The 128,182-nt window shown below is 31.0% G+C and overlaps 11 protein-coding genes and 2 pseudogenes across 20 annotated transcripts; 7 read left to right on the top strand and 6 right to left on the bottom strand.

Annotated features, from left to right (window-relative positions):
* Positions 1-3,139: 3,139 nt before the first annotated feature.
* On the bottom strand, positions 3,140-7,533 carry LOC124838181 (VAN3-binding protein-like). 3 transcript variants are annotated; one of them, XM_047313711.2, is made up of 7 exons: positions 7,136-7,533; positions 6,429-6,548; positions 5,033-5,483; positions 4,330-4,581; positions 4,064-4,113; positions 3,809-3,866; positions 3,140-3,627 (listed from the first exon to the last, which is right to left on the bottom strand). In XM_047313711.2, exons 1-7 carry the CDS (start codon positions 7,460-7,462, stop codon positions 3,404-3,406), a joined length of 1,482 nt encoding a protein of 493 aa, XP_047169667.1. In that variant the 5' UTR covers positions 7,463-7,533; the 3' UTR covers positions 3,140-3,403. The 3 variants fall into 3 exon arrangements, with proteins under 3 accessions (XP_047169667.1, XP_047169668.1, XP_047169669.1); XM_047313712.2 differs by having other exon boundaries at positions 6,429-6,539; XM_047313713.2 differs by having other exon boundaries at positions 6,429-6,536.
* Positions 7,534-37,814: 30,281 nt separating this feature from the next.
* Positions 37,815-41,065, top strand: LOC124838186 (DEAD-box ATP-dependent RNA helicase 57-like; annotated as a pseudogene). Its single transcript, XR_015781686.1, has 8 exons — positions 37,815-37,819; positions 38,165-38,492; positions 38,577-38,627; positions 39,062-39,115; positions 39,232-39,464; positions 39,834-40,028; positions 40,139-40,229; positions 40,870-41,065. The product of XR_015781686.1 is annotated as a DEAD-box ATP-dependent RNA helicase 57-like (transcript).
* Positions 41,066-43,057: 1,992 nt separating this feature from the next.
* Positions 43,058-51,665, top strand: LOC124838178 (CCR4-NOT transcription complex subunit). Its single transcript, XM_047313707.2, has 12 exons — positions 43,058-43,370; positions 43,680-43,790; positions 45,007-45,093; positions 45,856-45,909; positions 46,070-46,215; positions 46,377-46,527; positions 46,606-46,743; positions 47,678-47,749; positions 47,831-47,904; positions 48,005-48,146; positions 50,196-50,274; positions 51,291-51,665. The coding sequence occupies exons 1-12, from the start codon at positions 43,212-43,214 to the stop codon at positions 51,386-51,388; spliced, it is 1,311 nt and encodes a 436-aa protein (XP_047169663.1). The 5' UTR covers positions 43,058-43,211; the 3' UTR covers positions 51,389-51,665.
* A 1,686-nt stretch (positions 51,666-53,351) lies between these two features.
* On the bottom strand, positions 53,352-55,769 carry LOC124838184 (uncharacterized). Its single transcript, XM_047313716.2, has 6 exons — positions 55,577-55,769; positions 55,163-55,321; positions 54,467-54,547; positions 54,266-54,391; positions 54,018-54,116; positions 53,352-53,615 (listed from the first exon to the last, which is right to left on the bottom strand). The coding sequence occupies exons 1-6, from the start codon at positions 55,662-55,664 to the stop codon at positions 53,539-53,541; spliced, it is 630 nt and encodes a 209-aa protein (XP_047169672.1). The 5' UTR covers positions 55,665-55,769; the 3' UTR covers positions 53,352-53,538.
* A 6,311-nt stretch (positions 55,770-62,080) lies between these two features.
* On the top strand, positions 62,081-64,747 carry LOC124838188 (protein IQ-DOMAIN 19-like). Of its 3 annotated transcripts, none has more exons than XM_088095972.1 (4): positions 62,081-62,832; positions 63,057-63,290; positions 63,660-64,305; positions 64,502-64,747. In XM_088095972.1, exons 1-3 carry the CDS (start codon positions 62,419-62,421, stop codon positions 64,296-64,298), a joined length of 1,287 nt encoding a protein of 428 aa, XP_087952098.1. In that variant the 5' UTR covers positions 62,081-62,418; the 3' UTR covers positions 64,299-64,305; positions 64,502-64,747. The 3 variants fall into 3 exon arrangements, with proteins under 3 accessions (XP_087952098.1, XP_047169676.1, XP_047169675.1); XM_047313720.2 differs by having other exon boundaries at positions 62,082-62,832; positions 64,496-64,747; XM_047313719.2 differs by having other exon boundaries at positions 62,082-62,832; positions 63,660-64,747.
* A 4,770-nt stretch (positions 64,748-69,517) lies between these two features.
* On the bottom strand, positions 69,518-77,171 carry TPR3 (Tetratricopeptide repeat (TPR)-like superfamily protein). Of its 2 annotated transcripts, XM_088097643.1 has the most exons (10): positions 76,903-77,171; positions 75,975-76,068; positions 75,838-75,888; positions 75,556-75,729; positions 72,335-72,511; positions 72,104-72,223; positions 71,172-71,218; positions 70,992-71,003; positions 70,762-70,895; positions 69,518-70,019 (listed from the first exon to the last, which is right to left on the bottom strand). In XM_088097643.1, the coding sequence occupies exons 1-10, from the start codon at positions 77,046-77,048 to the stop codon at positions 69,931-69,933; spliced, it is 1,044 nt and encodes a 347-aa protein (XP_087953769.1). In that variant the 5' UTR covers positions 77,049-77,171; the 3' UTR covers positions 69,518-69,930. The 2 variants fall into 2 exon arrangements, with proteins under 2 accessions (XP_087953769.1, XP_047169665.1); XM_047313709.2 differs by lacking the exons at positions 70,992-71,003; positions 71,172-71,218 and having other exon boundaries at positions 76,903-77,170.
* A 6,264-nt stretch (positions 77,172-83,435) lies between these two features.
* Positions 83,436-92,654, top strand: LOC124838179 (uncharacterized). Of its 4 annotated transcripts, none has more exons than XM_047313708.2 (13): positions 83,436-83,817; positions 84,775-84,954; positions 85,335-85,455; positions 85,532-85,589; positions 85,783-85,835; positions 85,909-85,964; positions 87,028-87,180; positions 87,333-87,529; positions 87,776-89,196; positions 89,581-90,504; positions 91,079-91,469; positions 92,123-92,185; positions 92,265-92,654. In XM_047313708.2, exons 1-13 carry the CDS (start codon positions 83,759-83,761, stop codon positions 92,330-92,332), a joined length of 3,744 nt encoding a protein of 1,247 aa, XP_047169664.2. In that variant the 5' UTR covers positions 83,436-83,758; the 3' UTR covers positions 92,333-92,654. The 4 variants fall into 4 exon arrangements, with proteins under 4 accessions (XP_047169664.2, XP_087952952.1, XP_087952953.1 ...); XM_088096826.1 differs by lacking the exon at positions 83,436-83,817 and adding an exon at positions 85,048-85,116 and having other exon boundaries at positions 84,839-84,954; XM_088096827.1 differs by lacking the exon at positions 83,436-83,817 and adding an exon at positions 85,065-85,116 and having other exon boundaries at positions 84,895-84,954.
* A 3,693-nt stretch (positions 92,655-96,347) lies between these two features.
* LOC148194202 (uncharacterized) lies at positions 96,348-97,631 on the bottom strand (annotated as a pseudogene).
* A 992-nt stretch (positions 97,632-98,623) lies between these two features.
* LOC124837945 (putative protein phosphatase 2C-like protein 44) lies at positions 98,624-101,152 on the bottom strand. The gene is made up of 4 exons (XM_047313437.2): positions 100,891-101,152; positions 99,935-100,196; positions 99,254-99,387; positions 98,624-99,007 (listed from the first exon to the last, which is right to left on the bottom strand). Exons 1-4 carry the CDS (start codon positions 101,095-101,097, stop codon positions 98,870-98,872), a joined length of 741 nt encoding a protein of 246 aa, XP_047169393.2. The 5' UTR covers positions 101,098-101,152; the 3' UTR covers positions 98,624-98,869.
* A 3,893-nt stretch (positions 101,153-105,045) lies between these two features.
* LOC124837947 (large ribosomal subunit protein eL14-like) lies at positions 105,046-106,954 on the bottom strand. Its single transcript, XM_047313440.2, has 5 exons — positions 106,797-106,954; positions 106,573-106,674; positions 105,611-105,740; positions 105,416-105,528; positions 105,046-105,228 (listed from the first exon to the last, which is right to left on the bottom strand). Exons 1-5 carry the CDS (start codon positions 106,797-106,799, stop codon positions 105,175-105,177), a joined length of 402 nt encoding a protein of 133 aa, XP_047169396.1. The 5' UTR covers positions 106,800-106,954; the 3' UTR covers positions 105,046-105,174.
* A 3,114-nt stretch (positions 106,955-110,068) lies between these two features.
* Positions 110,069-111,101, top strand: LOC148194201 (albumin-2-like). Its single transcript, XM_047313431.2, has one exon. The coding sequence runs from the start codon at positions 110,152-110,154 to the stop codon at positions 110,839-110,841; it is 690 nt and encodes a 229-aa protein (XP_047169387.1). The 5' UTR covers positions 110,069-110,151; the 3' UTR covers positions 110,842-111,101.
* Positions 111,102-113,756: 2,655 nt separating this feature from the next.
* LOC124837939 (uncharacterized) lies at positions 113,757-115,429 on the top strand. Its single transcript, XM_047313430.2, has 2 exons — positions 113,757-114,355; positions 114,445-115,429. Exons 1-2 carry the CDS (start codon positions 113,757-113,759, stop codon positions 115,427-115,429), a joined length of 1,584 nt encoding a protein of 527 aa, XP_047169386.2.
* Positions 115,430-118,628: 3,199 nt separating this feature from the next.
* On the top strand, positions 118,629-119,657 carry LOC124837940 (albumin-2-like). The gene has a single exon (XM_047313432.2). The coding sequence runs from the start codon at positions 118,708-118,710 to the stop codon at positions 119,395-119,397; it is 690 nt and encodes a 229-aa protein (XP_047169388.2). The 5' UTR covers positions 118,629-118,707; the 3' UTR covers positions 119,398-119,657.
* Positions 119,658-128,182: the final 8,525 nt, after the last annotated feature.

The raw sequence follows: 128,182 nt of genomic DNA, 5'->3' as shown, positions 1-128,182 counted from the left end.
TATTTTTTTCAAAATTAAAATCTCAACAGTATCTTTCTTAAAAAAATAAGATTTCAAATGATTTATAATTTATAATTATTAATTTATAATTTCTTATCATCAGGATTGATATCAAAATGTTATCTTTTAGGATGCATATTTACTTACTTTATTAGAATCAAATTGAATTATTTCTCTCTACTCAAGGAAGTCTGAAACTTCAAACGGTGGACCAGTAAAATGGAGAAAAGCCCAGCCCAACCACAAATTAATTGTCTCAGCCCATGAATGGTCTTGTCCTGTTTAGACACCAAACAAACATGGTGTTCGCAACACAATACACAACTGAATAAAGTCTCATTGTCTAGTTCAGTGAAAAAAAAAACTAATATTTATTTGGGTGTTGCTCCCTCCACCACCACCCTATACTTCCTCCACCTCCCCACATTATTTTAAATATAATTATATCCTTAAGTTAACATTTTTTTTTTACTTTTACCCTATTTTAAATAATTTGAAACCCTAATTTTACTTTCCGAGCACCCACGAAACTCTCTTCCCCTTTCCCCATTTCCGTTTCACCTCCCCACCCCCCGCACTTCTATTCCTTTTTCTTCTCAGTTTTTTTTTGTTTGAAAGCTTCCATTGTCGCCATGGTGTGAAGGAGCGTTGCCGCTGTGGTGTGGAGGAACATCGAGGAGCGTCCAGAGCATCAACCAGTGTGAGGAAGTATACATCAACGGGATGTCCCCTATCCGTTTTACCTTAAACGGATGTTGACATCCGTTGAAGGATGTACCTTCGTTTAAAAGTTACGTGTTTAAACGTTTTTTATTTTAGGGTTTTATTTCAAGGTTTATTCGAATACGCGCATCGAGGAAGCACGACACGCACTGCACCACGAGAGCGACACTGCACCACGAGAGGGAGACTGCTTGATAATTCTTTTCATCACCATCAACATTTGCAACTTGTAGTATCTCACAACGACGAAAGAAAGAAAGGAAGAAATATAATGTTAAAATGAAAGAAAAGTATTTTACTCATGTACGGGACTAGAATAGGTTATTAGTGAAATAGGTTGTGAATGGATAAAATTAAAAAATAATAACTCTAAAAATAAAATTTTACTGAGGGGCAAAATAGTAAAGAGGAGGGGAGAGGGCAAAATAGTAAAGAGGAGGTGAAGGGAGAAAGGTGTGGTGGTGGAGGTAGCAACAACCTATTTGTTTTTACTACTAATATCCAAAGTACTAAAATTATATTGAACAGTATTAATGTAAATGTTTTAATCATTTATTAAACAATAATTTTGGTTATTAAAATTAACTAGATATGAATGATTATTATAAAGTTTATACTTCGATAACAACTGTGTTTTTCAATTCCTCCTATATTACTTATTCATTAGACAGAATATTATGAATTATTTTCAATTTAAATAAGTATTTATAAAGCTATCATTTTTAACAAGTAAAAACATGCAAATTGTTGCACATTTGTATTCAGTAATAAAAACACTAATTAACTATTTGTGCTAAAAAAATAAATGATATTTCCAATACAAATAGTAGTTATGTAATATTATAAATACTATTAATCTACCTTGCTACACGAGTATGAAAGACAAGGATAATAATTAAAAACTTTGAAATTGTGTAAATAAACAGAAAAAAAAATTACGGGACAAATATTAAATTCATGCATTATATAAAAAAATTAAAATCATCAAAAATTAAAATTTTATAAAAATGAAAAACAAAGAAATTATTTTGAAAAGATTAAATTTAAACTTGTAAAGACATAGAAAATGGTAGTTTATAAGTGATGATGGTTTAAAAATAACGATATTCGATTATCTTAATATTAGAGAATGTATTAATTCAAGGATTCAACTTTAAAAGTTATCATGACACTCCAATAACCATTCCATCTTAGGTAGAGAAGGTATGTGGTGAGGAGTAGTAGAAGATCTTAGTCTATGCTCTGGTTTTCTTTTTGTATAGATCATGTTCATGGATTAATCTTGTGTGGTAGCCTGGAGGGTTGGAAAAGAAAAGTTGTACAACTTGCTATAGTCTGACATCAATACATATATGTGGATTTGTCAAATCTAGAATTTATATGTATGTTTAGGTTTGATTTGGTTTGGAAATTAATTGTGTTATATGATGTTTTATAATTGTATGATTTGATTCTTTTGATATTATTTTACTCTTGCTGTTTTTGTTGTTTGATTTTTCTTTTGCAATGATCACTTAAATGATGTAAGTATAGGAAATTGTCTTTCCAACTAATCCAGCATAGGATTCAGATTAAGCGATGGTATAGTTAGATTTTTGTTAATCTAAGTGTAAACTTTCTTCTTAAGAAATCTCTAAGTTTTTTTTGTTGATTATTTTCTTTAGTAGGTTTACACTACTAAAATGGGATAGTACAGAATTCCCAAATATATTTTAAGTATAACTAAATTAAAAAGCACAATGTACTACACATTATATATTTTTAACTTAAATATATTTGTAAAATCATTAATTTGTATTACAATTGTTCATGAAAAACATTTTAATGTAACTAGTTTAAAAAATTGACCACAAAAGTTGTATCGTAATATTTAATTTTATTATTCAATGTTAAGAATGTGTGAATCTCACTCACTTGAAGTCATGATTGACAATGAATCAAAAGAGTATTTTTATTCCCTAGCTAGGTTTGCACACCAAGTCACTAAAACTTTATGAAAACCATTTAGAGAAGGGGAAAATAAAAGAGGCTTTAAATTTGAACTTACCACATGTTGAAGTAAAGTTAGCAATTATTTACATGTTAAGTCATTCTCAGGTATATTTGGCAAGGCATATTGTATATCTTTTAAACACTTTACTTTAAAAAAAGAAAACACAATGTGAAGAGGAATATAATCCAAAACAATGATGACTATCTCACAATCCTTAAACTATTTCTCGGGATCCAATGAGGGAAAGCTCAGATCAACATGTATAAACAAAAGACATAGATCATCAACCTTTGTCTTTATCTTCAATGCTACACTTCACTCAAATCTCACTCTTTCTTTTCTTCTTTTCTTTTGACTACCTTTGGTCTAAGATACTCACTCGCTTTAACTTCTTTCCAAATCAGCAAAAGAACAACACCAATGTTCACATGATTTTCTCCAACTTTTCCCATTCAAAAAATACATAAAAATATCCAAAAGAAAGAAAGAAAACCCTCATATAACATAATTGGAACTTCATTTCAATTTTTTACATTTGGATCAAACCCCCAACCCCGTCAAGTATCAAAAGATGTACTACCATGTTCATTTGATCATTATCATCATCAATCATACAAGCAAGGATCATCCCTTTTCCCTTTCCCTTTACCCTTTTCCCTTTTCCCAAATCCCAAAATTTCTTCACAATCAAACGTTACATATTCTGTTTCTGTTGTTCCTCTCAGCAGCAATAGATAGAAGCCTTGACACACCCTGAGTCCACACATCGTACTCTCTCTGATTTCTGCACTCAAATTCAACAACACCACGCATCACTGTTTTCAAACCAAAGTAGCGACGGTTCTCTCCACCATCAAGCAAGTGGCGACCGGGCCATGCAGGCATGTCTTTGATCACTCCAAGCACCACATCTGTGCAATATTTTCAAAAAAGGGGTTTGGAATTAAACTTAAAGAACAAACCTTTTGATTCTTTTCCTACTTTAAAGACCACAACTTTCACAAATCCCCAAACCGGACCAAGACCCACCTCCATTTCAGTTAAATTATTTCAAGAGTCGGACAAAAAAGTAAACCAAAATCAAAGACTCACTCTTCTTCTTTTTTGTGATGGTCCCAGCAACGTGCCTGCTCTTCATCTTCACCATAACCTGAGAGCACAAAAAGAGCCTCCAAAGGGTTACCACCACTTGCAGATTTCTCGGAAAACTAAAACTTCATCTCATCCCTTCACATCACATCATTCTAAGCGCCCTCACTTTTCAACTTTTTTTCATACTCTTAATTGATCACCAAATAATTGTTTATCTAATACATGATTTCGAACAAAGTAAACAAAAAGTCGCACCTGGTTCATCCTGTTTATGTAAACGGATACAATTTTCCAATGCAGTTCACCTGCAAGAGCAACAACCGATTCTCAAATCAAATCATTTCCTAATCATCATACAAGGAAGAAACACAAGACATTTAAAAATAACACCACAGAATCTGCTTTACTAATGTCTTTTTACTCCACAGACACAAAACACAAAACATGCCAAATTGTAACAAACGTTCCGAATCAAACAAAGTAAAATAACACAACAGAAATGTAAATTTCAGAAAATATACCGGTGCGTGTGCGTTTGAGAAGTTCACAACCTCTGGCCAGCAATTCTCTGCTGCAGATACCCAAGAAGTTTTCTTCTGGCACAATTTCACCACTGAAGCTACTATTAGAGCTGCCATTACTACCGCTACCGTTACCTCCGCCGCCACCGCCGCCACCACCGCCACCCAAATTCTTCTCCACAGGAATCACGGCTGCTATGTTCCAAACCTCCTTAAGGACCCTCGCTTTCAACGTGGCAGCACCGCGTAAAGCTGCAAAATCAGGCCACAGACACCATGCTCAACACAAAAGCATCAGAACCCCACAAAAAAATTCCTATGTAGGGACAGAAACAGATCCATTTTGAAAACAAGAACTAATGTTAACTGCAAATATTGTATGAACATCAGAATAAGATAATATAAAGCTGTCCTATGTCAGGATATATTTCCAAAAATGCTAGTACAAAACAAGGAATAAAAACAATAATTGAGAGAAAATTCATTCACTTAAGTTTTTTTGATTTGGTTCTTCTAAATTTGATAAAGTGTGAAGTAAGTAAAAGTGAAAAATAATTACCACAAAATCAATAATCTCCGACCCTTTGAAGTTAAGTACATTACAGTTAAATAAATTCAAAATAATTATCCAATTATAACGTTAAAATTTTCACGATAAAGCAGTTAAAGTGAATGTCATTTGTTTCTATTGTCATGCGGATACCTGTGGCTGCAGCTGCCGTCAACGTCGTGATGTCGCCGGCGGACCTCACGTTCACGGCGGAGCTGACCACCGAGGCCAGGTGGTCGCGCTCGGCACCCATGGCCTCGGCCGCCTCCACACACTGGGCTGCCACCAGAGTGGCCGCCGATGCCACCGCCATGTGAGTCTTTGCCATCTGCTCGTCCTTTCCGGAACCGGAAGAGGCGGCAGTGCCGGCGGCGATGGCAGCAACTGCGGCAGCGACGCCAGCAACCGAAACAGCAGCGTGGAGCTGAGCATTATGCGCCCTGGTCTCCTCCTTCTTCTTCTCCTTCCTGTCCTTCAGCCACCTCCCCACTGTCTTACCACCGCCTGCGGCGGCGGCGGCGGCAGCGCCGCCGGCACCCCAGTATTGACCATTGAGACCGGTGATGATGCTGGTGGCGTTGTGGTTGTTGTTCGAACGGTTATACTGCAGAGAAAAAATTTCATGTGGTGGGCCATTCTTAGCAACAACATAGACAAGCAACCAACAAATTGTTTTGCAACATCAACTTTGTGTGTTTCACAATGGATCTTGTCGTGTCAGTGAAAATATTCTGTGTCTATTTCCAAATCACTAATTCCTTATCAATATTTGTAAATATTTTAGTACCAAGTTAATAAAAATTGTTAACATTAGTCTCTGCTGTTCTGAACAAAAGAACAAGGTAAACAACCTTGGCGTGGCAGAGTCCAAAATTGTACTTATCTCCATTTATATTTTCGTCTGTGCCTATGGTTAACTTATGTTCAATCCTTTTTTCCAATTTTTCCTCATAGGGTGGTCCATCAGCTATTAATGCAACCCAATAGGAAATTTTTTTTTCAGGCATGATCAGGAATCAGAAGAATGGTTATTGTTGGTGGCTTTCACCAATTTCACAAAGAAGGGGGACCACTGAGTAACCTTGTAACTGAAATTGCAATGGAAACAAAAAAAAACACAGCTTTTGGAATTGTAAACCTAACGAAATAATTGAAACACTAAGAAGCACGAGGATTCCGAAGCAAAAATTGTTCATTTTTTGCCGGGCTAAAAACACTATTTTCCGTTAACTAGTTTGTAATTTATTGAATTTTTTTAGCGGGCAGTGGAAAAATAAGCAAAAACAAAACAAGTACTAACTAGTTTGTTTGTTTTGTTTGCAGTGAAGAGATAAAAGCAGAGGACTCTCTCCATGTTTGTTCTGTTTTGTTGGTAAGAGAGAAAGCTGAAACTACATGGTGGGTTTGGTTGGTTGGTTGGTTGGTTTGGTCCAAGTGTGCAGTGATATCAGTGTTCGTGCTTTGCACCAAACAAAAAAGTGTAACTCCATTAAAAAAAAAAACATGTTTGTCGGTTCAGAGAGAGAAAGAGAGGGAGAGACATAGTTACCTTGAAATCGTCAATCTCAGAAGGGGAAACCGGGGGGCTGTCTGTCAGGGAGCCATTAAGAGGGCCACTGCTGTGAGAGAGCCTTCCTGAGGTCCTTGGCGATACCTCCTGCTGACCAAACTCAAAACCACCCATTCTGCTTCAGTCTTTTGTCACCATTAACACACAAAAATTGAAGACTACTGATACAAACATATTCAAATTAAGGATATCTGTTCAAATGACATTTCCTAAATTTAAGTTTATAAGTTATTTAATCTAGGCTTAATCATTCATATATCTATAACCAAACAAATTTAATTTTTACACATCCTATTATTTTTAGCTTCCACAAATTTTGACAATAAAAGCTAAAAAGTTCAAAAACTATATATCCATGAACTGAAAAAGTTAAAATGTCTAAAATATATTAAGTTTAAATGTAAAAACTAAGAAAAAATTTGTATATCAACAGATACCAAAAGAAGAAAAATCAAACTAATTACAGTGATCTTGAAATTTTTACAGTACCAACACTGGTACAGAAAAAAACGATTTCCTTCATTGAATTCGACCACTAGTATGCCCCTACTTAGCAACTAACACATTGAAATCTCTACGAAAAAAACTGAGATAATTTAACTTTGTTATTCTCCTTTCTACATAGGAGTAGTTGCAGAGAGAAGAAAGAGAAGATGAAGCAAGAATGGAAGAGTGAGTGAGCATACGGAGTGAGACATGATACGATCCATAATCATCTGCGAGGTCTCAGAGGAAGCAAAGGAGAACGGGTTGCCAGAAACAGTGGCGGATTCTTCAACTTCTCCCGCTATGTCTTCCAGTATCACAGACGCATTAGAATTGTTGGAACAGAGGTTAAGGTGGTTGTTGTTGTTGTTGGTTTTGGAACAAGGTGGAAGCTGTTGAGACGAAGAGAGAGCCTTGGAGACTTCCATCGCGGAGGCGCTCCACGACCGCGAGAGGAACTCCATGGGGTCACGGGGAGCCGTGCTGTGAAACGGGTCGGGTCTCCACGCGGGTCGCTCCTTTTCCATTATCGGGTTCGGGTTTTGAAGAAACGAAGATGAAGAGGTTTTGTTTTGTTCAGAGAATCAGAGAGGTTTTAAAGAAGGAGAAGGGAGCGGAAATAAGAAGTTCTATTAAAAGAGCACGGAGACATGTGACAACCGTTGATCTTTGTCAGGACTTGATCAACGGGTCTCGTTTCTCGATGCCATCATGCAAATTATACCCTACCACACTTCATAAAAGATATAAAGAAGGGGAATTTTTGACAAAGGAAAAAAGTGAGGGGAAAAACATGTTAAATAGGAAGATTAATTAGAAGTTTTAATTGATTTAGTAATTTATTTATATAATCAAATAAAAATCAATAAAAAAATAACCTTTGGTGTTTCACTCACAATTGTGGTAAAAAAAAATGGATCTTTTTTCAAGTTCTGAAAAGAAAAAAAAAACACCATAGATGAGTTCTACTTTATACCTAAGTTAATAAAATCAAAGAATTCAGGATAAGATTAAAGGGTCTTTGATTTGAACCCCTTTTTTTGGTTAAAGTGAGAAAGTGTTTCTATTTGATTTTCTCAAATCCCATGTTGATACCTTTTTTATATCAAGACTAGATTATTTGTATGCAAAACTAAGCTGTCAATTTAAATGCTGTAAAAAAAGGTTAATAAATTTATTTTATTTTATGAAATATAGTTGATAAATTTAGTATATCTGTTAGTTTAAATTTTATTTTTTTTGCAACCTTTTTTTTTTCTGAAAATAAAAAAGAAAATAATAAATAAGATGGATGAGATATTTGTCTTTTGCATGTGGGTCCTTTAATGTACAGAAAAAATGGTACCGTATTATTCGTTGACAGAGGCAATGCAATGCAACTCTGTTTCTGCTAACGATCGTGCAGATGCCACTCACACAAAAACAAAACAATCACAGTGATTTTCATAATTGCCAAAATCAATTTCACCTATCTTTTGTAATGGACACTGTATTTTATTTTATCATTTCATTCAATCATAAATCATTTCTTACTTTTTCATACTATATATATAATTTTTATTTACTTTTGTTTCAATTATAAATCATTTAACTTTTAATTAATTTTTTAATACATTAAAAATTTGAGATGTTTGACGAGCAAAATACATGCAAGTTTAATTCTCTGACAGCGTCTTCATCACTGATCTGAGATCTCAGTTTGGAGCATTGCTCTCACAGTTTACCAAAACATGAATTCACTGCAGGAGGAACATGACACTGTGATTGTATAAAGCTACGTAGGACACATTGATGTTTTAGCATTTACTACAACATTGATGAATCCTTCACTATACTGCACCATTCTTGGATGGTCACGAGTTCCCAGCAAAGAAAGAGGGGACAAGGATGTTACAGTTGCATGAAGCAGAAGTGTCTCATGAAATAGTTTTAGGTTTTGAGCATGCATGAGATGAGAGCTTCTGATTAGAAACATCCATCAGTCTAACTGTTCATCCAGCCAGCTTGTCCATTAATGAGATTCCTTTCTCTGGGTTTAAACCTAGATCCATATATATTAATCTATGTCCTCACCACCCTGTTCATGTTCCTGCTCACCCTTTCTTTTTCATTCTTAATTATTTCATTATAATCAATTTTTAACACCTTTTTTTTTGCCTGGTCAATTTGGATCTTTCAATCATTATTTAAAATTATTTATTTTATTAAAGTATCATTTTTAAACTATTTCAAATAAAAAAATTATAAAATAGTTAGGTATTAATTTGAAATCTTTCTGTGTGAGGTCAAGAATAACAGTGAAACACTTTTTAACACTTTTTTTTTTTACCTAAGTCGTTTTGAATGTATTTTAGCTACATTTTTAAAGAATATATGTCAAATACACTCTAAATTATAGATTTTGAGATAAACTTATGATTAGTAAAATTATAATCATAGCTCAACGCTAATAACTAAAACTTATCAGTTATTTTTATTAGAGATTGTAATTAAGGTTATTTGATTTTGTTGTCCATCTATCCAAACAACCAAAATATAAATCATACAGGTATACGATTATAATGAATAAAGTCAATTTAAATATATAAATAAATATAAATTTTATTTTATAAATTAATTTGATAAGGTTAAATTAATTTTAAAAGTTTGTGGTTTTAATATATTATAAAATCATAAATTAGCGAGTTTATTTCGACAAAGTTTCATGTTTAATAAGTTTATTATTTCGTCTAATAATATCAAATTTAGTCTCCCGTTTTAATATAAATAATACATCAACATATACATAAAATCAATTTATAATATTTATTGTTAACATCATCTTTAAATTCAGGTTTAAAAGTTAAACAAATTATTACTTGTGGACATATTTTAGATGTTTTTAATCAACTTTGACTTAAAGAAAATCGTCACTAATTCAAATTTTGTGCAATACCTATATTTATTAACCAATGACACTAAATAAAATAGTTGTATTTAAATTTACATTGGAATTATGTTAATTTTTAATATATTTTTATTAAAGCATATTTGATATGGATATATAATGTTGAATCTATTTCTGGTTACATTGTCCACCTGCCACACGAATGGAAAAGGAAAATGGTGGAACAGTATTGATAATGATTCATCTCTGGTTGAATATATATTTTTTGCATTATCATCAAAACGTACGTACGTGTGAGTACATCCCAATTGATGAACTTGTTTGCATTGATAATTCAATAGATAATATAATATATACATTATTAAATGCATGTTTTCACCTTCAAATAGAACTATATACGGATAGATTTGAATAGTCATGTCAAACATTAAGTGAAGTTATTTTGAAGTGATGGTAAAAGATGTTGTTTTCAAAAAGTTTTAAATATTGTAATTTTATTATATAATTGAGAGTTTTTATGCAAGGATTTGAATTCAACAGTGTGAGACCCTGAAAATTAACTTTGTAAATTACTTGTCATATCACCATTAATGTACATCATAATCTATGCTTATCTCTTTTAGAAACCCACTCCCAACTCTGATTTTCATCTCTGCTGTGCAAGGAAAGCTGAGCCAAATCATTTATCTGAAAACATTAAAAGCGCACCTAGCCTTGCATGCACACACGCCACGTGTCACGGGAGAAACTTCCAAAAGGAGAGTTTGGTGTGCAGGTGTCAGCCTGGGACACGCTCGTTCAAACGAAACGAGTTTAACAAAACCAGATTTTTCTGAAAAACTCTCTCACCTGCATCACTCATCTTCTTCCTCGCGAAACACACCCATTCATCTTCTCCAACTTCTCTCTTGAACTTCCAACCTTCTCTCTACTGTAAAACTCACATCTATTCTCCGATCACGTTTGCAGCACCGTAGGAGTGTTCGTTCTGCTGTGATCTTCCTTTTGGACCGAACAAAATTGGAATCGAAGCTGGTGAGTCCCCTTTCCGTAGTTCGTCCTTAGGTTCTGGAAAAATAGGGTTTTTAGTTTCATGCAAGATTGTATTCTAAGTGTTCTGTATTCCGTGGTTAGATTTTGTTTTGGAAGAGTCAAGAATATAAGAAAAGCTTGTTGAACGAAGCCACTTTTACATCTAGGACAAGTTTGGTTGCCAATTCGGGTAAGGGAAGCTTATATGTTTAATTTATACTTGCATGTTGTGTAATCTGGATTGCATGTATTAAAAGCATGATGTTGAAGCTGTATGGATGACCACTGTTATGGAATATGATTTCTGATTTTGATTTATCTGTCATGAACGAGCACTGCTTGTATGTATTATATATGTTGTGGTGGTTTGAAATGTATGTTGATTTGATTATGTATGAACGGAGTATGGTTATTGTATAGTTGGAATGATTAAAATGTTGAGATCTGTATGATGATGATGTTTAAGGTGAATTAAATCTGGAATGAAAGTTATAAAGTTTATAAATTTGAAATCTGGAAAATTCTGCTAAGGTTGAGAAATCTGAAATTTAAAACACTTCCCTATGATAAAAGACGCTCGTCATCGTACGGTCTTATACCGTTCGGTTTTCCTGGAAAATAACTTAGAATGGAATTCTTTCATTTGGAAAGAACTCTGCTCGAGAACGAGCGTCCCCATTTGAATGTTTGAGCGTTCGGTTCAGCTCAACTATATATAAATATTTGAAACTTTATAAATACGTAAAGTTCGGCCTTATGTCGAGCGTTCGTCTTTGATAGCGTTCGGCCTTATGTCGAGCGTTCGTCTTTGATAGTGTTCGGCCTTGTGTCGAACGTTCGTCTTAAACGGCGCACGGTATTCTACCAAGCGTTCGTCCGAAATAGCGCTCGGTCCTATAACGAGCGTCCGTTCTAAATCGCGCAAGGTCTCATATCAAGCGCTCGTATTAATTGAATAATTATTTGATAAAATAGCGTTCGTTCTAAAGTATTAGACATTCATTCTCTGTAAGTCCATTAAATCTCTGGCCTTAGTTTTCATCATGCAACCATCTTCAAATATGATTCTAAGTATTCTTGACACTCCATTGTGTATTAAATCTGGTTCATGTTTTATTCACAAATATTTTCTAAGTACCAGTACACTTCAAGTCGAGTCAGTTCATCTAACTGGCCAAATAGAAAATTACGGTAATTGTATATTTCCCTGAGTATCCAGTAACTTTATTTGGACGTTCGTCCTACTTCTTCAATGGATTGAGCGTTCGTCATTTTGACTCCTGAACCTAATGATGTAAAAGATGATGGAATATGATAAGTTAAAGTGTGAACACTATGAGAACTGAATTTATGATGTTGGATTTTGGACGAGCGTTCCAGGGAGGAACGTCTCATATATATATATATATTGAAAGATTGAATTGGTAAAGTATGACTATGGATAGCTAATGCTGGCTTGGTCCATCCTGATATTCCGTGATGCTCATCTTCACGTAGAAGGGAGTAGTCATGTGTGGGAATAGCAGGAGGTTCTATTCCTTAAGGGTACTTTGGATAGAGCTAACCTCGAGTGGCAGCTGTTGAGGGTATCCCAGTTACTACATCACTCGGGTGCAAGGACGCCTGTAGCTACACGGTTCATACAGTCCGGACGGTCGTCTATTATACTTATAAATTACTATAATGAATTATGTTAAATTGTATGTTGTGCGTATGCATTGAAATGTTGAATGAGTATGTTGGATGTATGAATTAAATATTATAAGCTTACCCTTTCGTTTTCCTTGTGTTGTCAATTGTCCATGTACGTTCGTCCTGTCTTGCAATGATCATCCGTTGTGGATGTGAGCAGATGGTGGTGCGTCCCTTGAAGAAATGCTAGAAGAAGAAAATTTGGATGAAGCTAATCTGGTGGAAGTAGAAGTAAAGGCCGAGCCTTAGAGTGCTCATTATATTAGGCTGTAAATGTTTAGTTTATTTTTAGACGTTCGGTTATATGTTTTGGTAAAACCGTTCGTTATTAGCGCTCGTTGTTTTGAGCTGTATATTGAAACTCTGCAACCTTAAGCCGTTCGGCTTTTGAGCTTGGTTAATTGTAAAGACTGCTTAATTACTGTTAATTGTAATTAATTCTAAATTATGGTAATTACTATATTTTGGGATGTTACAAATAGTCTACACAAAAAATATTCAAAGACACAGTATTTAAAAAATGTTAAAATTAAGAAAAAAATATATGTTTATGGTTATTTTGATCTATTCAATTTTAAAAATAAGGTTTAATAGCCAATTTAGTCCTCACTTTGGTTGAAAAATCTCAATTTAGTCCCTCGTTATAAAAGTGTTTTGAATTAGTCCTAACTTTTAAAATAGTGGGTCAGATTGGTCCTTTCTGTTAAATATAAGTTAACAAAATTAATGGATGATGATGTGACACAACTTAAAGCTAACGAGGGACAAATCTAACACATCAGCTTTAAGCTGTGTCACATCATCATCCATTAATTTCGTTAACTTATATTTAACGAAAGTGACCAATCTGACCCACTATTTTAAAAGTTAGGACTAATGTAAAACACTTTTATAACGAGGGACTAAATTGAGATTTTTCAACCAAAGTGGGGACTAAATTGGCTATTAAACCTAAAAATAATCAATTGAATCATTATTGATTAATTTCATAACATAATAATTGGTTATCAACTTAGTTAATTGATGAAAATTGAAAATAAATGTTCTTATAACTTAATTGAATAAAATCTTAATTAATCAGTTAATTTTATTTTTAATTAAATATAAAGTTGAAATAATCAATTAACATGTGATATAATTAATTAAAAGAGAAAGCATTGTAATTATTTTTTAAATTTTAGGAAAAATAATTGATTACAAACTTGAAATAATTGAATGAACTTTTTTAAATCAACATTTTAGACACATGATACTTGGGAAAAAAGTGAATTTTTTCAGATTATCTGAGTTATTTTTAATTGTTAAAAGTGCTTTCAAGTTTAAGGATACAAAAGGTTGCATTATTCTTATTGAATAATTTTTGTGTTGTACTTATATTATTATGATACATTTTTTTTTTCCTTTTTTAGTTGCTGGAAGTGTTTAAGTGTATATTAATATAAAACGAAAAAAATAATAAAAACTAATTTAGAATGTTTTTTAATTTCAAACTTTCATCTGCATAAACTTTGATGATATAATATAGTGTAGAAGAGAACATATTTCTGATCTAAAACATATAGAATATGTGAAATTTGTAGATTTATGTTCATCATAGAATAATTATCATAATAAATTATTGCAAATATTTAGGAATTATAATATCAAAATTTATGAAACAATTTTAAAAATTGATTGACTAAAAACATCATATATTAAGTAGAACAAGAGAATTGGCAAACAATAAATAGAAATTGATCAACAAAAGGGATATATTATAAGTGAAGTACTCAATATATTCCAACGCACTTATATTGTACAATAAAATGTAAGTAATAAAACATTACTAATTCATTAAAATATACACTCAAACATATGGTATTGGAGAACTCAAACATGATATTTTTTTTAAGAAAAAAAAATACAGTCTAAAAACACATTGCTAATTCATTAAAAATATAATTTACACTTAAAATTATAGCAACATTATGAAATGAAATTTGGACAGGGAAAAAACTGGTGAGTTTTACTGTGGGAAAGTATGAGTATTTTTTGTCATTTCTCAGCTAAAAATACACTACAGGAATGGTTCTTGCATGGACAAAGACATCATGAATAGACATGAGACAGGTAGCCATAATGCAGAAAATTAGATTGTGACCAAACCAAAGGGACACAATACACAGTAAGAAACAGCACTAGTGATCGAAAAATAATAACATGTCATTGTTACTATCATATATGCTGGAAACAATTTCATCATCATATCTGCAAGCTGTTTTAGGTTAAACACGTATATGTAGGAGAGATTCATACAATTTAACAACCTATTGCCAGCACATCATAATATCATATATTCAAATAATTAATCTTCTTTTCATTATGACTATCAAGTTTATAATTTGTTAATCATTACTTCTATATATATGCACATGCACGAAGATGGTTAGATGAATAGTCCAAGAAATAATAGAGAAGGAAGAAAGGTGGTAAACGATGATTCTAAATTTTGTTTGATAACATGAGAATATTGTATTAATCGTTTAATTTTTTAAGTGGGTTTAATTTTGTTACAAAAACTCTTTCTCATATCATTTTTTTTTTTGTTAATTTTATTCATTCTGTAGAAAGTTAATTTGGAGGTGAGAAAGAGAAGTAAAACTTGAAATTAAGAAAGGAATGAAAAATTATTTAATTTATTTTTTAGAAAGGGTGAAAACTAAAGAAAATAAATTATTACAAATTTTAGAAAAATATGATAAAATTTATTTAAAACCTTTAAAATAAAATTCTCATGATTAATAAAAATCGACGCGTATTTAATTGTTTATTTACTTACCAAGACTTGTATCTTTGCCAATACTTGTAAGTAGAGTATCCATCGAATGATTCAATTAAATACAAAGTGTAAAAGTTGAATAAAAACTAAAAGTAAAAGGAAAGGAACGTACAAAGAAAACTTTAATTTAAGAAAAATTAACAATAAAAAGAAACGAGCATGCAAAAATGAATTTTTTTTATTCAATTGCATTGCTTTAAATTGTTATTTAGAAAAATTACCAAAACTAAATGAGTTAAATATATACATGAATTATTTGAATGTGATATAGAGAAAGTATTATGCCAAAAATCAATCTTTTGAACTAACACAATTTTAATTCGCAATTTTCATGTATGTTACGATTTATATACACTTACATTGAATTGGTTTTTGTCATATTTATCATATTCCTCTATATTTTATCTATAACCAAGCAATTTAATCCAAATTACCTCAAATAGAATATTATATTTTTATTATAATTGCAGTAGACTCTAAAAAGGACGTAATATTACGCTTTTAGAAACTGAGTAATAAAATATCAATTAAAAATATTGCATGCAGATTAACAAAATTAAAGGGTGATTAAAAAAGTTAATAAATATGTTTGTACCTTTTTTTATATGTTTATGCTCAACTTCTTCTTATCATCAAAAACATTATTAAATAACAACTAATTTAAAGATAAAAAATAATAATTAATAATTATATTGATTAAGTTGGACACTATTTTATAAATTAAAAATTATTGATATTTAAAATGATACTTTTAATTAAAAATATATATAATTATTTATAAAAACAACATCTAATTCACAAATTAATTTAAATTGACAAACTAATTATAATTTTTTATTAACTATAGACTTGATTTTAGATATCAATTATGTTTTATTTACAAATAGTGTCTAATTGAATTAATATTATTTTTTGCCTCTAAATTAGTTGTTAATTAATAATTTTTGTGTAATATATATATGATAAAGGTTAAAATACCCATACTTAGTATAATAAATTTGGACTAAAATTGACAAAAAGAACATGCAAATAAAGGATATATAAGTAATATGTTTGAATGAGATTCATTTAAAAACTAGAAAAATGGGTTAAGAAAAGGGATGACCTAAGTCATAAAGGTATGAAAATTATACAAATTAAAGAATCTGTTCTTCATCTTTGTAATATATATATATCCTAAGATGGAAATATGTAGAGAAACTATTCATATAGAAGGCCTAGTAGAAACGTCGCCGTATGTTACCCATGCTGCGCATGCAACCTTTTGGACCATTTAATGCAATAAACTATTTTCCATTTTTACCTACTGTAAAACTATTATTTCACTCCTCCTTCAACTTTTTACAACAAAATAACTACAGTTAATAAAGAAAAATAAAACACTACATACATATTAATTTGGTTTAAAAGGGGAAAAGGAAAAGATATTTAAATTATATTTAATATTGATTATTAAGTGATGTAAGATTATTGGGTATGATAAAATTATCAAATAATATATTAAAGTTTAATTAATTATAAAAAATTATTTTTGAGGATGAAAAAAATGATTGAATATTTGAGGGTGACCCTGAAATTAACATGAAAAATAAGAATGAAAAGGTGGGTCCAAAGTGTTCCGGAGTGTCTGACCGAATTAATAATTATAAGAAAGTCTGAGATAGATACGTTTTACCATAGAAAAATCTTGACCCTTCATTCAATCACTGAATCACTGACGCTTCTTCATTTATTTTGCCCTAACTTTCATTCCCCTTTCACTTTCTTTTCTGTCACTTTTTCTCTTTTCTCAAACCCTTTTTTGTTTCTTCTACCAATATTCAAAATTACTTCATTTTATAATTAAGTACCGAAATTTCAGTTATACGACAATCAAACCCTAACCCTAGATCTTAAAAAACATCAAGAATTTTGGATTGAGGAGCAAGATATGGATTTTTTTTTTCTAAAAAACAAAGCTGTTAGAACATATATGTCGGTATGAATTTTGTTTTCATTTTATATGTTGTTTAAGAATGTTAGTAATGTGGAAGAGACAATGGAAGTAAAGAAAGGGCAAAGGAATATTTGTGTGGTCAAATATGTGGGGCTGTAAATGGTTAATTGGCTGGTCACAGTGGTGAATAATTGGATAATGTTTGTACTTTTGTTTCTTTTAATGCCAACATCTTTGGCACTTGCACCCACGTGACAAAAACATTCATCAACCTTGCTGGATCTTCCTGCTCAACTTTTCATTCATTTTTTAGAATAATTAATTACCAGAACAAAATTTATGTTTTTCATTCAACCTTTATGCTATGCTGAATCTCATGAAAAACCATAGTTTTGTTGCAATGGTTATTTAGTTTTTAAAAAAGTCGAATCTTTTTTTTGGATTACTAGGAAAATTTAGGGCAAAATAGAGCTTTGAAACATTACTATCGACAAATTCGAAGCAAAACAATAAAATAGACTTCCAGTAACAATTTTATAAATTATTGAAACTTATTTTATCCCATATTCTTAGAAGTCTGATCAAGAATTTAACATTTATGTTGGACTAACATATAGGAATAACAAATAAATTCATTTATGTGAATGTTATTCAAATTTGTTTGATTTTTTTAATATTGATTTTCTGCATTGACGGGGTAAAAGTATTGATAATATTTGACTTTTTCAATTGGAGATAATGAATATGTACTCCGGTATCCGTTTTCATACTCATTCTAATATTTATCACTGTTTTTCTTTTTTCTTTTAATTTAAATTACTAAAATACTTCTAATTTATTAGATAATCTTTTATATATATATATATATATATATATATATATATATATATATATATATATATATATATATATATATATATTATTCTTAGTCTTTAGTTTTAGAATATTTTTTCTTTTTAGTTACACACTTTTTTCTCTTTTCTAATTATTTGGCTTACTATGAAATCAATTCACTCCTTCAAGATACTTTATCTTTTATTAGAATATTTATACAATTATATTTAAATAATGTATATAAATTAAATATTTTTTATGGCTTATATTTGAATATTTCTACTTTTTAATATTTTTATTTATTGTTTATTTTTCACACAAGAGAGTGTTTAACTCTCAATTTAAGTATTCAATATAAACCCTTTATTTACTAAGTAATATAAAAAAAATATCTTTTTTATTCTCTTATTCTTATAATTTTTATTGTTTTTACTTTTTTAAATATTTTTATTTGTTGTTTATTTTTATAATGTGGAATAATGTTTTGATATCTTTTATATAGTTATTTTTTTTAACTCATTATCATAAATGTAATTATATCGTTACAGTCTTATGAAAAAAATCATTTAATATCACTATAACAATTCAATGTCATCGTTATGAATCTTGTTTATCACTACCCAACTTATATTGAAGTTCAAAAAGATGAAAGATCTATGCTAATTTGAATTCTTATTGGTTTAGTCTTTGTTCTTTATGTAATTTCATTCAAGTGTCGTATCATAATTTGTATTAGTATATAGAGATATTTCATTAGAATTTAAAGAATAGGAGTAAATATTCATTTAAAATATTTTTAAATTTGAATATCGATTTTCTTTTTATAAATTTTTTGAGAGTATTTTTCAATTTTATCAACTTTGTTTTTATTAATATTTACAAATTTAATACATGTTTTGGTTCTCATGAAATTTTATTTGGTATTCTGATTTGAAATGTATATATATATTTTTTCTAAATATTTGATATTGAAGAAACAAAAATACACTTTTTTTCATATTGAATATTTAGTAATATTAGGTTTCTTTGCAATAATTTTTTATTATTTTATAAAAAATAATTAATTGATATTGAAACACTGAAAAAGCATGCACGAAAGTACAATATAACCATTATCCGATGGGATGAGAATGAGACAAAAAATTTATACCTATTAAGTTTGGATATATGGGTACGAGGATAAATTTTTTTCTTTAGAAATGTGTATTGGATAGTAAAGTTCATCCTTATCTCATTTTGTTTTCAAATATATATATCGATTTGACTTAACCTGTTTAAATTAAAACTCTCAATTTCTTCTTTCTTGTCTTTCACGTTTTTTTTAGGGTGGTGACATCAATAATAATAGTATTACTACGTCAGTGTTTATAGATGTTTTGAAAGTCATTTTTGTGGTTTAAATCAATGGTCACGAGTGTTTTGTAGTTGTAAATTTTTTTTTTAATTGCATTCAAGTTGTTTTTTTATCTTATCCTTTTTAGATAAATTTTATTTTTTATTACACTATTCAAATTAAATTGTCATTGCAATCTTAATCATGTCAAAGCATTAATATGTTCATTAGTTTTGTACTTTTAATATGTTGTTGATTATTGTTTTATATTTCATATCCTAAAATTTTGTTGTATCATATCATTGTATGTAAATTAACATTGTTACTTTTTTGTGAGTTTCCGGTTTTTGATTTTAGTCAAACTCAACTAAATTTAGAAAAGCCTACAAAAACATATATTGGTCCTCCCTAAATCTAACGTAAAGTAGAAAATTTTATTTCATGATAGTGAATAACCCCAACACCATTATAATTTTTTTAACTTTAACACCAAATATCTAGATTAAATTCATTGTATATTTTTTATACGAATTTATATATAAATTAATTTGTAGAAAAAAAAAACTAGAATCTAGGTATAAAAATTAGTAATTGAGGGATTGAATCAAAATTTTAAATTAAAAAACTATAAAAAAAATTATTTTAAAGTTAATGAATAAAAAAAAAATAAACTAAAGTGATTACAAATATATAAATGATTGAAATATCATGTGGTTATTATGAGATTAAAGTGGTGGGGTGCATTGCATAAATAGGATGGTCCATGTCATGAAGGCATAGTTTTCAGCATTAACACAAAGATAATAAAGCTAAAGAAAATAGTGGTTGAACTCTATTAGACTATTAGAACCTTTTCATAATCCCTATGCTAATTATTCTTAAAACCAAAATTCTGGAATTAAAGCCTTGATGGGACCTTCAACTGCATATTAATTAATGCTTCTTATCTATGATACAATTTGATAAACTTGATGGATCCACTTATATAAATTTGATGGTACTTCAATCACTCGAACCAATTTGTATATTTAATTTGTAATTGTGATCTGATTTCATCAGAAAAATATAAATTTAATAAACTTTTTTTTATTGTTGATAAAGTATGTGCAATATTAAATATATAACATTAAGTAAAGTGCACAAACATAAATCATAAAATTATAATTATTCTTCTAAACTTTAAAATAACGACTAAATAGAAATAAAATCTTAAAATAATGCAACACCTAAAAATAATCAATCCAGAAAATTACTTGATGCACCGTATATTTATAATTTGCAACCTTGTTTTATTCTAACCTTGTTCACAAGTTTTATTCTAATACGATGAAGAAGATATTAAAACGATAAGGTTGTTGCTGAAGTTGTGATTACGTCCATATTTTAAACCTTAATATTAAGACTTTTATTATTATTATTATTATTATTATTATAATAATAATAATAAGTCATTTCTCGAATGTTTGTGGAGAGATATTCGACATGGGGAATATTTTTTTGTTGTTTATTTATTATTTAAATACGTTTTAAATTTTCTAAACTTGGTTTTCCTACTTTAAACTTTACATTAAAAATTATCACTTTTAAACTTGTCATAAAAGTAATATGTTGATATTTTTTGTAACAAACATCAAAGTTACGTACTATGTTTATTTAATATAAAACGATAATAGTAAATTATTTATTATTTACTAGGTTAGTTTTAGTTTCAGTTCATATAAGTTTATTTTAAATTTTAGAAACTTTAAACCCGTTATTTTTTTTATTTGACAATAAAAATATATGAACTCAATTCTTTTTTTTCAGTAATAAAAATAATAATTTTTAATTTTTAATGTCTATTCTGGTTCATATTTCATATTTTTTTCTTCACCAATTCATTTATTGTGAGTGTGGCCGGATTTTGTATTTTCATGTATATTATTTTTTATTTTACTTATTAGAACAATTCAATACAATGTTTATATTATTAGGATTATTTGAAGGTAAAAATAATCTCAAAATCTAATAAATTGAGGATAATAGAGAATCCCTAATGAGGTCATAAAAATATTCAAGAGAAGTGTATTAAGAACTAATAAAATGGTATTAAGAGCAATTTATTAAGAAATAAAGTTTTATTTGTGTATGTATGAAATTGTGTGAGATTTAAAAAGTAAACTTATTTTTCTTTGTTAATAATGAGTTGTGATTGGTGGGTAGTGCTGGAACTTAATCATACATTGCAATGATTCAAAAGTTGAAGAGTGTATATATTATGAGATGGGTCAGAGCTCCATCAACTCATCAAAAATCAAAAGCCTATTCAGTATTTGGACTGGTTTCTGTCTCAAATTTTCAATTATAGAACGTTGTACGTGCCAAATTATGCAAAGTTATGATTCTATTTGACTTATTATTCTATAATATAATTTTTTAATGTGTGTTAGAAAATGTGTTGTTGGCCATTCTTTTATCAAGATAATTTGAAAAAAAAATAGTAAATTTAATTTTTCTTATATGTAAGATTCTTCACTAAAGATTGTAACAAATTTATGAATTTATAATAAGTATAAGAACTAAAAAGATAGAAATAAAATCATAATAAAATATTAAAAAGAATCGAAATCATTTTTTCTTAACGTTATTGAAATTCATATCTAAATTTATTATACGAGTTTATACAAGCTGAGCTGATTTTACAAGGTTGAATTAAGTTTGAAGTTAATTTTTTATTATGGTATCAAAACTATAAATTAAAATTTATTTTAATTAGATTTATCGTGTCAACCGCTAACTATTCATCTTAATATTGATAATTGACATTTTTACTGTTTTTATTTTGTTTATTTTTATCTTTTATTGACATTTATATTATTATATTTTAGATAATTAAGATTTTATTTAATAAACTGGAAAATATAAACATTGATTCTTATTTATGAAAATATTGTGCAAATAAATAAAAATTGTTGAAAATTGAATAATATCTCAATAAAATCAAATATTAACCTATTGAATTGCTTCAATTACAAAAATCAAATATAAGTTTGAGATCCCGTCCAATTTGAACAAACTCACCAGATCTTATCAATGGAGCTTTGACAGAGTTAAAAGCCAGTCATTAGAACATTATATATATAGAGAGTTCATTGTTAATCATTCATAACATATGAATTTAATGCTTAATGCGAATTTTTAATAAGAAAATGTCTAAGACACTAAAATTCTTATTAATAAATTTAGATTTGTCTGTAAGACATTAAGACTTATTAAATAGTGAGGTGAATATTAAAGTAAGAATTGAGAATATATTATTTAATGTTTTCATATTAATTTTATGTATAAAATGCAACTCCAATGAATTATTTATCTATAATAATTTATTTATCATTTATTTATACACATCAAAAAAATTTTGTTAAAGTTTTTAACTTGAATTAGAAAATAAATATATTTTTTTTAGCAAGACAAGTAAGTCTCCATAAAAAAAATGTCTAAACTTATCTTGTTTATTATTTGTACCATTTGGTACAGTTATAAATTTTATAATACTCATTTATTAATATCTAATTTCATATTAATAAAATAAGAAAGTGTATTAAAAATTATACATGAATTAAAAATAAAACAAGTTTATAATATATAAATAAATACAAATCTGTCTTGCATATCAATTTACTTATATTAATTAGATTTAAAACGTAGTTTTGATTTTTTTTTCTTATGATTAAGAAAGTGTAAGGAATTGAAAAAGTAATTATGATGTGACAGAAGTAGATATAGATGTGTGTGAGGAAGCAAAGGGACAAGATGAATTGGAGAATGATTATGGCATATCTTATAGGAAACAAAATGACTCATTTCATGGCTGAGATGGTGAAAGAAGCACCCAATTGAGAAAATATGAAGGTTTTGCATCCATTTTCAAGTTTCAAATTTGGTTTCAGTGGAATATTTGATTATGAGCACTAACACAGCAAATGTGTTGATACCAAGGGAGACTTAATTTGACTTTAACATGACATGTCAATCACAATGCATTGACACTCATAAAGTTGGTTTTCAGCAATTTCCTATTCTTGGATCAAATTAATTTCATGCCAAAGTTTAAGATATATACAAGAAAAGTACTACAGCTAGTTAAAATATTATATTTTTGTAATATTTTTTTTTGTTGTATATTACCTTTTTATTATTTTTATTTAATTCTGAGCTTATAATTTATACATTTATAACTTTTCGTTGAAAAACTTCCAATACACATAATCTATATTATATTTATCTTTTTCAGTTACTTGATATCAATGATGAGAAAGATTTATAAAAAGATTCAATAAAATTAAAATTCCAATCAAACTATAAAAATATATAATATTATCTTCAACTCCGGTTTCTTAAATCTTTAATACAAGAACCCTTAATCCGAACAAAAAATATTATCTTTTATTAATGCAAAAAATTTCAATTCAAATTTAAATCATTTTCATATCGGAAAAGGAAAATAGAAGTGTAGCTTAATTCATTGGAACTATAAAACATTGTAAAACGGGGGCAGTGAGAAGAGAAGTTAATTTTCTTTTATGATTTTCATAATGATGTTTGATTAAAAATAGCTTTTGAGAATATAATAACATTGTAATTGATTACACTTATTAAAAAATTGTGTTATCGTCATCACCTTGAAATATTGCTCATGGAAGAGAATACTAGATTTTGAGGGTGCTAATATTTTCTAAAATATTCAACAAAAACAATGTAAACGATAATGAATAGTTATAATAATTAACCCTAAATCTTTGGGATATGTTACTCACGGGGCATGCTTTTGCTAACAAAATATTCCATAGAAGCTAACACCAAGCTCAAACTAATATAATAATCAACCCACACACTTACCTAAATTAGGAATAGTATTAATCTCTAATTATGTTCATAAATAATTGACATAGTTGTTTTCGTCCATAGTGGGGTGGACCTATACCATAGCCACATAAATAAAAAGTTGAGAAATGAAGATTTTAATAGGAAGACTTTATAGTATACTATGTACCTAATTCTAAAACTAAAACAATATAATAAAATTTAAACTTGAGATGTGCTGCTTTTTTTTTTGTTTAAATTTTATTCAATTAATAGATGTTAATAAATATATTTTAAGTCTAAATCAATTCAAAAAAATCAGTTTATATGAAAAACTACACATTAACTAGTGGTTTGACCATGCTCCGATATGAAACAATATACTTAACAAAATAGATTTTAAATATAATATAATACCACAAAACTAATTTGTAAATTGAAATTTTCACAATTTATATATTTTAAATTAATATTATTTTTAGTCTGATATATGAAACTTTCAATAAATGTGATTAAATATTTTAACAAATATGGATTAACTTTTACTGTCGTTTCTTATTTATTGAAAAAGACAAAGTGCATGGGATTCGAGAAAAAATTGGAACATAACGAAGCACAAAAGATAGGCACACGTAGTTTCAAGTTCCAAAGTTGTTTGTTAAATGTTACTGTTTTGAAAAGGAATAAACATACACAAAGTTTAACAAGTTTAGAAATTGATTAATGGTTAATATAAAATACTTGTATAACTTCTCATTGGCCAGTTTGTCTTAGAAAATGTTACATTTTTAGTAAAAAGATGGGAATGTTAATCCTAAATTAAAATTTTATTAATGATGAATGATTTAATTTATGCATCAAATGAGACAACGAAAAGGGACCATTTTAAAACTTTGCCGCGAACAATCAAGTTGATGGATTGAACAATAAAGCAATCATATAAAGGGTCAAAAGAGAGGAGTTCCCTTATGTTTAAAAAAAGTTAGAATAGGTTCGAATTTTGAAAAGAAACACCACGTTGCCATTGAGATCAAAATTGACACAAAAAGAATGGAAAAAAGGGTATGTAGGTATTGAAGTTCAAGAATGAAAAAGAAAATCAATAATAACTCTAATATGCTAGAGTTTATTTAGACCAATAAATTACTTTTTCTATCTAAAACTAACACATTGATTTCTATTCGAGAAAGTAATATTTTTTTAATAAATATTTTTATTTCATGTTTTATATTTTTAAAGACAGAATCCCACTTTACCCAGTAGACTTATTACCTTCAAAATTTATATAATATACTCCTTATTTCTTGAAAAATTATAGTAAAAGTCGTATACGAAATAAAAAACTTACCATAAGGTTTATTTAATATATATATATATATATATATATATATATATATATATATATATATATATATATATAGTTTTACAGATTGTAATTCGTAGGTAAATAGAATATTATATAAATATTCTCTTATCAATTTTGATTTATAGATAAATTCAATATTATATACAAATATTTACCTATTGATAGGTAATTCAATTTTACATACAGACCCAATAAATATCTTATTTTCCTGTTTTTTCTCTTGCATTATTTTCTCATTCTCTCAATTTTAATAAAAAAAGAATAAATTTAAATTTTTCATTAGCAAAACACTTCCTATCTTTTTTTCAAAACTCTTAGTGTTTTAACTTAGGACTTCATCTCAATCCTCAAAAACCTCATTTTTAACCCTTCCTCAAATCCTCATTGTGAACTCCAGTCACAAAGCTCATCATTAATACCAACTCTCCATCTTACCATCATAGTTCACTACAAAACTTCACTATAAACCTTCATTTTAAAAACTCTTAGTTTCTTTTTTCATTGTGAACAACATTGTGAAGATGAACGACGTTTTCAGAAAATAAAAAACGAGTGAGATGTTCCACGTTAAAAGATATAAATTCGTAAAATTACAAAAATGTCACCACATCTTTTTATGCTTCGTTTTCGTCGAAACTGCAACTTATTAGGTTTGTTAAAAGTTATTTTTTTACTAGTGACACTAGTGGATAGCTTATTTTTGTCTCCGTCTTCTTCACAATCAGTTCAAAAGGCACTGACATTCGTGTGTCTTGTTCACAAGGCTTAATTTGTAACTTGACCTCTATTAAATTATTCTACCTGTCTTTTAAGTATCACGAGGATTGAATTCTTGCGAAAGAACAATTTATTTTGAGTGATAAAACCTTCAAATTGCAAGCTCCTGCAATGAGACGAGGAGGATGTTGGAAAGATAACACTAGTTGTTCTTGTTTTATTTTGTAAGTTGTTATGGTTTACTGTGTTGTTAACTTCAAAGTGCTACTAGGATCTCAATCAATAATTTTTAAAGAAGGTATAATAATATGTTTGAACTAAATATAATTTTAATGTTTAATCTTTATGTAATGGTTCACTTCTCATATATCCAAGATAATATGACCAAGTTTTTCTTCATCTCACATGCCTACTGCATCATTCCCACCTTGCATGTAAAAAAGAACACTAATCAATTGTATTTTTCTTAATCATCAACAACATTGACCTTCATCCCAACTCCCATAGAAAGAGAAAGAAACGTTAAAAATAATAAATCTAAATTAAAAACTTCTCCTAATAATTATACTTATTGTTTAATGTTTACTAATAAGTGATTTTTAAGTCTAACTTAACTCTACAAAACCAGCTCGTAAGGTAAGGTTTACATTCGCTTATATATTTTTATCACTAATCAATATGAGACTTCCAACACACGTTCTCATATTGAGGCATATCTTGAGTGTGATTATAAACATTAATGGGGTGGTCTAATATTGGGTAAAACAAAAAGTTCAACAAACAACAAATCTTCCAATAATGGATAATCATGACTCGAATACTATATTAAGTATCGAACTTTAATTATAACTCAATTTCATAAAATGTAAGATGAAATTTTCATTCATTTATATATTTTAAACTAACATTCTCATATTTTGTGGTTACATAACAAAGAAGAAGAGAAAGGTGTTTGACCACAAATTTTGTTTTTGATGCAAACATATAAAAAGTATGTTGTAAGTGAAATGGAGGAAGGGAAATGATAAAGGTGTGGTTGTAGTTGAATGGTGTTGAATATATGAAAGATGGTTTTGGAGAAATGAGTGTGGGTAGTTTGGATGTGATATAATAATGGTGGTGGGACTTAAGCCGCGAAATAAGGAAGCGCCAATGGTGGTAGTTGCACTTAGCAGATAATTAGAGTCATGTGTCTTGTTTATCAAATGCCTCAACTTTCGTACTTGCAGATTTCCATCAATAACAATTTATTTCTTTTGGGATAAAATTAAAATACAAAATCATCATAAAAAACATATTGTCATTCTGCATTATAAATTTTGAAAAAAAAAATTAGAAACCATTATTTCAATATTAAATTATATGTTATTAAATTTATTATTATATTTGTATTTGATTTTATAAATATAAATAAAATAAGGAGTGTGATTGTTGTTTTATTAAGAGTGGAAAAGTTCTTCTGGGGCGAGTTGACATTTTCGGTCTATGATGATGACCGTAGGACCATTTATCTAATTTATCAAAAATGTTTTATTAAAAACAAATAATATTTAATAGATATGTAATTTTCATATTATTTTGTCTTTTTATGAAAATTTAAATCCTGAAGTTAAGTTTCTATTATTAATTCTACTAAGTAGAGTAATTTAAAACTAATAATGTGTAATTAGAAATATTAACTAATCAGTTAAATATTAAGGTATTTAAAAATTAAATGTAATATATATATATATATATATATATATATATATATATATATATTACTAATACATGCGTGTTATTTTTTTATGATAGTAAAAATTAATAAAATTATTATTATTATTATAAAATTAAATATAAATATTTTTTTATATTTTACTTTAAGAAGTTTTTATTTATTTTATAGCTAATTTTTTGTTTAAAAAATATTCTGTTTAAAAAAGGTCAAATTAAAAAAAAAATTAAATTTAAATGAATGATCATTTACAAAATAACATTGACAAAACAATTATTTTAATTTTAAAAAAATCATTTAAAGGATAAAACTAAAAAATAAATGTAAAAAAAAATCCTATATAGATATAGATATAAAATAAATAAAAAACAAATAAAAGATATATAAGTTCTTTTTAAAATGGCAGCTGGATCAAGACTTTGATCTCATCCTAATTATAGTAGGTCCGCTCACACCCAACACATTGTCACTCTTATTTCCATTAATAACAAAACGGAAATAAATATCCAATTTAAAATCAGAACGTGATATAATTATTTTTGTTTTACAACCACACATTTTTTTCTATAACTAAACCATTCAATTTTTGTTCATAATTTAGTTTTAATTTTTAATTTTTCATATTTTTTATTCTAACTTCAAAATATGTTATTTTTTCAATAAAAAACCAGATATAGGAGTCATTTTATTAAAACTTAAGAACGATCAGTATTTTATTTTTAGCACGAATGAATTTTGAGCATGTCTTTAAAAATTATAAATGAATGAGTGTCATTTTTTTAATATTTGAGTAAGTACGAGGTACAAGTGTGATTTATTTTTCTTATAAAAGAGAAGAGAGGTATCAAGTAATATTTAAATCTCATTTTAATATCTAATTATATTTTATTTATTTATGTTTTTGTCTTTGTTGATGTAAAAAAGAGAATCATATTTGTGAATATTTTTAGCTTTATTTAAGATCGATTTAAATTTATTTTTTATACGTTATTCTTATAATATAATAATCAAACACTTATTTTATTACGATTAAAATGACATTGATTATCTTATTTTAACGATAAATGTCAAGCTTCAATGTTCTAGGTTATCATAAAAAAATAAAGTACAATACGAATTTATCATCAATACAATATACCTATGCTTAACGTACTATTCGTTTTCAATATGATTTCGCAAAAAAGTATTGATTATTTTCAAAGAGTATTTAATACATAATTATATTCTCAATTAATAATCAGATAAAACTTAAAGTTAAATTTGAGTTACTATTCAAGAAATTATTCTCCTCCTTAGTTATACATTATATTTTTATTTTTAAACTTTTCTCTTTTAAATACTTACTTATTTAAATAATATTTTTTGATTTTGCACATTGTTATTTTACTTTAGTGTAAATTATATAAAAAACTAATTACAAAAAAAATATCTCATAAAAGCAATAAATTAAATTATTGTTATGCTCGGTTAATATTTAGAACCATCAAACAACAACCAATATAAGTATAAACATTAAACATAAAAGGAACAAAACCAAAAGGGAGACAATAGAGTGATAATTTATACTTGATTAGGTGATTGCAGACAATAATTTCTTCACGTATTTGTGATATCATAAAAGGAGTAAGGTGTGAGTTTATTTTTTTTATTTATCTTTTAAATATATATTTTTAAATTAAAATAATTATTTTATCAAATTTATCTTTTAAGTAATATTTGTTTTAATTACGACAACACATGAAAATGAACTATTAAAGAAATAACAATGATGATCGTTTATGTGTGAATGGGAAGCATTGAGAATCGATTCTCTATCGTATTATAGAATGACGATAGTTGATTCTCCTTTTCAATATGAATACATTTGAGTGAAAGAGACTAGTATCCTAGGATTGGAGATAGAAGATGATGAATTTATGTTAGAATTTTGTGATATAGTTTGAGGACAAGATCATAATGTTGACATAGTGTTGATGATAGCTCTAATAATTAAAAACTAGGGTGCCATATACTATTCAAGTTGAATTTCTAATGGGATTCATTTTTGTATCCACTCTTCAACATACACATTCTTATCAAACCAGTCGCGCAAATAAAGGCTTTCTGCTCTTTCTCTTTTCACCATTTTTTTTGTCTCACAAATATATATATCTAAGTGAAATAAAATTTTATATAATTTAAATAACTTACATACACATTAAAAATATAGAACTTAGATAAAATAACTTCGGTAGAGTTAATTTAATTTATGCTTTTTTCCAAAAGTGTCTTGGAAAAATCTGATGGAAAAAAAAATAAAACTTTAAGAATTGACACACACAACCCATTCAGTTTTTGTGTGAAAGTTGGATAGGCTTTATGGGCTTTAACTCGTTAGGATTTGGAGCTTTGCTATTCGCACTCCCCATATTTCCTAACTATAAGCCCTTGCTGTTCTCTTTTTCTTTTAAGAGAAAGTAGTCCTTTTTGAAATATTTTCTGATTTGTGATGATTCATGTTTATGCGTTGCAGCTAAGTAGAGCTATTTCTACAAGATTTGTGTGATAGAGTTGAATCTGCAATTTTGTAGCGAATAAACCGGCAAAGGGTCGAGGTAACAACAACATTTTTAATAATCACAAACATAGCCATTCTTGAAAAAACATCCTAACTTACTATCAAATATTAATTAATAAAATTTTACCTTATACAAAACAATATTTTATTTACAACATATAGATACAAATGTTTACTATATAATTTATCTAACCTGTAGACTTATGTGATAAAATTTATAAACTCAACTCACCAAAACAGTTTTATCCTTTCAGAAGAATGTTAGTCCATAAGAAATTAGCAAAAAAGAAAAGTTTAGTTAAAAAATCATAAAATCAATTATTACTAATAAGATTCACTTCATTTTATTTAATCAATTAATTTTATAACTCCACGAGACCTAAAAAACAAAAAAATAATCAATGTAATTCAGTTTTTGGTATTTTATATCGCATGAACTATGAACTATAAGCAAAAGCACAAAAGCTATGACAATAGTAGTATTAACTTGTAATTTTTGGTTTTGATAGCTATGCTTATTGGTTTTGGTTGAACTTTTTTTACCACTCCTTTACGACCCCTAGTTCAAGAAAAAAACACCGGGAGCTCTTACTTTGGGTCTTTGTGAAGTATATAAATTATTTGAAAAGTAAACAATAATATCTTTAAATATAACATTTGCTATGGTTGTCTAAGTCACTATTATTATATATGAATTTCGGGTAGAAATTTTTTTTCTGATAATGTGGTAGCTCGCGTAGTCAACTAATCCTTCTAGATTTTTTCAGAAAATGCTATTTTCTATTTTTCGAAAATTTATTTTGCTTTTTTTTCAAACTTTGCAAAAATATTTAAAATAGTTAGACTTTGAATTTTGATCTAAAACTTTTTGTGGGGGCTTTTCATGATATTTTGTTGTTTTGAACAAATTTTCAGATCATTTGAAGTTGTTTTCAATATATTCTCAGTTCTACCTTAAAGCTTAGATGTATAATGTAGTGTAATATAAACAACAAACAAGTTCAATAAATAAGTTCAACAAACAAGTTTTTGAAAACGAAAACTAATTTTTAAAAAGGTGGGTTCGTTGGAATAAAGTTTTGTCAGATAAAACATAACGCGCCTATGAAGAAGAAAAACACGAAAATAGTTAATCAATATAGATTTGTATCAAATGAAAAAAAGGCTACATGTGTTGGTCTGTACTAAGATAAAGTGGAAATTTTCAAACCTCCGGCCAAACATTTTTGCGATTACCGAATAGGACGTCAAACTTTCAATATCTGACGACCTCTTATAATCAATTGATGGCTAGTGAGTGATTAAACTTTAAACGCGTGACGTTAATGTATATTCAATTATCATACATATCACAATTTGTGTAAGTTTTTTTTGTTTATATATATATATAGAGAAAAAGAAGAAACCACATATATAACTTTCGTATACATGAATTAACAGCTCCTACAAATTAACTTGTATATACATGAATTTAGTTTGTAAAAAATCATTTTTTTCCTATTTGTTTTCTGTAAGTACTTGTTTAGTGACCAAGCTTTGTTGAGATAAGAGACTAGTCTTTCATTCGCAAGTAGCATTAATATCAATTGTAAATTTCCTATTTGGAAACAATATAAACATGATGTAGAAAAAAGGAATATATATTTATGTACAAAATAAAATATAAAACAAATATATTTTCATACACTTTTATCTTTATTTGAGATATTATTTCTCGCTTCCTTGTTATAAAAATAATGTCAAAAGTATATACGTGTGAAACTATTGTTCTAAAATAAAATCTTTAAAACTTATTACAGGACTGATTCTCTATACTATATGAATTATGTAAAAGAAGTATAATTATAAAAAATAAAATAAAATTAGAAAAGGTTTAAGGTTTCAAAAAAGGATGGACATAGCCGCATGAAGAATCCTTATAAGGACCATGTTGATTCTCTATCCAAATCACGTCACCCAAATCATCTTCATCTTCATCTTCAGGTTTTTTCTGGTCGGAAATTTCTCCGGAATTTCCCACATTCAACTCCCCTTGCATGGGAAAATCATCTGGTTCTTGCGAAACCTTTGGTGGATAAAACATAGTTTCCAAATACCCATTGCTACGTGGAGAACGTGGTTCATAATACCGGTTAGTCTCAGCCTCAGAATTCTCTCTCAAGCTCATTGACTCAGCAAATGGTAAGTCATCACATGATAGTGGCAATGGAGGCAGCTTTGCATAGTCATCACATGATGGTAGGAATGGAGGCAGCTCTGCGTAATCGTCATACGCCCAATCTCTCGATAACCAATCACTGCATCTATCAGTTACTAAAACTTGTTATTTTGAGATGAATAAGTGACTCTAATGCAAGAAGGCAACAATCATAAAAATATTGCAATTCAACTAAAGAAATGTTACTACTTACAAATCATGATGTTCCTCAAAAATTGGTTGTGCATAGAGTGGTTGATTTTGAGTGTTATTAGAATTGTCGAACACCACATGTGGAACACAAGATGATGTGCATGCTTGAGGTACATCATACATTTGCTTTTCTTCAGGTTTCACAGGTAAATTCATGTTTCCACGTACCATAGAAGTTGGTTGTGCATAGAGTGGTCGATTTTGAGTGTTACTGGGATTGTTGAACACCACATGTGGAACACAAGATGATGTACATGCTTGAGGTACATCATACATTTGCTTTTCTTCAGCTTTCAAGGGTAAATTCATGTTTCCACGTACCATAGAAGTTGGTTGTGCATAGAGTGGTCGATTTTGAGTGTTACTGGAATTGTTGAACACATATGGAACACAAGATGATGTACATGCTTGAGGTACATCATACATTTGCTTTTCTTCAGGTTTCACAGGTAAATTCATGTTTCCACGTACCATAGAAGTTGGTTGTGCATAGGGTGGTCGATTTTGAGTGTTACTGGGATTGTTGAACACCACATGTGGAACACAAGATGATGTACATGCTTGAGGTACATCATACATTTGCTTTTCTTCAGCTTTCACAGGCAAATTCATGTTTCCACGTACCATAGAAGTTGGTTGTGCATAGAGTGGTCGATTTTGAGTGTTACTGGGATTGTTGAACACCACATGTGGAACACAAGATGATGTACATGCTTGAGGTACATCATACATTTGCTTTTCTTCAGGTTTCACAGGTAAATTCATGTTTCCACGTACCATAGAAGTTGGTTGTGCATAGAGTGGTCGATTTTGAGTGTTACTGGAATTGTTGAACACCACATGTGGTACACAAGATGATGTAGATGCTTGAGTGACAACATGCATTTGGTTTTCTTCAGGTTTCACAGACAAATTCATGTTTCCACGTACCATAGAAGTTGGTTGTGCATAGAGTGGTTGATTTTGAGTGTTACTGGAATTGTTGAACACCACATGTGGTACACAAGATGATGTAGATGCTTGAATGACATCATGTTGAATGACATCATGTTGAATGACATCATGCATTTGGTTTTCTTCAGGTTCCACAGACAAATTCATGTTTTCACGAACCATAGAAATTGGTTGTACACGGGGTGGTTGATTTTGAGTGTTACCGGAATGATTGAGCATCGCATGTTGAGATGATGTACCTACTACTTCTGAGTCACGATGAGTGTTGGTAGCTAGACTGGTTTCTGTGTTGTGAGCATCAAACACAGGTTCTATGCCATCTGAGTAGATTTCTAAGCCAACTCGTTTCCTTTTCTTTAATCTAGTATTCCAAAAGTTCTTGATTTCATTGTCTGTTCGTCCTGGCAACTAAACCAAAACATGGAAGAGCATATATAACATAACATTTGAGTAACTCTTGATGAATATATGAGTGCTTTTGAAAGAAAATACGTGAAGTAAAAGAGCATTATTCAAACCTCCAGTGCCATTTTGGCCCATTTATTTCCCATCAACGCATGTAACCCAATGACTTTGTTTTGTTCTTCTATGCTGAATGCACCTCTCCTCAGATCTGGTCTTAGATGATTTGTCCACCTTAAACGACAACTTTTCCCACAACGAAGTAGTCCAGTGTTTTGCTGCACTGTGTTCCAATTTCCTGATCCATGTTCTCTCACATATGCTGCCAGTATTGCATCTTCTTCTTCTGTCCATTGCCCTTTCCTTAGATTGTTTTCCTCATTACCATTACTTTTATGCTCTTGTGAGGACGAGGACATGGTTGCTATAAAATAAAGAAATCAAAGTTAGTGAATAATATAATACACGGTAAAATAGAAATCACCATTTTTAATAATGTTATAAGAAGTGTATCAACACATACAACATTACAACCATAGTTCAACCTATATGATCACTGACACTAGTTTCTGATACTGTTTGAAATCTTGCAGCTTTGAACTGTAAAAAACAATTTGTTCACTCTCAACTTTGTAAATCACGTACGGCACAGCAACCTGCGAGAACTACATTTGCATGGTTTTGCATGATGTAAGTTGGAATCCAACACATAAATCTTATGAAAAGTTTCAAAACAAATATGCATAGAATGTACTTGGTTACTATAAAGCAAAAACAAATGAAAGAAAAAACCTCTAAACAAGTAGGAGAAAGGTTGCTACTATGATTGCAGTAATCATAATGAAAATCTCGTCATATAGATAACTGTTTACGCTTCAGATTTATTGTGTACAGTAGGTTATTAATTATGAAGGAGGTGTTGTATTTAAAGGAGTAACACTATCTGAATTTGCTATATCTTCCCTTATCAATTAATATTATCACAATAATAACTGATATCAATTAATATTCTCATAATAATAACTGCTATCAGTATTTCAATCAGTTTCAATATCAATATTGTTATTATATTAATATAACAAGATAATGAAATTTAAGTATAATAATATAAAAAAAATTAAATTTTAAATTGTAAACTAGTTATATTTTAAATGATCTAATAAACTTTTATCTCTTCTTAAAAAAAATTACACAAAATTATAAGAACGAAATTTTTATCTAGTAGATGGTTAAGATTTAATAATAAAATCTTCCCAAAATATTCAAATCCTTATGTGGTTAAGATTTTTTAAAATCAAATTTCAAAAAAAAGATAAATGTCAAGATAAATTATATAATATATATAGAGAGAGATAAATAGATATATACTAAATATTAATGATTACATACTAAAATCAATGAGTGGAAGAATAAAATTATAAAATACTTATAGTGTACAAAAGGTGTTACAAGTATGTTTGCAATCTTTTTAAAATTCTAAAAAATAATATGAATCAATATGGCAATTAAAAAATTAACAGAAATATTTTTATTTTTTATTTTTTATTTAGTCACTATAAGTTAAATACAACGAAAAAAATTAAGGACACATAATTTTATATTTTAGAAAAAATAGTTATATTTAAAGATAATTTTGGAAAAAAAAAGTTATATATACTAGGAGTTTTAATCATTTAAAAATATTGATATTCTCAATTTTTATTAAATATTATTATTTTTTCTATGTAGTCCCAGATAAATTTTACTAATATTTTTCTGTGCAACAAATGGGATTAATGTATTTATTGATATAATAAAATTATTCCAATGTCATATTTATAAGTATTCCTAATAATTATACAAAATTAAAATTATATAAACATTTATATTTATTCTTATACATTTTAAATATTAATTATTGATAGTAATTTACGGAATCGTTAATGAAAAATATATTTCAAAAGAAAGCATGAATCATATATAATTTTTTAAAAATTACATTATTAGTTATTAATTCCATATGACGGTAACGTGCTGGTAAAAAAAAATGTTACACTAATGTATTTGATGAATTTTGAAATATTTAGCATAAAAATAAAGGATACAAATATGTAATAGCATGCCTTTAACCCAAATAATTAATCTCTTTCATAATTAAAAAGTTCATTTGACTGAAGGTAGAACGTCAAAACGGGTAACCCGACCCGACCCGACCCAACCTGACCCACCACGAATTAGTTACTTAGTGAGTCAATCCAACCTGACTCATTTATTAACAAGTTGAAAAAATTTGAATCCGACCCGACCCATCACAAGTTGATGGATTAAACGGGTTGGCTCATTGACTCACTTAACTTTTTTTTCACCCTCTTCTTCTGAGATTGTTATAACATGTTACTTTGATCGATCAAATTGAAACAGTAATAATTGGAACAAATCAAACATAAAATTTTGCCGATTTAGTTTAATGAGACATACACAACCGTTTGACCAAGAAACTACATATAGCTGTTAACAAAAATATATAGCAGAGACGAACTTTTGGATAGACAACAACACAATGCAGCACGAAAAATTCTATTGCGAAGTAAAGGTTGTGCGTTTTGAATAATTAGTTTGATTTCAATAAAAAAATAGAATTTGAATAATTACTTTAATTAATTTGATTTCAATAAAAAAAATAGGTGGGTTGGTGAGCCAACCCGGCTCACCATAGGTTTAGTCCGGGTGAGCCGGGTTCTTAGTGAGGTCAAAATTGGCTCGCATCAAAATTTTCACATTTGTTTCTAATCCAACCCGGCTCAAACCCGTGGTAAGCCGGGTTGACTCACGAGTTTCAACTCATTTTGACGACACTAGCTGAAGGTAAATAATATATATTTAATTTCAAATTTATAATTAAACTAATATAAAAGTTCAATAAAATATTTATAACTTTCAAACAACCATGACTATGAAAAATAATAAAACATAAATAGTAGTAAGTATTTTATTTTAAAAAGAATATAATTATTCACAATAGAATTTATCCAAAATGTGAAAACTAAAAGAGGATATATTAAAGAACGAAAAAATAAATAATTCTTAAAGTTATTATTTTTTTAAAAACTCACAAAATAAAGTGTCTTGGTATGATATTAAAGTATTATAAATTATATATTGATTTAAACTTTAATTATTTACCCTGAAGAGTTATAATTTGTGATTTGGAGATATTATTAGTGGAAAAATACCTTTCTATCATGACCTATTATGATAGACAAAAATTATTCATTATAATAGGTTGACCGGTGAGAGAATTATAATAAAAATAAGATATATTATAAAGTAGTTTTTGTAAATAAGTTATAATATGAAACTTGGTATCTGTAAATAAATTTAAGAAGTTTTGTATATATAATATGAAATGCGGTAAATTCAAAACCTATTATTATGTAGATATGAACATCTGGCATCTCTAATTTCATTTCACGTTCCTTTTCACTCTAGTTCCTCTCTTTCGCTCTTCGTCTCTGAACCCTTGCATTTCTCGGCTCTCCTCTAAGGAGAGTTAGGTTAGGGGAAGGCGAAGGCCAGCAAACTGAAAGCACTAAAGGTCAGCGAACCATCGGAGACTGCTTCTGCCTCCGCTGCCTCTTCGTCGAAATCTCCAAAGTCTGACCAAGTAGGTTTTATGATTCATAGTTCACATTCTACTATTTGTTTTTTCCTAATTTATTATGTTTTTCTTTTATTAATTTCACTAATTTCTCCTAGATTGGTGCGGATTGTGTTTGGATTAGTGGGGAAATTAGCGACAAACGACGGAAACAGCAACGTCCACGAAGAAGAGGAAGCGCAATGGAAACTCTTCTGGTATTCACATCATCTTGCTTTGTTTACACTATTTCGTCTCTTGTATTCAAAGTTTCGTACCTCACTGTTGCTTCGTTTTCGTAAACCCATAAAAGAAAATGTTGAAGGATTCAATGTGTTTAGAAATTATGCATTTGTGGCGCAGTCCAGTGGTGAAGTTCAAGCTGATCAACAGTCTATTGAGTTGAGTAAGAAGAAGAATAAGAAGGAACAAAATCGACAACTCGAGGTTCCTTTTCTGTTTTGTGCAATTTCGTAGTTACAAATTTTAGTAAGTTTGTGCAATGGTTTCATATATTGAACATGTTTTCAGCGGGACGCGATACTCAGAAAGCAACACAACATTCATGTCTCTGGTTATAATGTACTGTCACCTCTTCAAAGCTTTGGCGAATTGAAATCAAGGTATCTTTCGTGAGAATATTATGTTGTCCATATCTGAGTAATATCCTACATTCCGTCTGCTTCTCATTCTGGTATTTGGTTTGCTAGAAAGGGATGATTCAGAATATTAATAAATTGTATGCAGCTATAAGTGTCCATCGTATTTATTGCGCAATCTGAAGAAGCTTGGATTTAGATAACCAACGCCTATTCAAAGACAAACTATTCCAATACTTTTAGATGTACAAATTATGTCTAGTTACTTGTAGTATAAGTATTTTTCATTTGGTTTTCTCTTCAAAAAACTGTTACTGAAGTTCGATCACGATTCATAAGTAGTTTCTGTTGTCCTTCGGATAGGTATTAACTGAATATTCTTTTACATTGTTGTATTTTTTCTATTATTTGTGATAGGATCGTGAGTGCTTTGCGTGTGCACCAACTGGTTCTAGGAAAACCCTTGCGTTTGTATGTCCAATGCTTATGAAGCTTAAGTTATTTTGCTTATTTTCTCCAACCCAGTTTGCAATTCCTGATGTCCTATGTACTCGATTACTATAATATATGTATTTTATGTTTTACAGGACCCAGAAAAGGGTGGCATTCGAGTTGTTATCCTTTGCCATACCCGTGAATTATCTGCTCAAATATTTCGAGAGTGCAAAAAACTTGCCAAAGGAAAAAAATTTGGTATTAAGTTAATGACTAAAAATCTCTTAAGAAATGTTGATTTTTCAAAGTTTCCATGGGATATACTAATATCCACACCACTCCGATTACGATTGGCTATCAAGAAGAAGAAGATTGATCTCAACAGGTATGATGATTGATTTTTTTTTGTTGATTTAAACTTGAAATCCTTGCAGTATAAGTGTCCTATATCAACAACTATTTATCTTGAATGCTTATAATAGTTGGTTTATTGTTGCTCTCTTACTCATATTATATTGTAGTTTTTTTATCCATTTTTTTTATTTGCTTGTATGAAAGTGGCATGGTCCGAGTGCTATAGGTGTAGCTCTACTTTATAGATTATAATGCTTCAAGCATTATAAAATTTTCCAGATTCTTTTAGATGCATCTTGCGATTGTGTCTACAAAGTTAATAGCAGATATCTGATGTGATTTATTAAATAGCTCGTTGTATTGATTTTTTCATTTCTTCCAACTACTTTGGGTGCTTCAGAGTGGAGTTTCTTCTGCTGGATGAATCAGATAAGCTTTTTGAGCCCGAATTATTCAAGCAGATTGATTCTGTTCTCAAGGCATGCTCCAACCCCTCAATCATTCACTCTCTTTTTAGTACTACCTTACCTGATTTTGTTGAAGTTCGAGCTCGATAACTTATGCATGATGTTGTTCGTGTAATTGTTGGCAGGAAGTAAGTTTAATGTAAAATATTTGCAAACATGATGCTCCTGAGCATATCCTTAATGCAGTTTTCGTTTACATTATTTTGTAGATAATGTCTAGTGTTTTTATTTGAATCAGGAATATGGCTTCTGAAACGATAAAGCATAAAGTGATTTTTACTCGAAGTGAAGAAGGAAAACTTCTTGCAATTCGTCAAAGTTTTGCAGAGGTAAATGGCTAAACTAATTCTTCGGATAATAATTCTAGTCAGTCCCACTTTCATATGCGTCGAGGGGTTGTGTGTCTCCCAATTAAACACTAATTAGTTTTGGTGTGTTTTAAAAGAAAGTCCTTACAATTTACTATTAATATATATTTTTCTATTATTATTTTTTTTGTAGTCTCGTTTGTTTTACTCAGTGTCTCACATGGATATACTTAAGTTGTTTGTTTATTTTGGGTTTGGTGTTAGATAATGTGTCATGAAGATAATATATACTTGGAATTTTTAATTACATATCACTTACCTTGGCTTGGCTTTGGAACTTGCAAAATGCATATAATATTGTAGTCCACCTCTTATTAGCTATATTGGTATTTTTATGAGAAATTGGTTGTGTTGTTGGTTTTGTGAAATTTGGTTTAGCAAAATATACAAAGCTACATGGTGCAAAGGCTAGCTAGAGTATAATATGATATTTTGTGTCCTTGGTTTGAATGAGTCTTGATTATTTGCATTTAATTTGTAGTGTCGACGTGAATTAGGCATCTATGAGTGTGGGTATTATGTAATGAAACACACGCATACCATTATTTGTACAAACATTACTGAATCATGGAATGTTTTAACGGTATTATTTTATTTGTAGATCTTTAATGATTCATATGAAAGACATTAGAAGGAATTGAGCTTCTTTTATTTTAAGTGTTAGTAGAAACTTGACTACAATTCAATAGTGTATGTCCATTAATGTAATATTTGGATTTAATATATAGTTTCTTGTATAAATGATGTATTAAATATTATTAGACTATTTAATGTTTGAAATGAATTCTATTTTGTTAGTTTCATTAAATTTGTTTATTTGAAGTTATATTGATTATAAATTGATTGGATGAGATGATAATTGGATGTCAAATTTAATAATCATTTTTTTTTTTAAGTTGATCACATATTATAACGAACGTCATAATACCTTCCACCCTGGACAAATGAAAAATTTTCATAATAAACTGCACATATTATGTCTGGACTTCAAAAACTAACTATGTCTCGAATAACTACGTCATAATATATCATTTTTGTACGTCATAAAATGTCATTTTTCCACTAGTATTATTTCACAATTTTGTAATTTGCCAAGGATTTTGGCTCAAATGAATTAATTTTAATAATAGTTTTGGCCAAAACAAATATATATCTTATAAATATGAAATTTATTAAACTTATGTGAATTGTAAATACTCAATACTAAAATTAGTCCTTAAATTTATAAAAAAATATTTATTTTTCTCTGCAAAGTGAAAACAACATAAATTCTTTATAAATTAACAAAACAATTTGCTTTATCAATTAAAGATGACTTAAAAAATCATCTGTGTCCATAGATATGATATACTTAATGTTAAGATAATAAAGGCATATCTTTTTTTTCAATTACAAACAAAGGTAAAGAAAAACCATAAATAATATAACGAGGGAATCGCAACCATTGTAGAAAAATCTTTTAAAAAATAAATAGTTTGAGAAATAAAAATATGTTGGGGGTGTCGATTACTTCGACAAACATTCATCAATATTTGGATACGGTTTCTCAAAATGAATATAAGGTATATTATCATATACAATAATAAATAAATATTATATAATTCTTTAAAAAATTATATCAAAATAATTTTGGAAAATTTTGGATAAAGAAATTATTACTATGTGTTTTTCATTATCAAATATTACATAGTTCTTGATAAAGAAAAATTATTTATTAGTTGATATTTTTAATTTTGAAATTTAAAAGTTTTTAAATTTTTTTATTTGAACAAAAATTTCAACTATTAAACAAAACTAATATTTGACATAATAATTAATAATCTTTAATATTTTAAATGAAATTTTAATTATCAAGTAAATCGAGACTTATTATGATAATAAATAATTTTTAAGTTTATTATAGACATGAAATATGTTTAAGCCTTAATATCATAATTAACTTTGTTTTAAGGCAGAGGTGCGGGAAATGAGACCGCGGTCCAGCCCAATAATAATGTAAACAAACAGGGGTGCGGGGAAAGAAATAATAGGGGTGTGCGAATTTACAATCAAAGTGGCCCAGCAAGAAAATATGGGCTGCACAATATGAATGGACCCAGCCCAACAACTAACATAAAAGGTGGAGGATGAAAAAAATGGGAGTACACAAAGCAAGACTCCATCTCCTTCTTCTTCACTCAGGAAGGAAGCCATTCCTCCTTCATTAAGACCTCCATCTCCTATTTTTTCGGTAAAACTATTTTCAACTACAATTTACTATTTTTTTAATCTTTTTAAAATTTAATTATTCAATGTTTTAAAGTAGAACATTTATTTATTAGCTTGAGTCACTAACCATTATTATGCACAACAACAATTAAACAAGCAACTCACACAAATAATGCACTAAGTCTAAAATGAATTAAAGATGTGCACTATAATTTATTTAATTTTAAATATTAAATAAACCTATAATTATCTTATAAATAATATATTGAAATACACCCTACTAACTTTAACTTAAACATTAACATGTGTTTTGTAAACACACTATTCATTCTACGTATTTTTGTCATATTATTTTAAATAAATGTCTAAATTTTTGCCAGATTTTAATTAAATTCAAAAAATTTAAATAATAATAATAATAAGCAGATTGATAAGCATCATACGAAGTAAATTATTGAGGTAAAAACATACGAAGTAAATAATTTATTCACTGTAAATAAAATAACTTCAGCAATGTCGGTAAATAAATAAATAATTTATTTATTTGTTTATTGTTTAAAAAATAATTTAATTTCCTTTCGTTGTTCTTGTTCATGGAGGTGAGTATTAACAGCAGAGCGGCGTAGAAGAGAGTGAGACAGACAGAGAGAGAGGAAGAAAACCTAGAAATCGCGTTTTTGACTTAAGAGCGTGACCCAAATTGTGAAACCCTAACACAGGAACGCAATCTGGAAGATGAGCATTCGAAGGTTGAGTAGCGAAGAATCGCAAGCGCTTTACTCTCTACTCAGAGCGGAACAGCGTCCATTCCATGAGATCCTCTCGCAATTCAACTCCTCAATTCCTTCCTCTCGTCATTTCACTATCTCTTCTTATCTCCTCATCCTGTTGCAGGTAACAATCCCTTTTCTTTTTGCCCTTTTTCAATCCTCACTCGCAATTCAAATTTCTAGGGTTTATCTATCAGAAATCTTGTACATAATCTGGTACTGATTAGAAACTCATTGTTGCATGTCAGCGTTTTGGGCGATTTTTTGTTTACTCCTTTTAAATTGTTGGGATGATTAGCTGGATAATGTGTTGTATTAAATTAATGGGTTGGGTTTTCGTTTTGTAAGGGGGATTTGTGTTTTAATTTTTGTTCGACACAGCTTTACGGGAGTGGTTTTGAAGGTTGTCTAATTGGAATCTTTTTATGAGCAGGACATCAAGGTTCTCACCACCGCTGAGAGGTTAATAGCTTTTTCTCTGCTTGTTGAGGCTTATTCATCCCAGAAACCTGCTTCAAATCCCTTCATAAGCTTTGTTGTCAACGTAAGCAGTTATTGATGTTGCTGTTGTTGTCTTGTGAACTTTTTTGTATGGGTACTGCATATGGTTTGTCTAATTCTCTGAAGATTGGGCCAGATTTTGAATGCAAGAGAAGGATGATATGGTTGTTTAACACATGAAATGGTGACCATAAGAAGGATGAGCTGGCACCTTAAATAAGGTTTTATCATTGAATTAGTTGATATATCGTCAACGATATGTGAGGGGATACATTGCTCAGAGGAATGGAAGGACTGATTTTATACCCGCATCTTTACTGCATTGCACTTAAGAGGCTGTGACCGAAATCTGACACATATGGAAAGCTAACACTTTTATTTCGGAGTGATATTCCACTGTTCACTGATTCTCAAATCTGGAGTTGTGACAGAGTATAACTAACTGTATTTCCTCTAAATTAGAATTATGTTATTAACGAACATGCTACCCAGAAAAAGAGTTAAACAACGTTTATCCATAAACTTGAGGTTGTAGAAATTGAATTTGAACTAAGTGTACCGTAAGTGATGGTGATTTTATGTGAATTAACACAATTTTGTCACTATGTGCCGAAAAATGTTTGAGTTCGTGCCAAACTGAGATGGCTTTAAGAGAATAAAGAGAAACCTGAAAAAATATATTATTGATATGGTTTGAAAAATACAACTGATTGCTTTTTTAGGATACTATAGTTACTTAGATCTAACCAACTGTTAGTTATTTACAACAGAATAATAACAGGAAATGACTGTCTAACAAGTACAGCTCTTACTGACATATGCAGTATGCAGTAGAAAATAACAGTTTTTGATTTAAAGTTAAACTAGCTAGTGGACAACCATGTGAGTAAGATAAGTGGATGAATGGAAGATACTCCAGATGTCCAATTGGAGGTGAGAGGAAGAGCTAAGAGAGCAATAAGATAAACCATTAAAAGGAAAACCTTAAAAAATGGTGTTATTTGAATCTGGATATTATGTAGCCAAGCTTGCCTGCTGAAATACATTGAATGTTAAGATTTCTCTTTAGACAATTCCAATTTGGAACCTGTTGTGAAAATCCTATCTGAAACAAGTATGCAAGGCTAATGATAAGCAATTGGAATCGTATCATATTTCATCTCTATACAAGTAATAAGTTAGATTTTGCTTTTTTTTCTCTACATTTTTTGTTATCGTGTTATATTACTGTTGAGGTTAGGATAATTTCTTGGTTACAGGCTTCCTGTGATGAAGGGTCAGAAAAAGTTGAGAGGGCATTTATTCTGCAGCTACTCGGTTTTGATAGCTCCAATAGTGGGAAAGAGGTTATAATCTGTTTGTTTTTGCCTTAACAATTATCACATATATAGTTCAGTCTTTTATTTATTCTCCATAATGGTGTTTTGTGTTCAACGTCATTCCTATTTTATACACTTAAACTTCATTCTTGTTACCTATTTGCAATTATTCCGAGTTTGTAGTCTGGGAAAGAGCATATTTCTAGATATTGTTGTTAGTCTTGTGCAAGTTTTGATGTTATAGGTACTATACAAAAGTCACCCTTGGTCAAGTGTGGAATAAGCAGATCAATAATTTAAAGGTGTTCTTTTTATCTGTAATTTTGTTGAAATTTAGCTGGAAAAGGGAAATTTTAGTAAGTAGTATGATATAGGAAATAATTTTTTAAGGGAGTTTATTTGACTAGTTTCTGGTTCATATTATTATTAATAGATACTGCTGATATGATTATTTTAATCTTTTTTCCTTTCAGCCGACATATTTGTCTGTTGGAGTTCTAACCCTCCTATGTTGCATTTACCTTTTCTCCTCAAAATTTCCTTGAAAAAATATATCTTCCTTTTGGTCATTAAATTTGTTTTATATTGGAAAAATTGTGAAAGGAATGTTGTATGTTGATTAAACATGTTGCTAACGCATTTCTTTTGTTTTAGATTCTGTCACCTGTTTCCCATGCAACATGCATCTAAGTGTTTGCTTTTGATCTTCCTTACTCTCTCTTGCATTAGATATATATCTTTAGTGGTTTGTTATTTCTGAGGTGTTTTTCTTTTCCTGGAGGATTGCAGTTTCTTAAACAGTCTGCATCAGATTATGTTAAAGGATTTGATGAGTCATTACATGTAAGTCACGATATGCAAAGTACTTACCCGTTCCATATCCAATATTGTCCTTCCTTAATATCTAATGTCTTTGAGATACATCCCTGCTTTTTAAAATTTCTCAGGATAGTCCTTCCCTTGGATTAGGATTTCTATACTTATTTATGCTCTCTGATTCCAGGAGTTCCCGCCTCTAGATCAGATGAAGCAGCAGTTTTCTGATAAAGTTCATCTAGAACCGTATCATTGCTTATTAAAAGATGGTACTGTAAAAAGTGTAGTCCCAGACCCTGATGTTCCCCCAAGTTGTGATGCAGATTCATTAGAGTATGGCCCATGCGGTGGATTGACTAATTTATATATATAGTTTTTTTTTATTATTAAATTTTACTTTGTTTTCAGTCTCTTCAATGGTTTCCCATAGCTATTTTAGAGTGGCAATTCAAAGTTCATATATGCTCTAAATTGTTATAATTACCAATTTGAAGGTTTGACGTGCGACCTGGAACAAAAACTAAATATGGTGCTGGAGATAAAGAAGAGGCAGTAGTTGGGTTGTTGTCAAATCTTTCATTGGAAGGATTAAATCCTCATTGGATCAGACCACTTCCACCAAGGCTGCCTATACTTGACGGGGAGGTGCTGCATATTTGTATCTTCTATATTTGATTATTGAGTATTAATGATTAATACTATTTATACTTGGAACCTTTTCAGCTAGTTTGGCTCAACCCTGATGACAATCATGAACTTATGTGGGACTATGGTATGTGTGTTGATACCAGCAGGGGGGCTGCGGTAAGGGACTTAATTGCAAAAGCTCTGAAGGGAGCCCTCGCACCTGCACAGCAAGAGGTAGTTATTATTATTATTGTTTGATAGAAGAGGAAAACATTGTAGGAGCAAAGATACCTAGTCAGTCTCTTTACATGTCTGTTAAGGATAAATGGATAAGCCACTTGAAAAGATCATGTACTTTACACTGAATAAAGCCAAACTCTTAATCTTATCTCAAATCATTTGTTCAACTCTCAAAACAATTAAAATGACTGTTACAATAACCAAGTGGCATGTGGATTGTAGATGACCATAAAAATTAGCTTCTTTAATATGGCCAAAATCTTCTAAGCTAGTTAAAAATTGGTCTACTGACACTAGACATCATTAAGAGACAGCAGCAGAACATTTAAGTAAAGGTGAACTCATTTAGAACAAGCAGTACACTATTTCTTACTTATCAAGGGAAACAACCTTGTGGTTTGTATCCTATGCTGAAACTTGTAAGATTATGATTGATTTTTATGCAATGGGTTTCCTGATTAATTTTTATGCGGTGTTGATTTTTAGGGAAAAAGCATTTTCTTCTTTTCGGTTGGGATATTTAGGAAAATTAAGTTAACCATTGTAATACTTCTCTTTGTACTTTAGCATCAATGATTGTTGAGTTCAGGTGAGAGACTGAGTTTCTGAAATTCTTATTGAAATGAGTCCAACCCTCCTGTACAAGAGATTTCAACAGATTTATATAGCTGTAACTGATTGTAGCAAGCTCTAAGTATCAGTTAGTTTGAGGTGACAGTAGTTTATCAAAATATAACAATCTAACTGAACTACTGTGCTGAGAAATAAAAAATACAGAGTAAAACTATACTCCAATGATAATCTGCTGTATATATATATATATTCCTTGCTAGTTGCTACATATTCAGTATGGAAAGTGATATCTGTACCTTTGTTTTAGTTTGTCTACTGTTTAATGAAATATGACTTGTAACTTTCTTTAATCCAGCAAGTTCTGGTGGAGCTAGCCAATGATCCAAAGCTTGTATATCACTGTGGACTGACACCAAGAAAATTGCCAGTATGTGTTTTTGTAATCTTTTTGGTGAATCAATGACAAAGTCAGGTCTTGGTGTTTCATTCTCGTTTTTCTTAAAATCAGGAACTGGTGGAAAACAATCCCCTTATTGCAGTTGATGTTCTCACTAAGTTGATTAAGTCTCCAGAAATATCAGAGTATGCATTTTTTATCTATTATATTTTTCTGTCCTCTAGTATATAGATTACCCTGTTCCTATTATTTTCTTTATTTCTGTTTGCTTATTTATGGATGCAGATACTTTACAGTACTTGTCAATATGGATATGAGTCTACATTCAATGGAAGTTGTGAACAGGCTTACGACAGCAGTTGAACTACCGTCACAATTCATTCATATGTACATAACGAATTGTATAGCATCCTGTGTGAGCATAAAGGTACTTCACTTTACCTTATTACCATAAGCTTTTACTTTCCACAAAACAATTATGTTCTTCACAAAAGATTAGGCTTTTGTATAGTAGTTACTGGTATTTAGTTCTTGACTTGTAGATTACGTGGGGATATTGGATTGAGTTTCTTTCTGATATTTTATTCACACATGGAAGTAGCATGGTAATCATAAAAACAATATGGATGTGTGAGAATTTGGAAAGAAATGATAGGAAATATTGACCTTAAGGAATAATGTTGTGGTATGATAAAAGTGCTGATTTCGAGATAGTAAAGGTTGTCAAATTGTAGAGTCTATGTAAGCTTGTGTAGTTTTAGTAAACTTGATTTATAAACTCCTAAGAGTTTATCTAATATATAAATCAAATGATATTAAAACCCCATTAATGCATTATATGCATTTATAGTAATCTTGATCATTGCTCAACATTTTGACTGCCTAATAAAGCACCGGCAGACAGAAGTGCGGTAGTACTTTAGTACTATATATGATCAAAGTATAAATGACCAACCATTTATCAATTAAAAAAAGCAGAAGATTCTAAAGTGAAAACTTGTCAAAACGGACTTTCTCAAATCACGAGTCCTGGTGAAACACATCGTTATGGTTTCTAGGGGGGAATTACATTTGATTTTAAACTACTTGACTTGAGAGTTGACGCAAGCTTACGCAAGTTTACTTATGTAGATAGCACGTTGATTTGTCTACCTATGATGATGATGATAATAATAATAATATTGTAAGTATTCAAGAGTTAACTCAGGATTTTGACAACCACTTGAGTTCACCATAATATTGTTTGAACCGGACAGAAATGTCATATGAATGCATGAGGCATGCATGCGTGCATAGTTGTTCTTGCAGGGATAATTGTGCCTTGTCCAATTATCTGCATCTGCAGCTTAATTTCCCACTAATCCAAATATTATTCCAAATGTTGCACAGTTTTCTGTTTTGTCTGACCTTTATGTGGTCTCTTTTTTATTCCTTACCATGATTTGCTTGTTGATTTTTTTCTACTGCAAAATTCTATACGCACATAGGACGAGGGGCAACTTCAATAGTAACTCTTGGTTGAGTTATTCTGTTCTATAACTGCTTGTATTATATATTAAATGATTGAATGTTTTGATATTATTTCAATGATCATGAAATTATGCTAAATCGGACATTGGTAACTAATAATCTTATAGTTGGCATTTATTTATTCTCCTTTTATAGAAGTTAAACTTATGCTAGATTTATATGTTGTAGTATTAAATATTATCTAATTTATAAAATTTTGTAGACTTGACATACTGAACAAGAACTTTAGTTTAATGGTTTGATCATTTTATTTTCAGACATACAAAGAGTTATGAAATTTGATCTTTGTATATGTATGTATTAATGAAGCATCTATGCAAAAATATATCTATTCTGACTGCAATCTGAGCTAGGTTGGCTCCCCTACCAGTATACCTCATTCATATTAAACAAAATAAAGAAATAAAAGGTAAAGTGGGAGCGGTCACACACAAACCCACTAAAAACCAAAAATGAGGGAAACAAAAGCTGTCTCTACAAAAGTCAAGAAATAACAGGAGGAATCCCATCACACCCAAAGCTACCCTTATTTCTATGTCAAAAAGCAAGTTGATCAGGGCATCAGTTGCTTTCTTCTCTATACATATGAGAAACTTGAAATTGCATTTTCAAATGATCAACTTATGTCGTGTAACATTTTTAAATACAGAAGTCCATTCATGATAAGATCACTTGTTTTAATCTTGACCATTCATGATAACATCGAATGGTTGATGGGCCTCTCTCTAGATACACTCCATACACACACATACACATAGATAAGTAGAGAGATAGATGGACAGTGAGAGAAAGAGAAAGATATGCTGTGTCCATAAAATAATATTGCCATAGAAAATTGCAAACTTGACATTGTTCTAGTAGCCATATATGTCTATGCACTTCACAAGATTACCATGCTATTTTTTTTATTTCATAATTAACACCTATTCTTTCTACTTTTTCTCAGGATAAATACATGCAAAACAGGCTTGTGAGACTTGTCTGTGTGTTTTTGCAAAGCCTCATTCGGAATGACATTATTAATGGTGAGTTTACTCTGTTGGTACATTGTTGAATAGTTGTCTCTTGCAACATTTTGTCTTAAAATGTGAGTAAAGGAAAGAAGATGAATTGTTGGTTATTGATTTTTTTCTGGATAAATTATGATCGGTGGGGGAAGGTGTGGAAATAACACACTTGAACATGTTTGGAATTCATTTAAACAGTTTTTTGATAATATTGTGAGTGAAATGAATAATACTTTGTTAAAGGCACACATACTAACCAACAATTTTTCTTTCCTGAACAATTCTAGAAATTTTTGTTACATAAACCTTAAATAAGCTTTGCAAGCTAGCTTAAAAAATTAGTTGGAAAATAAATTCAGTTACATTGTACATACGGCTAATCAGTAAGTCCTCCATTGGATAATCATTTTTCGGATCATCATTTTAACCGCTTCGTATGTTCCTGCCACCTTGCAATTTGGATTTAACTATGCTTTAGGCCTGTACCTTATATGAATTAGAAGAAAGCATGGGTTTTCGTCAAGGATCTCCATAAGTTCCTATATCAGATATAGTGGTTTTGACACGAATAGAGGCTTAAGGACACTTTGTGGTTGTCCGGTTTGAAAAAAACAATGCTATTTTCTCTACTGACCTTTTATCATTGGAGTTTATTTGGGATTTTGTGGCAAAAGAACAATATTGGAGGCCGCCTTTGTATTCTTACGTTAGTTTGTCATTTTGTGGATTTTGTGGCAAAAGAACAATATTTGGGATTTTGTGGCAAAAGAAATTGACATGCAGTGCTGCATGTTCCACGTTAGTTTGTCATTTTTTCCTGGACTAGTGTTTTTGATGATATCTTACCCTTTATTAAAAAAACAGTATTGAGAGTTGATATTGTCGAGTTTCTTGTTTCTTGTTCGCTATTAATTCACAATTATGGATCTACTTAGTGTATTTTCCTGTAAATGGACGTCATTTTATACATTGAACAAAAAACTAAAGAAAATTGCAGCATGTCACTGATTTTAGTAAATGATACTAACTTGCAGTTAAAGATCTCTTCATTGAAGTTCAAGCGTTTTGCATCGAGTTTTCAAGGATTAGGGAGGCAGCTGCGTTGTTTAGACTTCTCAAGTCTTTGGAATGATTGTCCTTTTAGCTTGTCAATTTCCCCCTCTTGCTGGTCTAATTTCAAGACATTCTGTAGATATGTATCTACCTAGAGCTAGGTAGCGTTATGTACTCATTTCAAATTGTGGACAATAAATCAAGATTATAGTTTTAATGTCATTTGCATTTAATTGTAAGGGTTTATTTGTGAAATGTTCAAACAAGTTAGAATAGGGAATTTAGAGTGTAATTGAATTCTATTCTATAACTATATAACTATACTCCTCATCTTCCCTGTGGTTGTCCTTTTGTAACCCTTTTCTTCTATGCTAGTCGAGTAAAATATCAAATCTACAAATACAAGTTTATGCACTTTATTCTTGTATTTTCCTAATGGAAGGGCTAAGAAATTGCAGTAGACCGTGTAGGTTGTTAAATATTAGTTTTGCGCACCTTAATATCTCTTCTAAGTAGGGTATCTCTATACTGATTACGTATTTTTGTTATTTAATCGTTTTCTTTGGTTTTATACTAATTATGTATGTATTTGTAAATGTGATGAATTTGATTTTTTTTATTGTCAAAATTCTGATTTTTTGTTCAATTTTTTTTCTTGTCTTTTAAAGCAAAAATCTACTCTCAATACTCATTTTTTTAACAATATTTTAGTACCTTTAATTATGTAATTTTATGATTAAGAAATGTTTATAAATCTAAAAATATTTATATAAGAATAAGAACTTTAATGTGTATAAGAAAAATTATTTATAAGTAGAACTTTTTTTTCTTTGAAGAATATGTACTTGTCTTTCTCTATTTTATTATTCTGTCCAATAAAATCTTTATAACTAGATGGAAGAACCAATATAAATATTAATTTTGTTTTCTCATCTTGCCTACCTCAACATCTCTGCTAAGTAAAGTATATCTTTCTTTTTAGTTCTGATTACAGTTATGGATTTTGTTATTCAATCGTTTTTTTTTGTTTGTATACTAAATTTTTATGCACTTGCAATGTGATGAATTTTGTTTCCTTTTTTAAGTTAGTGAAATTCCGATTTCTTGTTCAAGTGTTTTTTTCTCGTGATAAAATTTTGTCATCGTGACATGTCGATCGTCATATTGGTTCTCTTTACAGATTTTGCAAGTCACTGAAACGTGGTCTTTATAGGGTCAAAAAGTTTTTATGTGGAATGAGGGTGTTGATCTAACAAAAACAACACAACTTCAAATGAATATTCAATTCGTGTATAAAATATTTTTGTTTTTCTCTACATATTTTACTTTGTCTTACATGTTTCCAACTGAGATAATTAAAATCATGGAATTAAAAAAGAAAGAAAAAAAAAAAGGAAACTTAGCATTTAATGAATTCATTCGTGACTATGTTGAATTTGGAATAAAATCTACTTTAATTGAGATATAAATCTGGTATTCTTTTCCATTGGAAATCTTGTATTTTAAAACACCACAAAGGAGTATTCTGGTTTAAAAAATAATGTAAAATATTTCACATCATTAAAATTTCAAATAGAAATATTCTAAAAAGGAATTGATTTTCCTTTGATATCTAAAATAATCAGTGGAAATTTTCCTTAAAGAATAATGAAAAGTATTTATTATATCCACTTCTACAATATGTTCCACTTTTTATAGAAAAAATATTGGTAAAAGAGTGTGAAAATGTTGGGTTTTAAAGTTTACTCTAACTCAATAACACTAATAGTAAAATGACAAATAATTTAATAAGCAATTATCAACAATTAGTGTAATAAGCTATGTTTTATATTCTAGTTCTCAGTGCTTCAAAAGAATTTAGTCTCCTAAACTGATTGGTTAGATATAAGAATAGGAAATTGGTATAAACATATATAAACATAATTTTATATTTATATGTTTATAAATAGTTTTAATCATAAATACCCTCCTTATATTTATTAAAATTATTTTTAGGTGTCAAATATTTTTAGTATAATTAGTATTTGTCTCAAACATTTAAATACAGCCTCAATCATTGCATTAATATGCTGTGGAATATTGTATTATATACCGAGAGTAAACAAACAAGACAAATGAAGATATATAATAACTAAAAGCGTTGTGCATTAAACTCTAATTAATGCGATGGTATGGTAATCAAATAAATAGCAGAAGATGAAATAGTTCTAAAATAATCCTGTGATTATCCTATTGCAGTTGGAGCATTGCCATGAACAAAACTACCATGGCCACCCTAAGGTAACTTCCTTGTAGAATTGAGCAACCTGATAAAATATTAAATATTAAATAAAAAATAATCAGAAAGAGTATTATAAAATAGGGTTATACAATGTTATAATAACATTCCTACAACAGTATAGAGATACCAAGATTAAGAAATTAAAAGAAATGAATTTTGTTGACCAAATAATTTTTCTAAATTTCATTTTTCCTGTTTAGAGTTTGTAATTTGAAAAAGTGCAAGAAAAAACTAATCTTTAATAAATATTATATAATCATTTCTTTATAAAAAAATTGAAATATAATTTTGAATTTATCTTTGTAACGATTTTTAACACTTATTAAAATGTGTTTATTTTTATAAATACGTAAGAATTATATATATCTGCAATAAAATATAATTTTTTTTAAATCTCTCAACCATGAATCCAGAGTTGTGACTTCACCTTCGTTCTTACTGTTGTCATTCAAAGCCGGTGGTGCAGCAGAGCTTGAAGAATTTGTCAGTGATATTCCAAGTTCAGAGCATCCCATGCCAAGAGAACCTTAAACACACAAAAAATTCAAAATCGCCAGAAAATTATCTTAAACTACTTACGGGTAGAACGTAAACATAGATCAAACTTTGTGTTTTTTTGTGTTTTTTTTACATGAACATCAATCATAGAACTATGAGTGAGGTTTGTAATCTTACATTCTTTGAAGCAAGGAAAGGAAGTGACATTTAGGAGATTGTAATAGCCAGCATCACATTCACAATTGTAGGTGAACATTGATGTCTTGTTGCATGAGCCACCTCCACAGTCAACCCAACGACAAGCTAAACACTGACACAATGTTAATGATGTTTCACAAAACCTTCTCAAACTCAAAATGTTACTCATCTTTTAATTACCATCAAAACTTGACTCATTGGATTTTGTCGCCTTTTCTTGAACAGGGGCAGGGGCTTTGGAACAAGAATAATCCAATGTACCTGCACACAATATCATTCAAATCTCTCACTATTTCAGATAGTAAGATACTTCTTAACACACTTTTTAGTCACACTTTCTTATTCAGTGAAGCGAAATTCATGCCAAAATATACATAACTGTAGTAATCTTCAACTGCATGGTTGTCTCACTGTCGTAACCTCTATAGAATATAAACCATAAATTGAATTATTCTAATTCCTCAACATCTTACTTCTTTATTTACTTCTAAAAACAGCTAAAACTTTGTTTGTGTTGCATTACAATAACATAAACCTATGACAGAATCTGAAGTTTATGAAGATAATTTCTACCCTTTAAAGCAAGAAATATGTTTTTTGGAAAAATTTCCACCATGTTATCTCTCTATTCCTTTACTTCAACATATGGTAGACAGTTTCACCAAACAGTCATATAGCAGTGACCATTTCAACCACAAGAACCAAACCAAGAAGAAAAGGAACTGCACAGCAAAACCTTGTGCTATGTTATATTGTAAGAAGTTTATATAAGCAAATACTTTTCTTGATAGCGACAGTGTCACAAATTAATTCAACAAAGAACAAGACAATGATATACAGTGTGAAGTTAGAAGGGAAAGTTGTTAATTTTCTTACAATTAGGAACTATGCAGGGAAGAAACTTGAAGGCTGAATCTGTATCGTTGGAAAGAGGCTGCTTCCAACCAGGTTGACAGTCACATTCAAAGAAGAAAGTGCTGTTCTGAGAAGCTTTGCATGTTCCTTTTCCACATTCCACTCCTTTGCAGACCTCGTCTGAATCCAAAAAAACAAAACAAAACATCATGTCAAAACAATCCACAGCTCTCATCGAAAACGAAAAGAAAACTGTTTGAAAAGATCCCTTATTCAAAGATTTGAATCAGCAACATATGATCTCAAAAAGACAACTTTTTTGCATGCAAGAACCGTATCTTGTGTCTTGTCATATAAAGATCCATGAAAAAGTTTGACACCAAGACTGAAGAAATGAAAATGAAGAAGCATATGCATAGAAGAGATTTTACAGACCAACGATGGGAGAAAGGAGGTTAGATGTAGAAGGAAGAGGGTGCAGAAGAAGAAATGCAAGAAGGGGTATGAGACTTGCAAATGCCATTTTCGTCAAAGTCAAAGAGAATGAGAAGGAAGGGCTTTACACAACACAAAAGGTTAACTGGAGATAATAAACAAAACTGAGATATTTGAGTTTGGATACTTGCACATCAATCATTTATGTTCAATATATAGTGTATGGGGTGATAATACTGTTCAATGCACTCTTTTTAAACCAAAATCTCAACCTTTTTCTCTCTTCTCTAATTACTATTACACCAATCAATTAATGACTAAATCTTGTAAGATTCCATGATTTTATATTTTCTACTATGTTAAAATATTATTTGAATATTTTAAAGCTTCAAAATCAATAATCATCATATAAATTTTTAGAAATATTACGATAGGTGAATTAAAGTGAATTTATAACATATAAATAAGTATAAATATTATTTAGGAACTAATTTTATGAAATTAAATTAAATTTAAAATTTACATCTTAACTTGATTTATTATTTATAGAACATATTATTATACTTCAATCAAATTGTTATCAAATAATTTAATAAAATTTAAAATTTACTTTTAATTAAAAAAATAAAAAAATTGGATTCGATATCGTTATATAAGTAGTTTTTATTTGAATGGAGGAATTAATAAGGTTGGAATAATGCAGAAAAAAACAGTGTATGGACAGAGTAAGTCATTGGAAGTTGAGTGTTTGACTCGTATTTTTGTGTATTGGTGTCACCAGTACTGTGCTACACGTACTCATTACTTCATAAATGATTTTTAGGTCATACAACCGCCCAATGTGAAATATGACTACATTATATCAATTCATTTTTAAGAATATTTTAATTATTAAAAAAGTTAATTTTATATTTGTAAAAAGGATATATTAAAAGAATATATAATAGGTGTAAAGTGTGTTTAAAATTTTCTTAATTATAAAAATAATACTATCCAATTTTATATCAGCCCTTTTGAAAAAGTCAACCCTTTTCCATTTTCCTATTGGATTCATGTGTCTTCCTCATTTTCTTTCTTTTATTAAATCTTTCACTTTTATTTATCATGATGACAAATAAACATTTATCAATAGATAGAGATATTATCCAAATTCGTTTTCTTTATCAGATGATGAAAGTATAAATATGTCTATTATCATACAAAAATCAATATAAAACACAAATTTCATACTTATCCAAACGTAGAAAACAAAAATAAATATAAATTTTGATTTAAAAAACGAGAACTATTATAATCAAACATGCATCCATACCTCTCGTTATTATCTTGTCATCTTTTTTATTTTAATTATAATTTTAGTTTTTTAAAAAAATACAAATTTTTAATCCAAAAAAATGATATATTTTGTAGACATAGACATGTTTCTAATTCCATAATTATTGTTGATAGCATGTTGTGGATGTTTAGATAGGCAATTCAATTTGTATGTTTTGACTTTATGCCATTATCTTTGATTTTGTTGCCCTCTTATTAATGAAGAGTGGAAATTTCCCAAAAACGTTTTCGGAAATTGAAATTCTGATATCAAACCATACCAAACTAAACCTACCATCCTTCATTCCGTCTCATTAATATCATTTTCTCGAAAAACAAATTGTAATGAGTGACTATCATCATTATTGTTCTTTTTTTCTTTTCACAAATTTATTAGGAATTGTTGAAATAAAATGGTCGATTAACTTCAATACTGAACATTAATCATAGAATGGTCAATTCTTAATTAATAAAGGCTAATAGATAATTTCATCTAATCAACTCATTAATCATGTCATATTTGGGATGATAAGAAAAAACCAAAACTTGTATGTCAATCCAACCAAAAAAGATGCACTTTCAATATATATAACATTACAAATCACAAACATTTATCAATTTTACATGCTACTTGTTTCTTTACTTCCACAATCTTCCAAATTTCTAAATCCAAGATGAAAAATTTGTACAATTTCATATTCATTTGGAAAAGTTTTCAACTCTATAAATATGAGCTCTTAATCAAGCTGAAATAAAAAACCGAAGAAGCAAAAAAGACCAAATTGTCAAGCTCAAACTGACTTAGACATTAACATATCCTTAGACTGATATCATGTATGTGGGAATTAATTTTGACCATTCATTCCTAAAGAAATAATAAAATAATATGTTAAATAAAAAATCAATTAGATATGACATTCCTTTAGTTTTAAGTTTCAAATATAACAATTTATTATCCAAAATATTTTCTCTAAATTTAATTTAACTTTCTAAATAAAATAACTTGTAAATTATGTTTAATGTCTTAAAGCAAAATTATAATAATACTCATGCCATAGAGTGAGTTATGAGATGTCACGTCTTTTTAATTCTAAAACTTAAAAGATATATATTGTTAGACAATTTCTCTAAAATTTTTTAAATAAAGCGTATCCTTTCTATATTTGCCATAAGTTTCTCCATTTTAACAAGAGTTGTGTTATGATAAAAGATATCAATATGTGATATAATTACTTTAATGATCTTAAAGTAAAACGTAGAAATTATTTGAATATTAAACTCTAATTAATATTTTAGAGTTCAAAAGTTAGAAACTATATATTCGTAAATTTGATTAGGGCAGAACTCCAGAAATTATCCAAAGTCTTAGAAATTCTATTAACCACGCTCAGACATTCTCTCTTCTCATCTCTTTCACCTCACTGTTTCTCTCTCCCAAGTTTTCATTATCTCTTTTAAATCAAAAGAAATACAAATTATTTATTAATACCATCATGGAAAAAATATTGATCTTTTTATAACATATTCTATAATTCTATAATCTTTAGACTTGTTTTTCTTTTCTTTTCTTTTTTACCTTCATTAAAGAATGTTTGCGTTTTGTATTATTGAACAATGATAAAAAAATATTAATAATAGATCAATTTAATACATTAAAAATATTTTTTCTAAAAATGATTTTAGTCACTATAATTATATTATAAGTTTATAGCATTAAGGATCAACGGTAGTATAAAATTTTCAAAGTTTTTCTTTTCAATTTTATATTTCTAAGATAAATTTTAAGTAAAAAAAAAAAACTTAGTTAATCATAAACTTACATATTATTATAAAAAATAGTGGTTTAATATTTTTTAGTCTAAATATTTATTTGAATTATTCAATATATTCTTTTAATTTTTTGTCTCATTGTGATTTTTACTTTTATTAAAAATTTTAATTAGATTCACATTCACGAAATGATAATTTGATATATTCATATGTTATATGTGACAAATATAATAAGAAAAATCAGAGAGAATAAATCTATGACAACCTCAAAACAAAAACATAGGTAGAGATACCAAAACAAACATCTCCCAAAACCGATTTCCTCAACCATAACAACTATATCATTAATTAGATTCACCTCACTCAATGATTACACTGACCATACAATATTTACCTAAGTTGTACTATTTATCTCTTTGTCATTAGTCATTAAAAGAAGACTACATTAAGACAAAAAAAAAATGATAAACTACATTAAATAATTTTAACAAATATTAGAAAAAAAACGTATAAGATAATCCACTTGGCATTATACACACTTATATAGATGTTCTGGGGCCCATTTAAGGAACCCATGATGACTTAGGAACAGTGTTAATTGGATGATGGACCACAAGGCCCAAATTAATTTTGGATGTACCAACTTCTCTTCCTTCCAAATCAAATCCTCCAATACCAACATTTCTTTTGTCACCTTCAAAAGGAGACAAATGAGCATGTTCACAGGAGTTTATGCAACACACATGTTCAAAGAATCAATTCCATATATTATTATCATTATTATATATAAATAAAAACTCTCATAATTATGCCAGAGACCATTTTATCACTACTTCAATTTTTATACCAAATTATATTTTAGAATAATCAATTTAACTTGACAAATTTAATACTTAATTTTGTTTCCTTTATACATTTAAACTCAAAATGAAATTTTAATATATTAAAAACTGAAATTTAAGACTTACCTTTACAAAACTGAAATTTCAACAAACTCTTATGTCGAGGTTACGTATCTCAATGTCTTCTATGTCATATTTGTATATCATTAACAATTTAATATTACTTAAATATAAAAATAGATATTTTCATTTAATATTTATGAATGATAAATTAATTATATTTATAATTTATGTACACTGATTTAAAAAGTGTTAAATATATTAAATTGTTAAATCTTTTAAATAGATATCTTATCTATATATTTTGTTGGTATCTTTTGTTAGTTTATTATTTTTTATTTGTATTTTATGTTTAATTTATATTATTTTATTATAAACACAATTTTTTATATTAAAGGAAAGAGATTAATCATGATCAACCTGATATCAAAATCATATTCTTTTAATAATTGTTTTTAACTAAAAGTTAATAGATTATTCAATAATAACTCAGATAAAGTTATAAACTCAAAACCTAAGTGAATTTATTCAATACGACTTATAAGATTTTGCTTATAGAATAAGCACATGAGGATGGGTGCGTTGGTTTGAAAGGCATGTGAAGCTTTTCAGCGCATTGAGGAATTTGGGTGTTGATAATAGCAAGTAAAAAAAGCATTTAAAAATAGAGAATAAGGGAAGTGAATGGAGCAAATCCCTATGTTTTTGTTTCCTGAATGAAATTGAAGAGCTTAATCATCATAAAACATAGCATGTGATTGCCAACAAATTATTTGTTTAAGCAAAGATGTATATAAAATTTATGTAACAACACAAATCACAACTCTAATGGGACCCTTTTTCCTATTTAAATTCATACCCATGTGCTTCAACAAACTTGTCCTTTTCTCTCCCATTTTATTCTCCACCGACTCCATTTTCAACTTCTTTTCTTCATTCCACCATAATACAAAATATCACTCTATTTCTTTCTTACCCTTTTATGTATATCTAATTAATAACATCCTATGCTAAACTTTCTTTCTCACAATATGCTTTCAAGAAAATTATTTCCTAAAACTTCAAAAATGCATTCATTATTACAACCTAAATCTTATCTTTTTTCTTTGTCTTAATGCACTTTGATACAAAAAGAGTTAAAGTGCATGGAGCATTCAATATGATACGAGTGACTTTTGGTTACCCAAACTAATTAATCTAGCCATTTAAAAGCTTAGGTACTCATGGGTGGTCCTCACTTGTAGCATAAAATTTGATTTTAACATAAATTGATTGAACTCTATGTTGACAAAATCACTTGCACTTTGGTAGTTGTTGTGGCAATTTGGGAGCCAACAAGATGAAGTCAAGAGTTTCCTCTTATGGGGACATGAGAGAATAAATTTAAAACTCTTTTTTTTCTTCTTCACATATTTTAAATGTGAAATATTAAGCACATTTTTTGGGAATCAAATTTTATAGTATTAGCTACATTATACAATATTAAAGAATTAAAAAAAAGGAAAAAGAAAAGGGATAATTTTATCTAGAAAGATGTTGAAATGCATAATCCTCCATGATCATTAAGCAATGACCCAGGAAACCCGTAACACATTCTGCCAAAAGAAAGCATGAAAGCTCTTGAATCCATGCAATCTTATTGGATTTAGGAATATAATGAAAAGAAAAAAGTTGGTTTACTTTTCACAATGCATTGCCATGTCATGGAAAGGAAACTAGCCTAGGGTAAATTGGAATTTTATTTCCCTTTAATTCTTGGTTTAAGATTTTGTAGAAAAAGATCGACATACACCTAAATTTCCGTATTGGTGAGGTATGGTTTATTATAGATAAGATCCTCACATGTCTATTTTTTATATTAATTAAAAAACTTTTTATCAAAAAAGATATTTTACATAAATTTATATTATTTTTTGTTTTACTTAATGTGAGACTTTGTTTTTATTCTAAAAAATTTTATTTTTCAACTTTTAAAAGAACTAAAATTCTTTATTTATTTTTTATGGTATTTTAAATAAATAGGTTAAGTCTAGGATTGCATAGAAATAGAAAACACAGGGAAAATCAAGAATTAGGTAAGAAAAAAATTGAAAAGTGAGAGAAATAGACAAAAATGACAAGTTTAGCATTTAGCTATAAAGAAACACATGTTTGAATGAGGTGTGAAATTGATGGAAAAATATGTTTGGTGGTGATAGTAGGAGTTGTTGTATTTTTTCCAAGGTTGAATATGGACCTTAAAAATGGACCCTAGCCAATAAAACCATTGTACCCAAGAATGAGTATTTTAGAAGGATTCTGCCAGTTGTTGTTGACGTACTTTTCACATGCTTTCTGATCCAACCCATTTCTCCTTAACCGACAACTCAATTCACCAAACCACACATTGCAACCGAGCAAATCTCTTTTTTACCTTAACTTTTACAATAACTGCTGGTAATTATGATCTTTAACTGATTAACGGCAGACATGATCATGAAACTCTTTTAGATTTCAGAATAAAATTGAAGTTAAAAACATTACACGTTCCTTATTTATCTGTGTAAGTGTTGTGATTGGTGGCAATGGATCTGTATGAGTAGTGTTAAGGAGGTGGCCGTTGGCCTATCATTGAAGCTGCATCTGTGCTTCTCCTTGTGTAAGCAGAGGAGTTACCCAGTTACGTGGACAGGGACCCAAATATGCACTGAAAGAGATAGTTGTGATGGAATAAGTTGAGGGGGGCTGAGCTAAATTTAGCATCAGATGGGGACCATGGTATTGAAAGCAACATGTCAATAACAGATGTGAATAAATCTTGCATTTCATTTTGTTACTTTCTTCAGAGTTTTTTATGCTATTCATGTTTTGAAAGAGATGGGGAGGACAGGCAAATGGCTCAGGAACTTGTTGACAGGGAAGAGAGACAGAGAAAAAGAGAAGGAAAAATGTAGTACAAACTCGTGTCTGTTAAATGGAACAACAGAGAATCCAACAACTCCTGCTTCTTCAACAACAACAATAACAACAACAACCCCCAAGGAGAAAAGAAGGTGGAGTTTCAGGAGATCATCAGCTTCCAGGGAACTGAATCTTGCAGAATCTGGTGTCACTGCCTCAGTGACAGTGCAAACTACCACCACAGATGCTGAGAATGATCAAAGGAAACATGACACTGTGGTGGCTCTGGTGCCTGCTATCATCTGCTTGACTCCTGATTCCAATATATCGTCAACAAGTATTGAAGAGGCTGCAGCCATTAAAATTCAGTCAGTTTTTCGGTCCTACTTGGTATGTTATGTCATTTGGAGTTGTTTGGTTTGAAAAAAAACAACATCTCTTCAACTTTTGTTCACTTTATTCTGTATATATTTCAGAAAACAGGAGACGATGAAAACAAGAAATGAAAACAGAAACTTTTTTTCTCAGACCCGATAGGCTAATATTGGACTTTGTGTGTAGAGAACTGATACTGGTATGTGCGTGTGACTAATACTTCAATGTTTCTGCAATAGGCAAGAAAGGCACTGTGTGCTCTTAGAGGACTGGTGAAGTTGCAGGCACTGGTGAGGGGTCACTTGGTGAGAAAACAGGCCAGGGAGACACTAAGATGCATGCAGGCTTTGGTCGTAGCACAAGCCAGGGCTCGTGCTCAGAGGGCAAGGATCGTGTCAGAAGGAAAGGTTGATCAAAATCTTTCACCCTACAGAATGTCCCCAGAGGACAACTTCTTCATGCACATGTATAATGTGAGTTCAATAACTGCTGCCAACTGACTACCTTTCAAATTGCAGAAGCATGGTTTCTTTTAAAATTTTACATGAAAAATTTCTGATAAACATTGGTCTTTTCTGCCTAAGGTAGTGAGAAAATGATAAATTTTCATTCTGAATTAACTGCAAAAACACTTTGTAGCACTTATAAACGAAAACAGACTTAGTACTATTCAAATCATGCTAGACACAATATAGAGTTACTTCTTTTATGTGAAGAATATCTTGCACTGTTGAATTTGGAAACTAAATTAATTTAGTCTGGCCAGACAAAAAGAAAAGGAAGGAAAATAACAATAAGCTCTTCTGTTTGATTGATATAGAATGTGCTGTTTGTTCATCTAGGAAATGGAAAGTGGTCTGGAATTGGAAGAGAATGCCAAGATTGTTGAGATGGCTGTTTGCGAATCCAAAGCTAACTCCAGAGGCAGAAAAAGCTCTCCAAATCGAGAACTTTCTGATCACAGATTTTCTACATATTACTCATCAAATGGTTCATACTCAAAGGAGGAAAACTACAATGCATCACCTGCACCATCAACACTGACAGAATTGAGTCCGAGAGCATACAGTGGTCATTTTGAGGATTGTTCCTTCAGCACAGCACAAAGCAGTCCCTATTACAACAACACAAAGCTACCTTTTTCCTTCCCTAAACCAGCCTACACAGAAGCCATGTCCTATGACTACCCTTTATTTCCAAACTACATGGCCAACACAGAATCATCAAGGGCCAAATCCAGATCACAGAGTGCACCAAAGGCAAGGCCAGATTCTGTTGAGAGGCAGCCAAGCAGAAGAAGGGCTTCAATGGAAGGGAGAAATGTCCCAAAGCCAGTCAGGATGCAGAGGTCATCTTCTCATGTTGGTGTCACTGCTCAAAACTACCAATATCCTTGGTCAATAAAGCTTGACAGGTCCATAGTCAGTGAGTGTGGCTCTACAAGCACAGTGCTCACAAACTCTAATTACTACTGCACATGATCCTGATGTGAGTACTGCTACTAACCAATCTCATGTGACATGTTCTCACCACAAAACTGAATTGATAGGGCAACACAAAAACAACTCAAAGGAACCATGTCTATTAACAATAATAGTCTTGCATAAAGGCTAGGTCATGTCACTTAGTTTTGTTAATACTGTTTGATCTGATAAGGTTTCACTATTGCTTGTTTTAGCTGCAGCCTCATGGACTTTCCACTGCAACAGAGTACCCGTTTTGCAGCAAATTAATCTTTTAGACTCTGCATTTACAAATTAAGGGTCCTAGCTTCCAAGGATTTTCCTTTCTTTATTTTTGAGTGAAGTTCAAAGTTTGAAGAGTGTCTTCTTGTATTTACTGTCATGTGGATTACACTACGACTACGAGAACAGATTTTAACTGTTTGTGAACTGTGTATAAATTGTGCAAAGTCGGATATTTCCTAACAGCAATTGTATTTGGACATTATTCCTCATAATTCCTCAACGCATAATTGAAACTTCTATTTGGATCAAATTGTTACATGTTGTAGCCTCAAAACTTCAAAAATAAATGAATATAATCATTTTAACCTAACAATGTTAACTTCTTTTACTTATTAAATGATATTCTTGACATTTAAGGTGAAATGTGTCAAATGGTGTAAACTACTCAAATATCATTGTAAAACACACTTTAATGCATCAAAAATAAAACTGATGTAGCATTTGTTGGGTCTAGAGAGACACAAGCACCAATGACATCTGAGCTCAACCACATAAGGGATTAGCACCACTCTATACCCAAAAACTTAAGACAATGGATTAATGGATCTTTCATCTTTATATAATGTTCTACTTTCTCATTTCTATCTAATATGGGACTTTAACTCACTTAGTTTCTCAACCATAAAAGCATTGTGCACTTTAGATGTTTGAATGTCTTATTCTAAACAAGCTATTTAGGAGATAAGATTAAATCTTATGCAGAAGTGTTGTTATTGCAATATTATTATAAGTTGGAGCCATGTTGCATACCCTGTCATTAACACACAAGTGTTATAATGTATAGCACATGCAGGCCTACAAATGGACAGAGTTATATAGTAACAGACTGGCATAAACTACTTATCATTTGAAATAAATTGGTACTTAAGCTATCAAATAATGTAAAAATAGCATGGATTATCAAAGGAAATGCATATTAATTCTCCAAAGACACTTTATTTAGTATAAACAACCATATTAAATATATATAATTTTAAATTTAATCAATGATTTATGTGGTCAAATCATTAACTCCTTAATCCAATACCTCAATTGGTTGAATTACTAATCCAATTATAATAACATTAATAAGTAGGTCATCTAAGGGTTTTGTCTTTTCAAATAACACTAAAATACATTTATAGAAAAGTACATATATCACCACGCTATAAGTGGACAAACTAGGAAACGTTTTTATTTAAAATGATAGAGTTCAGTGATCTGAGTTTATTTTCAGTAAACATTAGAAACATTTAAAAAAATTAAATAGTCTTTAAAATTAATTTTAAGATTTTGGGGTGAACGAAAATTAGAAAAAATATGAATATTTTTAGCTAGGATTGACAAGAACACGATTATATTTGTTCGAAAAGTAAAAATTTACATTTATAATATTTATTAACACTCACTACCATATCATTCAATTTAGAGAAAAGTGAAATCCAGTTGTATGCAATTGGTTGGACCGATCGATTTTTGACGGTAGTATATAAGTAAACTTTTCAAAGTTTCAGACTACTTTCTGCATGTACCTCTTCTCTCCAAATTTCTGAGTTTTATTTTCTCCTCCTTCTCTCTAAAATTTTTCTCCTTCTCTCTACAAATTCTCATCTTCTTTTCATTCTGATCATCAATTTAGACCGTGCTTGAGTTTCCTGGTGGCAAGAGTTTCTCTTTTCACCAATCAAGTTGTTGTTTGGAGTTGGTAAGTTAAATTCAATCGTTCTTTGAAGTTTCTGTATTTTCCGATACATGGAAGCATTGTTCAAGCTTGCATGTATTCATCATCTACTTCTCTGAGTTTGTTTTATGTCTTTGATTGTCTGGTTAGTTCCTTTTCATCGATCAGAAAGTAGTAGGTTGCCTTAAAAGCTGATTTCTGGTTAGTCAACACAGTGGAGGCTTAGGAAGTGTCTGGTTTATTCGAGGTAAGGGAAGCCGGTAATTTAGTTATGTTCGTTTATGATTGAAATGCTTGGTTGAACGTGTGTATGTGTGAATAAATTAATATTTGTTTGTTTTATGTGTATTGCCGAGACCTGTGAACTGGTTGAGAAGTTTTGAAGAATTGTAGGGAGTAGAGTGCTCATTATCGAGCGCTCGGTCAAGTCTTGAAATCGGGTTTAGTAATATTAGGTTTGTAGTGATATTTTAACTTAGTGTGTTCGGTTTAATATTGGCTTTCCGTTTTCAAAATATTTGTTTTTCAACCTCAGTAATCTTCGAGTTGGTATTAACGTTCGTCCTTAGTAGTCTTATATTTAGTGTTCGGTTTTAATAGTATACGTTATTAATAGCGATCGGCCTAATTGATCATTTACCGAGTTTGGTCTCTTTAGTGTTACCAATGTTGAACGTTCGATTTTAGGTGTGTTGGTCGTTCTCTGTAGCGCTCGGTCATGTATTTCTTTGGTAGTGTTTGGTCATGTACACATTCGGTATAAAATCTTTTATCGTTCGAATTGAGCTATGAGTGTTCGATTTAAGCTCTTCCGATGTGGGCTAAATTATTAGTAGTTGGTTTTTATATAGTGGTCGGTCAGTAATAACGTTCGGATATTTCTTCAATTTTATTTATTATGGATCGTTTGGTCCTGTCCCTTTAGTAAGTGTGAAGGTGTTCGGTCTCCAATGTTCACAGGTTTTATCTTTCTTATGAGTGAAAATATAATTGATGAATGACTGTGTATGTTAAGTTATGAGAATTATGCTTTCAAATACTGAGGAAGAGAATTCCAAGGCGGAATGTCTCGTAGATGGTTATTGAATTGTAAAGTATGAATATGGATATTGCTAAGCTGGCGTCCATCCTGAAATTCTATGAGTATCTTTCTCACATAGAGAGAGATATTTCATTTGTGAGAATAGCAGGAGGTCCTACCACCTCAGGGTGTCGAGGTAGGTATTATGGGATTAACCTTGGGTAGTAGCTTGATTGGTGTCAGCTGTTACACTACCACAAGTGCAAGGACGACTGTAGCTACATATTCATACAATCTGGATGGTCAAGTCAGGTGTTCGGTCTATGCATGATTTGTGGTGTTAGGCTTGTATATGATTGCTTGTATTCAGTGTTTGCATGATGCAACGTTCGATTTCGTACGGTTTGAACTTACTTGCATGAAATATCTAGATGTGTTTATAGTTAAATTACATTAGCTTACCCTACTTTCTTGTTTTGTCTTGTATTGTCCGTCTTTCTTTTGCAATAATCATCCTGTGGATGTGAGTAAAAGGCAATGAGTGTTTGGTGGAGCAAGCGTTGGAAGGCGAGGATCATGTTGCTTAGGTTAGGACCGCTCAGTCACCAGTTGTATTTAGTTTTAGATTGGAATGATCGGTGAATAGTCTTAGCTTATCTTTTGTAAACCAATCGTTTTATACAGGGTGTTGTATAACCATTCGGTTTATGTCTATGTTTTGTATCAGACTTATGGTACTTTGTAAAGTTTTTAGTTTTATGGTTATTTTGGATAACTGTAATGTTAAATACTTTACTAACTCTTGAAGAACTTATCTATCATATTATTATATGTGATTAATCTATGATATAGTATTATGCTATATTTTGAGATGTTACACTCACTAATATTTATTTTTCATGGTATATGATATTTATTAAATATCTTTAACAAAATTTATAAATTAAAAAATATATAATATTATCAAGTATTTAATCTCTTATCTTGAGTTCAAAAAAAAAAGAAAATAGTACAATTGCTTAAACTTAAATATACAATATCGAAAAAGTTAAATTTATTTTGATAATTTGTAACAAAGATAAATATAAAGACACTTTGTATTAAATGATCAAGTGTAGGCAATTAATTTTAAAAAAATGAAGATATTACTCAATCAACTTTAACTTAATAGTTTTTATCAGACAACATGCCTAAATTTATGTCCAAGTCCCAAAAAACGTAGGATATCCGAAACTTTTACTTTTTCAATGAAAGATTTCTTCGTAAAAAAATCAGTACTTTAGTTCCAAACCTGAAAAAATAATTTAACATATATCATCTCAAACCTGAACAATCCATACTAGCAGTGTTGCTGTATCCAATAGTATTCCTATTTTCTTATGGATATTTCACACAATAAATAACCATTAAACATGCATATTAACCTAACCTACATATACAAACACAGGACTGTTCTAACTTAACTAGTATCACATTCAAGTTCAGTATAAACCTATATTAAACATGTATCCAACTTGTGTACACAGTAACAGAGATTTTTCCAACTTAACCAGTAGTCTCAAATGAGTAGGCACTTATATTAAATACTTCAAAAATAAAATATGGTTTATACCAATGAAGAATCTACCTAGTAATGGAGTATCTTTCCATATTATTTGAGACTATTAACAGATAACAGAAAGACCAAACTGTGAAATTCTACAAGTAAGCATAATAGTTTAGGGTTGAGCAACTTATACCAAGTTTTTTGCATCTCTGATAATTCTCCTAGTGCTTTGATTTCCTCTTATGCTCATACCAATAATGTTTTCATTGATCCTTTGGCATACAAAGACTGAGTGACCCACATGAATGTTCTTTTGCAATCACTAGTCAAGAACATGATCCACTTTTGCTGGGACCTCATTTAAGCCAAATAAATGACAAAATTGGATGTTGACAGACATGCCTCCCAAATAAATGACGTCAACCATTATGGACAAACTATGAGCTCTAACACTGTCACATTTTTTTTTCCTAATCCATTCACATATGAAACAGATATTTTTATCTTATATTTTGCAGGGCACCTGAATCTCTCATTTATATGGAGAAAATAGAACTTTTTAACCATACAATAATATTTAATACCAGACAAATATTTCTGTTCAAAATTTGAATAACCTCAGTGATTATGTTCAATAGGATACTATGAAAGAACGTTCTTTCATACTACTATGAATATATGATTATAGTATGAATAGACCATTTTATTCTACAATGGAAAGAGGATACATAAATAAATAGTTGATTTAAATTTGGACATCCACCATCAAACTCAATATTCGTATCTGAACCACAAAAGTTACATATAAAATATCTATGCTAACTGCTTGAATACTTCCCTTGTCAAAATATAACAGCACAAACAAACTAAAGGCCAAAGCTTCCAAACCAGAAGAACAGAAAGCCAATTGTGAAAAAAAGTAACAAAAGTGCAACTCCTTGATGGCTTGGATAACTTCAAATAATTAATAAATTATATATGGATCTAACAAAATTATGAAGCACACAAGCTTGCCAGCAATTGCCACATCCCAAGAACACAAACAAAACATCACCAAATTCCATCTGTATTTGTTGAACAAGCAAATCTTCAAGTGAGCCTGTCATTTCTACCTTAAGAAATAAATATACACCAAGTACTAGTGAAGTACACTAAGATCGGGGCATCTTTTATTTGAATAACCGGGGAAGAACTTCATGAACACCAATGTCCAAAACCTCTGGATCCCTGAAAATATCAAACAATATAGTTATAATTTGTTAACCTCTAACAGCAGTAGGGCTTGACCTATTAAAAGTTACAATTTAAAAATAAGGATGAAATTTTAAGGAAAATGGCAACGCGCTTATGATATAAAATAGTTTTATGTTGTCATCCAATAACAAATTCTTATATACTTGCTTGGACAAACTTCTCCATAAGCAATTTTCATCGAGAAAAAAGAAAAAATGAAAAGAACTTTTCCATAAGTTAGAATTAGCTTATGTACAAGTTTAAAATGAGAATTAGAGAAGCCATGAGACAACTTGTACAGATTAACCTATCCATAAGAAAATTTTAGCTTATGAAGACTCATTTCATTTTTAAACATAAAAGTTACTCTGAAGTTGAAATTTATTTGACAGAAGTCTAAACTTTTAAATCTAGCCTTTTTGGGCTCCTTTCGAGGCTTTCTCTGTTATAAAAGATAGCCTTTTAAAGCTTTTTTTCTTAAAATTTTGCTTGGGTCAACTTCTTTTGAGGGGAAAAGAAGCCTAAAATAAGCCCAGTCAAACACTACCAACCTAGTGGATAGGAAGTACTAAAAATAGGAAAGGAGAATAAAGTTGATAAGAAACAATTATTATAAGCATATATATCCTCATATTTCCCAAAAAGAACACTTTATACTTGCAATATCACTCCCATAGATTGTTAAAAACTTATATTCACGTAAATAAGTGTATGCAAGAGATAATAGGAGAAAAACCTGCACAATGTCTGTCCCTTTTCATTTGAACTAGGTATGAAAAAGAGCTTTCGCAGGGAGGGTGACTCAAACTGCACAAAGAAACCGTCACTGTGTGCATGTTTCCACTTTCTTGATCCTTGGCCCTTCCAGACCTGCATGAATAGAATAGAATTAATAGATTCTGCAGTCATTTAGAATTCACAATTCTAAATTCTGTCAGAAAATGAACATTGACTAAATAGATTTACATATTCAAAAAGTTTGACATTAACATGTGTTTGGCCAATTAATGCACCAGTACAGCCCCAAAAAGAATTGCGTGGAGAGGATGGCTGAGACAAATTTAATGAGAAACACCTAAAAAAGTCCTTCGTATAAACGACCACACAAGAACTTGGATTTTGCAAAAAAGAAAATGGTATCATAAGGTCGATGTAGTCAGAATCCCACCATGAACCTCTAATTTTGTATTAACCTGAACAGCCCAAAAGGAGAGAAATTGAAAAAAATAAAATAAAGGGAGAGGAGATGGGATGGAAAGGCAAGTATAAAGCTAGTCACTAGCTGATAATTTACATGTAGGATTCCATGGGAACGTTAAACTATAATAAGAAATAGTATTGAAAATGAAGTGATAAGCTAAAAGAAGAAGCACATCTTTGAAGGGAAGCCTCATTTTATGTCTTATACCCGTTTTGTCTTTTTAAAACACACACCCTTGTGAGTCACTACATCATCATTATTGATGTAATGAGCTCGTCAGTGAACAAAAACCATTTTTCCTATTGAGACTACCAGGTCAAGCTTGCCAAGTATTTGACAATCCTCTTTGAGCAACAAAGATCTATTGTATCAAAGCGCAAATTTAACTAAAACATATGCCAATTGGATGGGAGACATATCCCTTCAGTTCAGTCCTTCCGCTACCATCTCCATGTGTTGTGTGGCCATGCCTAGAGTATGTAATGTATAAAAAAAAATTAATGGTATCAAGTGCCCCGATTCTTTAACTACAAGAATAAAACTACAGACCTTTTCCTATTTACTTTTCACGTAGTGCTATACCACTGAATTTGAAACACCAAAGGGCATGAATGCATCTGAATTAACTCATATTGGGCCCACCTAAAATGATAGGTCGATCAGCTTAAACATTTTGGTAGGTGCAAATTTCACACACCTTGCAACCTAGGAATGAAATTATGACTTCTCTTCACTTTCCCTGTTGAAAATGTGATATGCCTCAAAACTACCCCTTAACCTTGTAATAAAACTTCCCATTTAACTTGAACTTCTTAACCATTTACAGCATCTGATGTGGAAGTTTGATTCCTCAATGCTTTAAGAAATCAGAAGTTACCTGTGGGTAAGCAATAATGCTTTTGGGAGTTACCAAGCAGGCTGCTTTGGAGAAAGATTCCTCTGCGTACTGCCTCAGAAATGAAAAGCAGTTGCTGTGCGTATGTGGTGATTCAAAGGCCTGCCAAATAAGATGAGAAAAATAAAAATATTAAAACTCATAATAGCATACAGGGAAGTTTTAAGAGTTGATAATCATAAGTGCACAAAGATTTAACAATAAAATGCATACCTTATCAATATTCACAACTGGGGCATACTTATCGGTCTGTGTCTTTTCCTTATCCAGAAGAAAGTAAACTCTAGCATCCACTGAAGATGTTTCATGCCATGATTTTACAGCAGTCTCTATAGTCTCAACAAGGAATGAGAACAAATCTTTCCCGTATTCCGATCCATACTTTCCAGCCTGTATGAAGGAGATCATTTAATCCTCACAAGGGAAATTTTAAAATGATGCATGATTATATGGAGAAATAAATTATTTCACATCCATTAATAAATATTAATAACATGAAATATAAGTTAAAGGGAACAGAAAAAATAAAACATCTAGAAACAAAGAAGTAGAAGGAAATAGATATTTTTCCAACAATCTCAGTTCATTTTTTCAGTTGTTTTTCTCTGTCTGAGAACCTGAGTCTCTGCTGTTCATTCAGTTGAAATTGGATGTATTAATACATTATTCAATTTTGAATGTGTTGATATCCTACAGCTTATTGTCATAAATTTCTAGCAGCACCAAAGATGTAGAAATTCTGAGTCCCACCTTCGTTCAGACATGGGAGACAGGAAGTAAGAGGTAAAATGTGAGATCACAACACAAAATGGAAGATCCTAAAACGGGGGCATATAAAGTGAGTATGGAAAGAGTTAATTTTAGTCATACAATAAAATACAACCATACAGAAATATTCAAAATTATTGCTAGAATAGAGACCCTTGACACCCCAATGCTTTAACAAAAGACTAGGTCTTATCTCACAGATACACAAGTTTCTGATGTTTTACAATGTCTTAGAAAATCACTAGACATTTCAGGAACTTCATAATTATACTTTAAATAAACTCAAATTCTCCAAAAAAATGTGTCCTTATCATTAAATTGAAGAAGAAAATGAATTTCCAAGGAAAGATACAGCATACTAGGTCAAGAACAGAACATTTTATCTAAGAAAGAAACCTATAGGAGCAGAGATTTGAGCAGCACAATCAAAGATTAAAATATTTTTTCAGCCAAGAGATTTGAAGAAAAAATACTCGGGAATTAGCTCGAACAGGCTAGTAAAGAAGAATTAGGCACTGAAACATTGAATATAAACAGTTGAAAAAGGACAGTGAAACTCGTGGCTCTTTTGTCAAGGATTAAGGACCAACCTCCTGTTTATGAGATAAACTAGTATATAAATTAACATGTGTAACCTTTTGTTCGTCATCTTCTCTCTTCATGCTTTTATTAACACTCAATGGGGACTTCATTGGAGATTTTGTTTTAAAGATAAACCAATAGTCTGCCTGATCATGAATAAATGCTGCATTGAGAAAGGGTTTTTTTTTGGTTGATTTTTTTATTTGAAAAAAAATTATTTATAGTAGAAAACTTAGTTTAATCATCCTTCTTGTCTGTTTATGAATATTTTACACTTGATCATCCAATTTGGTTTTTAGGTTAAGATTAGCATACACACATACAAACACTATAATGGACATAATCAGATTTAGTGTTTTTGCAAAACCAATAGAAGTTTAACCAACATTTGTCATCCTTCACTTTGATTTCCTACTCGTGAAGAAGTTTAAAATCAAAAGCTGTTACAGTATTTGTTTCTTCTAAGTTCCAACTCCACCAATTGACTTCCTTTTTTATTCATAGACGAAGAATTTATTAAAAAAAGGAGAAAGATGCAAAAATAGAGGATAAGACATCCATAAGGGAAAAGGACAACAAAGTAAAAACTTGAAGAGCAAAAGGGGAAAAGACCAAAAAAAAAAGCAAAGACCAAGAATATTGCAACAATGCATGCTAATTTCTCTGAAGATCCAACAACATTGCATATATTGGTATTTATTTATTAATCCTTTTGGTGTTAATAAATTCAGATTATTTAGAGTTTATAGTCACTTTTGATTGCTTGCATTCAGCTTGTGAGATGTTGCACCCATTACCACTGTTGGAAGTCACACATCGACTAGAGATATGGCTAATTTATAATATATATAAGTGGCTGCAAACCTCACCTTACAAGCCGGTTTTGTGGAATTGAGTTAAGCTTAAAGTCCACTTCTTAACATGGTATCAAAGCTCTGGTTAGAGCCTATTTTAACGATATTTGTTGTTTGTTGGACATGTTGTTCCGTCTGCTATTAGGCCGTTATCGAACCACCCATTAATGTCTAATCTCACGCTCGAGATGATGTCTATATCTTTGCGTGAGAGGAGTGTTAGAAGTCTCACATCGACTAGAGATAAATCCAATTTATAATATATGGTGCAAACCTCACCTTACAAGTCAGTTTTGTGGGATTGAGTAGAGATCACAAATATTTGAAGGTTTTTGTAGCAGTGACTCTGAACAGCATCTAAAAGCCATTTTGTACCCCATTTCTGTCTTGTCATACCTAGTTTTTGGAGGATTATTTTATTATCTCTGTCTTTCTTCACCAGAGGTGTAATGGTTTTGGAAACCCATGTATGAAACTCTTTCCCACTGACCCCAACAACCTTTCGACCTTTGATGCAATCCCTCCAACCCACAGATTCCTAACATAGTTCAGGTCAAGCCCCACAACCATTGATCTAATGCACACTTACCTGTTCAGCCAGCCCTCTATAGCATGACTCAGTTTTCACGTAAGTATTTTCTTTTTATCACAGGTCTACGTAAGTATTTTCTTTTTATCACAGGTCTTACCTTCCACCTTCTTGTTGTGGCATTGCCGCTCAACATTTTGTTTCATTATCATTGATTTGTATATTTAGGCATAAAACTGAGACTTCTGAATACTAATTTTGAATATATCCCAAATTTTGAATTGTTACTTTTATTTTTTAACTATTTTAAGGGTAGTCTAAAATATATAATTCGTATTTTAAAATCTTCAATGTAGTGGTCATCCCACTATGTGCTACCTCACTATAGTGATTTTATGGTCAGCCACTCTGTGCTGTTATTTGGGATTGTTAACTACGAGGTTAGCCTACACCGGGATAGCTATACATTGAATTTGATAATTTTGACTCGATTTAAGAATATACGTTATTCCAAAACTTCTGTTTCTACCTCTGTGTATTCGTTCTCCCTTTTTGTCTCTCTTCCCTTCTCTTTCTGCCATACCCTTTTCAAATCATATGTGTTTGTGTATTAATTAATTAATTAATGCAAAAGAAAAGCTGAGAAAGCACATAATTTTTTACCACTCCTAGTTACAGATTGGGCATATATGGATACTAACCATTTCAGATTTCAATGTATCTAAATGTTTGGCCACGTCAACATTGGATCTCATATTCTCCACTTCTTGGGCTCGCTTGCTATCTTTCACCAGTTGGTTCAACCTCTTTATCTTTCTTGATACTTCTTGACTTTGCGAGTTATACTGCAATGCTATCTGAAAGGCAGCTAAAGCCTACAAACAAATATTCACACAAGCATACACAATAAGAATAAAATCCTGAACCGAAGCAGAACAAATAGCTTCCAATTAAATTTAAGCAATAAGCTATTGAATACATACATCGTCGTATCGTTTCATGGCTTCCAATATGCTTCCCTTCCTGAAATATCCCTGGAAATGTATTCAAGCAGCATCACTCCAAAATGTATTACAAAGGTGCAGACACTCAAATATTAACAAATTAGATAAACATTTACCTTCTCCCATTGGGGTTTTAATTTGATTGTTATCTCTGCATCATCTAGAGCTTTATTAAGCTTATCCAATTGCAGCAATGCTGCAGCACGATTACTGGAAGCCACCAAATAAACAGAAGAAACTACATCAGGAATCAAGATAAGGTTTATTATGCATTGAGTTCACACAACATATCTGACATGAGAAAAATGTTGATCCAAACTACTAAATTTATATAAGAAAGAAAAAGGCAGTAACTTCTAAGTGCCACGCAACACATTTCTAGAATGGCCTATATTATTAATTAATAATTATTTCTAACAATATGCCCTCTGACATGAGATATGATAAGAAGCTGAATTATAGTGTGTGACAATCAACAAATACTGATATCAAATGAAAAGTAAACATAAAAAAAGATACCATGAAATAGTTAACCTTTCAAAGATAAATTTTTTCTACTTCCAGAAACAAAAAAAAAAAATTGAAACTCAGTATATTCCACTCACTTGCTTCCTCAGTGTCAAACAGACCATGAAGCTCAGTATATTCCACTCAGCTAACCAACACAGTTAACTGAAAGAAACCTAAAAAGGGAGTCTTTTTTTCCTATTTAAGAGCTTCAGCTTAAGCCTTAAGCGTCTATCTAACTCCAATCCAAACAACACACATAGTCATGCCAAACTGTCACTAAAAGACTAAATTTCTGAAACTCTGATAATATACTGGCAATAAAAACTGACACCTCGGTCTACATAAAAACCGAAAACCCCAACTAAAATAATAATGATAACAAAAGAAAAGAAGAAAGCCTTTCGTGATTTCAAGGGAAACAAAATAAACAAGACAAAAAAGCAGAGCTGAAGCAAATTTTGAAACCCACAATCGAAAGAATTGAACAATGACACCCAAATGAAAAAAGGTGAAAGTTTTAAAAGAAAAAGGTACCTATAGAGAGTAGGGTTAGAAGGGTCTTGCTTGATGGCTTGAGTGTATAGTGCAGCAGCTTTGAGATACTTTCCTGACTTGAAAAACTCGTTGCCCTGATCCTTCAGAGACATCTCCGAACCTGAACCTTCTTTGGTTTCTGCCATTGATGATCTTTTTCCTCTTAACCTTAAAATCTGTGATTCCGGTTCCTAAAGGATGTCTGTAGGGTTTACCACGAAGATGTTTGTTCCTTCCAAAACCGTTTTCTTTGGTTTTAGATACTAACAAATAAGCTCCCTTCCCCTCTTGTCTTACTTTTATTATATTTAATTTGTAATCTTATCTTTTAAGAAATCATTTTAATTTTTTTATGTTTTAAATGTGTTGAATATTGTTACTTTATCAGTTTAAAATAAAAATATTTGTTAACATTGCTTAAAAATTTAATATTTTTTACATGTTAAAAATGTGATAATTAATTTAACTTTTTTTATATTTTTTACTTCAGCTGAATTCAGTTTCTTTACCCGTGTGAAAAAATAATGTAGAGATTTTTCTTTTGATAATCATAATTTACTTAATTTCCAAATTAAATTAAAGATTTGAATTGTATATATTTAACTATCAAGACAATATTGATTGATTGAATGATAATTTTTAATCAGCATTATACTTTTAAATTTTCAATTTAAAAAAAAAAATTACAAAAAGTAATCTATTTTTGTGTTTAGCTTTTTATTCTGTTACATGAGTGTTAAAATAGATTAAGGCTTATTCCATATTGATACACTTTAGTCAAGATATTCTAATTTGTTTAACAAGTTTGCATGAATTGAGTATGCATGTTAAATTTATTCTTAAAAATTATTTTCTCCACAAAAATGTTAATATGTTCTTTTTCACTTTTTTTTTATTTGAATAAAATGATCTTGTATAGTTGTGTTTATCATCTAGGTGACTCAAATATCTCCATCAAATGTAAAAAACCAAAAATTGATCAAAGAGAGTGAAACACACTAATATTTGTAAAATTAATTTGCTACATAACCATATTTAGAGATCTAAGATTAACTTAGTGATGAATTTGGAAGGGAATATGAGAGAAGTTATAGATTCAAGTAAGAAAAAAGTTAAAATAAGTAATACTTGAAAGTTTTTGTTTATATAGTAATATAGTATTTTCTAAGTTGAGTAATTATGCTAAATTGATTGGTTTATTCTTTAACTATAATTGATTAAAACAATTGTTGATTGGTTGGGATGATATTTTTAATGATGATGTGGTTTGTTTGATTGATGAATAAACTTGTTTATGATGTACCAAATGAGTCACTTCATGATTTTTAAGCTATAATTGGGTAACTATAAAATAAAAGAGTAATTTAGCTTAGAAAGACTACATTAGCACATTTGATTCACATATTTAGTTTTTTATTTAATAGGGCACTAGGTGACCATTTGAAAACAAATCAATTATTTATATCACTCACAATAAATTATTCTAAATATCAAATGAAGAAATCATGCAAAGTATGAAAATATGTTCCTCAACCACAATCCACCATAATCAATTCATCAAATTAAAAATTTCCACTTTTGATTTTTTATTCTGTATATTTACCACAATTATTAACATTTACTTTATTTGTAAGCTCTTATTTATAATTTTAATTTGAAAGTGACTTTTTGAGGAAAAAAACTAATTAAAAGGAATGAAGTTTTTCTAAATGATTAAAATCTATAACATTTTATAAGAGAATAAAAATAAGCATTGATATAAAGTAAGAAATTAAATATATAATCAATTTTTAGTTAATTTTTCCTTCTAAATACCATAAAGTAACATATTTGTCATTTCTTAAACATGTGATACAGAGCATATAAAATTATGTATTATAAAGAAAACTTTTAAGGAAAAGCTCTTAAAATACAACCAACAACTATCATTCTAAAAAATTTCTAAAAATTAATCTGTTTTTGATAATTTCATCAGTGAGTGATTATAAACATATTTAATTAGGCAATTACTTTTTTACTACCATTATATTTTTTAATAATTTTTTGTCCACTTTTATACTCTGTATAAAGGATAATTCTTTTCTTCTTCTTTTTTTTATCACAAGTAAACTTTACTAAGGTTGAGTGCCATTGAAAAATTAGTTACCTGAAACATAAATAATTTAATAAAGATGTTCAATAAAAAATATCCAAAATTTTAACTTGTAATTTTTTTTACTATCATTCTAATATCAATCGGCACTGTAACCCATGAGTTCAATCCATTCTAATGATTTTAGTTGAGATACTAAAATTCATTTCAAAGTTAACTAATTTGAACATGTTGAGGAAATGTTGAAATTTTACCTTAAAAACATTCTTAATTTTAAATGCATTCACTAATACAATTTAGGTAGATATCACAAAATCATAATTATATAAATGACAAATACCTTGTTTGTTTATGTTTCCTTTATTAATCTCTACAATGCACATATTATCACATGTGTAATAATAATAATAATATATTAACTAAATAAAATGAATCAAGTGCTGTTTTAAATTTATAATGTCACGTTTTCTTTCAAAACTTACAAATTAGTTGTCAACTTCATACATATCAAATACTTAAAAAAGAGTATTGTATTTAATATATCTATCTCAAATAAGATTGTTTCTAGAAAAAAAAATATATGTAGAAAAAAAAAAGTTCACATACTCTGTCACATCTAAATTAATGCAATATATTCACATGATCATATGTAAGCTATATAAAACCCCATTGTGGCTTTGTCCCTTTTAACCTACTTTTTCAATTCTTTTCATTTGTTTGTGCACTACCACCATGACCAACTTTTACAATGGTGTGTTAAATCATGCACAATTATTTGAACTTCGTAACAATACAAGTTCAAAAGGATGCAAATTGTGCAATCAAGTTTTCACTAGCACACAAGCTCTCCTAGTTCATCTTGAGTCTCACATGGCACAAGAAGAAATAGCCATTAAAAGACTCCACTCATTACCTCAACATGTCAATTCTCAAAAACAATTAGGTTTCCAATTGCCTATACAACCTATCATGGGTGGTGGTAGGGGTTTTCAAGCACAACCACAACCTATTATGGAGACAAATCACTCAATTAGAAGAAATCCATTTTCTAATGCTAGCCAAATTGGTTCTTCCTCAATACCAATTAGGAGAATCCAAGTTCCATCACAACTTTTTCCATATGGTGCAAATATCAATGATGATGGGTCCAAGGCATACATCTTGAATTTGGAGAAACCCATCAAAAAGATTGATTTCATTGACTTGGTTAGCACAGATGATGATAACAACTCAGAAGTGGAAGAGGTAGATTTGAATTTAAAACTCTAGAAACTTATCTTCAAATATTAAGAGATATTATTATGATTGAGTTTTGTCAATTCAAGCCTTTTAAATTATATGTTATAACATATTACCATTTGATTTTGTTTACTTTAGTTTTCGGAATTGAAAGTTGTAATGCAATAACGAGAAAAAAATGTAATAGTGATTTTGGTTTTGTATTATTGAAAGGCTACACAAACTATTCAATGTTCAATGCATATTAAATTTAAAGAAAATTTTAACACATTAATTAGTAAAACAAAATATCAATAGAACGTGATATTATAATCTATATATATTGTTTACGTTCACATTAATATTATTATTATTTTTTCATCTTTGTAATTATGAATAAACTTAGCTAATAAAAAGTAGAAAAAAATTTCACAATATAAAAAAGGAAATATATAAAATAAAGGAGATTGTAATTAAAAATTAAACTTAGCATTTTTGGATCAATTGAGACAATTTCATAACTAAAATTCAAACGTTTACCATGCTAAAATTCATTCCAAACTAGAATCATTGAAGCATTTTATCAATATTATCGATTGTTCAATTTTTTTTTCCCAAACTTGAAATTTATTCTGTGAAGTTTATATTTTACCTTAAACAATTTTTTCTTTTACTCTTTTCAATACAATCGACTGATGCATTTTAGGTAAATATTATAAAATCAAAATCATATAACAATAAACGCTTTATTTGTTTCCATTTTCATAAGTAGTCTCTATAGTGCTTATATATATTGCATATGCAATAGTGATAAACTAGCTATATTAAATAAATATATTTTAAAATTATTTTGAAATATTATTTTGAACATTAATCAATAAATATGTAAATTCTATTTTGAACTGGTTAGAAACTATTTTATAATATATAAATAAAATTACGGAACACTTCTCAACTTACACACGTGATGTTCTTTCATGGTAATTTTATAGTTCTATATATTCCATGTATTGGATATTATTTTTCCCTTTGTCGTTATATGCCTAAAAGACACTGCATAAGTAGTCAATGTCATTCTACATTTTTCCCCCTTTATTACAAAAAAAAAAGCACAATTATTGATTTTAGGATTTAACATATTTAAACCATAGAAAAAGACACAACACGTCACATTCATACCATACTACAAATACTACAAATGCAAATGAATTATTGTATTACGGTATTTGTTTCTTTTCTATTTTTTAAGAGTTTTATTTATTTATCTTATCTTCAACTATTATATAATTGTCACAAATAAGTAAAAGAACAGTAAAATTTGTTTCCTTAAAATTTCTATGGAAAACGGAAATATGATTTGGTGGTGTATACATACGAACGTGTAAAAAAAATGGAGTGATTTGCTAAACTATTACACCATAATTATGAACTTAAGCAAAGTGAACAAACATTAATGTCAAATAGCACCTGAAATTCTCTATAATTTCTTAAGTTCTTATCCACAAATTTTATTATTATTGAACCCATTCAATATCCATAATTAATTGAAAAACACATAACCACATGTGTTAAAACAATTTTTTCATCATTAAATAAGAAAGTTAAGCAATTCAGTAATGAACTGAGACCTTCAAAGTGTAATTAGATCTCTACCATAATAACTTTGCTCTAACTAAATTAGTTCACTTTAAATGATATAATTAATAGCTCATGATAAAAAAAGATAGAATACTTAATTATTAAGTTAGTGTAGTGTATATTACATTTTGTAAAACGCAATTGCAACTTTAAAACTTCATACCGAATTTAGTGCATGTTTAAGTTCAATTTGGAGAATATACTTAAAGTAAACGTTGATATTAATCAATGTAAGTTTAGATTAATAATCATATATTTAATTTCACATAAAAATTATACTAAATTTATGATAAAACTACATATAAAAAAGATTATTATGAAAACAAAATCATGTTTTCTTTCATTTTATATTTTGAACTCTATATACTAGGAAAAGAACATAAATTTCACCATATATTCTACGACAAGGCTTACTGTTAGAAAGTGAATTTTTAAGTCTAACTCAACCCCACAAAACCGGCTTTTAGGGTGAGGTTTGCACCAATTTATAAACTATTTTCTATTCTTCCATTCCACCCGCTATCGGGCCGTTATTGGACCACCCAATTTCTATTATCACGCACGAGATGTCTATACCTCAGCGTGAATGGAGTGTGTTGGAAATTCCACATCGACTAGAGATAAGGTCAATTCATAGTTTATAATTTGGTGCAAACCTCACCCTACAAACCGGTTTTGTGGGATTGAGTTAGACTTAAAACCCACTTTCTAATACTTACCATAGATTCTACTACAGATCAAATCACACACTCTAGCACATGTTTAAAAAAAGTTTTTTTTAAAAATTTTTTACACTAATTATTTTCTCTTTACTAAAAATATTATTAATATTATGTTGTAACCTGAATTTACAAATCGAAATTGATTTTGAATTAAAATAATTTTAATTCGTATAAACATTTTCCTTTGGTTAAAAGATAAACTTTCTGATACAAGGGGTTCATGGAGTATTTTTCGTGTAACTTTTACACCTCCACACATTTTTTTAGTTTTGAGATGAAAAGGTTGAATTTGTATAGATTTTCAATGTGTATCAAAGCATACTACAAATATATTTTTTCATTGAATAGAACAAAAATCAAATACTCTCTGATCATAGAATTATTCTTAAAAAGATTAAATTTTATTTTACAAAATAAAAAAGTTATAACATTAAAACAAAAAAACAACTAAAATATTTGTTTTAAAGTAATCATAAAAGATAATTCTTTAGATATATATATATATATATATATATATATATATATATATATATATATATATATATATATATATTAGATGGAAAAAATACATTTATAATAAATTTTGCAACTGTAACTGAACAAGTGAATGATGTCACTTAACAGGGTGTCAATTCAACTTCAACGGTCCTCTGTAAGGAAAAAACAGTGTAGAAAAAACTTTTTGAGGCTAATATGGTAATTTCATTCAAGTAACATCGATTTCGAACGACAAGTATGTGTTTGATAGCGTCACTGTGTTGCCGTTTGTCAATGTTGCTTGAAATCCCGGTTTTGCCCTCATATTTTTTCCACAGTTCCAAAAAATCCACCCTTTCTTTTGATATTCAAAGAAGAATGATGGTCCTTCCTTCAATGAGTTGGTATCCAAACAACAACAACGTTGGATCCTGTCCCAAAGCACTCACCTGTCTTTGGAAGCCATTGAAGCTCGTCTGCTGAACCCGATTTCTAAGCATTCATTGCAACTTAACCTTTTTTTTCCTTTTAGTCCGTGAAGCCTGTTTTTTCAAGCAAAGCTTGCCTTTTTGAGTCACCAAAGTCTAACCCCACTTTGGAACTTTGCTTTTTCCTTTTTGGGTATGTGAGCTTAGCTTCACTTTAGAGTCTCGTTCGTGATCCCTGAGAAAGCAAAACCCAGTTTCTGGTTTGGTTTTGGTCTCTTAAAATGAACTCTTCTACAAGGTTGGAATCAGTTATGTTTCAGCTCACACCAACTAGAACCAGGTAACAATACTGTTACCTCATTCATCAATATACTTTACCATCTTCTTGTTGTTTCTTTTACCATTCTGTGCCATTTCTTATCCACCCTAAATAGAAAACAAGAACTACGGGGAATAAGTTTGTTGGTTTTGTGTTTTTTAAGCACTTGGGTGTTGACAGTCCCAGTAGTGTTACCCCATTCATCAATATTTTTTACCATTTTATTGTTCTTGTTTTCTTTTTACCACTTGGGACATCTCACCCTAAATAGAGAACAAAAACCAATGAATAAGTTTCTTGGTTGTGTTTTTTCAAGTGCATGGGGTATATGACATCTTAATAAGTTTGTTTATTTTGTGTTTTCTTTTCTGCACTTGGGATATTTGATAGTCCTAATAAAATGAATTAAAATGCAAATGATTTGTTGATTACCTTTTTTAGAAGCAATGATAATTTTGGAGGACTGTACTTAGTTTAACAGTCTCATGGATTCAGTTCAGTTTTACCCTTTTTGATTTTTTCAACTGGAGTATTGTCTTGCCCTTATTTTGCAAATGTTGTAGCTGATGTCTCTGCAGTTTCTTTTGTTTAAATTTGCTGGTTAATTTGTTATGTGATCAAAATTGCTGTCATGGGTTGACGGGTGGTAGGGGATTAGTTTGGTCATGCTTTCTAGTTACTCAGAAACACATGTTGATCGTAAGCTTCAGTACGAGAAGGACCTGATTTTAAGAAGTGGCTATCTACTGAGAGAGTAGTGTCTGTAGTTTTTGCTAGTGATTTTTTGGTTGTTCGAATACATGGTTCATAGAAGATATTTCACGAAAAAGTTTGTGTAAGAGTAGTAGGTCACTAATTGATCTATGCAAATAGTTCATTCAAAACAATGATTGTAGGAATTTCTCTTTTGGCAACATGATTGTAGATTTTAGCTGCCTGACTTTTTGCTTTGATTTTTTATCCTCATCTGTAATTCAGATTTGACTTGGTTATAACTGTGAATGGAAAGAAGGAGAAAGTTGCATCAGGGTTGCTCAACCCATTTCTATCCCACTTGAAGGCAGCTCAAGATCAAATAGCAAAGGGTGGTTATTCAATTGTTCTTGTGCCTGGGCTTGACAGTGATGCCTCATGGTTTACCAAGGGAACAATTGAAAGGTGTGGCTTGTTATCATAATATTTTTTTATTAATTATTTTTATCAATGTATGTTCGAATTTGAGTTGAAACTGATCAGTCATGCTTATTCAAGGTTATCATTTCTTCCAGTACTCAACTCAACATGGATCTAGTATGCTGTTTTGGAAGTCCTGTTTTTCATGTAATATGTACTCCAAAATTCCATTTATATTTTTTGTGTTCTTATACTTTCGAAAGTAGAGGGAATACTGGGATTCCTTTGAAAGTTAAACACACAGACTACATGAATTGTAACTCTAAGGTTGTAAGCTCAAAGTTTGTCCTCTTACAAATGATTCTAGGTTGACATTTAATTTGACATAGATTTGCATGCTGAACTAATTTCCTCTGCTTCTTTAGGTTTGTTCGCTTTGTGAGCACTCCAGAGATATTGGAACGTGTTTATACTATAGAATCCGAAATTGCACAAATTGAAGAGGCAATTGCAATTCAAGGAAATAATTCTGTAGGGATGAGCTTTGTAAGTAAATATCTAGCAATTTTTAAATTCAATGGCATCAAGTAAAGGTCTGTTAATTTAACTTGTATATCTGCAGGTAGAGGAAAACCAAATAAAACATGTGGAAAGCACTGAAGGGAATTTTGAAAGAACAGGTACATGTATTTCATATGGTTATCCTTTGAAACTATTAACTAACTTGTATTCAACAAAAATGGATACATATATATATATATATATATATATATATATATATATATATATATATATATATATATATATATATATATAAAGCTTTGCTGAAATTTATAATTGCTGTATCTAAGAAGATCTGTTGGCTTTGCTCAGGCAGGAAGACTCAGCAGGATACAAATGAGGACAAAGCTATTGTACTTTACAAGGTTAGGAAAGTCTTGAATATCCTAATCTTATAGATTTATTATTTTCTTATCTGTTTGTGTGGATACATACCAGTCTGATACACAGCCACTTGATACGAATGGAGGCACCAAATCAGAAGGAAACCCAAAGTAAGTTCTAAATACTTTTTTCTTCTTTTCTATGGTCATCCCTCAGTAGGAAACTTTATGTGATGATTGCTTCTGATTAATATAAAATGCTTTAAGTGCCTATTGCCTGGATATCACTCAAAACAATTTTGTAATATGGTCAGAGCAGATAGAGCAAACTGCTATTGCAGTTAATTTTAGAAACAATTATGAATCAGATAGAACTGATAATTCTGAGTAAAGAAGGAAAGGACTTGTAGGACTCTTATGCCAGCTTGACCATCTATTTTTTTACCCTTTGAGGATAATCCGTTATCCAGTACCATCTCCACCAGTGTATTCATAAATAACAATTTCACATTATAGTCAGTGAATTTTTTAAGAAAATATAGGCTTCTTTTAAATTGTCGGAATGTAGAAGGTTTATTCCAGGAATCTATGGTAAATTAAATATTTTTAACAGTTGTTTCTACATTGCCATTTTGTACTTGGGATTTGTAACATTTGTTAATGCATGAATTGCAGTTGGAAAAACTGATTTCTTATTGACTAAGTCCTACCCTTGTTTATTTTCCTTGTATTGCCATATAAAGCTGACGATTTTCTAGTAGATTATTCTAATAACTTCTATTGTAAAATTTACATCACCACCCTTCCCCTAGAGTTATGAATATACTGACTAGATAATATGCTATCTAGAAATCTTCAGGTGAAGTCTGATTTTTGTGGATACTATCATTTCCAACTTTTTCTCTGGCAAACATAAGAATTTCCTCTCTTTTTTTGGGATTGACCTTCCACACTAACTTTTCCTCTGAGTTTCTTCACAATTCAGCAAAAAGACTCCTCCTTGTTGAATTTAATGGACTAATGTCCAGACTGTTCTCAACTTATGGTGAATGAAATGACACTTAGTGAATTTTTGTTATAAAATTAAGCTAACACGGAGACCTGATTGTGTGGTGTGCATTATGTATAAGTGGTTCTACTTCAAGTGTTGTTATATTCATTGAACTTTAGTACACTAAAAAATTGTTTGTTAACGTATATCCTACTGTATTTCCTTCTGTATGTATTGTTTTAGAGTTCAGCTTTTGAAAGTCCTGGAGACACGTAAATCTGTGCTGCAGAAAGAGCAAGGAATGGCATTTGCACGTGCTGCTGCTGCTGGTTTTGACATTGACTACATGCCAACTTTGATGGCATTTGCCGAATGCTTTGAAGCATCACGCTTGATGTAAAAATAATTAACTTTCTTAACTATTTTTTAATAGTGAGATTTTGGATACTTGGCAAATTGGCTGATAGCACGCACACACACATGTCTGTATGTGTATGTGTGTGTGATTTCTGGATGATCTTTCTGATTCTAACTTTGTTGCATTTCAGGGATGGTTGTAGAAATTTTATATCTCTATGGAAAAGAAAGCATGAAAGTGGCCAATGGCTTGAAATTGAAGCTACTGAAGTCACACCCAATCGTGCTGACACCTGTGCAATTAATGCTTCTGGCATAGTGATTTCTAATATGGTTACTACATCCCAAACTGAGTTGGACTCAGAAAGTAACGGGAAAACGAATTCAGGTAACTAACATCTTCAGCACATCTTGGACTTTCATATTCATGCACTGTTTTGCCTTAGAGGTCAGTGAAGAGATTATTATTATGGGTTTCTTGGGTGGACTAATAATAGGGTTTTATTAAATCAAATATTTAGTGCTGACTGACTGACAACGGTTCTAGATATGAGAAAAATAGTAAAGTTCCTGATTTCTATTTTCCCTAAATGTACTAACATTATTGTTTACAAATTTATTGATGTGTGTTCAGCGGACAGACAACCAACTGCAGGTTACCAAGATAATGTTCAAGGTCATTTTCCAAATGGTGGCTTCTCCTCTTGGCCTGTTCATTCTCCCCCAGGTGCTTTACCCATGTTTCAGACTTATCCAGTGCAAGGGATACCCTACTATCAGAGTTATCCTGGCAACAGCCCATTTGTGCAGCCAGTTTCCTCACCTATGGATGACTCCAGACTAAATGCTAATCCAAATTTGAATAGAAGGCATTCAATGGATAATGGAAAGTATACTGCATATGAAACTATGAATGAAATGGCTATGGAAAGGAAAGGTTCACTGACTGGAGAACGATGTAAGAAGGATGGCCGATCAGGCAGACACAGATCTGGTATGGTGGTCATTCGGAACATCAATTACATAACAAAGACAGAAAGATCTTCTGGAAGTGGATCATGTTCAGATTATTCCTCTGAAACTGATGAAGATAAAGAGGTTCAGGCATCTGTCAAGACATCAAAAAGAAGAGGATCCAGTGACAAATCCTTGAAACGGCTGAATTTATCTGATAAGGAAGTAACAGACTCTGGGAAAGATGCGGATGGAGGACAGTGGCTAGCGTTCCAAAATTGTTTACTGAGAGGCGTAGATGAAGATAGGCATGTTGTTGATCAAGACAAGTTTGATGAAGTGAGAAGAAAAAAACTTGTTGCAAGGAATGATCCTATAGATTTTACTGAGCGTAATATGCATGAAGTTCAAGGTAGTGGAGCCTTAGATATGCAGAGAATTAGCAATGGATTGACCCATATGCCTAGGTCATCATCTAATGATGGTTTCTTGTTATCAAGAAGCTCGGGACAGTCTGTTAATGGTAGGTCTGTGGATGCTATGCAGTCTTTAGAAATAGATGGAAGGATTGGTTGTAGAAGAGGGGCAAATGATAATTTTATTAATGGACTAGGTTATTCAAGCAATAAATTGGAAAGGAAGTTATTTCATGATATGAACGATGACTCCTATGTAGTCAGAGTCAATGATTCAGGAAATCTAGAGAGAAATGCTATTGATATGGACTCAGAGTTCCCAAAGGTACACAAGAAGGAAGAAAATAATTCCAATTATCAGCCAGATGAATTGAGTCTGATGCCTGAACGCCGAGTAGAAAAGGGGTCAATGGATTATGATCGTGACTTAGACTATGAAATGCAGGCTCAGACAGGGGGTGGTGCTTTGCAAGATAAAAAGAACAAAGGTCTGAAACCAAGATCCAAGATGATGGATAAAGATCTGAAATCAAATCCTACACCAAATAGTTCTTATCTAAAAAAGACTGTTGGGCCAGTAAGGAGAGGAAAGACTAGTAAACCGAGTCCATTGGATGAAGCACGAGCACGTGCTGAAAGACTACGAAACTACAAAGCTGATCTCCAGAAAATGAAGAAAGAGAAGGTATTCTATATTTCCCTTACTAAAATTCGGGTTTCATGTTTGTATTGCACATGCTTAGCATACAATTGAAGCACATTGCATTTAGTAGGTTTAAAATTTAGATTAGTGAGAGATTCATGTTTTCAAGTTTGTTCATCTTTTTCTCAAATCTATTTATTTCTTATTTACAATGCCGATCTCCAAAAAATGAACAAAGAGAAGGTAATCTACATTCCCATAATTACTAAAACTCCTATTTCATGTTTGTATTGCACTTGTTTAACATACAATTGAAGTACATTGCTTTGAGTATGTTTAAATTAGTGAGAGATTCATGTTTTGAAGGTTGTTCATAAGCTTCTCAAATCTATTTATTTCTTCTTTCTTATTTGTGATAATAACTAGGAAGAGGAAGAGGTAAGACGCCTCAATGCTTTAAAGATGGAGAGGCAAAGGAGAATTGCTGCCAAGAGTAATTCAATGGCTACCAAGTCATCCACGCCACCACAGCAAACGAAGAAACAGATTCCCGCAAAGCTTTCTCCTAGTTCTTATAAAGGGTCTAAATTTAGTGATTCGGAGCCAGGTTCATCCTCACCCTTCCAAAGATTTCCACTCAGAACTGCTTCTGTTGGATCCAATGATTCTTCCAAAGCCCCAAAAACCAGCAGATTGAATACGAACAAATTAAGTCGATCGGCGCCTTCTCTGCCTGAATCCAAGCGAGAGAAGGGTGATGGTACCACTGATACTAAGGCATCAATTACTAGAATTAGAAGATTGTCAGAACCTAAAATGAGTACCATTCGTCATACTTCTTCAATATCTGTTAAACCAAGAGGTGCTAGGACAAGTTCAATTACTAAAGCAACTAATGAGACTGATATCAGAAAGATTTCTGCTATTGTGAATCATGATAAAAGCAAGACTACAACTCTCCCTGAACTAAGAATCGGAACATCTAAAACAAGTGACATTGGATCGTCAGTTAAAGAGAGGACACAGAAGCTGAATATTAACAACTCTTTGAATTTAGAAGGCACCTTGCTGAAGAAAAATGAATTTGAAATCTCACCTATTGACGATGAAGATGACAATCCTATTATTGAGAAGACTGTTGTAATGCTTGAACGTGATAAACCCTGTGCTCCCAGTAGTAATGATGGCAAGGTAAAAGAAAAAACAAGGATACTGAAGGGACAGTATGAGAATGATAAAGTAATGGAGAAAACTGAAACAGTACCAAGTAATGTTGCTCTTCACACATCAGTTTCGGTAGATACAGAAACCTCAGACAATAAATCACGTGTGAAACCTGGATCATCCAAGGTGTGTTTTCATAAATTTAATAATAGTTAACCGTTGTAATCAGTATGCATGAAAGAAAATAAATGTGAACATGATGATGTAAAGTAGGCAATACATGCCTGCACTCTCCAGGTATAAATTGTAGGAAACATATTAGCCGCAGTTTCAAGCCTCACACATGATAACATGTTCCTGGAAGGCTAAGTTGATTTTTCTCAAAGATCATACACTGCCAGCCAGACAGAATATTCATAAATGGCGAAGTGCTAACATGTATGGCCTACTTTACATCCTAATTGTTAGTTGTGAATAATAACAACATAAGAAACAGGTACAGATTTGAGAATTTTGCTTTTCCTCAAATGCTAACTTATGGTTTTCAGATAAGTCTATGTTCAATTATCGGGAAATTTGCGGATATTTGATAATTAATTTGAGGAGTGATGTGTTATTTTAGATATGTAACTGCAAGGTCAAGAAAATTCTTGTTTTACCTGTTGCTTACATGCCTGTGTACTAGTTGTTTATCTGAATTCTCCATGCATGAAAGAACTTCTTATACATCCGTTTTGAATGTATTTTTTTCCAAAATCAGGTTACAATGAATGATATAGAGAAAGAGCCTACAAAATCGTCTAGCATTCATATTACTGATAAAACATATCACTCCCCTCATGTTCGAGTTTCTTCTTTGGAAGATTGTAGTACACAAAGCTCTGAGTACGGTAAAGCACCTTCTGCAAGCTTTGACAGTGCATCAATTGGTATGGAGACTTTTAGATCACGAGTGTCTGATTCCAGAAATTCAACTCTTGAGAAGATTCCTGAGGTGATTGAGAAGCCTCAGGTAAAGGAATCATCTAAGGGGTTGAGACGGCTGTTAAAATTTGGAAAAAAGAACCATGACTCGCCACCTGCTGCTGGGCGCAACAGTATTGACGGCTCCGAAGCAAATGAGATTGGAAAGAATGGTTCCCCCAATGAAGGTAGCATGATTCTAACAGAAACCAGCATAGTACTATAGTATATTTTAGGAAGTACATTTCTGTAGCACTTTGTTAATACCATGATCCACACAACACTCAAAACCTTGAGTTCCTATAAGTTTGTTGAAACCTAAAATCTAAAATTATCAAACACAACTTTAATGTGTCTTTTAAGAACTAAACTCAACACAGACACACTCTCCTACCTGCTCACTTTTAGTCAATATATATCAATTTTGGTAGCTCAAGCTATAGCTTTGAAGACTTCCATGGCTTGTTTTCTGATTTTATTTTCAGTGGATGTATTTTCTGTAATAATTACATAATGACCCATTTTAGCTGTTTTGTGTTCAATTTTTTAGAACTTGCATATGAAGCATCATTTAATTGTTCTCATCAGTTCCATTGTTCTTGAAATCGCTGAAACAAAATGAAAATATATTAACCCAAGATGAAAAAGAAAACACAACAGTTCCCAAACTGTTTTATTTTCTTTAACCAGCGTGTATAATCCTTATGATGATTGCCTTGTAAATATGAGTGTCATTGGACAATTTGAAAGAAGGCCAAACCATATTTGTATTTCATTTGTAAGATGACTAATATATATACTCAAGCTTATCATGATATTGGTATTTTCTATGTTGTCATAGTTCATACTCTGAAGAATTTGCTCTCTCGAGATGAAACTCCCCCAAGTGCAACTCCTCAAAAGTGTAAGTGACTTTGAATGAACTCTTGCTTCATCTTATCTAGATTCAAATTAATATTAATGAACACATTATTCTTATGCAGCTTCTCGCTCTTTCTCCTTGTTATCACCCTTTCGAAGCAACAAAGGAAAAAAGATAATGATGTCTTGACAGAATTTATGCTGTTCTTGCCAATTGATTCTTTCCCTTTTTATCTTATTGTGTTATATTTGTCTTAGCTCAGATTATTTTGTTGATTCTGTTAACCAAAAGGAATTTTGGCCCTCTTTTTGACAGTTCTTTTGAGCTTCAAAACCTCGACAAATTATTTGAAAATCTAAATGGGGAAATTGATTCTGAATCCTTAAGGATTTGGTTCAGCATGTGATGATGTAAATTTTGTTTAGATAACAGGAAAATCAATTATTGTATTTTTTTTTTCATGAAAAACAGACATCTCAATGTATAACATTATGGGTGACATTAATTTGGAGATACATTTCATTTACTCAATTAATCTTATTCAACTATAAAATAAATGGGTCTTGACATTATTATATCGAATGGAATCATGAATACTTCAGGTGGCATTTGCTCTTAAGCTAATCATCAATCTTTAGTTCAAAGAATACTATTTTTTAGTTAGGCCAAGTACATAACTTTTTATTAAACTTTTGTAATCATTGAAAAAAAAAACAACTTAGTTAATATTTTAATTTTGGCACTTTTTTTTTTAAATTCTCAACTTATTAGAAATCATTATAAACACAACACCTGGAAAATTAGTATAAAATTAAATTATTATCTTAAAAATAGTGAGCCTCTTTGAACTAACTTTTTCACACAAGAATGTGAAACCAAATAAATTTATCCATAATTGTATAAAAGTTTAAACTAAATGTTTAAAGAAACTAAATAAGAAAGTTTCTACAAATTAATTGACCAAATAACCCAATATATATGAATGTAATTGAATAGTAGTGTGAAAATAATTTATATGTATAGTACATTTTAATTAAATTATTTAATTACTTTCAAAGGCCTCTTGAAGAATTTTTATCAACAAATTCCATCAAGTGATTAATTAATGCAATAACAACAATGTTAAATAAAAGGCACGCAATTTGGTCATTATTAAATAAGGGACATTAAATATTTGTTTCAAGATGTAGTGAGTGTTTAAAAATTGAATATTATCAGAGTACAGTTCTAGCTTTAAAAACTTATTTTATTCAACAACTAATATAAAAGAAAGAGATACCACGTAAACAGAGCATAACTGAACGTGGTTGAACATAATTGAACGTAGCTAATTTTATGGAACAGATAAACTAAGCATCTATTTCTAGGGGATAATATTTATTAACAAATAACTAAAATGATTGAGTCAAAACGTGTCTGACATTCCTCCCTTAAACTGAACTGTTATTTTAGTAAATACAGTCAATTTATCTCCTCAATATGGCATATACCAAGTCTTTCTCTTAACTTCATAAATGCTTCCAACTTCAAGGCTTTGGTCATGATGTCAGCTAGTTGATCCTTAGTTCCGCAGTATACTAATTCAACTTCTCCTTGGTTTGTCAACTCCCAAAGAAAATGAAATAGAACATGAATATGCTTCCTTCGACCATGCATGACTAGATTCTTTGAGAGTTTAATTGTTGAGCTGTTATCACAATAAATGATACATTTATTTTGCTTAATCCCCAAATTCTCAAGTACACGCTTCATCCAAATACTCTGAGTAGCACAAGCTGCTGCAGAGATATATTCAGCTTCGGTGGTGGACAATGATACCACAGGTTGCTTCTTAGAACTCCAAGCAACCAATCCATTTGACATCTTAAAAACATACCCTGAGGCACTCCTTTGGTCATCACAATCTCCAGCATAGTCACTATCACAAAGTGCTACCAACTTCCCTCTTCCTTCTCTTTTGTAAAACAAACCTAGTTCAGTAGTTCCTCTCAAATAGCGTAGGACCCTTTTTATTGCTTGTTGATGCATGGCAGTTGGTGCTTTCATGAAACGAGCCACTTAACTTACACTATACATTAAGTCTGGCCTAGTGACAGTTAAATACATAAGGCTTCCCACCATTTGCTTATATGTAGTAACATCAACCTTCAGTCCTCCAGCATCCTTTATGAGCTTACACCCTGGAACAATTGGATTTTTTTACAGCTAAACAGTTTTGGAAACCAAATCTTTCAAGTATTTGGTTAGCATATTTTCTCTGACAAATAAAAATGCCATTTGAAGTATGTGTGACTTCCACACCAAGAAAATATCTCATCCTGCCCAAATCGGTCATCTCAAATTCCTTTTTCATTGAGTTTCTAAATTTTTGGAACATTTTTTCACTATTTCCTGTAAAGATAAGATCATCTACATACACGTTCATAATAAGAACATCTATTGCTCCTTCTTTCTTTGTAAATAACGTGTGATCACTCGTGCTTCTTTCAAAACCTTCCTTGAGGAAGTATGATTCTATCTTGTTGAACCATGCTCTAGGTGCCTGTCTCAACCCATAGAGAGCTTTCTTCAGTTTATACACCTTGTCTTCTTCACCGATTACCTCATATCCCTTTGGTTGCTCCACATACACATCTTCTGCTAACTCTCCGTGTAGGAATGCACTTTTGACATCTAGTTGATAAACTGTCCAACCTCGACTGGCTGCAATGGATAAAGTCAATCGAACGGTATCCCATCTTGCCACAGGTGCAAATACTTCAGTGTAATCAATTCCAGCTTCTTGAGCATACCCTTTTGTTACAAGACGAGCCTTATATTTTTCTACTTCTCCTTTTTCGTTTATCTTCGTCTTAAATACCCACTTCACACCAATTTTCTTTTGCTCATGTCGGTAATGTTGTTAGTTCCCACGTTCCATTTTTGTTGATCGCTGCAATCTCATTCTCCATTGCATCCCTCCATATCTGACTTTTGGATGCTTCCTCAAAGGTGGTGGGATCAATTGAATCATTGATGTGAACATGGCAAGTTGCTGCATCTCTTGAGTGAGTTGTTCCACTTCCTGTGCCATTCCTTCTTCGTCTTCTTCTTTTGACAATCCAGCTCCAAATTCATAGTCCCTCATCCATACTGGTGGTTGTCTTCTCCTTTCTGGGAGTTTGGTTCTTTCATCTTCTGTACTTTCTTCTGCATGCTTATTATCTTCTTGATTTATCACTGCTGAATCTTTATTTCCCTTATTTTCTTCCTCTTCTTCACACTTTATTTCAAGAGAATTAGCTCCTTTTGACTTCTTCCAGTCCCACTTTTCCGTTTCATCAAAAACTACATCTCGGCTAATAATAATTCTCTTTGTTTCTGGATTATACATTCGGAAAGCTTTGGACTCTTCACTGACTCCCATATATACACACTTGATGCTTTTTTCATCCAGCTTCTTCCTTGTAGCATCAGGAACGTGAACATATCTTATACATCCAAACACCTTGAGATGTTTGACTGAAGGTTTTCTCTCTTTCTAAGCTTCTTCAGGTGTCATATTTGGAAGGACTGAGGTTGGACATCTATTCAAAATATGAGTGGCCAAGTTTGTTGCTTCAGGCCAATATTTCTTTGGAACATCTCGTGCTATGAGCATGCATCTCACCATATTCATCAAGGTTCGGTTTCTTCTTTCTGCCACTCCATTCTGTTGTGGTGAGTAAGGCGTAGTGAGTTGTCTTGTGATTCCATTATTACTACAATAGTCATTGAATTATGATGAGTTGAACTCTCCTCCTCTATCAGTGCGCAAACAGGTTATGTTGTATCCTGTTGCTTTTCAATCAATGATTTAAACCTTTTGAATGTATCAAAGGCTTTATGCTTGGCATGTAAGAAATAAGACCACATTTTTTTGACTATAATCATCTATAAAGGTAAGGATATACCTTTTATGACTATGAGATTTAGGAGTAATTGGACCACATATATTTGAATGAATGAGTTGTAGAGGTTTAGAAGCTCTCCAAGTGCTTTTCTGTGGAAAGGAAAGTCGTTGTTGTTTTCCAGTCATGCATGTGGAGCACAACTTGGATTAATTCTTCAATATTGGCAGGCCTTGAACCATCTTCCTGTATGCAAGAATCTGTAGTCCTTTCATGTTTAGGTGACCAAACCTCTAATGCCATAAGCTTGTAATATTTTCAGAAGTTACATTTAATCATGTTGTCTTTGATATATTAGTATCAACAATACGGATAGATGCCATAAGCACAAACATACGATTTGCAGATATCATGGTTCGTATAATCAGACCTTTAGTATCATGATAAATGCTACAACATCCATTCTTAATTAGTATAGACAATTTTCGTTCTTGAAGCTGACCAATGCTAAGCAAATTTGTTTTGAGATCAGGAATGTAAAATACCTCTGTGATGGTCACAGTTCGTCCTTCTAACTTCATTCGAACATTGCCTTTTCCCATGACATTCAATTTGAAGTCACTTCCTAGTTTAACACTATGTCTGAATGATTGATGAAGTTCAATGAACCATTTCTTGTCTCCACTCATGTGATTGCTATATCCAGAGTCCAGAAACCACATTTCATCTTGTTTGACTCCTTGCATTTCCACATATGACATAAGTAACATCTCCTTTCCTTCATCCAACTCTGCGTGTTCTGCATAGTTGGCATATGTGGGACATTCATATTGAAAATGTCCCAGTTTGTGACATCAATAACACTCAACTGTAGATTTATCAAAAGCTCTACCTCTGCCTCTTTCTCTACCTCTGTATCCGCCTCGCCCTCTACCTCTATTACTGAGATGTTCAGTAACTTGTGGAGCAGAGTAGTCTCCTGTGACTTTCAATGCTTGTTCAGTTATTTCTTGTCTTTTTATCTTATGTTCATGTATAAGTAATGAACTTTGCAACTCATCTACCGTCATTTCATTGATATCCTTAGATTCTTCGATTGAGCATACAATATAATTGTATTTTTCAGATAATGTACACAAAATCTTTTCAACAATATGTCCATCCTCCATGGTCTCTCCTGCTCCTCTCATGTCATTTGCAATGATCATGACTCTAGAAATGTAATCATTCACGCATTCATCGTTTTGCATTTCTAGAATTTCAAACTCCCTTCGAAGTCGTTGAAGTTGCGCGCGTTGAACTTGAGCATTCCCTTGATACTTTTGCTTCATTGAATCCCAAAGTGCTTTGGAAGTAGCTTTGCTGGTGATGGTTTTCAAAATATTCTTGTTAATGGATTGAAACAGATAGTTCTTTGCTCGTAGATCGTTCAGTTTCTGCTCTTCCAGAGTTCTACGTTCTGCTCCTGTGAGTGACTCCAGTATTTTGGGTTCTTCATAGCCTTACTCCACCACGCTCCAGTATTCCTTGGATCTCAACAAATTTTCCATTAGCATGGACCAATGATCATAGTCTCCATCAAACTTTGGAATGCTAAGGAAGTTATTGCCGTCAGCCATATGTTTATGCTCACCTTTTTTCTCTCGTGTTTTGCTAATATATGTATCAGGCCCGTGAGTGAGCTCTGATACCAGTGTTTAAAATTGAATATTATCAAAGCACAGTTCTGGCTTTAAAAGCTTACTTTATTCAATGTAGTAAATGGCTTTATATAGCCAATACAGTAACTAATATAAAAGAAAGAGATACCACGTAAACAGAGCATAACTGAACGTGGTTGAACATAATTGAACGTGGCTAATTTTATGGAACAGAAAAACTAAGGATCCTATTTCTAGGGGATAATATTTATTAACAAATAACTAAAAGGATTAAGTCAAGACGTGGCTGACAATGAGGGTAGATGTTGTACTTAGGACAACCCAAAGGACGTGTCACGTTAACAAAAATTGTAAAAAATTATGTTGAGTACAAAAACATTATGTTCACACTCCTTAGGTTTGTTGATAATTCAAGGAATTTTCCTATTTTTTAATGTTTACAATAGTCTTCTTTTCGTAATCTATAGTTCACTAAAACAATTAAAGGAATTAATAAGATGAACGAGAAATATGAGCTTAATGTTTTTAAATAATTGAAGGATTAATGTAGGGGTAAAATAGAAGTATGAAGAAAAAATATTTGACAAAACTTAATACTATGTTAACGTAGTTTATCGATTAGTATGAGAAATGAGAATTGTAAATATAAATCATGAATTAATTAATTCATATTTAGATAATCAAAATGAAAAAAAAAATGTAACTATGAAGTGGTACCCAAGAAGCAATTTTTGTGATATTATAATCTATTTATGGTTGTATGATTCATATTTTGTGAATCTAGAGCATAGAACTATACACAGATGTTGTTTGAAAATTAATATTATGTGAGAACTTAAAAGTCATATTGAATGAGAGTCGTACAATTGCAATGTAAACCAAATTAGCTCAGAAAAAAATCAGTGATAGAAAAAGAAATGAACAACCTTTGTGAACATTAGTGCAAATCACTTAGGAATTACAGAAGAAAATACTTAATTTTGTCATCACCATGTTGTTCTATTTTTGTTGAGTTTTGGCATGATGAAAGTACAAACAGCTAGATAATCTAGTTGTGTGTTGAACTCATCAAGTTCTCTATCCATATCTTGAAGTCTGATAAGTAAGTTTGTTGGCTACAATTGCTGCAACTAGGACACACCAATTATGGTGGCATGATTCAACAAAGCTCAAGGTTACACCCTTAAGGTGAAGAATCAGTCAAAGCGAATGACTAAGCATGAAATTTTGCTTCTGCTCATCCTGATCAAAGCTTCCTTTGCCAAGCACTCAGCTGCTTCTTGTGGATCTTCTATGTGTCTTATGAGACTCACAGCCTCTTGGTTCTTCATCACCTGCTAACACAATATTAGCAAGTAACATTTGTTTGAAAAAAAAAATAAGAAAAAAAAAATGATGAATATTTTTCTTTTGAAACCTTAAGTTTACGTGTTTTCTTTCTTTCTTATACAGTGTTTAATTTTATCATTTTTATTCAATATGAGATTTAAACTCATACTTAGATTATTTTCAACAAAATTCATGATTCGTAGTTTTTTCGTGAACAAGCATTAAAAGTTACTCAGTATTATGGGACTTACCTCCCATATGCCACTGCTTGCAAGGATCAAAAATTCAGTATCACAGTCGATTCTATCACCTCCCACCACAAGTTCTGAGCCTTTAGAATGCTTTGTACCTGTTGTGTTGCCTGATTCACAAGCTATCATGCGTACTTTTTGTGCACATGCATAGCATTCATTATGAGATGTGTGAACAAAAACAAGCGAACACTTAAGGATGAAAAACAGAAACAAAAATTGGACACTTGTGCAACTGAAATCTCAATTGAATTCCTAACAGGAAAATATAATGCAGTGATGTGGAACATTTTTACTGTATTAAATGAACTTTAAACCTAATTCAACGCTACAAAATCGATTATTAAAGTAAAATTTTCATCTAATAAGTTAATCTGTCTTATTTTTATTTGATGTAGGATCTCTAACATTCTTATTGACATCTAGATATATCTCGATGTAAGAATAAATATTAATGGACGATTCGATAATGATCTTACAATGAATAACACTAGGTCCAACAAACAATAAATTTTACTACGACAGATTTCAGATGATTCTGATATCATCTTAAGAAATTGACTTTAAATCTAATTTAACTATACAAAATCGGCTAGTAAAGTGAATTTGTAGTCACTGATTTGTTTTATCTTTAGTTAATGTTTCAAATAATAATGAAAAAAAGATGAGAGTGATTGATACCTGAAAAGAGTCTGCTATACCAATTTCTCTTGGCTGAATGACTGTGTCTGCCAGTTGTCTGATAAGCGACACCATTTCTGCACAAAACAGTTCTGTAATCTCCCATGTTGGCTATCACTAGCTTTTCTCCATTTATCACCATCACTGATGTTGAACCTATTCTGCATATCTCCTCTTCTGGCTTCAGTGCCTCTCTGATCTTTGTTCTTACACCTAGATAAGCTCTCTTCAGTGTTTCTTTGCCTTTTCTCCTCATATGACACTAACATGTAATTGAAACTATCAGAAACACAGAAGAGACCAAAAATATGAATGAAAATAAGGAATTTATGGGATCATTTTAGAACAATTATTTGGCTTAATTGCATATATTACCATCAGTTTTTTTCCACAAATTTTACTGGTTGGTTAAGTTTCTCAGGAGTGATGACATGACATGAAAAAAAATTGTAAGCAAAAACAAAACAAGATCAAAAGAATATCATTTGCAAAAGTTGATGATATAAATGACGTGGTTTTACCTTTTCTTGTGATATGCTATCATCACTCCTTTAATAGGTAGAATGTACGAAAGTTGAAAAATTTGACAGTAAAATGCATCAAAAAAAATAGTAATATAATGATAATTGAGTATTAAGTGTAAGATTAAGCCTGGCTGTTTATGATGATCTCCAATCTAAATTGAAGTTTTATCTTGTATGGTCTGTGACAACTTTAATGCACTTTTGTCTATGATGAAATTTCAATTTTAGTAGAAGAACAACACTAAAAAATTCATAGCAGTGTATTTAAGTTTTGCTATCTACCTCTCTGACAATGAATTTGTAAATTTGAGAAATGAGAATATGCCAAGGGTGAATTTATGCCTCTAATAAACCATTGATGAGCATTATAACTTTGGTTGAGCAAAGTACAGATTGTAGCTGAGAGAAGTTAACATAACATTGATTTCTGACCTCTTTGAGCTTCTTGCCAAAGAAATGGGACTGCACAAACTTTGTAACTCCATCTCCAACAACAGCATCAAAGATTCCAAAATACCACAGTTCTGTGTGATCCATCTGCTCCCTCTGTATCACAACTGAATCAAACTCTGAGTCATCAGAACCACCTTTGATCACATGATGCTCCACCACATGATGGCCATGTGATATTGGAATCATCCATGAAGGCTTGTTTCCTCTCCATTTGTTTCTCCTTCTTCCAAAGAAAAAACGTTTCACCCTGAATGCCTGCTCAAGTCAATGAAAACATTGGTTATTCATATCAGTTACTATTCATTCATTCATATGAACAGGCATTTACCAAAAGATCAGAACTCAGATACTTTTGGTTTTGTTTCTTCAACCATGATTAGAGCTTCATCTCACTAGTTTGCACTATAAAAGATTCATAGAATATAAAAAAAAGAAGAAGAAAGATTAACACTGTGAAACCCCGATTCTGATTCAGTAACAACATGAAAACATACATGAACAACTATATCTAAAGTTTTTTTCTCAGCTGCATGAAAATGTCAAAAGGGTCATGATCAGTTTTTTCCTAGTAACATGTTCTTTACACCCTTGTAATAGCCCTATTATCACATACAAGTCAGATATATGCATTATTTCTGATGAACTTCTAAGAACCTCAATGGAACAGTGAAATAGGGACATACATACCTTAAGCCTGATATGGAAGTCTCTTATTCCCATTTTCTTTGTATAAGGATTTGATCAGATACTATGAAATCAATATTTTCAGATGGAAAAAAAGATGTGTCTCCATTTATTCTTTTGGCTCTGTGGTTGCATATTCAATAGAGGTGTTGTGTCAGGTAGAAGAAGTAGCTGCTCTATTGAAAAAATTAATTGGTTTTGATTATCTGTTAGGAGAAACTTTTGAATATGAAGTAACCATCCGTTCTACTTTCTTAAGTTTTAAACCAGAACAAAAGACAAAAAAACAACTAAACATATTGTCCTTTCTCCTTAATATTTAGTTTAAAATATGTTATAAAAAGATAATAATACAATATGAAATGTCTTCATTCTTATAGAATAAAGACATTGCTTTCTTTCACTTACACATTTATTCATTTTAGAAGAAGGAAAATCTTTATATGATTTATGATTTCTACACTCTGTTTTCCTTATTTGCTGAAACGAAATTAGCATCGGACAACCTTAGCACTGGAAAAAAAGTTCATTATTGATTGTTGCATACTAAGAAATAGTACGAGTTTTGATGCTTTTACTTAGATGCAACCATTCAACATTCATTGTGTGATGTGCTCTTCTTACCTCAACTTTTAATGTACAATGTAACTGATTCTCATAATTATCTTCATGTTACCCATGCAGAAGTTTTGAGATAATCCTCACTTTTTACTTTATACAAAATAAACCAATTAAAAATCTAAGTGTTCATTAAATAAGAACAAGAAAATTATATATATATTTCTAATATCGGTCGTTTTAAGAATTTTTTTAGTATAAGTTGCTTTAAGATTATAAACTTGGTTTTACCTTCAGCTATACATTTGAGATAAAAGTTAGATTTAAAAAAAATATATGAAAATAAAAACTTAAAAACAAGACTCTAAAAAAACAATTGGATTGAATTAATTATGCATTTTATTACTTATAAAATTGAGTTGGGACAGAGACTTACATTTAATTTAATTTTTTTCTTGTGGCGTGGCTGGTGCCATGATTCTTGCCAAAATTAAGAACTTAACAGAGCTTATATCCCTACAAAAATAGAAAAAACAAAATGAAAGGACAGTGGTGTTGAATTATAGTGTTAGCAATTAGAATGACGTGGTACATCAATATTCATGTTTTTTCAGAAACTTATAACAATATACTTTAATATCTACCTATACATACTTTAATTTTTTTAATTATTATTTTAGGTGCAACCATTTCTTTCATTTGTTTTTTTCGAGTTAATACTTAGTTGATCCCCACATAATTTCATTCACTGAAAATATTAAGCAAATTTGAACATAAATAATTATTATTAAATATTAATAAAAATATAAATAAAATTACCTTCTTTTGTCTTTTATGTTAAATACAAGTTTTTTTATAGCCACCACCTTTTCAAATTTCGCATAAAACACCAATGAGATTTGTGCAAACACAAAAATTAATAAATAATATAATTAAAAATAAAATAAAACAAATATGCTATTTTAAAAAGTTGTCACAATTTTAAAAAATCAAACACGTAAGAGAGGTAAAAGACTATTGTCATCTAGGTAGAAGTATTTGTTCTAACTACCTACTAAAATTGTCTCCTAACAATTAAATATTTTCCAACCCAATTTAATTAGATTCATAATAGATTAAAAAAATTATAACAAATATATAACTAGTAAACAAAACTTGATTGGCAGTGAATATTAATTTGAAGGTGAAGGTACAATTAGAATTATTAAATATGAAAATGAACAATTGTAGAATTATAAAGTTCTTTTTAAGAATTATTTTAATTACTACTGTTAATAATTTTTCAATTCACAAGTTATCTGTGCATGGGGACAAAAACATTCATACAATGAAAAGATTAGTTAAAATTGAAAAAGAAAAACCAAGATTTGTTAAAAATAATTCATATTATTGAAGTGTGACCATGCTAAGACATAGAACAAAACTTATATAACTCGGCACAAGTTTAATTTTGAAAGTCTTATCTAAAGATTTTTTTTTTTTAGTTTTGATAGGAAGAAATAATATTATGTTTTAGTTATCTAATAAAATGACTTAGTGTCATCAATTTGCAAAAGTGAGTGATTAATTGAACGTTTTAGATATTTTATGAAAGCATTTATGAACATACATATTATTTTTAGTTATTCTTGATGTGTTATATTTTCTCAATGCTAGTTTCCATTGTTTGTTTCCATAGTCCAAGAGTTTAGAATTAACCAGCATAATCTTAGTGTATTTCTTTCTCATTAGATGATTTATGCTAAAGAGTTTAATGCTTATACGAAAATGTTTAAATACTCAATTCAATCTCTTTATAAAATTAATAAATCTTAAAGAAATATATTAAATATAAAGTACGAAGAAAATTATAAAAACAAATAAAACAATCAACACATAACAAAAAATAATACAAACAAAGATCAATTACCTTAGTAATGATTAAAAAACCAAAATATTAAAATAAAAACACACTAATTCTGAACCAAAAAGACAAAAAGCTTAAAGGAGACAAAAACTTATAACACTCCAACAACATCAATTTACTGCAAAATATATATAAACGATACAAATATTTAAAAATATACAAATAATTTACATAATGATAATAGATTTTATTTGTAAAATTAGAGGTTTAAAGTGATTCTGATAAAAATACATATTTATAAGACTCTTTTCAAATTCAAATACTAAATCATAAGATAATTACCATAACATTTTATAATAATTGTTTAACAAACATTACCATATAACAACTACCATATTTGTACATAAAAATATTAATTAATCATGTAGATTGACACATTAATCATGTTCAAAAAAAAAATTAAATAATGGCAGTAGACTTACAAATTTTATTAAATAGCTCTAATAAACGATAGGCCCTGTACAATTCATTAAAAATACATCTTCGTTTTAAAATTATGTTTTGATATCTATAATCGTTAAGCGGACAACATATTTGTGATTTAATTTCACAAAAATGATCTGGAACATTTAATGCATTTGAAATAAAAACCAATCTCCACTTTTTTTGAAGACAATGTTATTCTATTTTGATGGTTGGAAATATTGAATAATTGAAAATTTTGGTAAAAAAAAATATAATTTTGAATCAATCAAGCTTAACTTCTACAAAGCTCGTTCTAGATACCACAATCATGGATGTCTAATTACCAAGGAAAACAGAGACATGAAAATTTAAAACGATACAAGAGAAAAAATAAATCAAATCACATGAAAATACAAATGAGAAAATTAAAAGATGTTTCTGCTTACATTTGCATTGTAGCAAAAGATTTTTTAATCAAATGTCAAAAAACCAATAATCAAAAACAAGTGCAAACAAAAAGCAAAAAGAGGCAAACCTCATTCTAACCATGAGATTTGGGAGAACTGGCATCAATTCATCAGTAACACAAGATCTCAAAAATAAACATTTCTAGGAAATCTGTCAATGATACATAATAAAAACTCATGTAATAAAAGTAAACTAAGAAAGAAATTCATAACAAAATTTGGAAATTGCACATGAAATTAGGTCTAAGAAGCACTCTTTTTCAGCTTGGCAAGCTCTTGCCTAACAACTGCTGCCCTCTGCAGAAGTTGAAAATAAAAAAATTGTAAGTTAACTTCAAAGCCAAAACATAAAACCACTACATCATCATTATGTCAACGCACTAGAACAGGCTCCTGGCTTTTCTTATGCATAAAAGCCATTTGATATTAGAAGAGTAATACCAAAACCAAAAGTGTGAGAATAGAGATGTAGGATGAAACCAACCTTGATCTTTGCCAACATAATCTTGAACCTGTCAAAGTCATTGAGGGATGCTCTTCTCTTTTGCACAATCAGTTTTCTGCCCCATGAACTTTTCTCCCACCTGTTCTTAACATCTGTTCAGCAAGGAAACAAACTCATCAACAAAAGGAATGCTTTCAATTTAATAAAAAATTGTCCTAAAAAATGAGTACCAACCAGCAGCGTCCATGGCTTGAATGAGATCCTTCTTCTTTGGGACCCTCTTGATATCAATCTTAATGTCAGTGAGTGACAGCCTCTTGAAGTTCACTTGGGACCTCACCATATCGGGAGCATCCACAAGAGCCTATCAACACATGAAGGAAAGTCATGCTAATATTTCAAAGTCCAATATCTAAAAGCTGTAAAAAGCACATCCAATTTATAAAAAAATAGTACACCTCTATATCTTAATGGCCTTTGATTCTATTTCATGCCAAATTGATAACAAGAACCAAAAAAATAGCACATTCTTTCATTTAGTTGACGCTACTCAGACACAGACATACAAAGCCTATATGATCCAATTAAAATGCACACATTAAAGTTACCAGCAGGCTTGACTGTTCTAACTACTCTTAAAAGGAAGTTGATATTGTATATTCTCACAAACCAAACGGATACAAAGACTCCAAATTTAGTTGATGCTACAAAAATACAATATACAACAAAGCCTTAAGTGCTATGACCCAGAGTTTAAATACAATTAAAAAGATAAATAAGCTTAACAAAAGAGATAGAAATAAAACAACCAAGAATAAATCATCCATCAAACTAACAGGGTAAAAGACTCTAACCCCTTCGGTAGAATTTGGCATTATCGAATACTAAATTGATACCAAGACCCTAAATTCAGTTGAAGCTCTGAGGCACAAAATAGCGAAAGCCTTGCGACCCAACATAAAACTATGCAGAACAAACAACCTCAACAAAGCACAAAACCTAAAACCACGGATCAGAACATATATTCCAGCAACGAAATTCAAGCCGAAATTTATCAACACCAAGATCAAAGAATAGAGCATTTTTTTTACGCCAAACCTCACAAAAAACCCAAAATAAACATTAGGGCACGCACTCAATGAATCTAATCCAACCAAAAAACACCAAATTAAAGAAAGAAAAACAAAAGGACATACTCTGTTCTGGTCAATGACGTCGACAATGACTACTAGCCTCCCATACTCTTTGCCGTAGTTGATCTGAGCAACCCTTCCAATCTCAACGTACCTCTTGAATGGCTGCGACAGAGATCCGAAAAGAAAAACAAAGAAACATTTTTTTCATCAAAACCATAAAACCCAGATGCAGAAATACGCAAGGTAGATAGAAAGTGTTAAAGGGTTGGTCAATGGAAACTCACCATTTTCGGCTACGAGGATTCTGTGACTGCCGAAGTGATGAAAGGAGGAGTGAAGGCTTGGAGTTAGGGTTTTGTTGAAGTTGCAATTATAAAGAAAGGAACATGTGTTGTGATGAGCGATACGAATGGGCCAAAACCCACATATGTTTCTGTCCTAAAAGAATGCTCGGTTTTGAAAAACAAAAACGGAATGGGCTATGACCGAAGCCCGTATGGCTCTTTAAAATTTCAGGCCCATAATTGGGTGTTACTCCCTCCACCTCCATTATTTTCTTTTATTCCAAAAATGTCCTATACTTTTTCACTGTCTCAACAATCTTTTTCTTTCTTTCTCTCTTAATGAAGCATTCATAAGACAATTTCACATGACCATTTCCTGGTTGGGGACAGAGTTTGACATTTGGGTAGCACTAAGAATTTTGTATACTTTTTGAACATGATGTGCTATAGGTTTACCTTTTCGTGGCAATACATTCACCAGAAAGTGGGGTAGGCCACAGATGCCACTGCCTTTTGTGATGTGCCTGCGACTGTTAGTGTTTCAATTCTACAATCCTAACTAAACACAAAAGAGCACCTTATTTGTTTAAGTGTTTCTTTTGTTCATTAGACTTGTTAACATACCAAGTCTTTCAAAACGCGTGCTTGATCAAGAAATTAAACAATGAAAGTGATTGGTAGGGAAGAAACATTAATGTTTGGAAAAATAAAGATTGGTGTATTCTAAGGCGAAAAAGCATAGAAAATGAAACGAAAATGTTTATGGTAAATGAATAAGTGGTGATTGTAATGGTGAGAGGGTGGAGTTAAAGTGAGGATGACTTCCAGTTGAGAGAGGGAAAGAGAGATATAATTGAGGATAACGGAGAGGTGTATGTATTTTTAGAATAAAAGAAAACAGGTGCAAAAGTATTTGGGGTGCTGAAAGAACAACACTTTCATAATTTACTAGATTTTATAATTATTGTCTATATTTTAAAAATCGGGAACGAGCAAAAATTACATATCCATAATTTACAAGATTTTAAACTCGTGCGAGTATTTATTTAAATTAAATTTTTAAATATTTCAATTTAAAAGTATATGTATAGATGTAAACTTAATAATAAAATATTCTATAACACATCAATTATAATTATAATTTTTTATTTATACTTATATAGAGATTACATTTTTCTTCCTTGCCTTTTAAATAACAATTATTTTAAAGTAAAATAATCATATTTTCATCCTTACCCTTATAATTAATCTTAATTTAATTATTTTATAAATAAATTAAAATAATTACTTGACCTTTTTATCTTTTTTAATAACTTTTTTTTCCATTTCAAATAATTATTCATACAAAATTATATTTAATAACAAAAAATTATACAAATGATTCATTTTTATAATTATTTTTAATAATAATAATTTTACAATTTAATAAATTTTTGTTAGAATAAAAGAAATAAAAACGCATGAGTCTAACATGTCCTTCCACTCGTAGTACAATAAAAAGAGTTAATTATCAACTTTCATTATACATTCAATACAATCACTTTATATTTACTTTTTAAGGATAATATAATCATTTAATTAAGTAAAAATTAATATAAATAAAGAAAAAAGAGATAAATGGTAGAAAAGTGAATGTGAGATAGATATAAAAAGTTATAAAAGGTAGAACATCCTCAGTATTAGTTCGTCTACCATGGTTGTTGTTATGCATAGCAGTTTTAACTACTACATTACAAAGTTGAAGAATAGTGTCAAAGTTAGACAATGAGTTTTGTAGTTTTGTTTTGTTTTTTTACGAGGTTCGATCTCAATCTAATCCCTTCCTCACATTTTAAAATTTCCATCTTTACCTTATTTTGTATTCATTTTCTATCACAGAATGTATTATTGCTGTTTCGGATGTAGATTAATAATTTTTACAAAATATGTATTCACGTTTTTTTAGACAATTCTATGTGTCTTTATCCAAAATCTTTCTTTGTTTGCGTTCCAAATTGTTCGGAATATCTATGCAAGTCACTTTGATACTCAAGTTATAATAATTAATTTGATCTAGTTAGAATGAAGTCTTAAATTCACAATAAACAAATCCACTTATCTTATTACTTTTGACCTTTATAAGTTTCGAAATGGACCTTAGATTAGTGAAATTCTAATCACGATCCAACCAGACCAAAAATTCACTAAATAATATTTAACCATAATCTTAATTTAATGTGGTGTTAAGTATGATTGATGCTAGAGAGCATCCGCTTGGTCTTCCATCCTTCTCGAACGCTCGATTGATGGGTTACTGACTTTGCCTGATATGTGAATTGTAGATTTTTTGACCGATCGAACTTTTCTGATACGGTCGATTTTATCGTGTGAGCGTCTAGTCATACAATACAATTACCAATTAAAACTAACATAGATAAAATAATAAAGACGTTTGTAAGATATACACATGTGAACTAGGAAATTGTTATATTATGTAAATAATATTTAAAGTAATTGCAGACCCCGTGCTTTACTCTTAGCGTTTTGATCGACGACTAATTATAATATAATTCAGCTGTAAAACGCATGGGACGTGAAATATACTATTGCATTGCAGTTGAACATTGGATATTTCTTTCAATAGTTTGATATATAATATTGTCACATCATTATTGAGTATAGGTGTACCAATTAGCAGTTTTAGGTTTATTTATGTCGGTCTTTTCTATAACTTTATATCTAACCATTCAAAGTTTCCAATTGACTGTAAAACACGGTTAATTTGAAATATATATAAATATGCAGTGGTAGATGAAAAGAACAACTACTCATCGTGTTTATGTGATGAGGCAAACAGTAAACTGTTTAAATAACACGGTAAAGTATTAATATATTGGAAGCTGAGATAAGAGTTCAGAAGACAAGAAGCTCGTAACAATTGTTTATGTAATGACAAAAGCACATGCACAATTTAGATAACATCTTCTTACGTGTTTCAATTTAGTGGCTTTTAAGGTTACGTGTTATCCCTCGCTTTAACATTATCCCCCTCAGAACGATTAAAAGCATAAAAAAATCTCAACACGTTTGCCATTTAATATTACAATAATAAAGTTAGATGAGGCCAACAGAAAGGACATGCAGCACCGATAACATTTACAAGGCTGGTTTGTTTTGACATGATAGATGATATTTGTCACGTGCTTTGCGTACAGCTAAGTGTATTGGTGGCAGTTTCCAATACTAAGTAAAGATTCTCACTCCAACAGTATAAATAGGTGCCATGGAGAGGAATGTAAGCATCCCGAAATCAAATCATATATCTCTCTTGCACTCTTTATATCTACCTTACTCTCTCTTCTTTGTGTTAAGAAACATGTCAAGCTCTCCTTACATCGATGCTGCATTTCGTTCATCAAAAGAATATCAAGTGTATTTCTTCGCCAAGAACAAGTATGTGCGGTTGCATTACACTCCCGGGCAAACAGAAGATAAGATTTTGACTAATCTGCGTTCGATTAGTAGTGGTTTTCCATCACTTGCAGGAACTCCATTTGCAGAAGCTGGAATAGACTGTTCCTTTGACACTGAAGCGAGTGAAGCATATGTGTTCTCCGGCAACCTCTGTGCCTACATAGACTATGCTCCAGGTACAACAAATGACAAGATACTTGCAGGTCCTACCACAATTGCTGAAATGTTTCCTGTGCTCAGAGACACGGTGTTTGCTGATGGCATAGACTCTGCATTTAGATCAACCAGAGGAAAAGAAGTTTACTTATTCAAGGGCAATAAGTATGTTCGCATAGCCTATGATTCGAAGCAGCTTGTTGGCAACATTCGCAACATCGGTGATGGCTTTCCTGTGCTGAAAGGTACCATCTTTGAAAGTGGAATTGATGCGTGTTTTGCTTCTCATAAGGAGCCTGAAGCTTACCTTTTCAAAGGAGACAAGTATGTGAGAATCAATTTCACCCCAGGTAAAACTGATGACACTCTTGTCGGTGATGTCAGGCCTATCCTTGATGGTTGGCCAGTTCTTCGAGGCATTTTGCCTGTGAGCTAAACTAGCCTTCACTCTCATGCATCAACCACCTTAGTCTCGTCACAATCGATAAGGCTTTCGCCTCGTCAGACTCAATAAGGCTTTCATTTCCCACTTTTGTTTTCTTTCTCTTTAATGTAACATTAGGATTGGAAGCATGTTTCCTTTCCTAATGTAACAAGTCTGAATGTTTGTATTTCCTTTCCTGTATGTGGATGTTTCTTTCCTATCGTCATGTAATCTGTGCACTTAATAAAAGTGGGTGGTTTAGTTTGATAGAATGATTGTTATAGATTTAGTTCAATCCGTAAAATTATTTATTTTATGACTTTATGGATAATTCTTATCAAAAGGTAAATATTCCTCTGATCTTTTCTACAAAAGGAAAGTCTCTGTAATCAAATTCTATATAACAGAATAAATAAACTACGTTTTGCAGGAGCAACAAACCATAATATTTCAAGGACTACAATTTATGAAAAAGGTATTTGTGATAAAATCATCAAATCTGAAAGATATATAAACTCTTTCTCTCAATGTGACCCAATTTGCATTCAAAATTTCAACTTAAAATAACTTCTTAAGTTTGAATACCTATTCATTTTTCTAAGCTAGGTTAAATAAAGAAATATAAATTAAATACATTATTTTAACGTGTGAACGTGAATGGAAAAGATAGATGTGATGAAATTTATGAATGTCAATATGAATAAAAAAGACGAATGGGAGAGATTTATACAGAAAGTGGAAAAGAAACTCTAGATTAATAATCTACGGTTCTTTTGTATTGTATTTATGATATGCAACGGTTTGAAATTTATTTTAAGGTTACGAGGTTACTATGTTAGTCTCTCTGATAAAAATATAAACAAGAAATTATAGATGGAAAATGAAGAAAGAGTGAGAAGAAAATACGAACGAAGAAGGAGGACCAGAAAGAAGGAGCAGATTCCAAGGGTTTTGAGAAGGTTGAGGAAAATGGCTGCTACAGAAGAACATCTCCATCAACCCTTCACCACCTTCACAGATTTTCTAGTTTCAATTTCAGAGGAAGCTATTCCGATTACACGACAACCTCAAACTTATATTTTCTCGTTCTTAATTCAAACGAAATACAAACGCAAAAAATTCTGATTACACGTTTATCCTTACACAGCCACGTATTACCCTCACACAACCACGTTGCAAACTTCAGTCCACCCTGTTAGCTGGCTCGTTAAAAAATTAACGCCGTTACCAAAAAGGACTTAATTGCACATTTTTTTCATAAGTCGGGAACACATTGAACTTCGAAAAAAACGTAGGACGTAATTGAATATTTGCCTCCTTTCGAGGGACCAAAAGAGGTATTAAACCAAAAAATATGATTCCTATTCATTGTGATAAATGGAACACGATTATTATTTTATCAGCAACAATAGACACGAATTCTTAACATTTTGCATTGTGTTAGACTTATTCTATTAAGGTCTAATATTAAACGTACTCCACTTCGACACAAATAAAAATATTTTTTTTATTAAAAAATTAAAAATAAATTCACATAATGTTTTTTTTCAGAAAAAAAAAACATTTTTTTTCTTCATGTTAGAGAATACTAAATAAACCTTAAGAAATTAACTTTTTATTTTTCTTGTAATAGAAAGTGATATATTAAGTTATAGATGATAACGACTAAAACAATTTACAATGTTTGTTTGGCATTTGGAAGGCAGAATCCTAATAATTATAAAGATAAATTTTTTTAATCATTTAAAAAGTTGATATATATATATATATATATATATATATATATATATATATATATATATATATATATATATATATATTGTGGTAACCTAAATCGTGGTAAGATGAAAAAATATATATAAACAGAAGTTTTTGAAGTTTTGGAGTTGTTATCGTTATTTATTCTAATAAATTTTGAAAAAACTATAATAAAGTGATCATATTCAATTAAGTTAACCACGTAAAGAATTTATTCAACAAAATCCTGTATCAACTTAAAATTTGAAAAGTAAAATAATCCAGTTATTTATAGGATCGAAGAGCTAAACACTAAATAGTTACCCTACTTTTTTGTAATATTGTTTATTAGAGGAATGTAACAATAAAATTCAGAATATTTACTCTGTAAAAATATTGTAGGAGGTGGTCTTCCTTGAGTTGGAATTCTTCGTTCGTTTGTTTGGTCACCAATTACGAGTCAGTCTGACATGTTAAATGTTGGGCGCCGATATCCCTTGCCAACTTCATCCCGTTACCAGTGCTTCATATTCTGCCTGGTTATCGAAACTTTGAAACAAACATTCAGATTTTGAAGATACGTCTAGATCTCCTTAGGATAGACTCTAAACATGGTTCTGATACTTAAGAAGTAAATTTTAAGACTAACTCAACCACACAAAATCAACTTATCACAAAAGAGACTTGTAAAGTAGGGTTTGAACCCATTATTATATATTATAATTTAGCCTTAATACAAAAATATTATTCTATCACAATTAATTTTTCTTATTTAATTCTGAATTATTTTCTTATTTATTGCATTCATAAATAAATATATGTAGTGAATTGTATAAATTTTCTTATGATACAGAATTCTGTAGTTACATGTAAATTAACATGTTTGCCGTTTATTGTAAGGTAAGTATACTGGTGGTCGTCCCTTTCAACTTGAGAATAATATGTAACAAAAAAAAAGTATGGCTAAGAGATCATGTAACACATTTTTCACAAGGTTTATGAATTAATAAGTGTGGTAATCGTAGTTTCCAATACTGAGTAAGGAAAGAAATAAGCGAAGGATGGAACTCCATGACAGTATAAATAGGTGCGTCGGAGAGGAAGGTAAGCATCCTCAAACCAAATCATATCTCTCTCTTCTACTCCATTTATCTACCTTATTAATCCTTTTGTTAAGTTTCTGAAGAAAAATGTCAATCCCTCCACCAAACGATCCATCCAGAGGATGTTCCTCGGAATTCTCACAGCCTCTAGGGCAACAAGATTTTGCTGAAGCTCGAAATTTGTTGGAGAATGTGAACCGAGTCAACGTTGTTCAAGGAAACTTGACAGGAGTTGAATACAGGACAGGTGACCTAGATCTTGATATCCGTTGGCCTGTGTATCGTTGGGACAGAAGGCCTTATCGAGAGATCTTTGCAAATGGGTTCCAAGCATGGCCACAGGGACAAACTCCCAACAACACTTACTATGATTTGCTTGACTTCATTGAACATGCAGGTGCCCCTCTTGATTCAAACAGGCCTCCAACTACAACACATGTCTTTGTCAGCACCACTCTCAACAATGCATGGCAACCAACCCCTTCCACCCAAGTCCTCCCACCAGGCTCTCAGATTCAATTTTATCGCTATGAAGTATATGCTCCCGGTGGCATTTGGGTTGCTGTCACCCTTGGGGACAGATACTCATACGTTTCTCAAGCTGAAGTTTGCTTTGTTGGAGGCATTGCTCCTCAGTACATTCGATCTTGTCTCATATTCACAGCAACACGTGAAGCCGGATCAAGGTTGCAATAATACATATGTCTCTTGGTATTTTTATAATCAAAAACTCATCTTATCCATCAGTAACAGTAATAACTATTATATTTTGCAGGTATCCCAGATTACGGAGAGAAACAAGATTGGTCATAAACAGGAATTTCAATCCAGAGTCCGCTCCTTACAATCAAGTAGTAATTTATATCCCTGTTTACTACTACAGAGATGAGGACGGTACAAACAGATACCTGCCGGAAGAAACTTATCCGCCTATGAGAGAGAAAAGACAGGCCTTGGAAGCTGATAACGATGCTGCTCTTGAGTGGTATACTACTAAAGTTGTAGAGGTACCAAGTTACATAGATTCTGCATTTCGTTCATCAAGACCAAATGAAGTTTATTTCTTCTTGAAAAATAAGTATGTGCGTGTGTATTACACTCCTGGAGACACAAACGATAAGATTCTCACTGATCTTCGTTTGATTTGTGATGGCTTTCCATCACTTGCTGATACGCCGTTTGGAGAATATGGATTAGACTGTGCCTTCGATACTGAAGCTAGCAAAGCATATATCTTCTCCACCAAACTTTGTGCCTACATTGACTATGCTCCAGGAACTACAAATGATAAGATACTCTCGGGTCCTATGACAATTGTAGCCATGTTTCCTGTCTTGAAAAACACTGTGTTTGAGAATGGTATAGACTCTGCATTTAGGTCAACTAAAGGCAAAGAAGTTTACTTATTCAAGAACAATAAGTATGGTCGCATAGCTTATGATTCAAAGCAGCTCATTGGCACCATTCGTAACATCACTGATGGATTTCCTGTTCTGAAAGGTACCATCTTTGAAAGTGGAATTGATGCATGTTTTGCTTCTCATAAGGAAGGTCAAGCTTATCTTTTCAAAGGAGAGAAGTATGTAAGGATCAATTTTACCCCAGGTGATACTCATGACACTCTTGTGGGTGATGTGAGGCCTATCCTTGATGGTTGGCCATGTCTTAAGGGTATTCTTCCTCGTGACAATAAAGGACTTGATGCTCATTCTCACTCTGATCATGAACAACCTTATCCTGATCAGCATGATGAGCTTTGATATAAAACAAACAGATGTCATAATATGATAAGAATAAGGATTCCATAGCCAATGTTTCCTTCCATTTCTTTCATAGTGTAAATTAGGATTTGAAGATGCTTGTTTGTAATAAGTGTGGATGTTTGTTTTCCGTTCTTGTATAAGAAGTGTGTTGTTTGGTGTAACAAAGGATTTCAAACCTTTTTCCCTTTGAAAAATTTATATATTATGGCAGTTATTTTTTAAATTCCAACAAATAACAAAATCAAATGCTTCTATTCATATTTTTCCTAGGTAATTAAAGAGAAAATATAAATTTAATATTTATATTAAATTTCCATCACACACACACACACACACACACACACATATATATATATATATATATATATATATATATATATATATATATATATATATATATATATATTATTAAGCACAAAAAAAGCTGTGCGACTAAAAATTGAAAATATCTTTCTTCTCTTCCTGACGACACCCTTGGTGCTTCTAATGTTTTCCTGTATTTCAAATAAAACCATTAAATCGTCTACCATGGTTGTTGTTATGCATGGCATGTTTAAGTGCTACAATACAAAGTTGAAGAAGAGTGTCACAGTTACTTTACCTTATACTTTATAAAGTATATATTACACTAATGGCATGTTGTTTTGAGTTCGACAATGAGTTTTGTAGTTTTGCTTTGTTTTTCGAGGAAGTTCGACCTCAATCTAATCCCTTCCTCACGTTTTAAAATTTCCATCTTTAACTCATTCTGATTTTTTTTATCACAGTATTTAAAAATATATCATTAACAATGAGAACTAACATATGGAATAAAATAATACAGACGTGTATACGATATACACATGTGAACTATGAAATTGTTATATTATGCAAATAATATTTAAAGTAATTGCCTACTCCATGTTGTACTCTTACTAAGCGTTTTGATCGAGGACAAATTATAAAATAATACCTAATGTGAAATTCATGGGACGTGAAAATATACTACTGCATTGCAGATGAACATTGGATATTTATTTCAATAGTTTGATATATAATATTGTTATGCAATAACTGATTCTATATTATTAATTAAACTATCATATCGTAGAAGCAATGGAGCACATTATTATTGTGTATAGGTGTACCAATTAGCAGTTTTAGGTTTATTTATGTCTCTCTGTTCTATAACTTTATAACCATTCAAAGTTGTTTCCAATTGAATGTAAAACACGGTTAATTTGTAATATATATAAATTATGTTGTGGTAGTATGAATAGAACGACAACTTATGGTGTTTATGTGATGAGGCAAACAGTAAACGGTTTAAATAATACGGTAAAGTATTAATATATTGAGATAAGAGTTCAGAAGACAAGAAGCTCGGTTTTTGCACCAAACTAGACAAATATGCCCTTTTTATTATCAAAAATGGGCAAATTTTGATCCAAAGTGAAGTCGTGGGGGGCCAAAACGACTTCAATTGAAGAAGTCGTGTCCCCCTGCACGACTTCACCCTGTTCATTTGACCAAGGTTGAAGTCGTGCACCCCCAACACAACTTTACTTTCTTTTAATTTTTAACTTTTATTAATCTGGTGCGATTCGGCAAAATTCTGCAGAAACGAGCGTACGTCCGAACAGTGCTCGACCAAATCGTGGTCGGCAAAATATAGGTGATGTAAATGGAGCGTACGTACAAATAGTGGTAGGCCAAGTGAGCGTTCGGTTTTGTATTCTCATGTAACGAGCGGTAGGATTCTTCCTTGAATAAAAGTTAGTAATATATTAGACGTTCGTCCTTAATTTAGTACTCTCATGAAGCAATCTCGAGCGATCGGTCTTGGTAGATTAATGATTGTGAGCGTTCGTCCTAATTTGGTAGTCTCGGCTGGTAAACTTGAGCGTTCGGTCTTAAATTGGTAGGTTTCAATCTTGAGCTTTCGGTCTTCGTGAAACAGTGATCGTAGGCGTTCGTCTTTAAATTGGTATTCTCAGAGAGTGATCTTTAGCGTTCGGTCTTGGTTCTGTATTAGTATTTTAGGCGTTCGGTCTTAAGTTGGTGTTCTTAGGCTTCAATCTTGAGCGTTCGGTTTTGGTGTAATAGTGATTATAAGCGTTCGTCCTAATTTGGTATTCTCGGATAATGATCCCGAGCGTGCGGTCAATCTTGAGTGTTCGGTTTCAATCTTGAGCGTTCAGTCTTTGTGACTTAGTGATTGTTTAATTGTGATTGTGAGCGTTCGGCCTTAAGATAGTATTCTTAGGTTTAAATCTTGAGCGTTCGGCCTTGGTGAATTGTGATGGTGAGCGTTCGGTCTTAAGTTGGTATTCTTAGACTTGGATATTGAGCGTTCGACCTTTAGTTGGTTTTAAATAAAAGTATAAAATTTATTTATTTAATAATATGAAAAAACTTTAATTATTAATTAAAGATGATTTTAATTATTTTAAATACATTTAAAATTATTTTTTAGAAATTATAAATGATTTTAATTACTAAAAGTTAAAAATTAAAATAAAGTAAAGTTGTGTTGGGGGTGCACGACTTCTCTTATTGAAGTCGTGAACCCCCCTACGATTTCAATTTTTTTTTATATTTTTTTATTAAAAACGGTATGGTAATCGATTACAACATGTGGTAATCGATTACCATACCCTAACGTCGTTTTTGGGGTGCACGACTTCAACTCTGGTCAAATAAACAGGGTGAAGTCGTGCAGGGAGGGCACGACTTCTTCAATTGAAGTCGTTTGCGTCCCCATAACTTCCCCATTTTCGTAATTTTGATTAAATTTGCCTTTCGTAATTTTGGTTAAATTTGCTTAGTTTGGTAAAAAACCCAAGAAGCTCATAACATTTGTTTATGTAATGACAAAAGCACATGCACAATTTAGATAACATCTTCTTACGTGTTTCAATTTAGTGGCTTTTAAGGTTACGTGTTACCCCTAGCTTTAACATTATCCCCCTTAGAACGATTAAAAGCATAAAAGAATCTCAACACGTTTGCCATTTAATATTACAATAATAAAGTTAGATGAAGCCAACAGAAAGGACATGCACCACCGATTACATTTAATAGGCTGGTTTGTTTTGACATGATATATGATATTTGTCACGTGCTTTGCGTACAACTCAGTGTATTCGTGGCAGTTTCCAATACTAAGTAAAGATTCTCACTCCAACAGTATAAATAAGTGGCATGGAGAGGAATGTAAGCATCCCGAAATCAAATCATATATCTCTCTTGCACTCTTTATATCTACCTTAGTCCCTCTTCTTGTGTTAAGAAAAATGTCAAACCCTCCTTACATCGATGATGCATTTCGTTCATCAAGAGAATATGAAGTGTATTTCTTCGCCAAGAACAAGTATATGAGGTTGCATTACACTCCCGGGAAAACAGATGATAAGATTTTGACTAATCTGCGTTTGATTAGTAGTGGTTTTCCATCACTTGCAGGAACACCATTTGCAGAACCTGGAATAGACTGTTCCTTTGACACTGAAGGGAGTGAAGCATATGTGTTCTCTGGCAACAACTGTGCCTACATAGACTATGCTCCAGGTACAACAAATGACAAGATACTTGCAGGTCCTACCACAATTGCTGAAATGTTTCCTGTGCTCAGAGACACGGTGTTTGCTGATGGCATAGACTCTGCATTTAGATCAACCAGAGGAAAAGAAGTTTACTTATTCAAGGGCAATAAGTATGTTCGCATAGCCTATGATTCGAAGCAGCTTGTTGGCAACATTCGCAACATCGGTGATGGCTTTCCTGTGCTGAAAGGTACCATCTTTGAAAGTGGAATTGATGCGTGTTTTGCTTCTCATAAGGAGCCTGAAGCTTACCTTTTCAAAGGAGACAAGTATGTGAGAATCAATTTCACCCCAGGTAAAACTGATGACACTCTTGTCGGTGATGTCAGGCCTATCCTTGATGGTTGGCCAGTTCTTCGAGGCATTTTGCCTGTGAGCTAAACTAGCCTTCACTCTCATGCATCAACCACCTTAGCCTCGTCACAATCAATAAGGCTTTCGCCTCGTCACACTCAATAAGGCTTTCATTTCCAACTTTTGTTTTCTTTGTCTTTAATGTAACATTAGGATTGGAAGCATGTTTCCTTTCCTGATGTAACAAGTCTGAATGTTTGTCTTTCCTTTCCTGTACCTGCATGTTTCTTTCCTATCGTCATGTCATTTGTGCACTTAATAAAACTGGGTGGTTTAGTTCAATAGAATGATTTTTAATCAGTAAAATTATTGTTAACGACTTTATGGATAATTCTTATGAAAACGTAATTTTATTAAAAATGTCTCTAAAAAGGAAACTCTGTAATCACAATCTATAACAGCCCATGATCTTTAGATGTCTTGAAAGTCAGAATAAATAAACTAGTTTTTGGAGGAACAAGCGATACTTTTTAAGGACTAAAAGTTATGAAAGGTATTTGTGATAAAATCATAAATTATGAAAGATAACCTCTCTTTCTCAATATGTGACACAATTTGCATTCCAAGTTTCAACTTAAAATCACTTATTAAAATACCTATTCTATTTTTTAAGCTAGGTGATGAAATTTATAAATGTGAATCTGAATAAAAAAAATGAATGTGAGGAGACTTATTAAAAATGAAAATTGTATAAGAAGATTTGTTATCTTTAAATATGAAACTCTAGATTAATAATATATGTTATTCACAGGATGTTTCTTTGTATTGTATTCAGGATGTGTGTAATGGTTTGAAATTTCTTTTGAGGTTATGATGTTAGTCTCTCTGCACTTTTTTTATTATGTATTCAGGATGGACAATGGTTTGTCATCATATTAAATTTTTTTTGTTGAGGCTTATATGTTACCTCTTTTGCATTCGACTATCATTAATTAATTCTTTGACAAAAAATATATCTATGGTTCCTAATGTAAAATATTTTGCCCATTTAATATATATGTGGAAGAGATTTCAAAATTTTTTATAACAACAAATTAAACTTTAAAATGTAGTTGTCATTGTAGATATTTGATATAAAATTTCTAGTTCAGATTCTCTGTTACATTTTTTAGTATTGTATTTCCAAAGTTGATTTTAATATGCTCAAAAAGTTTTTATTGTAAAATAAAAAACAATTATAAGAAAGATTTCAAATTCTATAACTTCATATGGAGCCTTCAATGTAAAATAAACTTCTTCAGTATAATTTAACTATTGAAGACATTAACCAGAAATAAAAACCGAAACAGGTTACTCATGACTTATTTGATGTTAGCCAAAACCTCCTACCAGAATTGTTGATCATTGGGGACACATGAATGTAGATTCTCCTAAACCACCTGCGGAGCTTCTCCTGGAAAGATCTACTACTTTACAAAAATATCCCCTCATAAGTTTGTGTTGTTCACTAATGGAGGAGAGCTTGAAAGTTATGAATAAACTGTCACATGAAGATAAAAGAGTGACACAAAGTCATGAAAGAGGAGATGAAATCCTAAGAATCACACATTTGAAATGGTGAAGCTTCCTCAAGACAAACGAACACGGAAAAGTAAATGGGTGTTCAAAGAAAAATCATTAGGAGAATAACTTGGTGTTTCTCCATTCAAAACTAGGCTACCTAACACTAGCTAGAGAGCTCCCATAATAAACCCTACAGTTCAGCCGGATCAACTCAGTTGCATAGTCAGATAAGCTCAACAGTCCAACTCAGAAGCTCGGTATAGTCTGACTAAGAAGCTCGGTAGTCCAGCTAAGAAGTCGACAGCCGGACTAAGAAGCTTACCGATATTTATCTTAAGTTTTATCGCTATAAAAAATACTGGAGTTTACCGATATTTACTTACGGATTCTAGTATGTATGTAATATATGTAATATAGGTATTACATATGAATTTTACGTAAAGATTCAGAAAAAAAAAAGTTACATACGGATTTTTATCTACCGATAATTTATATGTAATATCTATATGTAAGTAAGGTGTATTGTAGCAGGAAAGTTTCTTAAGACTAAATCTGTATGTAATGAGCTCCAATCCGTATGTAATTGAAAGTGAATCTTTTTTACCGAAATTACATACGGATTTGGAAAATATTTTATTAAAAATAATAATAACGTATTTGTTTTACGAAACTCTCTTTCCCTCACTCTACTGACTTTGTTTTCTGTGCTCTCTCAATGAAGAACCTTCTTGATGGAAGTCACTCCAGGTAGAAGATAGTTTGGACTTCTTGAAGCTTCCTCCATGAGTAAAATCAACAGAATATAAGAACAACGATGAACAACAAGACGACGATCAATTTGATGAAAGACCTTAGTAAGAGAACTCAAAAGAGGAGGAACACGCTTGGAAAACCCTAGGTTCACAATAATACTCTAGAAGAGGAAATGATTTGAAACAGAGTGAGAAATAGAAAGATTGTTCAATGAGAAATGCAAATTAGGTCACGGTGGAAAAGGAAGATTAAATGACAGAATCAGTGAAAAATGTGAATTAGGTCCCTCTTCTTCCTTATCTTACTTTTCCTTTCTAATACCAATTCACTGCTGATTTAATAGCCATGAATAACGCTGATTTTATCATCATCAGTACCTACCAAGAGATTGCAAGAACGTAAGTATAATATACCTAGTCATTTCTTTTGTCTTGGAAACCTCTAAGAGGCATGTGGGCTAGTTACTATTTTGCTTAAGCATCTCTCTAAGCATCTTTATATATGTTTATATAGAAGTCGTTCATCTGTTACATTATTTTATTGTTCATCTGATTAGAAATTTCCTTTTTGCCTCTTACATTATTTTTTTCGGTCCCGATATTTTGACAACCAATTTTTAACACACTTTTGACAACGCCACGCGTCAGCAGTCCATTGGTTCGTTTTTTCTTTACTTTTATTGTTAAAATGTGACGTCGAAATTGAGGAGGGTTTCAGAAAATTGGAATTTCAAATATACCTCTTGCCCTATTTCATTAGAAATCAACGTTCTCTCTCTTCGTTTTCGTTCTCCCTCTTCCTTGTTGTTCTCGCTCTTCCTTCTCGTTCTCCATCTTCGTCCTCGCTCTTCCTCTTCGTTCTCATTATCCGTTGTCGTTGTCGATCTTCGTTTTCGTTCCATCTATTCGTTTGGTCAACGTGGTCTTGTTTGTTGAGGGTATTGTGCGAAATGGCAAGTTCCGGTGACCATGGTCCTTCGAGCAGGGTAAATGCATTCTCCCTCCATTTTCTTCATTGTGTTTTGGGTTTGGCTTTGGGTTTTCCTGTGGTGTTTAAATTTGTGTTGTTTTCATTTTTGGGTTTTGGTTTTTTGCTTATTTTGTTTTCGTTAACGTAGTTGACCGTCCGTCACTCTTTTTCAACAAAGTATATTTGTACTTTGAACGAACGTATGAAGACGTATGTAAGGGTTGGATCACGAAGGCGTTACAGGAGCAGAGCGCTTAAGACTCCATACATTGGAAATGGAGTGCTTAGAATAAAAAATGAGTGATAATTGTAATGATTTGTTAAAATAAAGTTATGCAACATTGTACTTAGATGAACAAAGAAGTGTAATGTAACCTATTTTGTTCAATGTTATAAAAGATGCATCTTTGCTTCCGTTAAAAATTGTTAATGTTAATTGAAATGTTATTTCCTTCGTTATTGTCATTGTGAAATGAGGTTTTGTTTGGGATGTTAATGAATAAAGTGGCCACTTTGATTGAGTATTCATGTTTGTGATGAATGAATGAAACAATGCTTGTGACATGATGAACTTAGCAAAAGTTCTGAAACTTCTGCACCAAAAAACACATTTGTAATCGTTTACAGGTGCTTGGTAAACGATTGCACGAACAAAATCTAGGTTTTGTACAGAAACTTGTACTGCAGGAGCCAACTGTGGTAACCTAGGTGACCATAGTCAAAATTTTCAATTTTTTGGCATAAATCCACTGGTTTTCACTTGATTTTGGTGTTTAAGTGTGAGTAGAGGCTGGTAAGTCATGTTTGGGCACCCCATGATTGAGGAAAGGAACAATATTTATGAGATGAGCAACTTAGGTGAAGTCCTGAAACTTCTACCCAAGAAAACACATTTGTAATCGTTTACAGGTGCTTGGTAAACAATTACACGAACAAAATCTGGTTTTGTACAGAAACTTGTACTACAGGAGCCAGTTGTGGTAACCTAGGTGGCCATAGTCAAAATTTTTAATTTTTTGGCATAAATCCACTGGTTTTCACTTGATTTTGGTGTTTAAATGTGAGTAGAGGTTGGTAAGTCATGTTTGGGCACCCCATGATTGAGGAAAGGAACAATGTTTATGAGATGAGCAACTTAGGTGAAGTCTTGAAACTTCTACACAATAAAACACATTTGTAATCGTTTACAGGTGCTTGGTAAACAATTACACGAACAAAATCTGGGTTTTGTACAGAAACTTGTACTACAGGAGCCAGCTGTGGTAACCTAGGTGCCATAGTCAAAATTTTTAATTTTTTGGCATAAATCCACTGGTTTTCACTTGATTTTGGTGTTTAAGTGTGAGTAGAGGTTGAGAAGTCATGTTTGGGTACCCCATGATTGAGGAAAGGAATAATGTTTATAAGATGAGCAACTTAGGTGAAGTCCTGAAACTTCTGCACCAGAAAACACACTTGTAATCGTTTACAGGTGCTTGGTAAACGATTACACAAACAAAATCTGGGTTTTGTACAGAAACTTGAACTGTAGGAGCCAGTTATGGTAACCTAGGTGACCATAGTAAATTTTTTTAATTTTTTGGCATAAGTGTAGTGGTTTTCACTTGATTTAGTTGTTTAAGTGTGAGTAGAGGTTGAGAAGTCTTGTTTGGGCACCTCATGATTGAGGAAAGGAACAATGTTTTGGCACCACCTAGGTTTCAAGTGTGTTTTTTGGGACAGAAGTTTCAAGATTTCACTTAAGTTGGTAAACCATTGGATTAATTTAAAAGACTTATTAATATTGCGCGTTCCTTTGTCATCAAAACACACACAATGTAAATAAAATAACATTACACATAAAGTAATCATGAAAACTATGATCTTATTGCAATAACAATTTGTACATATGTATCATTGTTTGTTACAATTTGTACATATAACAATCTTATTGGAAAAAATCCATCTTCCTCTAAATACAAACAAAATTTGTACAAATGGAAACAATCCTAGACCACCTATTTCTAATCCTGTGGTCATGAACACATCAAAAACAGTAAATGGGATCAATTGTTGACTAACTCTAAAACTAACATCATGCCCAGCCCAGCGTTGGGCCATCACCTTCAATAATTTCAAATTCACCTCTAAATGGCTCAGAATATGCAAACACCACCTAAATGGAGTCATCTTAATGTGCTCTACATGAGCGTGTCCTAGTAAACTATTCATTTCAACAATGCTGGATGAATCCATCGAGATACGAAGGCGCCACTACAAAACATTAACAAAAAATTATTATTAACTAAGATTCAGAGGATAACACATCATCTATAAAAATAAAAAAATTACATTTCATCTTACATTTTCTTTTTGGGCTGCCATTGGACCTCCAGTTATAACATAAACAAAACAACAATGTCGACAACATGGTTAGGGTTTGCAAAAGAAGAAAACGTCAATGGTGGAGAAGATGGTTAGAGTTCGCGCAGTTCTACTTACCAAAAAAACACCACGACAGCGAGAAGGCACAAGATAAATATGGGAGAGAGCTTCAATGGTGCACAAGTCGGACGTCCAAGACAACAATAAGGTGAGGCTTTAGGGTTTCAACACGAGACAGATCAGAGAACGAGAGAGATGAGAGTACGAAAGAGATGAGAGAACGCGAGAGAGATAAGAGAGCAAACTGCGAATGAACAATGAATAGGAAAACCGCAAAATGAAAATTCATATTTTTCCCTTCCAATACTACTCTCGCCTGATGAAAAATCTATTCATTCTTTTTTTTAAACATCAGCCAATGGACAACCATTACGTGGCTTTGTAAAAAAAACGTTGTTAAAGAAGCGTTTTCGTATTTTTTTACCCTTTTATAGAATACTAGAATATGTATTTGACATCTCTTTCACATTTATGCACGGATGTTATTATTATGGGTTATTGCTTTAAATCTTGAAACTGGTTTTCCTAGAGGAACATTGTGAAGTGGTAGAAGACCTATTTTTAGGGATCAAGCGTATGGACTGGAAGTAGAGTGTATAATGACATAACCAATAGCCCTTTAACAAGATTGAGTAGAACAATATAAGAACATAAACCAGATTTTGTTTGAATATTTACTGCAATGAAGTTATAATAGTTATTGGTTTTTTATTAAATAAATTTTATATTGGTGGATGAAATGTGATATTCTATAATTTAACCACTCTTTTCATTTTTACTAATTGCATTTGTATTCTTTCTTTAATTTACTTACAGTTGTGAACTTTTGTTACACACATAAATTACGGTGTCTTCAACGTTGAGGTAGTATGAATATTATTTTATAGTTTCTATTACAAATGGTGTTAGTTAGAAGAATATAAGTAGGTATGTGAATTTTCCTTAGTTCTCTTTTTTCAGAAAATAAAATTATTAGATTAGGAATAAGTCTATTAGATTACAACTGATATTGTAGAAATCAATCTTAAAATAGAAATAATTCATTATTTTGACCTAACGAAAAACATTAATAGAGACAATATTTACAGAAATTTTTGGAACTGTAAAAATATACGTGTGATTCACATATATTTATACGTTTAGTTATATTTTATTAACAAGAGTTATACAAACGTTATACAAAATAGAGTTCAAAGTGACAAAATCTAAATTAAACAATATCAAATGGACACTTGTAACATCCCAAAATACAGTAATCACCATATAATAGAATTAATTACATTAAACAGTTAAGCAATGCAGTCTTACACTAAAATCGAGGTTCAAAAGTCAAAGGACTTTAATTACAGAATTCCATACAGAATTTCAGAAATACTAGAAATTCGGAAACGAGCGGTTTTACAAAATCAATAACCGAACGTTCAAAAACTAAAAGCTAACATCTAAAATAACAACTGCTCTAAGGCTCGGCTTTGACCTCCACGTCTACCAGATTTTCTTCTTTAATAACGTCCTCCAAAGTAGCCTCGCCTTCTGCTCACATCCACACGGATGATCATTGCAATGACAGGAAGAACGTACAAAGACAACAGACAACACAAGGAAAAACGAAAGGGTAAGCTTATGTAATTTAATCCATACATCAACATATAAAATAAACATTTCAATCCACACAAACATATATTTCAACATATAACATCATACGAATTATATTACTAGACAGACCATCCGGACTGTATGAATCTGTGTAGCTACAGGCGTCCTTGCACCCGAGTGATGTAGTAACTGGGATACACTCAACAGCTGCCACTCGAGGTTAGCCCTATCCAAAGTACCCCTAAGGACTAGGACCTCCTGCCGTTCCCACACATGACTTACCCCCTCTACGTGAGGATGAGTACTCACGAAACATCAGGATGGACTGCCAGCATTAGCATAACCACAGTCATACTTTACCAAATCCAATATTCAATATATATAAGTCGTTCCTCCCTGGAACGCTCGTCCAAAATACATAATCATATAATCAATCCATATCATATTCACCCTTTAAAATCTTATACTCTATTATCATTTTCATCTTTAGTTTCGAAGACATAAAATAACGAACGTTCAGCCCTCTGAAGAACGAGGATGAACGATAAGAAAATGGACTGAATGAACTAAGAAATCTGCAACGGACGTTACTTTCTACGCGGTCAGTTAAATGAACTAACTCGTTTGAATTTACACTGGTACTTAGAGAAAATTTTATTATGAAGACCTTGGACCGAATCCAATGTAAGAAGAAGAGCCAAGAATATTTAGAACTATCTTTGGAGTAATTCGCATACGGAAGTCCGATGCCAGTAAATGACCGAACATGGAAAAATATATTATTACAGTTGAACGAACGCTATTTTATCAAGGTTTACTATACAATAATACGAGCGCTTGGTATAAGACCGAGCACTATTTAGGACGAACGCTAGGTGTAAGACCGAGTGTTACTAATTTTAAAGTATAAGGGTAGAAATGTATTATTACTTTATTTTAGATATACGGGTACCACTAGGCTGAGCCGAACGCTCAAACATAGTATTTTACAGGACGTTCGTTCTCGATCAGAATTCCTTCCAAATGAAAGAATTCCTTTTTAGGCACTTTACTAGAAAACCGAACGGTATAAGACCGTTCGATGACGAACGTATATTATCATAGTGAGGATTTCATATTTCAGCTTTTCATCTATTTCTAATTTCAAGTTTCAACATATCAGATCATACTTTATAACTTCATATCAAATATAAATTTACAAACTTTATATGATTCACATTAATCATCCATACTTATCAACCATCGTCATACATAATCAATCAGCATATATCTCATACATCCAGTCCATATAGGACGTTCATACAACATACAAATATCAATTAAATTAAATAAGCTTCCCTTACCTAGATCAGAGGTGAACGTCCTAGAGTATGATTTTGTCTCGTCCAACTATGGCTTTCTACCCTCAACGATTTTCTTAAGTTCTCCAATTAAGTCTAACCAAAAGAAAACGCAAAAGAATTTAGCTTATACTTTTGCATGCAGTTGAATCTTGGTTTGCATGTAACTCAGAAACGAGCGTCTAGAGTCGAGAGACTTACCGGTTTCAGAACTTGAATCCATTCGG

The sequence above is a fragment of the Vigna umbellata genome, chromosome 8, assembly GCF_029865625.1.
Source record: "Vigna umbellata cultivar VRB3 chromosome 8, Vumbellata_1.0, whole genome shotgun sequence".
Taxonomy (NCBI): Eukaryota; Viridiplantae; Streptophyta; class Magnoliopsida; order Fabales; family Fabaceae; genus Vigna; species Vigna umbellata.
Note: the sequence above shows the minus strand (reverse complement) of the source record. Positions and strands in the feature narration are given on the sequence as shown.

Coding starts and splice junctions, on each gene's coding strand:
- LOC124838181 (XM_047313711.2), bottom strand. CDS start 7,462: ATGGAAAAGGAGCGACCCGCGTGGAGACCCGACCCGTTTCACAGCACG. Junction 5,484..6,428: donor CTGAGATTGACGATTTCAAG/GTAACTATGTCT, acceptor TTTTCTCTGCAG/TATAACCGTTCGAACAACAA. Junction 3,628..3,808: donor CATCACAAAAAAGAAGAAGA/GTGAGTCTTTGA, acceptor AATATTGCACAG/ATGTGGTGCTTGGAGTGATC.
- LOC124838178 (XM_047313707.2), top strand. CDS start 43,212: ATGAGCATTCGAAGGTTGAGTAGCGAAGAATCGCAAGCGCTTTACTCT. Junction 45,094..45,855: donor GCTCCAATAGTGGGAAAGAG/GTTATAATCTGT, acceptor GGAGGATTGCAG/TTTCTTAAACAGTCTGCATC. Junction 47,750..47,830: donor TGACACCAAGAAAATTGCCA/GTATGTGTTTTT, acceptor TCTTAAAATCAG/GAACTGGTGGAAAACAATCC.
- LOC124838184 (XM_047313716.2), bottom strand. CDS start 55,664: ATGGCATTTGCAAGTCTCATACCCCTTCTTGCATTTCTTCTTCTGCAC. Junction 55,322..55,576: donor CCTCCTTTCTCCCATCGTTG/GTCTGTAAAATC, acceptor TTTTGGATTCAG/ACGAGGTCTGCAAAGGAGTG. Junction 54,117..54,265: donor CTTTCCTTGCTTCAAAGAAT/GTAAGATTACAA, acceptor TGTGTGTTTAAG/GTTCTCTTGGCATGGGATGC.
- LOC124838188 (XM_088095972.1), top strand. CDS start 62,419: ATGGGGAGGACAGGCAAATGGCTCAGGAACTTGTTGACAGGGAAGAGA. Junction 62,833..63,056: donor CAGTTTTTCGGTCCTACTTG/GTATGTTATGTC, acceptor TTTCTGCAATAG/GCAAGAAAGGCACTGTGTGC. Junction 63,291..63,659: donor TCTTCATGCACATGTATAAT/GTGAGTTCAATA, acceptor TTGTTCATCTAG/GAAATGGAAAGTGGTCTGGA.
- TPR3 (XM_088097643.1), bottom strand. CDS start 77,048: ATGGCAGAAACCAAAGAAGGTTCAGGTTCGGAGATGTCTCTGAAGGAT. Junction 72,224..72,334: donor CAGTTGTGAATATTGATAAG/GTATGCATTTTA, acceptor CTTATTTGGCAG/GCCTTTGAATCACCACATAC. Junction 70,020..70,761: donor AAGGGACAGACATTGTGCAG/GTTTTTCTCCTA, acceptor TGATATTTTCAG/GGATCCAGAGGTTTTGGACA.
- LOC124838179 (XM_047313708.2), top strand. CDS start 83,759: ATGAACTCTTCTACAAGGTTGGAATCAGTTATGTTTCAGCTCACACCA. Junction 85,590..85,782: donor AGGGAATTTTGAAAGAACAG/GTACATGTATTT, acceptor GGCTTTGCTCAG/GCAGGAAGACTCAGCAGGAT. Junction 90,505..91,078: donor TGAAACCTGGATCATCCAAG/GTGTGTTTTCAT, acceptor TTCCAAAATCAG/GTTACAATGAATGATATAGA.
- LOC124837945 (XM_047313437.2), bottom strand. CDS start 101,097: ATGATTCCAATATCACATGGCCATCATGTGGTGGAGCATCATGTGATC. Junction 99,388..99,934: donor GTATAGCAGACTCTTTTCAG/GTATCAATCACT, acceptor GTGCACAAAAAG/TACGCATGATAGCTTGTGAA. Junction 99,008..99,253: donor CAAGCAGTGGCATATGGGAG/GTAAGTCCCATA, acceptor TTGTGTTAGCAG/GTGATGAAGAACCAAGAGGC.
- LOC124837947 (XM_047313440.2), bottom strand. Junction 105,741..106,572: donor ACGTCATTGACCAGAACAGA/GTATGTCCTTTT, acceptor ATGTGTTGATAG/GCTCTTGTGGATGCTCCCGA. Junction 105,229..105,415: donor TTATGTTGGCAAAGATCAAG/GTTGGTTTCATC, acceptor CAACTTCTGCAG/AGGGCAGCAGTTGTTAGGCA.
- LOC148194201 (XM_047313431.2), top strand. CDS start 110,152: ATGTCAAGCTCTCCTTACATCGATGCTGCATTTCGTTCATCAAAAGAA.
- LOC124837939 (XM_047313430.2), top strand. CDS start 113,757: ATGTCAATCCCTCCACCAAACGATCCATCCAGAGGATGTTCCTCGGAA. Junction 114,356..114,444: donor ACACGTGAAGCCGGATCAAG/GTTGCAATAATA, acceptor TATATTTTGCAG/GTATCCCAGATTACGGAGAG.
- LOC124837940 (XM_047313432.2), top strand. CDS start 118,708: ATGTCAAACCCTCCTTACATCGATGATGCATTTCGTTCATCAAGAGAA.